The 116815-nt window shown below is 50.0% G+C and overlaps 1 protein-coding gene across 1 annotated transcript; it reads left to right on the top strand.

Annotated features, from left to right (window-relative positions):
• The first annotated feature begins 22352 nt into the window (after positions 1–22352).
• Positions 22353–81115, top strand: Slc6a3 (solute carrier family 6 member 3). The gene is made up of 15 exons (XM_004666120.2): positions 22353–22390; positions 24298–24626; positions 27465–27596; positions 37317–37548; positions 52714–52852; positions 54879–55013; positions 56491–56594; positions 58116–58240; positions 61218–61330; positions 62905–63033; positions 63675–63774; positions 66333–66433; positions 69751–69918; positions 71302–71373; positions 80362–81115. Exons 2-15 carry the CDS (start codon positions 24341–24343, stop codon positions 80383–80385), a joined length of 1860 nt encoding a protein of 619 aa, XP_004666177.1. The 5' UTR covers positions 22353–22390; positions 24298–24340; the 3' UTR covers positions 80386–81115.
• The last annotated feature ends 35700 nt before the right edge of the window (positions 81116–116815 follow it).

The following is a 116815-nucleotide window of genomic DNA, read 5'->3' as shown; positions in this document are numbered from 1 at the left end:
ATTATTCCATACTTTCTCGGTGTGATGCCGTTCCTTAAACACATCTTACCAAGCAGAGAGAAAGCCAAAGCTTGCTTTCTTTGCCATGAAACCAGTGAACAATGTAGAAATCGAGGTAGAGGAAAGAGCTAAGGAATTACAGCGTCAAAAGAAGGGTTGTGGGGGGTGGTGGCTGGAGAGATGGCTTAGCGGTTAAGCACTTGCCTTTGAGGCCCAAGGACCCTGGTTCGAGGCTCCATTCCCCAGGACCCATGTTAGCCAGATGCACAAGGGGACGCACGCGTCTGGAGTTTGTTTGCAGTGTCTGGAGGCCCTGGCAGGAGGACAGGTATTTTAGCACATTCTGTTAATTCCAGCCCTACCGAGATAAATAAGCTGATCCCCAGAATTTACTAGCCAGTCTAGCCTACTTGGAAAGCTCAGGCCAATGAGACCGATAGTCTCAACAAAGGTAGACATGGGGGCCTGGAGAGATGGCTTAGAGGTTAAACGCTTGCCTGTGAAGCCTAAAGACGCTGGTTCAAGGCTCGATTCCCCAGGACCCACGTTAGCCAGATGCATAAGGGGGCACACGTGTCTGGAGTTCATTTGCAGTGGCTGGAGGCCCTGGCGCACCCATTGTCTCTCTCTGCCTCTTTCTCTGTTCTCAAAATAAAAATAAAAGATTGAAGTTAGATATGACTGAAGCAATGGCTTAGAGTTTAAGGCATTTGCCTGCAAAGCCTAAGGACCCAGGTTTGACTCTCCAGTACTCATGTAAGCCAGACGCACAAGGGACGCGCTCATCTAGAGTTCGTTTGTAGTGGCTAGAGGCCCTGGCACGTCTGTCCTGTCTGTCTTTCTCTCTCAGAGATAAATAAAACTTTTTTTTTCAAGGTGGACAGGCTAGGTGTGGTGGCACATGCCTTTAATCCCTGCACGTGGGAGGCTGAGATAAGATCTCTGTGAGTTCAAGGCCAGCCTGAGACTATATAGTGAATTACAGGTCACCCTGAGCTAGAATGAGACCCTACCTCAAAAAAGCAAATCAATAAAAAGTAAATAAAATGATGAGCAGAATCTGGTGGACACCTGAGGTTGGTCTCCACATGTGCGCGCGCACACACACACGGGCGCACATGTGCGCACACACACACAGTATATGAGCGTCAAGGTTACTTACCTACCGGTGTCAAGGACCAAAGGATGCTTATTGATACTACGCAGGAAACTAAATCTGCACAGTGGGAGGCCAGTTTGTGTGGTCGGAGCTCTGTTCCATTGTCTAACCTGATGTTATTCCAGCAATTTTTATTTACTTTTGAGCTTTTAATGCATTTGTTGTTTTTTAAAAAATATTTTTGGGGCTGGAGAGATGGCTTAGCGGTTAAGCGCTTGCCTGTGAAGCTTAAGGACCCCGGTTCGAGGCTCGGTTCCCCAGGTCCCACGTTAGCCAGATGCACAAGGGGGCGCACGCGTCTGGAGTTCGTTTGCAGAGGCTGGAAGCCCTGGCGCGCCCATCCTCTCTCTCTCTATCTGTCTTTCTCTCTGTCTGTTGCTCTCAAATAAATAAATAAAAATTGAACAAAAAATATTTTGAGAGTACAGGACACACATAACAGGTGTCTGGCTTTAAGTGGGTACTGGGGAATCTTATCCTGGGCCCACAGGCCTTGCAAGCAAGCACCTTGAATCATGAGCCATCTCCCCGATCCCACTTGTCATTTACAATACGGACATCACCTATAGAACTAATTAAATATGTCTAAGCTTTTTGTTTGTTTGTTTGTTTTTACATTAACCAAGGCTTGGGCTGAGTGCTTCATACCTTGGCCTGAAGGCTGTCACCTGCAGTCAGCTGGTTCAAGACCACAGGACATGTAGCAGATCCAGGCGCAGCCAGACAGAATGGCGCACACACCGTGTGTGTGTGTGTGTGTGTGTGTGTGTGTGTGTGTGTGTGTGCGCACGCGCATGCACACATCACAGTGACGAGAAAAGCAGCAGACTCCATGCTGCTGGGCCCCTGTGCTCACCATCAGACTTGCCTTTGCGCCTCTGAGTTTCTAGCTGAGCCAGGCTTGGCAGAGGAAACAAGCTGTAATGATTGCCATGCAAGAGATAAAGCACTGGGCCAGAGGGATGGCTTAGCAGTTAAGGCATTTGCCTGCAAAGCCAAAGGACCCAGGTTCAATTCCCCAGGACCCATGTTAGCCAGGTGCACAAGAGGGCTCACGCGTCTGGAGTTTGTTTGCAGTGGCTAGAGGTCCTGATGTGCCCATTCTCTCCCTCTTTGTCAAATAAATAAATATTTTTTTGTTTATTTTTATTTATTTGAGAGCGACAGAGAGAGAGAGAATGGGCTCGCCAGGGCTTCCAGCCACTGCAAACACTCCAGACGCGTGCGCCCCCTTCTGCATCTGGCTAACGTGGGACCTGGGGAACCGAGCCTTGAACTGGAGTCCTTAGGCTTCACAGGCAAGCGCTTAACCGCTAAGCCATCTCTCCAGCCCAAATAAAAGTATTTTTAAAAAACCAAGAAAGCGCTGTTCCCCTCCAGACCCCCACCTTCCTAGACAGGAAACGCCCTTTGCAGCTTGGGCTGCCTGGGGAAAGGGGTGTTGAGACACTAAGGGGCGGCATAGTCCAGTTGCTGCCCAGAGCCCACCCCAGCTTCGCGGACGTGTGCTCCTTGAGGCATATTTCCTCCCGGATGATGCTGGCATCACACCTGAGAACCCTTGTACTTTCTCCCAAGAAGTGGAGTCCCTCCAGCCTCATCGCCACCTCTGGGTGGCAGAAACCCACCCGTCTGAACGCTAGTGGGAAAACGTGAGCTGGCTAGCTTCACTGCGTGCCACTCACCGATGGTTCGTGCATGGACGGGGGATGCTGAGAAGTGGAAAAAGTGAGTAACCAGTAAACCAGATGACGGGGCGTCTTCGTGGCCATACACTGGCACACATTCACGTGCCCAGCCAAGCAAATGCAGTCCTGTGGCTGCCACGTCCTTGTTTCTGTGTCTTGCATGCAGTGATGATATTAGCACCTAGGACTTGTGTCTTCCACCACCTGTTCTGCGTGTCCCTGGCTCCACGTAGCCTCCAGCGTGGCAAGAATTCTCAACCATGTGAGGAGGATTTAAATCCACAACATGGGGTTGGAAGCCGTTGTTGATCCTAGTATTAGTCACGAAAATGCCAAGAAGCACCCAGAGAACCATTAGCCCCAAAGACAGATTCCTTTTCAGTGTGCTGCATTCATCTTGAGCCAGTCATTCCTCTCCTGTCCCGTTAGCTCAGGAGAGAGGGGGTCCCAGGCTAACAGATACCTAACTCTATGAAGCAGAAGTCTGGGGGTGGGAGGAAGTCCAGTTTGTCCTGTGGCCTCAGGAACTGAGACAAAGCAAAGGAGGGCTGCAGAGATGGCATAGCAGTTAAGGCGCTTGCCTGCAAAGCCCAAGGACCCCGGTTCAGTTCTCCTGCACCCACGTAAGTCAGATGCACAAGGTGCTGCATGCATCTGGAGTTCATTTACAGTGGCTAGAGACCATGGCATGCCCATTCATCTCCTCTCTCTCTCTCCCTCTCTCTCAAATAAAATAAAAACACAAAGCAGGGGCTGAGAGATGACTTAGCGGTTGAGCGCTTGCCTGTAAAGCCTAAGGACCCCGGTTCGAGGCTCCATTCCCCAGGACCCACGTTAGCCAGATGCACAAGGGGGCGCACGCGTCTGGAGTTCGTTTGCAGTGGCTGGAGGCCCTGGCGCGCCCATTCTCATTCTCTCTCTCTGTGTCTGTCACTTTCAAATAAATAAAAAACATAAAGCAGGCCAGAGCTCAGAGAGAGCCAGACCCTCACGACGTTCTTATTGATCCACCTGAGCTGATTACACAGCAGTAACATGTGAACCACAGCGTCAGGGCTCAGCAGAATAGATTTGCTCTTCACTGAGGACAGGCCAGCAGCAGCAGCTCTTCCCCACGTCACTTGTCCTGGACTAGCAGGACAGACTCTCCAGACACTGCCAGTCAGGTGCCACGGGGAGGGAAGCAATGGCAGTGCACTGGGTATTGACTTTTGTCAGCCCCACTCCTGCCCTTGCTGAGCAGAGCTGTCCTTGGCCACATCCGGGGCCATGGGCAGGGGCACAGTCGCTTCAAGAGGAGGAAGCAGTATTTAGAATGGAATCATAACCACCACAGCAGTCTGTCACCAAATGTGACTGATCCCCTTAGTGTTACTGACGTTGTTCTGGCCGTGAGCTGGTACCACGCGCTGGCTCTCAGTTACGCCATCACCATGGAGACCAGCAGCCCTGTGTTACAGGGCACCTTCAGTGTCAGAGCCCTTGGCACCACCAGGCTGCCTGAGCAGTGAAGAAGTTCTCTAGCCATGGGCATGAGATGGGCAGTTGTGAACAGGTCTCTCATCACATCCCAGAGGCACTAGGAGGAAGATTCATATCTAGAATTAGTATAGACAGCAAAGGAACATTTCAGCTCCATGGTGGAAGGGCCCAGAGAATTTGGCCTGTCCCTGGGGGCTGGCAAGTCCCTCCGGAGAGTGGCCCAGAATAACGGCCCCTGCTTCTAATGATCTGAGGGTTCAAGGACAACCTCACCAGGCTGGGGAGTTACCGACCGGCTCTGCTGCAGACTCACGTTCGGTCCCACCACATTCCTTTCCTGCCACATGTGACAAGGTCCTGTTCGGTGAGCAGCGGTCTGCAGAAAGAGGCAAGCTGATGTCACCCGTGGCTTCCTAGTGACACAGTAGAGGAGGGTGTAGATAAGCAGTGTGCAGTCCCAGTGACCATGGGAAGGAAATAAGAGAGGAAGTCAGTGGCCCCGAAGATACCATCAAATGGTCTGTCAGTCAGCACCAGAGCCCAGGAAGGGGGAGGCACAGAGAGTATTTGGAAAAACAATGACCGCCATTTCTCTACGTCAAGCACAGTCATTCAAGGAGCTGTGTGATGGGCCATCTTGACAACTCGGTGGGATCCAGAATCACCATGAAAACAAATCTCTGGACATGTCCGTGAGAAAGTTGTTGTTTTCCTTTATTGTTAAATATTTTATTCTTTTTTGTTTATTTATTTGAGAGCACCAGACAGAGAGAGAGAATGGGTGTGCCAGGGCCCACAGCTGCTGCAAACAAACTTCAGATGCGTGCTCCCCCTTGTGCATCTGGCTAATGTGGGTCCTGGGGAACTGAGCCTTGAACCGGGCTCCTTAGGTTTCACAAGCAAGCACTTAACCGCTAAGCCATCTCCAGCCAATTTTTTTGTTTTGAGGTAAGGTCTCACTCTAGCCCAGGCTGACCTGGAATATACTATGTAGTCTCAGGGTGGCCCGGAACCCACGGCCATCTTCCTACCTCTGCCTCTGGGTACTAGGGTTAAAGGCGTGCACCACCACGCCCGGCTTAAGTTGCTTCTTGTTTGATATTTGGACACATATGAAGATGCTGGAGTAATAGCATGTATTCCCAATGAGCAACGACACTGACAGGTGACTTTTCCATGACTGACAGCTGACATTTCAGTAACAGACTGCTCAGTGACTTACAGCTGCCTTATCTGACAGCTAGCCCAGGCTGGCCTGGAGTTCACTATGGAGTCTCAGGGTGGCCTCGAACTCATGGCAATCCTCCTACCTCTGCCTCCCGAGTGCTAGCATTAAAGGCGTGTGCCACCACACCCAGCTGTTTATTTGTTGTTGTTGTTGTTTTCACCGAGAGTCTCACTCTAGCCCAGGCTGACCTGGAACTCACTCTGTAGACCCAGGCTGATCTCGAACTCATGGCCATCCTCCTACCTCTGCCACCCAAGTGCTGGGATTAAAGGTGTGCGCCACCACACCCCACCCTGACACCTGATTTCTAATTGCCAGCTGACTTCTCAGTGGCTGACATCAGACTTCTCAGTGAGACTGTTTTGACACAGAAATTGACCCCACTGGGGGGATAAGAATGAAAGGTAAGAAACGTGGGCTGGAGAGATGGCTTAGTGGTGAAGTCACTTGCAAAGCCAAAGGATCCCAATTTGATTCCCCAGGACCCACGTTAGCCAGATGCACAAGGGGGCGCACACGTCTGGAGTTCGTTTGCAGTGGCTGGAGGCCCTGGTGTGCCCATTCTCTCTCTCTCAAATAAATAAATAAAATATTTTTTAAAACATTAAATTAAGTTAAAAAGCAAGATAGAAAATGTGAGTGGTCCCACTCACCAAACAGACTCTCTTAACCTTCTAGAACACAAGAAGAAGTTGATACATCGCAGGCTCTGTGCCTGGCTCCACGGACAGTCTCAGAAAGTTCCAAAACGGGTTAGGTCAGACAGACTGCAGCTCCCCTCATTGACATGAAGCTAAGTGGCCCAAATCCCATCTAAACTCATGGACAGGACTGAGAACCATGTGACATGCAGTCGTAAGGGGCAGGGATGTCTGATAAGGAAGGACAGCAGCAGCCTTGGAATGGTGGGTAGTGCAAAAGACTGCTTCTGGTGAGTAGGAAGAGCGAGAGGCTGGGCCTGCCTCTCAGGGCCCAGGTGACCTTGTCTCCTCAGTGTGGAAAAAGCACTGCTCTGGTCCTGCTGGCCGAAGTTCAGAAGCGTGACCTGAGAGAGCTACCAGGTGCCAGACAGCAGAAGACAGAGCTCCAGACATGTGCGGGAATGCAACGTTGTCCACTGGGCAGCAGGGTCAACACAGTGTCTGGTATCCAGTCAGAAGTCACCAGGGGGCTGGAGGGACAGCTTAGCAGTGAAGGTGCTTACCTGTGAAGCCTAAGGACCCATGTTTGACTCTCCAGATCCCACGTAAGCCAGATGCACAAAGGTGAGGCAAGCGCAAGGCCACACATGCCCATCAGGTGGCGCAAGCATCTGGTATTCGATAGCAGTGGCTGAGGCCCTGGCGCGCCAATTCTCTCTCAAATTAAAAAAAAAAGAAGCCGGGCGTGGTAGTGCACGCCTTTAATCCCAGCACTCAGGAGGCAGAGGTAAGAGGATTGCTGTGAGTTCAAGGCCAGCCTGAGACTCCATAGTGAATTCCAGGTCAGCCTGAACTAGAGTGAGACCCTACCTTGAAAACAACAACTAGGACCCTAAAGACTCTACTAGCAAGCTGTTAGAGCTGATCAAAACCTACAGCCACGTAGCAGGATACAAAATAACTACACAGAAATCAGTAGCCTTCATATATGCTAACAACAAACACACAGAGGATGAAATCAGAGAATCACTCCCATTCACAGTTGCATCAAAGAAAATAAAGTACCTTGGAATAAACCTAACCAAGGAAGTAAAGAATCTCTACAATGAGAACTTTAAAACACTCAAGCGAGAAATTGCAGAAGACACTAGAAAGTGGAGAAAATATCCCTTGTTCCTGGATTGGAAGAATCAATATTGTGAAAATGGCAATCTTACCAAAAGCAATCTACACATTTAATGCAATCCTCATCAAAGTTCCAAAGACGTTCTTTGTGGAGATAGAAAAAAACAATCCAAAAATTCATTTGGAATCACAAAAAACCTCGAATATCTAAAATAATACTGAGCAACAAAAATAAGTCTGATGGTTTCACCATACCTGATTTTAACCTATACTACAGAGCCATAGTAACAAAAACAGTGTGGTACTGGCACAAAAGCAGACATGTAGATCAATGAAACAGAATAGAGGACCCAGATGTAAGTCCAGGTAGCTATAGCCACCTGATATTCAATAAAAATGCCCAAAATGCTCATTGGAGAAAAGACAGCCTCTTCAGCAAATGGTGTTGGGAAAACTGGATATATATCTGCATAAGGATGAAAATAGATTCTTCTCTCTCGCTATGCACAAGAATTAAGTCCAAATGGATTAAAGACCTTAACATCAGACCTGAAACTCTGAAACTGCTAGAGGAAAAAGTAGGGAAACCCTTCAACATATTGGTTTTGGCAAAGACTTTCTGAATACAATCCCAATTGCTCAGGCAACAAAACTACAGATTAATCAGTGGGACTTCATGAAATTATAAAGATTTTGCACTGCAAAGGACACAGTGAATAAAGCAAAGAGGCAACCTACAGAATGGGAAAAAAATCTTTGCCAGCTATGTATATGATAGAGGATTAATATCTAGGATATACAAAGAACTTTAAAAGTCAACTAATAAGGAATCAAACAAACCAATCAAAAAATGGGCTATGGAGCTAAATAGAGAATTCTCAAAGGAAGAAATACGAATGGCATATAAGCATCTAAAAAAATGTTCTACGTCACTAGTCATCAGGGAAATGCAGATTAAAACTACATTGAGATTCCATCTCACTCCTGTCAGATTGGCCACCATCATGAAAACAAATGATCATAAATGTTGGCGGGGATGTGGAAAAACAGGAACCCTTCTACACTGTTGGTGGGAATGCAATCTGGTCCAGCCATTGTGGAAATCAGTGTGGAGGTTCCTAAAACAGCTAAAGATTGATCTACCATATGACCCAGCTATAGCACTCCTAGGCATATATCCGAAGGACTCATCTCATTTCCTTAGAAGTACATGCTCAACCATGTTTATTGCTGCTCAATTTATAATAGCTGGGAAATGGAACCAGCCTAGATGTCCCTCAACTGATGAGTGGATAATGAAGATATGGCACATTTATACAATGGAGTTCTACTCAGTGGTAAAGAAAAATGAAGTTATGAAATTTGCAGAAAAATGGATGGATCTGGAAAGGATTACACTAAGTGAGGTAACCCAGGCCCAGAGAGCCAAGGGCCACATGTTCTCCCTCATATGTGGATCCTAGCTACAGATGACTGGGCTCTGCATGAGAAGTACAAAATTCAGTAGCAGAGGCCAGTAAGTTAATAAGGAGATATAAAGGAAAGAGAAAGGAAGGGAGGAGGGTACTTAATAGGTTGGTGTTGTATATATGTAAGTAGAATGACTGAGATGGGGAGGGGATATGATGGAGAATGGAATTTCAAAGGGGAAAATGTGTGTGGAGGGGTTGAGGGAGGGTATTACTATGGTATATTTTTTATAATCATGGAAACTATTAATAAAAATTGAGAAGAACAAGCAAACAACAACAACAAAAAAAGAAGTCACCAGGCTGGTAACTGGGGAGTGAGCTCCATTGATAAAGGGCATGTCTTGCAAGCATGAGGACCTGAGTTTGATCCCCAGAACCCATGTAAAAATGCCAAGTGTGGTGGGGTGCCCATAACTCCAGCAGCGGAGACGTGGAAACAGGACGCTACCCAGGACTTGCAGGTGAGCTCGAGGCCACTGAGAGACCCAGTCTCAAAAAACAGTGACAGCATTCCTTGAGGTGGTACCTGAGGTTGTCCTCTGTCCACACGCACGTGCACACACATGTAAGCACAGCCACATACATGAACACATGCATTAAAAAAAAAAATCTCACTAAGTGAGGTAACCCAGGCCCAGAAAGCCAAGCGCCACATGTTCTCCCTCATATGTGGATCCTAGCTACAGATGACTGGGCTTCTGCGTGAGAATGAAAATACTTGGTAGCAGAGGCCAGTAAGTTAAAAAGGAGACATAAAGGGAAGAGAAAGGAAGGGAGGAGGGTACTTAATAGGTTGATATTGTATATATGTAAGTAGAATGATTGAGATGGGAGGGTAATATGATGGAGAATGGAATTTCAAAGGGGAAAGTGTCGGGGGGGAGGGAGGGGGTTACCATGGGATTTTTTTATAATCTTGGAAAATTTTAATAAAAATTAAAAAATTTAAAAAAAAAAAGAAAATTCAAATGCACAAAACAACTTAGTGTCTATTAAAGTGCTATACAGGGCTGGGAAGATGGCTCGGTGGTCAAAGGTACTTGCTTGCAAAGCCTACTGGCCTGGGGTTCAATTCAACAGTACATGTAAAGCCAGATGCACAAAGTGGCATATGTATCTGGAGTACATTTGTAGTAGCAGGAAGCCCTGGCATCCTTATCTTCTCTCTCTCTCAATAAGTAAATTAAAAAATAAAATAAAATTGCTATGCAATGCTAAAAAAAAAAAAAAAAATCTCCAGGCGTGGTGGTGCACGCCTTTAATCCCAGCACTTGGGAGAGAGAGGTAGGAGGATCACTGTGAGTTCGAGGCCACCCTGAGACTACATATGTTAATTCCAGGTCAGCCTGAGTGACAGTGAGACCCTACCTCGATAAACCTAAATAAATAAATAAATAAATCACTGGGGATTTTCCCAAATAAACCCAGAAATAACTCTGATAGCAGTAGTAGCAGATGCCTTGGCAATCTTTTATTATTATTTTTATTAACAACTTCCATGATATTAACAACTTCCCATGGTAATGCCCCCCACACACACACTTTCCCTTTTGAAACTCCATTCTCCATCATATCTCCTCCTCTTCTCAATCAGTCTCTCTTTTATTTTGATGTCATCATCTTTTCCTCCTCTTATGAGGGTCTTGTGTAGGTAGCGTCAGGCACTGTGAGGTCATGGATATCCAGGCCATTTTGTGTCTCGGGGGGAGCACGTTGTAAGGAGTCCTACCCTTCCTTTGGCTCTTACATTCTTCCGCCACCTCTTCTGCATTAGACCCTGAGCCTTGGAAGGTGTGATCAAGATATTGCAGTGCTTAGCGCTCCTGTCACTTCTTCCCAGCACCATGGTGCCTTCTGAGTCATCCTGAGGTCACTGTGCCTTGGAAATCTTTAGAAATGCTTTAGATAGGAGAACAAGCTGGAGGTGAGACAGAATGTGGTGGTTTGAATGCGGATGCATGTCCCCCATAGCCTCAGGGATTTTTTTAAATTAAAATTGAGCTTTGGTCTGGAGAGAGAGCTGAATGGATAAGGCACTTGCCTGCAAAGCCTAACAACCGGGGTTCAATTCCCCAGTATCCATGGAAAGCCAGATGTACAATGTGGCACATTTGTCGGGAGTTCATTTGCAGCAGCTAGAGGCCCTGGCTTGCTCATTCTCTCCTCCTCTCCCTCCCTCTCTCTCCTCTCTCTCTGTCTCTGCCTGCAAATAAATAAATAAAATTAAAAAAAAAAAAAAAGATTGAGCTTGCAATTTGAATCTCCAACAGGCAGAGCCCACGTAGGGAGGTGTCATTGGAGGTGGCCCTTGTAGTCCAGCCTTGCTGGATGTGGAAAGCCAGAATGAAGCACTGGTTATTGTGCCCACATAAAGCCACATGCTCAAAGTGGCGTATGCATCTGGAGTTCATTTACAGTGGCTAGACGTTCAGGCATATCCATTCTTCTCTCTCTCTCTCCTCTCTCTGTCTGCTTGCATACATGCATATGTATATGTGTGTGTGTGTATGTATACATACACACACATATATAGAATGTTGATTTTATTTAGTCCAGTCCAACAGGGGACAGAGAGAGAGGGAAAGGAACAAACTGGAAGAAATGCTTGACACACAAGCATGGGGACCTTTCAGACCCCCACAATCCATGCAAAAGCTAGGTGTGGCAGCACACGTCTCTGATCCCAGCACTGGGGAAGCAGAGACAAGAGGACCCCGGGGCTTGCTGGCCAGCTGACCGAATTAGTGAGCTCCAGGTTCAGTGCAAGACCCTGTCTCAACAAAGCAAGGTTGGGGCTGGAGAGATGGCTTATCAGTTAAGGCGCTTCCCTGCAATGCCTAAGGACCCAGGTTCGATTCCCCAGGACCCACGTAAAGCCAGATGCACAAGGTGATACGTGCATCTGGAGTTTATTTGCAATGGCTAGAGGCTCTGACGTGCCCATTCTCTTTCTCTCTAATTGCCTCTTTCTGTCTCTCATTTTTTTTTCTCTAAAATAAATAATAATTTTAGGCTTCACAGGCAAGTACCCCAACTGCCAAGCCATCTCTCCAGCCCAGTATACATATATATAATTTTTATTTATTTATTTATTCTCAATTTTTATTAACATCCTCCATGATTATAAAAAATATCCCATGGTAATACCCTCCCCCCCCCCCACTTTCCCCTTCGAAATTCTATTCTCCATCATATCCCCTCCCCATCTCAATCAGTCTCTATTTGGTTGTGATGTCATGATCTCTTCCTCCTCTTATGATGGTCTTGTGTAGGTAGTGTCAAGCACTGTGAGGTCATGGATATCCAGGCCATTTTGTGTCTGGAGGAGCACGTTGTAAGGAGTCCTACCCTTCCTTTGGCTCTTACATTCTTTCCGCCACCTCTTCCGCGTTAGACTCTGAGCCTTGGAAGGTGTGATAGAGATGTTACTCAGTGCTCCAGTCACTTCTTTCCAATACTATTTTTAAAAGGTGGAGAGCAATTGAGAAAAGTACTGATATCAACCTCTGGCCTCCACACGCATGTGTACACACATACGCACATGCACACATGACACACATACACCACAGAAAAAGAGACATTCCCACATGCCATGGCAATGTCAGTGACATAGCAACCTTGCATGACAGCTCAACACCTTTTAAATTTATTTTTATTTTTATTTATTAGAGAGAGAGAGAATGGGCACGCCAGCCTCCAGTTTGACAGATTTTGAAAAACAGTTGACTAGTGCTGGAGAGATGGCTTAGTGGCTAAAAGACCTCTCCAGGCTGGAGAGATGGCTTGGTGGTTAAGGCACTTGCCTGCAAAGCCTAAGGACCCAGGTTCAGTTCCCTAGGACCCACGTAAGCCGGATGCACAAGGTGGCACATGCATCTGGAGTTCGTCTGCAGTGGCTGAAGGCCCTGGTGTGCCCATTCTCTTTCTCCCTATGTTTCTCAAATAAATAAATTTCTTTCCACCAGACATGGTGGCGTATGCCTTTAATCCCAGCACTTGGGATGCAGAGGAAGGAGGATTGCCATGAGTTCAAGGCCACCCTGAGACTACGTAGTAAATTCCAGGTCAGCCTGGGCTAGAGTGAGACTCTACCTCAAAAAAAGAAAGAAAAGAAAGAAAGGAAGGAAGGAAGGAAGGAAGGAAGGAAGGAAGGAAGGAAGGAAGAAAGAAAGAAAGAAAGAAAGAAAGAAAGAAAGAAAGAAAGAAAGAAAGAAAGGAGAAGGGGAGGGGAGGGGAGGAGAGGGGAAAAGAAAAGGAAAGGAAAGAAAAAGATCTTTCCACACAAACATGAGAGCCCAAAGACCTGGAAATTCACAAAGCTATTTCTGCAGCCCTGAGGTGGAGGAGGGCTCCTGACCACAGCTCTGCAGTAAGCCGCACCACGCCTGAACAATGGACTACTTCTCAGCAAGTCAAAGATGTTAAGCACTAAAACATAAAGCAGTGAGGACCCACCCCAAATAGGCTGACTGAGAGAGCAGACACAAAGTAGGATAGAACTCCACTTATATAAACGTCTGGGGAGGGGCTGGAGAGATGGTTTAGTGGTTAAGGTGCCTGCCTGCAAAGCCAAAGGACCCAGGTTCGATTCCTCAGCACTCACATAAGGCAGATGCACAAGGTAGCTCATGTGTCTGGAGTTCATTTGTAGGGGCTAGAGGCCCTGGCATGCCTCCCAATAAATAAAATATTTTATTATTAAAAACATCAGGGAGCCAGGCGCGTTGGTGCACGCCTTTAATTCCAGCACTCGGGAGGCAGAGGTAGGATCGCTGTGAATGTGAGGCCACCTTTAGACTACATAGTGAATTCCAGGTCAGAACTAGACTGAGACCCTACCTCAAAAAGCAAAACAAGGGCTGGAGAGATGCTTTAGTGGTTAAGGCATTTGCCTGGAAAGCCAAAGGACCTCGGTTCAATTCCCCAGGACCCACGTAAGCCAGATGCACAAGGTGGCACGTGCATCTGGAGTTCGTTTGCAGTGGCTGGAAGCCCTAGTGTGCCCATTCTCTCTCTCTCTCTCTGTGTCTTTTTCTCTCTCTGCCTCTTTCCCTCTCTCAAATAAAAATTAAAAATTAAAAACAAAACAAAAGTCTGGGGAAACAAGTCAATCCCCAGTATGGATACAAACCAGCAGTTGCCTGGGTGGTTTGGGGGGAAGAGACCACAGAGGGGTAGAGTAGATTGTGTTTCGTATGGACTACAGTGGTGTCCCCACAGCCCCTGAGAGTAACTTACTAAATTGTGCCCTGCAAACACTGCATGTCAGTTACATTTCAGGAAAGCTGTTTTTAAGGAGAGGATGCAATGGCAGGACATAATTACAGGAAAAATCCACGTAATGTGGTAGGATGCTGTGGAGTGGAATCTCCCGCATCCTCTGATTTTGTTCTTTTTAAAGATGGCTTTTGCTGCTCTAGGTCCTTGTGTTCCCAGAAATTTTTTCAGAGAAGCATGTTAGAGGACTAGACAGATGATTCAGTGGTTAAGGCGCCTGCTTGCGAAGCCTGACGACCCAGGTTCGATTCCCCAGTACCCACATAAAGCCAGATGCACAGTGGCGCAAGCATCTGGAGTTCATTTGCAGAAGCTGGAGGCCCTGGCATGCCCATGCTCTCTGCCTCTCTTCTATCTCTCTCTGATTGCAAATAAATCAATAGATAATTTAAAAAAAAAAAAAGCATGTTAGAATTCTGGCTTGGGAGAGGGGGCTGGCAGGAGTGGTGGTGCACGCCTTTGATCCCAGCAGTCAGGAGGCAGAGGGAGGTGGATCACCGTGAGTTAGAGGCCAGCCTGAGACGGCATAGTGAATTCCAGGTCAGCCTGAGCCACAGCCAAACCAACAACAACAAAAAGTCTGACTGGGACTGGGCTGAACCTCTTTCTGTTGGAGGAGAGTAGGCAAGATAGCAACATATCAGTTAATCATAAACATGCCACATGGCTTTCTGCTCATTCAGGCTTTGGGAAGATTCTCTCAGTAATAGTGCCAGGTTCTGAGTGTGCCCATCTCACACGTTGCATGTCTGAGCACTTGTGTGTGTGTGTGTGTGTGTGTGTGTGTGTGTGTGTGTGTGTGTGTGTGTAGGGGGGATCTATTGTAAATGGAATTATTATTATTTTTTAAATTTATTTATTTACTTGAGAGAGAAAGAGGCAGAGAGAGAGAGAGAGAGAGAAAGAGAATGGGCATGCCAGGGTCTCCAGCCACTGCAAACAAACTCCAAACACATGCACCCCATTGTGCATCTGTCTTATGTGAGTCATGGGGAATTGAACTGGGGTCCTTTGGCTTTGCAGGCAAAGGCTTTAACCACTAAGACATCTTTCCAGCCTGAATTATCTTTTTAATTTTATTTTTAGAGAAAGTGAGAGAGAATTGGCTTTCCAGAGCTTCAGCCACTGCTATAGAACTCCAGACACTTGAGCCACCTAGTGGGCATGTGCGATCTTGTGCTTGCCTCATCTTTGTGCATCTGGCTTAGGTGGGATCTGGAAAATCAAACATGGGTCCTTAGGCTCTGCAGGAAAGCACCTTAACTGCTAAGCCATCTCTGCAGTCCAGGAATGGAATTATTTTTTATTTCATTTTATAACTGCTACGAGTATATGGTATGAAGCTCCAACTGATTTTTCTTTGTTTTTGTTGTTTTGTTTTGTTTATTTGTTTTTTGGTTTTTCGAGGTAGGGTCTCACACTAGCCCAGCCTGACCTGGAATTCACTATGGAGTCTCAGGGTGGCCTCAAACTCACGGTGATCCACCTACCTCTTTCTCCCGAGTGTTGGGATTAAAGGTGTGCACCACCACGCCTGGCTATCCAACTAATTTTATTATACCTCATGGCCTTGCTAATTTCTCTATAGTTTTAGTAGTTATTTTGTAAATTTCACAGGATTTTCTACAAAAGCCATCATGAAATCTTCCCAGAAACCTCTTGATGCTGATTTCTGCTTTATCGGGGGGTCTGATAGCCAACAGGAACTAATGCTTTGTGAGCCTCCCAGACCCAGGGCCTGACCTCATGTCCTCAAGCCAATTACTTGCTTGGGGCCTGATTGAGAATATGCTTACCTCCGAGAGTGGTTTTCTTTCTTTATTTCTTCTTTAAAAAATTTTGTTTATTTATTTATTTGAGAGCGACAGACAGAGAGAGGAAGAGGGAGAGAGAGAGAGAGAATGGGCGCTCCAGGGCCTCCAACCACTGCAAATTCGAACTCCAGACACGTGTGCTCCCTTGTGCATCTGGCTAACGTGGGTCCTGGGGAATAGAGCCTTGAACCTGGGTCCTTAGGCTTCACAGGCAAGTGTTTAACTGCTAAGCCATCTCTCCAGCCCTAAATTTTTTTTAAAAAATTATTTATTTATTTATTTGAGAGTGACAGACACAGAGAGAAAGACAGATAGAGGGAGAGAGAGAATGGGCACACCAGGGCTTCCAGCCTCTGCAAACGAACTCCAGACGCGTGCGCCCCCTTGTGCACCTGGCTAACGTGGGACCTAGGGAACCAAGCCTCGAACCGGGGTCCTTAGGCTTCACAGGCAAGCGCTTAACCGCTAAGCCATCTCTCCAGCCCTAAATTTTTTTTTGAAGTGATCCATATGTTGAGTTTATGTTATATATATGTTACTCCAATATAGCTGAGGCTGAAAAGCTGAGAAGGCATGGATTGGACCCCATAAGGAGCTGGGAGGGGCATGGTGGTACATGCCGGTACTTGAAGCTCTTGAGAGGAAGAGGCAGGATGGCCACAAGTTCAAAGCCAGTTTGGCCAAGAGTTGTTTTTTACTGCCCACAAGCATATGACACAGCACAGCACTGTTGTCTTTTCTCTCCCGCAGTGGTCACGAAGCTCCCATGACACTGTGTATAGGCACTAGGGGAATGGTCTGGACACAGGGGTCCCGCAGTTTCCTGTCTTTGGGAACTCCTCAAGTCTGGCTAGTTCCATCAAGTGACAGTACATGGCCTCTGTATGAAACTGCATGAGTCTGTGGGTAGGAGGACCATGCAGAGTGGGCTGCTTGGATCCCATGGGTCTCCAGTGTGGTTCAGCCCCACGCTTGCATGGGAGCAAAGTGTCTTCAGAATATTTAGCTATCAGGACTTGGGAGATGGCTTAGCATTTAGAGGCACTTGCTTGCAAAACATGCCAGCCCGGGTTCAATTCTGCAGTGCCCATGTAAGTAAGGCCAGATGCACAAAGTGTCACATGCATCCACAGTTTGTTTGCAGCAGCAAGAGGCCCCTGGAGAGCTCATCCATTCCCTCTGTCCCTCTCTCCCTCTCTCCCTCTCTCTCTCTCTCTCTCTCTCTCTTTTGGTTTTTCGAGGTAGGGTCTCACTCTGGTCCAGGCTGACCTGGAATTCACCATGAAGTCTCAGGGTGGCCTCGAACTCATGGCGATCCTCCTACCTCTGCCTCCCAAGTGCTGGGATGAAAGGTGTGCGCCACCATGCCTGGATCTCTCTCTCTCTCTCTTAAATAAATACTTTGAAAAAGAATATTCAGCCGGGCATGGTGGTGCACATCCTTAATCCCACACTTGGGAGGCAAAAGTAGGAGGATCGCTGTGAATTAGAGACACCAGCCTGAGGCTACTTAGTGAATTTCAGGTCAGCCTAAGCTAGAGTGAGACCCTACCTCAAAAAATCAAAAACAAAACAAAAAACAAGAGGGAGAGAGAGAGAAAGAGAATAAGGGTGCACCAGGGCCTCCAGCCACTACAAACAAACTCCAGATGCGTGCACCACTTTGTATATCTGGCTTTATGTGGGCCCTGGGGAAAACAACTTGGGTCCTTAGGCTTTGCAGACAAGTACCTTAACTGCCAAGCCATCTCTCTAGTCCCATCCCAAACTTTAAAGCTCCTTATGTCACCTGTTACAGTGTGTCTACAGCAAACTCAGTGCCATTGGCTGTACTTGGTAAGTGTCTCTCAAAACAGGATTCTCAAATTGCCCAGGAAATGGGACAGAAATTCATGCCCCACCTGCTAAGTATGAGTCTCATAGGTGAGGCCCTGCCCTGTGCTTCTTGTACAAGGGAAAGTTTATCCAGGAAAATGTGTTGTATGTGGAAGTTTGAGGACCACACTAGGTCATGTGGCCTCCTGGGACAGCAACATGCTGTTCCTGAATCTGTCTTGGTTCTGGTCCATTCAAAACTGAACATCGAGTGAAGATCATGGTAAGTGAGCTGAGATATTCCCAGTTCTCTTCTGTATAGCCTCAAAAATCCACAGAGCCTGCCAGGCGTGGTGGTGCACACCTTTAATCCCAGCACTTGGGAGGCAAAGGTAGGAGGATTGCCCAGAGTTCAAGGCCACCCTGAGGGTGAATTCCAGGTCAGCCTGAGCTAGCATGCATGAGTCCCTACCTCAGAAAACCAAAAAAAAAAAAAAAAAAAAAAAAAAAAATCCACAGAGCCAACCAGGCATGGTGGCACACGCCTTTAATCCTAGCACTCAGGAGGCAGAGGTAGGAAGATCACCATGAGTTTAAGGCCACCCTGACACTCCATAGTGAATTCCAAGTCAGTCTGAGCTACAGTGAGACCCTACCTCGAAAAAACAAAAAAATCCACAGAGCCCCAGCCCCCAGGGATGTGATGCACCTTTTCCTGAGCCATAGGACTGCCAGATGCAATGGTTATCTTTCTTTTTTTCTTTTCTCTTCTTTTCTTTTCTTTTGAGGCAAGCCCAACAGACTTGCCGTGTGTGTCTGTGTGTGTGTGTGTGAGAGAGAGAGAGAGAGAGAGAGATAATTGGCATGCCAGGGCCTCCAGCCACTATAATCAGACTCCATACGTGTGCGCCACCTTGTGCTCATGTGCGACCTTACACACTTGGGTCACCTTGTGCGTCTGGCTCACATGGGACCTGGAGAGATGGACATGAGTTCTTAGGGTTCACAGGCAAAGTGTTTTAACCACTAAGCCATATCTCCAGCCCAGTTATCTTTCATTCTGGCAAATATCTTGGTCTATCCCAGACCCACCAGCCACAGAAACTCCATCAAGGGGAGTGCTTTTTCCAGCCAGTTCCTCCTGAACCCTCCCAGCTGTATGTAATTCTGCCCCAGATGTGCTTGGTCTCAAGAAGTGGTAGAGGATACAGGACATGGAAGGCTGAGTAGAGCATCCATCGATGAAGCTTTCAGAAGGTTGTTACCCATGATAATTAAATAATTAGAGCTAATTATCATATGATTATAGAAAATGAAGGCTAAATTAAATTAAACTGTAAATAAAATGTTAATTAAACTAAGCTGGACTTGGGTGGAATTGTTTCTTTGTTCTACTGTTGGTACCTTGTCAGGGTGACTGAAGTGCTTGTCCACGTCTCCCCAGGAACCTAGCATAAGGCAAGGCATCGTGGGATGTCTTTTGTGCATGAGTCTTAGTAGGTCTGATGATTGATCTCCATGGTGAACTTGATGGGATCTATAATCATCTCAGAGGGCTGGAGAGACGGCTTAGCAGTGAAGGAGCTTGCCTGCAAAGCCAAAGGACCCAGTTTCAATTCTCCAGTTCCCACATAAGCCAGATGCACAAGGTGGCGCATGTGTCTGGAATTCACTTGCAGCAGCTGAAGGTTCTAGTGTTCTCTCTCTCTCTGAAATAAATAAAGTTAAGTTAAATAGACTCACCTCAGAGACCAAGCTCTTAGCATGTCTCTAAGGGAGTCTCTAGATCATGTTAATTGGAGTGGGAAGACCCACTTTAGATGTGGGTGGCACTATTCCACACTCTGGGGTCTTGGGCTGAATGAGGAGGAGAAAGCAGGCTGTGCACCAGCGTTCATTGCTCTCTTGCTTTCTGATGTGGACCCAGCCTTTCCCACCATGACAGACTGTAAGCCAAAATAAACCCTCCTTCCCTACAAAGGGTTTCTTGTCAGGTAGTAGGTCATAATAACAAGTAACCACTGCAGAAAATTGGTACCAAGAAGTGGGATCATTGTTGTGATAAACCTAAGCATGTGGTTCGCAGGCCTTTGGAACTGGTTTGCAAGAGGCACGTGGAAGAGTTTGGAACTCTGGGCTAGAAAAGTCCTAGTTTGCCAGTGGCAGATTCCGATGGGCCCTTTAGTGGGAGCTTAGAAGGCTAGAAGGTCAAAAGAACCGTGGGCGACGGAAGCTTGACTCATGAGGTCTCAAAGGGGAACAAGGACTCTATCAGGAACTGCAGACATTTGCACGATATGCCGGCACAGAATCTAGGTGTAGTCTGTCCACGCCCGAGAACTTGAGTGAGGCCGAATACAGTCGTGATAGAACAATTTGCTTGGCAAAGAAAATGTCGAGACAGGATCGCATTCAAGGTGTGGTCGCTGTGACAAAATGGCTGATGAACACAACTTACAGGGGAAAGCGTTTGTTTTGGGAAAGGGTTTGCTCTGGTTCGTTTGTTTCAGAGGTTTCAGCCCACAGCCTGTTGCTTGTAGGCCTGGGACAAGGTGGAAATGTGGCAGGAGGGCGTGACCAGGGAAATCTCTTCATCTCCTGGCAGCCATCTGTTTTGTCCTTTCATTCCATCCGACCCCCAGCCTTTCAGATGCCAGCACCCGCATTCAGGACAGGTCTTTCTCTTAGTTCATCCCACCGGGAAACTCCCTCATGAGCACCCTGATGTCTTCGGCCCTTCTCAGTCCACGCAGGCCACCAATCAAGATTAACCATCCCGCCAGGCGTGGTGGCGCACGCCTTTAATCCCAGCACTTGGGAGGCAGAGGTAGGAGGATTGCCATGAGTTCAAGGCCACCCTGAGATGACAGAGTTAATTCCAGGTCAGCCTGGACCAGAGTGAGACCCTACCTTGAAAAACCAAAAAAAAAAAAAAAAAAAGATTAACCATCCCACTGGGATGGAATCCATGTTGCTACACCACACCTTGGACTTCTCAGAGATCCTTCAGCCACAACCCTGCGGTAGTACCTTTGTCCTCTCTAACACAGAGGACACCCACACTGACCAAGTGGGGCTAAGTTACCTCCTGGAAAGGAAGCACAGTGGTGTCCGCAAGAAAAAAAAAAAAAAGGGCAGTGTGGGTACCTGAGGTTGAAACAGGGGCTCAGTAATCATGGGCTCAACCGTAGCCTGGGGCTGGGGCTGGCCCCCAGCCAGGGGGAGAGGCACTCAGAGGGCAGCAGGAAGGGCAAATGAGGCTCCACAGTCCCACCTGTTTCCATCAGCGCCCTGAGCCCACAGCAACGCGGTGAGAAAGACAGCTCGCTGCATTCCATTAATCAACCCACAGACCATCACCCGGTCTATCTGCCCAAGCCCAGGAAACTTCCTGCAGCCGGGACACAGAGGCAGTTGGTCTAATGCCATCTGGGGTGAGGAAGGGACTAGAAAAAGACCCAGGGTGCTGGGGAGGAAGCCTGAATTCTGGACCAGGGCACAAAGATGCCAGTCACCCCTGCGACTCCTCACAGCTGGAAGTCCTGACTCACTAGGTGGCAGAACATTCACACACACACGCACACACACACACACACACACACACACAGAGAGAGAGAGAGAGAGAGAGAGAGAGAGAGGACACGAGGGCTCCCAGGGAGCCCTTGATCCTTGGTTCCTCCGAGGAAATCGTTTTCCAAAGCTAGGTGGTTGGAGCCCTGGTGGGATGACGCTGTTGAGTGCAGAGCATCAGTCAGGTGAGGCTCCGAGTCCCAGAGCAGAGCAGGGTCACACGTGGGGACCACAGTCACGCAACCAGGAGGGTCTGCCCCTGAGACCAGAGGACCGAAGGGAAAAGCCCCCTGCGTAAGGTGGCCAGGGCAGGCTTAGAGAGGGGACAGAGGCTGCGCTCGATCGTCTAGGCGGAGCCGGGGTCACTGGTGGACTTCACCAACCCACCATGAAGCGCTGCCCCTCTGGCCATGCCCCTGGGAGCGGAAGACGAGAGCAATTTCGTCTCCCAGCAAAGTGGGGGGGGGGGCCAGGATGCAGCTAGGACAGGGTCAGAGGACCGTGCAGCATTGGGGGGGGGGGTGAGTCTCAGAGAAGCTTCGAGATCGGGGACAGGTTGAAGTGACCATCCGTTGTAGCGTGGCCCCGCGCAGTTTCCCTCGGGGGGGTGGTGGGATCTGCGGCTCCCCCCCCCCCTCCTCCGGGCCTCGCTGGAACCTGTTCGCCCCGGGAGCCCTTCCTGCAAAAAAGAACCAGCGAGGCAGCTCCGAGGGGGAGGGCACGAGAGCAGAGGGGAGGTCCCCCTTTCCCCCCCGCCAGACTGCTTCCGCCTGGAACCCTGCCCGTCTGGTCCAAGACTCCTCCGCTGCGCCCCAGCTCCTGCGCTATGGAAGCGCTGGGTGGGGTGCGCAAGCCGGGTAGCCTTGGGCTCCTGGCTGCCCCCCGCGCGCCCCCCCCCCTCCGCTGGTCCTCTAGGCGACACGCTGGGGCGCCGCCCGGGTTCTTTCCCCGCCCACCCGGGGCGGAGTCAAGGCCACCGAGCGCCCCCGACGGCGGGCGGGGCGAGGCGGACCCCGCGGCAGCATAAGAGCCCCGGGCTGCGACCGCCCCGAGCCCCGCGCCGACCGGGACTGCAGCTTCCGCGGAGCCAGCGCAGAGCCCAGGCGCGCCGAGGAGCTGGTAAGGACCAGGGATGCGTCCTCGGCGGGAGCCCATCTCAGCTGTCCCCTCCCTGCTCTTACCTGACAGGGCCATGGGGGGGGGGGGTCACTCAAAGTGGCCACCAGCCCGGGTTCTTGAGCGCAGCCGCACGGGGAAAATTTGGGACCGCCGTAAAGTCGTCCCAGACGACAAGGGAGATCACGGCGCGCGCCCTTGGAGAGAGGGATGTTCGGGCGCGCCCAGGCTCGGGACCCAGTGGCCAAGGGGTCTTGTGGTCGCCGCTGCCCAGGACGCTTGTCCAGGCTGTCGGTTGGCTGCAGCTGGAACGTCGCGGTTCCTACTTGTTGGACTTGGCACTACTTGGGGTGGCCGGGACCTGGACGCCACACACCCCAGCGAGGAGGAGTTTTTATGAACCCGCTAAGCCTCGCGCAGGTTTCAGAGGGGGTCCTGCTGGGTCGTGCGGCAGGACTGGGTTAAGCACCTTGTCTCCTGATCCCCCCTTGCCCTTGGTGAGGAACGATGCTTTCTAAGAGGACGTCTTGCAGTCTGTGGCACACCTCACCTCTGAGCCCCGAGTCTGGGAGTGGGGTAGTAGGCTCGACCGCGCTGACACCCAGCCTCCTGAGATCCGCACTCTGGTCTCTATCCTCTCTGAGCCCAGCCTGTGGCTGCGGTCCCACCTGCTCCCCAGGCCTCTGCAACCCCTTTGGCCTGCTTTTTTGACATGCCAGTTGGGCTTGTCACCGGGGTGAAGAGGCCACGGAGAAGTGGTGCATAAAATAACTTCTGTCAGGAGGTTTTGTTTGGGGATGCAGAGGAAAGTCCCCCCATTTCAGCGGCTACCCGGCTTCTGCCAGTGTGTGCCCAATGGAAACAGCGCTGATGGCCCATAGGCTGTCACTGCCCTCCATTTATGCCCTCCCTCTTTTTTTTTTTTTTTCTCCTTCAAGGTAAAATGTCACTAGATAATTCAGGCTGACCTGGAATTCACTCTGTAGTCTCAGGGTGGCCTCAAACTCACGGAGATCCTCCTACCTCTGCCTCCCGAGCACTGGGATTAAAGGTGTGTGCCACCATGTCCAGCCCCCCCCCATACTTAAAACTGCCCAAACTCTGCTGAAGATGCCTTTCCTGGGAGCCTTGCTAGGGGGGCAGTGGTCTGGTCCCTGGGTGGCATCCAGGTTATCCAGTCAGCTTAGAGAGCCACGGGAAGCCGTGGGCGTGGGCAGGGGCACTGGACAGGCACTACGTGGACAATGTGTTCATCTGAATGCTCAGTTACAGTGGCCGATTTTTGGCCATGTGCATTTTTTTTTAAATTTTTATTTATTTATTTGAGAGCGACAGACACAGAGAGAAGGACAGAGAGAGGGAGAGAGAGAGAATGGGCGCGCCAGGGCTTCCAGCCTCTGCAAAGGAACTCCAGACGCGTGCGCCCCCTTGTGCATCTGGCTAACGTGGGACCTGGGGAACCGAGCCTCGAACCGGGGTCCTTAGGCTTCACAGGCAAGCGCTTAACCGCTAAGCCATCTCTCCAGCCCGGCCATGTGCATTTTGCTTGTGGCGGTGTCACCAAGTACAAAGGGAGCCATGCACTTGCCCAGAGACTGAGGTAAAATGAGAGGAGTTGCTCCCTGGAAATAACGGGAGAGCAGGTAACATCTGGCCGTTATTAAAGAAAGCAAATTAAAGATCGCGCAATCCTCGCGCCTGACAGGAGGGAGAGCTTCGGGGAAGAAGGAAGCGTGGCAATGTGTCTGCCCGGGGTCTCCATAGCGGCTCCCCCCCAACCCGGTTGTTCACCCCTCTGTTCTGGGGCTGCATCTCAGGGGCGGGGGTCTCTTGTGCTCACCCCTGGCTTCATCCTGTGATGTCTGGCCGACTGAGTCGGGGCATTGTTGTGTTTTCCATGTTGGCGGAAGACCACAAGGGGAAGAGAGCAAACTGCTGGGCTCCAGTGTGCCCATGAGTAAGACCAGATGCTCCGTGGGACCGATGTCCTCTGTGGTGACCCTGGCTAAGGAGCCCAACGCCGTGGGCCCCAGGGAGGTGGAGCTCATCCTGGTGAAGGAGCAGAACGGGGTGCAGCTCACGAACTCCACCCTCATCAACCCGCCGCAGACGCCCGTGGAGACCCAGGAGCGGGAGACATGGAGCAAGAAGATAGACTTTCTGCTCTCGGTCATCGGCTTTGCTGTGGACCTAGCCAACGTCTGGCGCTTTCCCTACCTGTGCTACAAAAACGGTGGAGGTAAGTGCTGTGTGCCCCCTCGCCCCCGGTCTCTTACAGGCAGCACTGCCAACCGGGAAGGCCATGGCAGGAGAGGTCTAGGAACAGTGGAGGCCGTGGGGGACCTCTGTGCACCCCAAAAGTGCTCACAATGAGATAGTCCGGTCTTTTTCCAGAAAGGCGGGCAGCTTTAGCAGCTCGAGTCCATTGCAGGCTTTGTAGCCCAAGAGAGCTTGGAGCGTGTGGTCTCCTGCCCAGGGAATGCAGGGCCCAGGGAACAGGAAAGAGAAGGAAGTCGGCGGAGGCATCTGGGCTCTGCCTCCGATTTCCAACAGTCCTTTTCACTTGGAAAAGAAAATCCTCGAAAGTCCAAAGAAGACTGTCCGTAGTCTCCTTAAGTAGTGTTTAAAAGGTGCTGTGGAAATAAAATTAAATTTTAAAAAAATTTAAAAGGGCTGAAGAGCTGGCTTAGCAGTTAAGGCGTTTGCCTGCAAAGCCAAAGGACCCAGGTTCGATCCCCCAGGATCCACGTTAGCCAGATGCACAAGGGGGCGTATGTGTCTGGAGTTGGCTTGTTTGCAGTGGCTGGAGGCCCTGGCGTGCCCATTCTCTCTCTCTCTCTTGTTCTCCCTCCCTTTTTCTCTGTCAAATTAGTTAATTAATTTAATTTAATGTTAGGAAAAGTTCCGTGAAGGCCTTTGAACTTGGAGAGACAGAAAATGACTGTCTATGCACTAACTCTATCTCACTGTTTTCAAGATACTGAAAATTAAACCCACAGCCTTGCACATGCTAGCAAGCACACTACCACTGAGCCACATTCCCAGCCCTCTTTTTTTCAATATTGGAACATCTCGTTCTGTTTCCTAAGCCAGCCTTGAACTCACTCTGTAGCCCATGCAAGCTCTGAACTTGTGATCCTCCTGTCTCAGCTTCCCCGGGTCGCAAGGGTTACAGGCCTATGTCACCAGGCCCATCTCCCCCACTTCCTGACCTCAACCATAGGATTGTGCATTAGAGTTGAGGGCTGGCTTAGCGGTTAAGGCGTTTGCCTGCAAAGCCAAAGGACACAGGTTCAATTCCCCAGGGCTCAGGTTAGCCAGATGCACAAGAGGGGCACATGCGTCCGGAGCTCATTTGCAATAGCTGGAGGCCCTGGCATTCCCATTCTCTTTCTCTGTCAAATAAATGAATAAATAAAAATAAGATGTTTTTAAAAGGAAAGAAAAGTGGAGTAAGGCGGAAGGTCAACTGAAAATTTCCACTTCAGCCCCCGGGGCCTTCTGTTTATGTGGCCTGGTCTCCTTGACTGGCCACATGCAAGAGAAGACTTGCCTGGGGAAGGAAGGCCTCAGGCAGCTGCATGGGCCAGAGGCCGCTACACCATGCCGAAGGTGAGAGACCTGTGACCCCAACAGGCCCAGTAAGAGACCCAAAGACAGAGCTGAAGCGTGTCTCTGCCTCCCCGTCCCTTCCCCAGGAGACAGTCGTGGCCAAGCTCTTTGTCACTCCAGGTCAGAGTAGAGGGGGACAGGAGGGACTCGAGAGACCCCTGACCTTTTCAAGGAGAAGGGGGGTGCAGGTACAAGAGGAGCCAGCCTGCCCCAGAGGCCCCAGGTTCTGGATGCTTCTGGCAGCAAACGTTCAGCCATGACCCCTGGAGAGGCAGGCTGTGTCTGTAGGACCTGAGGGCAGGGGGAAGGGCTGGCCCATAGATCCTGAGGACACAACTCTCAAGGAACAAATATGACCAGGACAAGGCTGGACCCGTACCAGGAGCAAGACAGAAATGGCCAGGCTGGAGAGATGGCTTAGCGGTTAAAAGGCACTTGTCTGCAAAGCCAAAGGATCCAGGTTTGATTCCCCAGGACCCACGTTAGCCAGATGCACAAGGGGGTGCATGCATCTGCAGTTTGTTTGCAGTGGCTAGAGGCCATTCTCTCTGTCTCTGTCTCTCTCTCTCCCTGCCTGTTTCTCTCTCTCTCTCTCTCTCTCTCTCTCTCTCTCTCTCTCAAATAAATAAAGAAAGAGAATTTTTTTACATTTTTTGATTTGTTTTTATTTTTACTTATTTGAGAGTGACAGACAGAGAAAGAGGCAGAGAGAGAGAGAGAATGGGCGCGCCAGGGCCTCCAGCCACTGCCAACGAACTCCAGACGCGTGTGCCCCCTTGCGCATCTGGCTAACGTGGGTCCTGGGGAATCGAGCCTTGAACCCGGGTCCTTAGGCTTCACAGGCAAGCACTTAACCGCTAAGCCATCCCTCCAGCCCCAAAATAATTTTTTTTAATTTTATTAAATTTTTATTTATTCATTTGAGAGAGACAGAGAGAAAGAGGCAGAGAGAGAGAGAGAGAGAGAGAGAGAGAGAGAATGGGTACACCAGGGCCTCCAGCCACTACAAACAAACTCCAGATGCGTGCCCCCCCTTGTGCATCTGGCTAACGTGAGTCCTGGGGAATTGAGCCTCGAACTATGGTCCGTAGGCTTCACAGGCAAGCACTTAACCACTAAGCCAGAAAAATAGAGTTGTTTATTTTTTTAAAGACAGAAATGACCACAAGGCCTTGTCTGCCTTGTTCTCAGACAGAGCTGATTCCGTGAGGTAGGGGACAACCATGGGGCTTCAGGAGGCACATGTGAAGTGCGGACAGTGATGGGGACAGCCATGGAGGTGGGCCTCGCCACTGCAGCCAGAAAGGCCCCCTTGGTTGATGGCTGCGTGGGAAGCTTCTTATTTGAAACGGATGGGCCATGGGGTGGAAAGATGGTGCCCAAGGCCGGGACAGCAGGATGCACGCACAGGTAAGGAAGGGAATCTCTTCTGTGACCCTAAGTGCAGCTGTTGTCCTGTGCACAGGTGCCTTCCTGGTGCCCTACCTGCTCTTCATGGTCATCGCTGGCATGCCGCTCTTCTACATGGAGCTGGCCCTCGGGCAGTTCAACAGGGAAGGGGCCGCTGGTGTCTGGAAGATCTGTCCTGTCCTGAAAGGTAACGTACGGGGGGGCGTGGCCTCAGCCACATGGGGCGGGGCCTCACTGATGCTCTGGCGCTCTCAGAACAAGCCGGCCATATGGTGTATGTAGGTGGCTTTGCTAAAACACATAGGCATGGGCAACACACCAGAGCATTCCCTTGCTCCCAGGCCAGGCCGTCCTGCAGATAAAGTGATGGGGTTTTGTCAGGGAGTTAAACTGGTAAGATAAAACATCCGTCAATAAACCATCTGCTGATCTATCTAGTGCTCACCCATCAATCATCTCTCTGTCACCTATCAGCTATCTGTCTCTATATCTGTCAATCAGCCATCTATGTAACCATCACTTCTCTGCCATTGCTCACCTGTCTGTCCACACACTCTTTTACTGGTGGGTTTTGTTGTTGTTTTTCTGAGATAGGGTCTCACTCTAGCCCAGACTGACCTGGAATTCAGTATATAGTCTCAGGGTGGCCTCGAACGCACCGCGATCCTCCTACCTCTGCCTCCCGAGTGCTGGGATTAAAGGCGTACGCCACCACGCGCGGCTTTATCATCCGTGTGCCTATCCACGAACCCATGTATCTATGTAGCAGTCATCTGCTCTCAACCAATCATGTACCAATCATCTATCTACCAATCGTATAGTAATCAATAATCTATCTTCGAATCATCTCTCTGGTTCTTTAGTGAGTCTGCAAGGTCGCAGCACCGTGAGTCAGGCTGCACTGAGTCCGGGCGGCCAGCTCACAGGCTGACCCTTCCTCGGTCCCCTCACTTGTCTCCAGGACAGTGTGCCCTCGGTGAGAGAGCTGTTGACACTGTGTAATTCCCCTGTGTCACCTTCTTACAATCAGAGTCTGGGTCCAACCCAGCTATGTCCTGTTTCCCAGGTGGGCTCCCAACCTTGTGCCATCTCCCAGGAGCTAGGGTTCCCGGAGGCTTCCAAGCCTTTCTTGGAAGCGACCTGCGGGAGGTGCCCCCTGCACAGTTGGCTCGGTAAGAAAACGATTCTCGAAAGACCAGCCTTTGGCTTTTCCTAGAAGTGCTTCAGTGATGGCTGCGTGGAAGAGAGCGCCCCCACCGCCAGCGTCCGTGGGCCAGTGCTTCACACCCAAGAGCAGAAACTGCTGCTCTTACTAAGAGAGACAAAGGACAGGTTCTGCGTGGACACGCTGTGCGTGGTGCCGTCCAAATGTGCAGGACAGAGAAGAGCAGGCGCGGGTGGCAAGCGGCTGGCTCCTGGCTTCAGTGTCTCCTTATACAATAGTGTTAAGGTGACAGCAGGGTTTTCCTTAGGCTGAACAACTCACTGGACCACACTGAAATGGAACCGCGTAAAGAGAGACCTCCCTCTCGTTGCCGTCCCTCTCTCGCATCCTCAGAATGAGGCAGACCCTCTGGGGACGTGTGTTGTTGCTTGTGAGTCCCATTGCGAGCTCTGGACGCAGAAGTCAACACTTGAAAGAACTGCTAGAATCAGTCTGCCACCATCTTGCTTGCTTCGACAGAAGGCGGCTAGGGACTCTGTGACTCCGCAGATGAGTCTCCTGTCAAAGGGGACATGTTGTCAGGTGCGTAGCGCACGTCTTTAATCCCAACGCTGGAGAGACAGAGGTAAGAGGATCTCCATGAGTTCAAGGCCACCTTGAGACTGCATAGTGAATTCCAGGTCAACCTGGGCTACAGTGAGACACTACCTAGAAAAACAAACAAACAAAAAAAAAAAAAAAAGTGTCATTGTCTATTTCACGTACATTTACTCAATCATGGCTGGTGGAACCAAGCTAACAGCTCCAGATGCAAAGGAGTGAATCATGTCCTCAGCTTTGCCCAGCACGGGACATGGCTTCTGAGACTGCGTTCTCCGTGAGCTTCAGCTCAGGCTGGCGTCTCAGGTGGCACCTGAGAGCCGAGATGGAGACCAGATCTCCTCATTCCTGTGCAGAGGACACGTCTGGGGCTGGCATCCCGTGTGTCTGAATGGGCTTCAGCCGTGCCAGTCTTGCGATGCTGTGTTTCTGAGCCTTGCGCCTTCGAATGTAAATCCTGCCGCAAGTTTCTATAGAATGTAAACCTAGATTTCCACCGGCAGCCAAAGGATTGAAGGGCCAAGAGGCCAGGGAGGAAGGCAGGTTCAGCCCAGGGCCATGGCCAGCATAGGAAAGCTAGCAATTCTGAACCCCACAGCCAGAGTTCTTCAGCAGTAGTTAGACGCAGTGATGCGTACCTGAAGTTTTAGCACTCAGGAGGCCTGTGAGATTCAGGCCAGCGTGGACAACATGGCAATACTGTGTGCATGCTTTTTTTAAGTTTTATTTACTTATTTGAGAGAATCAGAGAGAGAGACAGAAAGAGAGAGAAAGAGAGAATGGGTGCACCAGGGCTTCCAGTCACTGGAAATGAATTCCAGATATGTGAGCCCCCTTGTGCATCTGGCTTACATGGGTCCTGGAGAATCCAACTGGTATCCTTTGGCTTCGCAGGCAAGCTCCTTAACTGCTAAGCCGTCTCTCCAGCTCTGTTTTTTTTTTTTTTTTAAGTATTTTTATTTATTTATTAGAGACAGAGAGAGGGAGGGAGGGAGAGAGATTGAGAGAGAGAGAAAGAATGGGCACACCAGGGCCTCTAGCCACTGCAAACAAACTCCAGAAGCATGCGCTACCTTATGCATCTGGCTTATGTAGGACCTGGAGAATCGAATCTGGGTCCTTAGGCTTTGCAGGCAAGCACCTTAACCACTAAGCCATCTCTACAGCCAGGCAATACTGTTTTTGTTTTTGTTGTTGTTGTTAAATATATGTTCCCAGCTGGGTGTGATGGTACACGCCTTTAGTCCTAGCATTCGGGAGGCAGAAGTAGGAGAATCACTGTGAGTTCAAGGCCACCCTGAGAGTACTATGTAGTGAATTTCAGGTCAGCCTGGGCTAGAGTGAGACTCTACCTCAAAAAGAAAGAGAGAGAGAGAGAGAGGAAAGAAGGAAGGAAGGAAGGAAGGAAGGAAGGAAGGAAGGAAGGAAGGAAGGAAGGAAGGAAGGAAGTTAGTTAGTTCTCCAGCAAGACCACCAAAGCAAATTTTCTATTTTGAAGCTTGGAAAATGTCAACACATGATTCTCAAGAGCTGCAAAGCACTTGGCAGGCCTAACCGACTTGGTTTGGAAGATAGTGGAGTTCAGCAGCTATTGCTGCTGACGCCATCGTAGGGTAAAGAAGACATGCGTGTGGAGGCTGGGCCCATGGGAGAAGTTGAGAAGATGGGCAGTGACCAAGGCCCTGCGCCCTCAGGCTGGCTTTAATGCTGTTCCAAAGACAAGTCACTCAGCGGAGTCACTCTGGGGGAAAAAAAGAAAAAAGAGCAAGGCCAGGGGAAGAGCCTGTGAAAGCCAAGCTGACCCTGCACTCTCCGTCAGAGCTACTTTTGTTTGCCAGGCGTGGTGGCGCACGCCTTTCATCCCAGCGCTAAGGAGGCAGAGGTAGGAGGATCGCCGTGAGTTCGAGGCCAGCCTGGGCTAGAGTGAGACCCTACCTCGAAAACCCAAAACAAAAAAAGGAAAGGAAAAAAGAGCTGTTTTTGTCCAATTCCTGACTCAAGTCTGGAAGAAGCAAGATACCAAGTCTGATGTCTGAGTGTGATTGTGGAGGCCCATGGCTCTATGGTCATGGATTAAGGAAACTTGGTTTTATGTTAGAAGATAGCCCTTGGGTTATTTAATACCATGCCACCAACAGTTCCTGGTGTGTTATTTCCCTTTGAAAAACTATTTTTATTTATTTATTTGCAAGCACAGGGATAGAAGAGAGATTGAGAGAATGGGCACACCAGGGCCTCCAGCCACGACAAATGACAAATGGACTCCAGATGCATGTTCCACTTTGTACATCTGCTTTTATGTGGATACTAGGGAATTGAGCTCCAGTCATTAGGCTCTGTAGGCAAGTGTCTTAACTGCTGACCATCTCTCTGTATTTCGTGTTTGTTTGGGATGAAGGTGGTCAGGTAGATGAGGCAAAGTCATGTTTTCCTGGCTTACCTGGAACATGTACTTCTTTGTCTTTTAAAAAAAATATTTTTATTTACTTATTTGAGAGAGAGAGAGAGGAAGAGGCACAGATAGAGAGAGAAAGAGAGAGAGAGAGAGAGAGAGAGAGAGAGAGAGAGATTGAGTGCACCAGGGCCACCAGCCGCTGCAAACGAACTCCAGATGCACACACCCCCTTGTGGCATCTGGCTCACGTGGGTCCTAGGGAATCGAACCCAGGTCCTTAGGCTTAGCAAGCAAACGTTGTAACCACTAAGTCATCTTCCCAGCCCCTCTTTGCCTTTTTAAAGTCTTACTAAGAAAACGGCATGCATTTCCGTGGCTCAGAAGCCAAGGTTCCATGCGGCAAATGGAGATGATGGAGAAAAGATGGTGCAATACCTTAGGGAAACATGGGTTTTCCTGCCTCCCCTCTACCTGTTTCCAACCAGGAATGCAGCTCCAATTTCAAAAGCCAGTCAGTCCGTCAGGGAAGTCCAGGGTGAGAGACAAGAACACCAAGATAAGGGACAGGAAAGTCCAGGCAAGAGCCAGATGCCATCTAAGGCTGAGTCATCACAGCTTTCTCTTTTGGACGCCTGAGCTTTGAGGAGCTGAAAAGGCTGCGGGTGACCTTCAGCACCTGAAGTTACCATCACAAGGCCCCTAAGGGGGGACCCTTAAAAATCTCTCAGTGTGGGCTGGAGAGATGGCTCAGTGGTTAGGCGCTTGCCTGTGAAGCCTAAGGACCCCGGTTCGAGGCTCGGTTCCCCAGGTCCCACGTTAGCCAGATGCACAAGGGGGCGCACGCGTCTGGAGTTCGTTTGCAGTGGCTGGAAGCCCTGGTGCGCCCATTCTCTCTCTCTCCCTCTATCTGTCTTTCTCTCTGTGTCTGTCGCTCTCAAATAAATAAATTAAAAAAAAAAAATCTCTCAGTGCTAGGAAGATGGCTTAGTGGATAAAGTGTTTGCTGCCCTGTAAGGAAAGTGTAAGAGAAACGCGAAAGAGAACACGGGGCTTGGTCTCTACAGAGAGACTGTTTGTGGAGAGAAACAGCGAGGAGCTGAGCAGCCTCCCAGCAGGATGGAGGCTGAAGCCAGGCTTGGGGTTCAAACTTATAAGGAGGATCCTAAGAAACAGACTGGGCCAGGTACGGTTGATGAGGAAAGTGTGGCTGTTTGTGTCCTTGTTCAGAACAGGCTTCTTCAGCCAGGCATATCTAAGGGAGGACACTCAGATGGTCCCTGGTCCTTCAAGGCCATCGAGACTAAGGGGAGTTCATCAATCAGGGAAGGTAGCAAACTTAATGTGGGCAAATGCCTCTGTTGCTTCCTTATTGCCCTTGAGCTTTTGGGGATGGTTATTAACTCTTTAGTTCCCTTTAGTTTTCAGGGAAGGGTATTAACCCTTCATGCACAAGCATGGAGAAACAGAGTCCAGAGCCCATCTAAGATCCAGGTGTGGTGGAGTTGTGCCTGTCACCCCGGTGCTAGGGATGTGGAGATGGGAATCCCTGAGGCTTACTGGCTAGCTGGTCTAGCTGTATTAGTGAACTTCATGTTGAATGAGAGGCCTTATCTTAAAAAATAAGTTGGCAGCCGGGTGTGGTGGTGCATGCGCGCCTTTAATCCCAGCACTCAGGAGGCAGAGGTAGGAGGATCGCCATAAATTTGAGGCCACCCTGAGATTATGTAGTGAATTCCAGATCAGCCTGGGCTAGAGTGAGACCTTATCACGAAAAACAAAACAAAAAAATAATAATAAGGTGGCGAGCAGACATCCAATATCAATCTCTTGCTTCCACTCACACACACCTGTGCCCACACACATGAGCATGCATATACACATGCAAACAGACACACACACACACACACACACACACCAAAGTTCTCCCTCTGCCCTTGCCTCTCTCCGTACCTCTCTAGTGTCATTGTGGGGGCACTCATGAACACACACACACACTCTTGCTTACATATCCTGAGCTTGTAATTTCTTCTTTTGTAAATTATTTTTATTTATTAGAGGGAGAGAGAATGGGCATGCTAGAGCCTCCAGCCACTGCAAACATGCTCAAGACACATGCGCCACCATGTGCATCTGGCTTATGTGGGTACTGAGGACTTGAACCTGGGTCCTTGGGCTTCTCTGGCCAGTTTCTTAACTGCTGAGCCAGCTCTCCAGCCCCTGAGCTTGTAATTTCTAATGACACCCAAATTGCTGGGAAGGAACTTTCTCTTGTCCATCTTCCAGAAATGAGTCTGACCATCACGCTGTCTCCTACAGCCAGCATTCTGGGTGTTTGTGGAGGGCTGGCCCTTGTAGATGGTGGAGGCCATAGCCACGTGTCCCTTGAGGGCCAAGTGCCCACTTGAGAAGGAAGCGGGCATTTACGTATTTTATTAACCAGAGACAAGATATATTGTTCATATGTTGTGGGAATACCGTGCTCCTATTACATGGAACACAAAATAATTAATGATATTTTGTTGTGTATCACAGCTTCATGTGATGGCTTATCAAACTCCCTTATCAGGTGGCTCGAAGGAGCAAAGCAAAATCCAAAGTTAACATGAAGCAAAATAGAAATTAAGAACTTTACCAGTGAGAGTTCCGACAGAAATTCACATTCCGCGCTGAGTTTCCTGGGAGGGGAAATGCATGATGTGCTCACTGATATTTCCACTGGAAAGTGCAGACCAGAGTGAGCAGGCTTTCCCCCATGGGACTACGGGGAAGGTGTCACGTGGAGCTTTAGTTAGAAGGCAGAATCACGTGATAGCCAGGGACAGAACATTCTGTTTGGTTTTGTTTGTTTTGTTTTGTTTGGAGACAGAATCTCACTCTGTAGCCCTGGATGGCCTCAAACTCGCTCTGTAGCCCATACTGACCTAGAACTCCGAGATACTGCTGCCTCAGCCTCCCAGGTGCTGGGATTAGATTAGGCATGCACCACCATGCCTGGCTACAACAACAGTCTCACAGCAAACAAGAAAGAGGATTTCAAACCGGGCGTGGTGGCTCACGCCTTTAATCCCAGCACTCGGGAGGCAGTGGTAGGAGGATCGCTGTGAGTTCAAGGCTACCCTGAGACTCCACAGTGAATTCCAGGTCAGCCTGGGCTAGAGTGAGACCGTATCTCGAAAAACCAAAAAAAAAAAGGGTGGGGGGAGGATTTCTCAAGGCTGCGTCTTACGGGACATTTAGCGGGGAGGTGGTGATGTTAGCTGGCTCGATGAGGAATTGACCAAAGCCGTTAGCTTTCTGCGCCTCTGTCTTCTTGAAGAGCAGAGCCCAGAGCGGCCAGTTGAATGGCCAACATCCTAGGAAACCACTTGCCCTCACCCAGCCGGGGAGGCCGCTGAACAGCCTCTGGCCCGTCCAGGCAAGGAACGTCTCTAGTTCACCGCATGCTTTCCTTGACCTTGAAAGCCTGCTTATCCTGGGGGCCACATCTGCCTGTCACATTGGTAGCTGGGTTGTGCGAGTTGATGCTCTTGCTGCTTGCTGTAAAGACTCCAGCCAGGGCTGGAGAGATGGCTTAGCGGTTAAGCGCTTGCCTGTGAAGCCTAAGGACCCCGGTTTGAGGCTCGGTTCCCCAGGTCCCACGTTAGCCAGATGCACAAGGGGGCGCATGCGTCTGGAGTTCGTTTGCAGAGGCTGGAAGCCCTGGTGCGCCCATTCTCTCTCTCCCTCTGTCTTTCTCTCTGAGTCTGTCGCTCTCAAATAAGTAAATAAAAAATTAAAAAAAAAAAAGAAAAGACTCCAGCCAGCGGCGCGGAGGGCAAGAGGCACTTCTCCTCCACACGCTGTGCTTGGATCCACCCACGTGCGTGGTCCAAGGCTTTCCGGAGTTCCTCAAGCTCCAGGCTGAGGATCTGATGTGCAGAGTACCCGCCGTCAGCTGGCTTCCAGGGAGGACCTCTCAGGATGCACTGCGGCAGAGCATCGATTCTGACAGCATGGCCACTTGACAACAAGGCCAAGCAGCGACAGGCATGGCATCCCGTCGACATGTGGCCGCCACACCGCAAGACAACATGGCTTCCCCAAATGGCTAACTGGATGAATTCACTGAGAATCACAACGGAGCCTTTTTTTTCCCCGCTAAGGAGCATTCTGCTGCAATGTTGAATCATTTAATCTCGACCAAGTTCCACACAGGAAAAGACTTCTTCAAAGAAGACACTTTGCATTTTGTCATCGCTGCTGCCTTCTGAGCACATCCAAGGTGGGCCGGCCGGTGCAGGGACGGGGTTCAGAGGGGGAGGGTTGCGCATGGAACCCCTTAACCTGACCATGGGTCAAATACATTTCAGTACCTTTGTTTTGCTTTCTGCAAAGGACGTATGAAAACAGCTCTCCTAAGGGCTAACAGCGTCAAAGGCCACCAAGCCACTCCTTGCAAAAGTCACCTTGAGGCTGTGCTCTTCCCCAAGCCACAGACAGAGCCTAACCAGGTTTGGACAAAGTAAATGAACGCGATCGCTCAGACCCACTGTGTCTGCAAGGCAGAGAAGGAATGTCGAAATGAGAATGATATTCACAGTGTGCTTGCCTGGCGCAGTGTAAGGGAGAGACCCTTGGCCAACGGAAGGAGCCTGTAAACTCTGGCCCTTCTTCCCCGTTCTCTGGTGGCCCTACTGTGCCCACTGCCTGCCTGAGTCCTTACTCCACTTTGTAGCCCTGCTCCCAGCCACATAGCTGATCCCAGTTTCCAGGTCTTGTGATTCTGGAAAGAAGGCTCTCTCTGGCTCAGGGTAACCCTGATTGGCCAAGAAGGTCCTAGTAACTTCTAGATGGTCTCAACATGCCCTGGGTGGCCCCCTGATGGTCCTGTTTTGCCCTGAATGACCCTAGAAATCCTGGGTAGTGGAACGTGACCTGTACGTTCGCGGTCTACATAGCTCTAGGTGGCTATGACATCTTAGATGGGCTTGGGGGAGGGGCCTGGGTACCCATCATTACCATGGGTGGCTGTGTGACTCTGGGAGGCCCCGAGCTGCCCAGGGTAATCGTGGACAGTCTTGTCTTCCCCCTGATGGTCTCTCATAAACCTAGGTTGCTGTGGGTGGTTATAAAGCGCTGCAATTGTTATTTAGTGGCGTCGGTCACTCTAGGTGGCTCTGGGAGACACCGCGCATTCCTGGGTAACCCTAGATGGCCTTTGGTGGCCCCGTTGGAATAGATGACCCTGGTCCCCCTGGGTGGCTAGGTATGATTCCAGCGATTTCACATGGGCCTATGAGCCATAAATAACTATGCCCTGGGCTGTCCTGTGTGATCCAGGGTCGCCCTAGATGACTCTAGCTGTGCCTAAATGACCCTGGCTGCTCTGGAGTGGCCATGGTGGCAGTGAGCACCCCTTACTTGTCCTGTATAGCCGTGAGAAACCCTAGATGGTCTTGTGTGTCTATGGCTGATCCAAGGGGTCCCCGAATGTTACAAGTGTGGTCTCGTATCCCCTCTTGATGGCTTGCAATGGCCTTGGCTAGCCCTCGGTGTCCCTCAGAGACACCTCGATGTCTCTGGGTAGATACGGATGGCTTCGGAAGGTGGCGGGCCCCTTCCCTGCCATCATAGAGTGAAGTCAATGCCAGCCTTCCCCGTGCATCGTGGTGGCACCAGGGATGTCCGTGGACCGGGTCGTGGTGACACAGGAGAAGGAGACGAGAGAGGGGCCCTTCTGCTCACGGTGGCTGTTCTGTCATCACCAGGTGTGGGCTTCACGGTCATCCTAATATCCTTCTACGTGGGCTTTTTCTACAACGTCATCATCGCCTGGGCCCTGCACTATTTCTTCTCCTCCTTCACCATGGACCTCCCGTGGGTCCATTGCAACAACACCTGGAACAGCCCTAACTGTTCCGACGCGCACACCAGCAACGCCAGCGCCAGCTCGGGCCTCAACGACACCTTTGGGACCACGCCTGCCGCCGAGTACTTTGAGTAAGTGAGGGGTCAGCCCCTTCTGCTTTTTTTTAAAAATTTTATTTTGTTATTTTTATTTATTTGAGAGTGACAGAGAGAGAAAGAGACAGATAGAGAGAGGGAGAGAGAGAGGATGGGCGCGCCAGGGCCTCCAGCCTCTGCAAACGAACTCCAGACGCGTGCGCCCCCTTGTGCATCTGGCTAACGTGGGTCCTGGGGAATCGAGCCTCGAACCGGGGTCCTTAGGCTTCACAGGCAAGCGCTTAACGGCTAAGCCACCTCTCCAGCCCCGTCACCTTCTGTCAACCTAGGTAATAGGAGGAGTGTGAGCCCCGAGCTGCCTGTGTCCTGTCCCGTCACATGCTTGCATGTGTGAAAATCCCACGGGCACAGTCTAGGAGGTCCTTGGCCAAGCTCTGGTGACCAGGGGCATCAGCAGAAGTGGACGTGAACCGATGTCTGGCTGCTCTGACCTGCAATGGGAAGGGGAGGTCTCCTGAGACGCCTATAGGGTTTTCTGGAAAGAGGCATGCTCTGGGCTCTGGCTGCCAGGGAGCAGGGCACCAGGAGAGGCAACTTGACTCACGTTCTACCCATTCCTTCCTTCCCTTCCCATAAGCCTAGGCTGGGACCACTCCAGCAAGATGCCTCTCTGAGCAGCACTGCCTGTGTGTCTTGGCTTCATGGACAGGACCCCCACGGGGCACAGTGGCTGTCTCTTTGTCATGTGGATTTCTCTTCACTTGTACAAACATGGCTTTATTTCCTTCACTCTGTCCCTCAATGCCCAGCGGGCTTGTCTTGTTTAGGTGTCCTTCTCCTGTCCCCTTGCCAGGCCTGGTTCTCCACAATCCCCCTCACAAACCAGTTTCTCTCCAGTAATCTTTTTTCCTAACTTCTTCTGTCCCTTGTCAGTTCTTGCGTCCCCTTCCACATAACTAGGTAGCTTAGCCTGGAAGAGCTAAGGGCCCCCACATAGGTCAACTATTTATTCTATTTATTTGTTTATTATTATTATTATTATTGGGTTTTCGAGGTAGGGTCTCACTCTGGCCCAGGCTGACCTGGAAATTCACTACGGAGTCTAAGGGTGGCCTCGAACTCACGGAAATCCTCTTACCCCTGCCTCCCGAGTGCTGGGATTAAAGGCGTGCGCCACCATGCTCGGCTATTTATTTGTTTATTTAAGAGAGAGAGAGAGAATGGGCAGACTAGGGCAATCAGCCACTGCAAACAAACTCCAGACACATGCACCAGATTGTGCTTCCAGCTTACATGCATTCTGGGGAGTCGAACCTAGGTCCTTAGGCTCCTCAGGCAAGTGCCTTAACTGCTAAGCCATCTCTCTAGCCCAACCATTTACTCTTAACCCTTATTAGAGATCAGGGGTGCGTGGGCATGCGTGTGCGCATGTGTCCCAGTGCGTGTGTATCTCTGCATGTGTGAGCGCTTAACATGAGGAGCCACTGGTGACTACCTCAACTGTTTTTCCAAGAGTTTTACCCCAAGCTGAGCAACAGATTGTAACCATGGAGGTGTGGGCTTACAGACTATATGAGGGGGCCTCCAGGCCATTGGTGAGGCACAGTGGCCGGGTTGGTGTGCGGGGTCCCCGAGCTGCCCTGCCTCTTGGGCCTGTGGCCGGTGCTGGCTGTCCACTGTGAGTGAGGCTAAGTCCCCTGAAGTGTGACGTCTGCACAGATGTAGGAAAGAGACTGTGTGCAGCGACTGCCGTCAAGTCCAGGACTTGCTGTGGACGGTGATGTTCAATGTAGAGGAGCTGAACCCTCACTCGCCTAGTTAGATATGTTCACCTGGGTCTACTTAGTAAAAGAGGTTGGACATGGTGGCCCATGGTTTGTAATCCCAGGACTTGGGAGGCTGAGGTAGAAGAACTGTTAAGTTCAAGGCCAACCTAGATACAGAATGAGAATGAATCTCAAAATTAAAAATGAAATTAAATTAAAAGCTTAGCAAAAAGCCGGGCATGGTGGCGCACACCTTTAATCCCAGCACTCGGGAGGCAGAGGTAGGAGGATCTCCGTGAGTTCGAGGCCGCCCTGAGACTACATGTGTTAACTCCTGGTCAGCCTGGGCCAGAGTGAGACCCTACCTCGAGAAACAAACAAACAAAGCTTAGCAAAAGGGACTTTGAATAAGAGAGATGGAATGATTCAGGCTTTCACAGCAAGTGGGTCGCAAAACAGTCTACAGCCACTGAAGTTGAAGTCATGCTGGTTAGGAGGAGCTGGGATTCTTGGAAGGTAGCCAGAGATGCCCCCACCCCATTTGAAAGGATATGTCCACATTACAAGCAAACAAATGATGAAATCATCCAGATAAAAAGGAGTTACTCTCTTCTGCCGGGCGTGGTGGCGCACACCTTTAATCCCAGCACTTGGGAGGCACGGGTAGGAGGATAGCCATGAGTTCGAGGTCACCCTGAGAATACATAGTGAATCCCATCCAGGTCAGTCTGGGCTAGAGAAAGACTCTACCTTGAAAAACAAAACAAAACAAAAAAGTAGTTATTCTCAAAAGAGATTCTAGGGCATTCTTGAAGCCTGTTAGCTTGATCAGTTCCCTTGCTACTCCGGTTAAGGAGAGTGAGGGGCCAGGCCACATGGGTACTTGCCGGGTGTCCCTGCTCTTGGAAGCAGTGTGTAAGCAAAGTGGAGGGACTAGCCAGTGCATGAAGGCTGTGACGTGAGAGGTTACAGTTAGGTGAATGGACAAAGGCGTCCATGGGTAACAAAGCTTGCTCAAACGTCTAGGGCTTGAGCCTGGGTTCACGTGTCATTATGCAGAGAAAATAGTAATGAGAGAGAGAGAGAGAGAGAGGAAGAGAAATAGAAATGGGAGTGCCAGGGCATCCAGCCACTGCAAACAAACTCCAGATGCGTGAGCCACCCTGTGCATCTGGCATATGTGGGCACTGGGGAATGGAACCTGAGTCCTTAGGCTTCGTAGGCAAGCGCCTTAACCTTAACAACGTCCAGGAGCTGGGTTTTTGAGCCGGTGCATCTATCACAGCTGTGAGGTGGACTGCGACATAGCTGAGGTATTTGTAAAGAACGGAGACGTTGGAAGAGTCGAGCAGAAGCGCCTGGCTTCTGCTTGCGAGGTGTGGGGGATATTGATCCTTCTAAGCGGTTTTCCGATAGAAAATTAGAGAGAGAGTGTGATTAGTGACGTGTGTTGAGGGATGTTAGAGAAAATAATACTTGTTGTTCTTAAAACTTCAGACTGGAGCCGGGCGTGGTGGCTCATGGCTTTAATCCCAGCACTCAGGAGGCAGAGGCAGGAGGCTCGCTGAGAGTTCAAGGCCACTCTGAGATGACATAGTGAATTCCAGGTCAGCCTGAGCCAGAGTGAGACCCTACCTCCAAAAAAAAAAAAAAAGAAAAAAATTCAGACTGGAAAAGTCAGGCGTGATGGCACACACATTTAATCCCAGCACTCGGGAGGCAGACCTAGGAGGATCGCCGTGAGGTTGAGGCCACCTGAGACTACAGAGTGACCTCCAGGTCAGCCTGGGCTACAGTGAGACCCTGCCTTGAAAAACAAAACAGAGCAACAACAACAAATTCAGACTGGGGCTGGAAAGGTGGCTCAGCAGTTAAGGCGCATGCTTGCAAAACCTAACGACCTGAGTTGAGTTCAGTTCCGCAGTGCCCACATAAAGCCAGATGCACAAGGTGGTGCCTGCTTTGCAGTAGCTGGAGGCCCTGCTGGGCCCGTTCTCTCTGTGTCTCTCCCCCTCTCTGTGTGTATGTGTGAGTGTGTGTGTGTGTGTGTGTGTGTGTGTGTGTGTGTGTGGCGGGGTCTTCTTGCAAATAAGTGAATAAATAAATAATAATCATAATAACTTAATAACCCATAATAACTGGTTTTTTGAGGTAGGATCTTGCTTTAGCTCAGGCTGACCTGGAATTCACTATGTAGTTTCAGGGTGGCCTTGAACTCACGGTGATCCTCCTACCTCTGCCTCCCAAGTGCTGGGATTAAAGGCGTGCGCCACCACACCCGGCTCATAATAACATTTTTTAAAAATTATTTATTTATTTTTTTGAGAGTGACAGACACAGAGAGAAAGACAGATAGAGGGAGAGAGAGAGAATGGGTGTGCCAGGGCTTCCAGCCTCTGCAAACGAACTCCAGACGCGTGCGCCCCCTTGTGCATCTGGCTAACGTGGGACCTGGGGAACCGAGCCTCGAACCGGGGTCCTTAGGCTTCACAGGCAAGCGCTTAACCGCTAAGCCATCTCTCCAGCCCTCATAATAACATTTTTAAAAAGCCACACACTGAGGAAGTCTGGAAGTCTGAGTATGAGCAGAAACCTACAGAGCCGAAGTGCTGAGCGCTGCACCCTGCGGAGACCCGTGGTCCCGACGGGTGCACCGTTGTCACTGAAAGCAGAGGTAGGACAGGAAGACAGTGTGAATTGCTCCACGCGCTGAGCAAAGACCAAGAAAGTGATCAACAGAAAGACTGCGCGGCCCGCACAGTGGATGTCCGCAGACACCACTCCAACCTCGGTGCGCGTCCATCATGGGTCAGCAGTTTGGCAGCTAAGACAGCAGCAGGAGCAGATGGGGAAGGGCAGGGCTGCACCCCTCAGGGGACAGCGGCCAAGACCTCGGCGGAACCCCGGGTGCTGCCCACACCCCCGCAGGCTTTGATTCGGCAGACAGGGCCCAGGATCTGACAGTCAGCCCATGACCACCAGAGGCAGCAATAGGCGGGGAGGATGGTGAGGTTGCCAGCACCAGATCCCAGAATCCCAGCAGCCCTGTGCCCAACGGCTTCCTTGTCGGGTAGTGGGCACCAGACAGAAGTGACAGGAATTGAGAGTAGAGGAAGTATTCGCTGTGGAAGCCTGGAGCCTATCCCAGGAAGAGTTACCTATGTTCACTGACTTCTTTTTTTTCTTTTCTTTAAATTTTTTAAAATTTATTTGAGAGAGAGAGAGAGAGAGAGGAAGATATATAGAGAGAATGGGCGCACCAGGGCCTCTAGCCACTGCAAACAAACTCCAGACACATTGCGCCACCTTGTGCATCCACCTTCCATAGGTCCTGGGGAATTGGATCTGAGTCCTTTGGCTTTGCAGGCAAATGCCTTAACCACTAAGCCATCTTTCCAGCCCTTCTGCGACTTCTTATCTGAGGAAAGTTAAACTGTGTAGTCTCTTTTTAAAAATATTTTTCCTTTATCAGTCGGGCGTGGTGGCGCATGCCTTTAATCCCAGCACTCAGGAGGCAGCGGTAGGAGGATCGCCGTGAGTTCGAGGCCACCCTGAGACTACATAGTGAATTCCAGGTCAGCCTGAGCGAGAGCGAGACCCTTCCTTGAAAAACCAAAAAAAAAAAAAAAAAAAAAAATTCCTTTATCTGTTCGTGAATGTGTGTGAATGTATGTGGTGTGTGTGTGTGCACGCATAGGTGTGTCAGGGTCTCTCGCTGCTGCAGACACCCATCTGGCTTTATGTGGGTGGCTATGGAATTAAACCCCAGCCAGCAGGTTTTGCAAGCAGGCACTTTTATCCATTGAAGCAACTCCCTAGTCCCTACTTTCTTTTCTTTATTTTTTAAACTATCTTTATTTATTTATTAGACAGAGAGAGAGAGCGATCATTGGTGTACCAGGGCCTTTAGCCACTCCAGAGGCATCTGGCTTACATAGGTCCTGGGGAACTGAACCTGGGTCCTTAGGCTTCACAGGCAAGCGCTTAACCACTAAACCATCTCTCCAGTCCCTTAGCCCTACTTTTACCTGTTGTCTTGTTTTGCTTTGAGATCCTAAGGCTTCAACCCAAGTCCTTACGCATGCTAGGCAAGCAGTCTGCCACCAAGTTGCATCCCCAGCGTGCCCCTTTAGCCGTATTTATTTAATTATTTTGAGACAGGGTCTTGGCATATACGCCAGGCCAACCTCAGACTTACCGTCCTCCTGCCTCCACCTCTAGGGGTGCTGGGATCACAGGCACATGCCTTTTTTATAGAGTTGTGCGTTTCTCCTCCACTGCGTTCCCTTCCTCATCCCTGTCCTTGCCAGCTTCCATTTGCGGTGAACGCGCGAGAGAAAATATTGTAGGCACAGGCTCGTTGCTGCCAGTCTCAGAGCTGTGACAGGACACTACAAATACGCTTGATGGACATAAGAGGCTTTACACCAGGAAAGCACACTATGGGCTTTAGGCTAACAGTTCTGTTTCTCCCAACCAGTGTGTGTGTGTGTGTGTGTGTGTGTGTGTGTGTGTGTGTGTGTGTGTATTTGGTTTTTCGAGACAGGGTGTCGTTCTAGCCCAGCCTGACCTAGAATTCACTCTGTAGTCTCAGGGTGGCCTCGAACTCATGGTGATCCTCCTACCTCTTCTTCCCGAGTGCTGGGATTAAAGGCATGTGCCACGAAGCCTGGCTTTGGGTTTTTTGTCTTTTTTTTTTCCTTTTTTGGCTAAATAATTTTTTTAAATAATTATTTATTTATTTGAGAGCGACAGACATAGAGAGAAAGACAGATAGAAGGAGAGAGAGAGAATGGGCGCGCCAGGGCTTCCAGCCTCTGCAAACGAACTCCAGACGCGTGCGCCCCCTTGTGCATCTGGCTAACGTGGGACCTGGGGAACCGAGCCTCGAACCGGGGTCCTTAGGCTTCACAGGCAAGCGCTTAACCGCTAAGCCATCTCTCCAGCCCCTAAATAATTTTTTTATTAACAACTTCCATGATTATTAAAAAATATCAAATGGTAATACCCTCCCTCCCCCCACTTTCCCCTTTGAAACTCCATTCTCCCCGTCTCAATCAGTCTCTCTTTTATTTTGATGTCATCATCTTTTGCTCTATTACGAGGGTCTTGTGTAGGTAGTGTCAGGCACTGTGAAGTCATGGAGATCCAGGCCATTTTATGTCTGGAGTTTTAAGGAGTCCTACCCTTCCTTTGGCTCTTACATTCTTTCCAGCACCTCTTCTGCAGTGGACCCTGAGCCTTGGAAGGTGTGATAGAGACATTTCAGTGCTGAGAGCTCCTGTCATTTCTTGTCAGCACCATGGTGCCTTCTGAGTCATCCCAAGGTCACTGCCATCTGAAAAGAGAAGCTTCACTACCAAAAGTGAAAGTAGCATTAATATAAGGGTATGAACATTAAGAGAAGTGTTTACTGGGCAGTTTGCTAAGTACAGTATATACATTTTTTGGCTAAATAACTTTTTTAAAAAGAATGTGCATTCGAGGCTGGCTCCGCGGTACATCCTGGCACTTGGGAGGCGAACATGGGAGAGGTCACGTGAGCTCAAGGGTCTCATGAATGCCAACTGCTCCAGCTTGTGCTGACCAGGTCTGAACATGCCTCGCGACCTTCTGTCCCCTTGCTGGGTCAGTTACTGGGAACGGGGCATGGGGGTCACCCTTGACTAGAACTGTGTGTGCTTCCTGTCACAGCTGTGCTAGATTTTGCTCTGTCCATGCGCTTTGAAGCTTGAGTATTTTGAGGTAAACATGTAGGAATCTTAATTCTTTCCTTTGTCCCTTTACCACTAGGGAATGTTCCTCTTGGTCATAGTCCTCCTTCTGGAGTATCTCTCCAACCCTGGTTTTCTCTGTTTATTCCTGCTTTTTATTTATTTATTTAAACAAGAAATGGAGGGGATCAGAGAGAAAGAGAGAGAGAGAATAGGCGCACCAGGGCCTCTGGCCACTGCAAACGAACTCCAGATGCATGTGCCCCCTTGAGCAGCTGGTTTGTGTAGGTCCCGGGGAATTGAACCTGGGTCCTTTGGCTTTGTAGACAAGTGCCCTAACCGCTAAGCCATCTCTCCAGCCCTACCCCCTGCTTTTGAGTTTGATTGTCAGGCTCTACTTTATTTGTAGTGCTGTGTAATAAATAACCTGTCACCCTTCCATGTTTTAGTGAGTTGTGGAGTTAACGTGCCTTTGTCACTCTCTCTACCTCCCGGTGACTTTGTACCTCTTCACACACACTTCAGAGCCCACACACTGTGATAGTAATTCCTTTCTGTCTTTTTATTATTATTATTTTTTTTATGAGAGAGAATTGGCATGCCAGGGCCCCTAGCCATTGCATTTGAATGCCAGACGTGAGTGCTGCCTTGTGAGCATGCATGACCCTGTGCTCATACATCACCATGTGCATCTGGCTTGCATGGGTTCAAGAGAGTCGAACCTGGGTCCTTTGGCTTTGCAGGCAGGCGCCTTAACTGCCTAGCCATCTCTCCAGCCCACTTCCCGTCTGTTCTGTGAGTATTATCACATTTGGGCAATGTTACAGAGAGCACAGTACATTGCTTTTGCTTTCAATCACTGCATATGTAAATATTGCCAGGTGTGGACGGCATATACCTTTAATCCCAGCACTCACAAGGCAGGGGTAAGGGGATCTCTGTGAGTCTGAGGGCAGCCTGGTACGACAAAGTGAATTCCAAGTCAGCCTGGGATAGAGTGAGACTCTCCCTCAAATAAATAAATAAAAATAAGCCGGGCGTGGTGGCACACGCCTCTAATCCCAGAACTTGGGAGGCAGAGATAGAAGGAGTGCTGTGAGTTCGAGACCCACCTTGACTCCATAGTGAATTCCAGGTCAGCCTGAGCTAGAGTGAAACCCTACCTTAAAAAACAAAATAAATAAATAAATAAAATATGAGCTCATGGATATCGAGGCCATTTTGTGTCTGGAGGGAGCACACTGTAAGGAGTCCTACCCTTCTTTCGGCTCTTACATTCTTTCTGCCACCTCTTCCACATTAAACCCTGAGCCTTGGAAGGTGTGATTGAGATGTTACTCCTACACAAGACCATCATAAGAGGAGAGAAAGATCATGACATCAAAATAAAAGAGAGACTTATTGAGATAGGGAGGGGATATGATGGAGAGTGGAGTTTCAAAGGGGAAAAGGAGGGAGGGTATTACCATGGGATATTTTTTGTAATCATGGAAAATGTTTAAAACATTGATAAAAAAAAATAAAATTAAAAATAAACAAAATAAAATAAATAAATAAATTCATCTGGAAAAAAATATTCAGCCAGAAAAGAAATACTTGTTAGCATTTCCAGCATCTCCAAGTCTTCATGTAGAGCTCTCATCTGACCTCATTGTCCTTTTGTTTACAGACCTTCTTCTTAGTTCTGCCAAGGAATTCTCACACCTCAGGTTCTTCTGAAATGTATTGTTTTTGTTTTTTGGTTGTTTGTTTCTTTTTTTTTTTTTTTAAGAAGGGGATGGTATCATGGCAAATTATACATCACGTTTGGTTTTTTGTTTTTGTTTTTGTTTTTGTTTTTTGGGTTTTCGAGGTAGGGTCTCGCTCTAGCCCAGGCTGACCTGGAACTTACTATGTAGTCTCAGAGTGGCCTCGAACTCACAGCTATCCTCCTACCTCTGCCTCCCGAGTACTGGGATTAAAGGCATGTGCCACCACACCTGGCTACATCATGGTTTTGTAAATCATTTAAAAAAGTATTTTATTGGGCTGGAGAGATGGCTTAGCGGTTAAGCGCTTGCCTGTGAAGCCTAAGGACCCCGGTTCGAGGCTCGGTTCCCCAGGTCCCACGTTAGCCAGATGCACAAGGGGGTGCACGCGTCTGGAGTTCGTTTGCAGAGGCTGGAAGCCCTGGCGCGCCCATCCTCTCTCTCTCCCTCTATCTGTCTTTCTCTCTGTGTCTGTCGTTCTCAAATAAATAAATAAATAAATAAATAAATAAATAAATAAAAAGTATTTTATTTTATATTTATTTATTTATTTATTGGTTTTTTGAGGTAGGGCTCTCACCCTGGTCCAGGCTGACTTGGAATTAACTATGTAGCCTCAGGGTGGCCTCAAACTCATGGCGATCCTCCTACCTCTACCTCCCGAGTGCTGGGATTAAAGGCGTGCGCCACCACGCCGGCTTTTATTTTTACTTATTTGTTACAGTCAGAGGAAGGGAGAGAGAGAGTGAGAATGGGCACGCCAGGGCCTCTAGCCACTGCATACAAACTCCAGATGCATGCGCCACCTTGTGCATCTGGCTTACGTGGGACCTGGGGAATCGAACCTGGTTCCTTGGGCTTCTCAGGCATGTGCCTTAACTGCTAAGCCATCCCTCCAGCCATTTAAAACCATTTCTAAGTGCACAGTTCCATGGCAAAAGGCACACTCATGGTGCGTGCCACCATCACCACCACCCATTTCTAGAATTTTCTGCACTCCCCTAGCTGGACCTCTGTCGCTCCCCCAGCTCAGCACCCACCATTCTACTTTCTTTCTCTGAATCCACCCCCTCCAGGGACTTCGTGCAAGTGGGTCGCAGAGTGTCTGTTCTGTGTATCTGGTGCATCTCACGTGGCACGTACCTTCAGAGCCCACCCACCGCCAGAACCTCTCCCCGCTGTGATAGGAGCCACATTTTGTCCTTCCATTCCCCTGTGGATGCCCACGCAGTGGCTTGCACACTCGGGCTGTCGCAAATAATGCTGCAATGCATGCACAAGTACAGCTCTGTGTCGCTAATTTCCGTTCTTTTTAAGTTTTTGGTCCTTTTTATTAGCTATGTTAATTGCACTAAGTAATGTATTTCATTGTGCTTTTCCATCCGTGCCTAGAATGTAACATTTTTTTTGTAATTTTTTTAATGCAAGAGAGAGAGAGAATTGGCACAGCAGGGTCTCCAGCCCCTGCAATCAAGGTCTAGATGTGTGCACTCTCTCGTGCATGTGTGTGTGCAACCTTGCACGCTTGTGTCACAGAGCATCTGGCTTAGGTGGGATCTGGAGAGTTACACATGGGTCCTTGGGCTTTGCAGGCAAGCGCCTTAACCGCTAAGCCATCTCTCCGGCCCTTTTGTGTTTTTTTTTTTTTTAAACATGTGTGTGAGAGCCAGAGAGAGAATGAATTGGTGCACCAGGGCCTCCAGCCACCGCAGTTGAACTCCAGACGTTTGTGCCACCTTGTGCATGTGTATGACCTTCACGCTTGCCTCAGGGTTTTTTGTTGTTGTTGTTGTTGTTTTTGGTTTTTGGAGTTAGGGTCTCACTCTAGTCCAGGCTGACCTGGAACTCACTATGCAGTCTCGGGATGGCCTTGAACTCACGGCGATCCTCCTATCTCTGCCTCCCCAGTGCGGGGATTAAAGGCGTGTGCCACCACGCCCGGCTCTTTGCCTCGCCTTTGTGCGTTTGGCTTACGTGAGACCTGGAGAATAGAACATGGGTCCTTAGGCTTCACAGGCAAGTGCCTTTTCCACATAGCCATCTCTCCAGCCCCTAGAATGTACTTTGATCACATTCACCTCTCTATTAATCTTTCTTCCCTCCCTTCCCCTCTGCATTTTCCTCTTCCAAACCTCAGATAGTCCTTCATTTACTTTTGTGTCCCTTCCCCTGTTAATTTTCATTCGCAAGGAAGACCATGAAGTGCTTGCCCTGGTGAGAATGATTCATTTCACTTAACAGTTTTCCACACATTTTTCCTGTCAGAGACATAATTTCATTCTTCCTCAGTGTCTGTATACACCGTTATTTCTTTTATAGCTTCATCTGTTGATGGGCACCTAGGCTAACTCCAAAAAGAATGGTGCCACATACACGATTTAATCCCAGCACTCGGGAGGCAGAGGTAGAAGGCCAGCCTGGAACTGTAGAGTGAGTTCCAGGTCAGCCTGGGCTGGAGTGAGACCCTACCTCAAAAACAACCAAACAGGGCTGGAGAGATGGCTTAGCAGTTAGGCGCTTACCTGTGAAGCTTAAGGACCACGGTTCGAGGCTCGATTCCCCAGGACCCACGTTAGCCAGATGCACAAGGGGGGCGCATGCGTCTGGAGTTCCTTTGCAGTGGCCAGAGGCCCTGACGCACCCATTCTCTCTCTCTCTCTGATTCTTTCTCCCTCTGTCTGTCTATCTCAAATAAATAAATAAACAAAAATTTAAACAAACAAATGAAAAACAAGAGTGCTAGAGAGATGACTCGGTGGTTGAAGATGCTTGCTCGCAAAGCCTAATGGCCCAGGCTTTACTCTTGTAAAGCCAGATGCACAAAGTGGTGCATGCATCTGGAGTTTGTCTGCAGTGGCTAGAGGCCCTTTGTGCCCATTCTGTGTGTGTGTGTGTATGTGTGTGTCTGCTTGCAAATAAATAAATAAAAATATATTTAAAGAAAAAAGAATAGTGCCTCAATAAGCATGGCTTCACAGGCAGGCATGTCTGTTGTAAGTTAGGGCTACAGTTAGGCATATACCCAGGAATGTCTAGCTGGATCCTAGAGTGGGAACATCCTGCCGACAGGTGTCTGTGGAGTGGAACAAACACCTGCTGTGATAGTTCACAGTGTTTCCACAGTGGCTGTGCCGTTGGCATTCCCACAGGCTGTGCACACGTCCCCGTTTCCCCACATCCTTGACAATGCTCATTTTCAGGTTGTTTGTTATGATAACAGCCATCCTAGTGGATCGTAGTGGAGTTTCATCATAGTTTTGATTTACATTTCCTTCCCAGTTGGCTGTGTGCAGCATGGGCATGTCGGCCATCTGTGCCCCTTTGGAGAAATGACCACTTCAAGTCCTTTATTCATTTTCGAAGTGAAATATTTTGTAGCTGTTGTTGAGGTTTTCTGGATGTTAATCTCTTAGCGGATACATGATTTAAAACTATTACCTCCCATTTTGTGTTTTTCCTTCCTACTTTGTTATAGAATTATTTGATGAATAATGAAAGATTTTTTTTTTTTGCTGGAGAGATGTCTCAGTAGTGAAGGCACTTGCCTGCAAAGCCTAACAACTCAGGTTTGATTCCCCAGGACCCATGAAAGCCATGTGCATAAAGTGGTGCATGCATCTGGAGCTTGTTTGCAGCAGTTGGAGGTCCTGATGCACCCATTTTCTCCTCTCTTTCTCTCTGCTTGCAAATAAATAAATAAAGCCAGGCGTGGTGGCGCATGCCTTTAATCCCAGCACTTGGGAAGCAGAAGTAGGAGGACCACCATGAGTTTGAGGCCACCCTGAGACTATATAGTAAATTCCAGGTCAGCCTGGGCTAGAGTGAGACCCTACCTTGAAAAACACAAAAGTAAATACATAAATAATATATATTTTTTTTTAGGGCTGGAGAGATGGCTTAAGGCATTTGCCTAAGCCAAAGGACCCAGGTTTGATTCCCCAGGACGCATGTAAGTCAGATGCACAAGGTGGCGCATGTGTCTGGAGTTCGTTTGTAGTGGCTGGAAGCCCTGGTGTGCCCATTCTCTCTCTCTGTCTTAAATTAAAAAATGAAATAATAAATATTTTTTAAAAAGTAATGTTTAGCAGGGCGCGGTGGTGCACACCTTTCATCCCAGCACTCAGGAGGCAGAGGTAGGAGGAACTGTGAGAAGTTCCAGCTCAGCCCAGGCTAGAGTGAGACCCTACCTCAATGAAACAAAAAAAAAAAAAAATTATTTTTGTAAGTTTTTAAACTTGATGAAGTCAAGTTTATCTCTTCTTCCTCCTATATGTCATATCAAAGAACCCATCGAAAAACCCAAGGACATGTATATTCAGCGCCTGAGTTTTCTTCCCAGGGCCTTTGAGTTTCAGCCCTTTTGCCCATTTTTTTTTATTAGTTATGTACATGCTCAGTATGAATATGTGAACAGCACATGTTGGTACCATCCTTACCCTCATCCTTGTCCCCTTCTGTCGGACATTGGCAGGGCCCTGGGTTAAAACAAGCCTAAGCTGTCTGACACCCAGGCCCCAGGCTACGGAGGCTATGGAGGGGTCACAGAAGCCTTGGGGATTGGACCAGCAGGGGAGCTCCTCCCCCCATCCTCAGGGGTTGCAGTGAGCCAGGATCCTCCCCCCCTCCATCCTTAGGGGTAGCAGTGAGCTCTTTTGCCCATTTTGAGTTAGTTTTTACATCTCATGTGCAGTGGATGTTGCTGGGTTGTCTCCTGGTTTGGCGGCGTGATTTCCTGCCTTGTGGCTATTCTTCCTTAGACGCTAGCCCGCGCTCAGCATGCGTCCTCCTTCAGGAACGCAAGCTCCGTGCCGGGAGGCTGTGGGGCTGGGTGGTTGGATACAGTCTGGTCCTTCTTTTTTTTTTTTTTTTTAATTGTTTTTGTTTTTATTTATTTATTTATTTGAGAGCAACAGATAGAGAGAGAGAGAATGGGTGCGCCAGGGTCTCCAGCCACTGCAAACGAGCTCCAGACACATGTGCCCCCTTATGCATCTGGCTAATGTGGGTCCTGGGGAATCGAGCCTCGAACTGGGGTCCTTAGACTTTACAGGCAAGAGCTTAACCGCCAAGCCATCTCTCCAGCTCCAGTCTGGTCCTTCTAAAGCTTATCTTTAAGAGTTGTGGCGTGGGCCCAGGAGCTCACTTGAGGAATAGCGTATCCCTGTGTGGCAGGTATCTCTGCTCATCCTGTGACCAGTAAGTCCATGACCCTCAGCCTGTTTTATTTTTATTTGTTTACATGAGAGAGAGAAAGGCAGAGCGAATGGGCGCACCAGGGCCTCCAGCCACTGCAAACGAACTCCAGATGCATGAGCCCCCTTGTGCATCTGGCTAACGTGGGTCCTGGGGAATCGAACCTGGGTCCTTTGGTCTTGCAGGCAAATGCCTTAACCGCTAAGCCATCTCTCCAGCCTCCTTCAAAAACAAGTTCAGCCACTCGTGGCTTCTGACAGGCCATCCCTTGTGACCTTTCGAACGACAGGACCCGTAGGCACAGGGCTGGGAGCCATCGCGCTCAGAAGCACTTGTGTGTCTCAGCTGGCAGCTCAGAGCCCTCCAGGCCCCACCCTGGCACTGCCCCCACGGGCAACAGTGGGTGCTGGCTTCACTCGGCGTCTTTCTCTGGTTTCCGAGGCTCCATTCCTCTGTAGACCCAAACTGTCTGCTCTCTCCTACCCCAGACGGGGCTGCCAGTGGGTAAGGAATAAGAGTAGCTTCCTTGGAACCTTCTGGCAAGCTGGGCTGCCTTCTGTGTCCATCTCAAAGGTGGCCTGGTGTCTCCGTCAGGGCCTGGTCTTGAACCCTGCAGAGGACTAAGGGCTGTCTCTGGTCAGCTCAGATGAGGTGCTTTTGGCCCTGTGGAGCTGAGGAGGGCAGGGTTTAGGGCCAGCTCAGCTGTCCAGCTCCAGGTCTGGGGTGTGCGTGTTTGGTTGGGGGGTGCTCCCTCCAGGATCACCTGCCGCCTCTCCCTAGGCGTGGCGTGCTGCACCTCCACCAGAGCCGCGGCATCGATGACCTGGGCCCTCCCCGGTGGCAGCTCACGGCCTGCCTGGTGCTGGTCATTGTCCTCCTGTACTTCAGCTTGTGGAAAGGAGTGAAGACCTCAGGGAAGGTGAGGACGCATGGCTGGGGGGGGGGGGTCACAGGTGGGGGGCGGACAGATGACTGTAGGTGGAGGGGGAAGGAGACCGATTGTCCTGGGTGGGGAAGGAAGACTAGGTGGCCGTGGCTGGCTTGAGACTAGATGGATTGGTAGAGGAGAGGTAGACAGGTGGCCAAGGCTGGTGGGCGGACATATATGCGTGGTTGGATGGAGGTTGACATACGGCCATGGTGGCTGGAAGCGGGCACTCACTTTGTTTGGGGAAGGGCACCGAGAGGGCAGCACTTACAACAAAGTGCCCAGCAAGAAGACAAGAATGGCACTTGTAGCAGACAGCTTCAGGTTCACTGAGATGAATGTCCAGACCAGGCACAGATATGGAAGAAGGAATATTTATTGAAGCTTACTTCCCCTGGAAGTTCCATAATGGCAGAAGAAGATGTTCCCCCTTAAAGGACCAGGGAGAGAGGAAGAGAGAGGAGCCACAAGCCAAATCCTAAAACCACAGCACAAAACAAGCACATTTCAGGAACTGCAAGCACTTTGCAGATCTTTAGATTGGAATGTCAAACCCACCACCACACCTTGGGGTTGGGTCCTAAGATCCCCCCAATGACACCTCCTCCAGCCAGGTGGCTGCAGATCAAAATTATAGACTGTAATAAAACACTGAATATATTAGGGGCCATCTATTCAAACTACCACAGCACTGCTTGAATTTTTCCTGCCAATGAAGATATTTGGGGGCTGGAGAGATGGCTTACTGGTTAAGGCATTTGCCTACAAAGCCAAAGGACCCAGGTTCAAGTCCCCAGGATCCACGTAAGCCAGATGCACAAGGTGGCACATGCACCTGGAGTTTGTTTGCAATGGCTGCCCATTCTCTCTCTTTCGCTCTCTCTCCTCTCTCTCTATCTGCTTCTTAAATAAATAATAAATAAATAAAAATTTTTAAAAAGTTATTTTGGCCGGGCGTGGTGGCGCACGCCTTTAATCCCAGCACTCGGGAGGCAGAAGTAGGAGGATCGCCCTGAGTTTGAGGCCACCCTGAGATTACATAGTGAAATCCAGGTCTGGGCTGGAGTGAAATCCTACCTCAGAAAAGAAAAAAAAAAGAGAGAGAGAGAGAGAGATTTTGGATCGTATGGTTACCCATGGCGATTTTGACCAAATGGCCCTGTCACCTGTTTTACCGACACAGGAAGCCTCCCCGCTGCCGTAGCGATGGGTCCTCCTTCCCATTCCCTGCTGTCTCAAGTCATCCCTTTTTGCAAACCCAAAGTACATCTTTGCCCAATCAGGGGGAGTCGCTTGCGTTGCCATAGACGAGAGCCACCCCTGCACGCTGAGACAGAGCAAGTGCAGGGCGTGTTGTTCTCTTGCTACCCTGCTGTTCCTGCTTTAATTCCTGGAGGGAAAAATGCACAAGGCAGGGCTGGAAAGACGGCTTAGCGGTTAAGGCGTTTGCCTGCAAAGCCGAAAGATCTTGGTTCAACTCTCCAGGACCCACATAAGCCAGCTGCACAAGGGGGCGCACGCATCTGGAGTTTGTTTGCAGTGGCTGGAGGCCCTGGCGCACCCATTCTCTCTCCCTTTCTCTCTGCCTCCTTCTCTCTTTCAAACAAGTAAATAAATAAAACATATTTTTTTTAATGCACAAGACAAAGCCGGGCATGATGGTGCACGCCTTTAATCCCAGCACTCGGGAGGCAGAGGTAGGAGGATCACCGTGAGTTCGAGGCCACCCTGAGCCTACCAAGTGAATTCCAGGTCAGCCTGAGCTAGAGTGAGACCTTACCTTGAAAGACCAAAAATAAATAAATAAATAAGTAAAAGCACAAGACAAAAGGTATCCTCTGGTAGTCTTGGTCTCACTCCAGGCTCATTCCCATGGCTGAGCTAGTGCCCTAAGGAACACGGGACACTGGCTTCCCAGTTGTGATACGCACCAACCCCACGTTCCCTTCCTTGCCCATCCTGCTCCTGCTGGAGGCTCTGTGTGGCCCATGCATCTTGCCAGCCCTCTCTTCCCCAGGTCGTGTGGATCACAGCCACCATGCCCTATGTGGTCCTCACTGCCCTGCTCCTGCGTGGCGTCACGCTCCCGGGAGCCATGGAGGGCATCAGAGCGTACCTGAGCGTGGACTTCTACCGACTCTGCGAGGCATCCGTGAGTCCCCGGGACTGCAGATCTGTGTGACAGCTCTCCTGCATGTGGGTGGGAGGCCCGAGCTACGGCAAGGTAGCAATGCCACCCTGTCCCGTGAACTCAGCAGGTGCCTGGCAGGCACGTGAGCTAATTAATGATGCGGGAGCCACACAGGGAAAACATAACAGGACCCTCTTTTCCTTTTTCTTTCTTTCTTTTATTTATTTATTATTACTATTGTTGTTATTTTGGTTTTTTGAGGCAGGGTCTCACTCTAGCCCAGGCTGACCTGGAATTCACTATGGAGTCTCTGGGTGGCCTCGAACTCATGGCGATCCTCCTACCTCTGCCTCCCGAGTGCTGGGATTAAAGGCGTGCGCCACCACATTTGGCTTATTTATTTATTTACTTTGAAAGAAAGAGGCAGAGAGAGAGAAAAGGGCGCGCCAGGACCTTCAGCCTGTTGCCAACAAACTCCAGAGGCTTGCGCCCCCTTGTGCACGTGTGCAACATTGCAACTTGAGTCACTGTGCGTCTGGCTATGTGGGACCTAGGGATTAGAACATGAGTTCTTGGGCTTTGCAGGCAAGTGCCTTAAACACTAAGCCATCTCTCCAGCCCAAGCCCCCCTTTTCTCTGCCCTCCTGACCGCTCCAGGCTTGACCCCCCCCCCCATCTCGCTTAAGCCTTGTTCCTCTCCGCAGCCCTGACTGCCTGGCCAGCCAGCTTCCCTCAAATCTACGGTTCCCAAACTGGGGTGGCCCAGAGACTCTGAACCAAAGGACAGAGGCGCCAGCTCCCTTGCAGCCTGGGGCCCCTGTGTCCTTAGCAGCATGTTCTCTGTTGTTTCAAGCTCAGAGCAGCCACTTGGACCCCCTCCAGCCTGCCCAGTACTTCCGTTACCAGTGGCTTATTAGTGTTCTAGATGCTTCAGACCAGCCTGGACGGCGTAGACACTCAGGGATGGCTCCTGGCACTACCCAGCTCCCAGAAGGTGGAAGGTCTGGCTCAGACCCATTGGTAGCAGCAGCTCCTCTTTAGCCTTCCCACCTGGGTGGCTTACACAGGGAGGGACAAGACAGGTCTGGCTCGCTGACTGGTCTCGGCACAGCCCTGACTCAGCGTGCCGTGCCTGAGTTTCTCATTCTGGCCCAAGTAACGGCACTAACCTTGCCGTTCCTTTTCGTGATCAAAGCGTGCGTCTGCCATCTGCTGGACACCAGTGTCTGGCCTCGGGTGACTCAGGCCAGGGATACAGGAGGGCTTATTTCCTAAGACTAGCAACACCAGGCATACACGTGATATTGAGCGCAAACCAGAGAGTCCGAGGAGGAGGCCCGGCCGGCTGCCTCACAGGGCCACGGCATCTTAGTTGGAGGTAGTCGTGGTAGGCACTCGTGAAGCCTGCTCTGTCATGCGGACGGGTGCGGGGTGACAGCCCCACCCCGCCCTGTGTCTAACCATCCGGCTCACGTTCTCCCCTCTCTGGCCGCGGCAGGTGTGGATAGATGCTGCCACCCAGGTGTGCTTCTCCCTGGGCATTGGGTTCGGGGTGCTGATCGCCTTCTCCAGCTACAATAAGTTCACCAACAATTGCTATAGGTAAGTGACAAAGACGCATCCACATCGTGGCTCCTGCGGGTGCTGGCTTTTGGAAATGACACGTCCCCTAGAAGAAAATCTCTACTTACAAAACTTCTGAGCCACATGGCTTTCTCTCTCTCTCTCTCTCTCTCTCTCTCTTTCTTTCTTTCTTCTTTTGAGGTAGGGTCTCACTCTAGCCCATGCTGACCTGGAATTCACTATGTAGCTTCAGGCTAGCCTTGAGCTCACAGCGATCCTCCTACCTCTGCCTCCTGAGTGCTGGGATTAAAGGCATGCACCACCATGCCTGGATATCTTTCTTATACCTTTTTGTTTGTTTTTGTTTTGTTTTTAAAGACAGGGTCTCAGTCTGTAGCCTAGGATGTCGTAGAATTCACTATGTAACCCTTATGGACCTTGAACTCACAGCCATCCTCCTGCCTCAGCCTCCAAGCTGGCTCCACAGTTTTTTTTTAAGGCAAGCCCAACAGACTGGCCTTTTTTATGAGAGTGAGAGACACAGGGAGAGAGAGAGAATTGGTGCACCAGAGCTTCCAGTCACTGTAATTGAACTCCAGATGCGTGTGCCACCTTCTGTGCATGTGTGAGCTTGCATGCTTGCATCACCTTGTGTGTCTGGCTTATGTGGGATCTGAAGAGTTGAATATGGGTCCTTAGTCTTCACAGGCAAGTGCCTTAACTGCTAAGCCATCTCTCCAGCTCTCTGCACAGCTTTTTTAAAAACATTAAAATCAGGCAGAGGGATGGGATGGAGAGATGGCTCAGTGGTTAAAGATGCTTGCTTGCAAATCCTGAGCTCAGTTCCCCAGCAGCCATGGAAAGCCAGATGCACTAAGTGTCACATGCATCTAGAGTTCGCTTGAAGTGACAGGAGTCCTGACATGCACCTCTCTCTCTTTTCTCTCTCAAATAAATAAATCATTTTTTAAAGGCAGTTTCCAGTAACATCTTGTGCTCAATTTTATTTATTTATTTATTTGACAGAGAAAGAGGGAGAGAGAGAGAGGCAATGGGTGTGCCAGGGCCTCCAGACACTGCCAATGAACTCCAGACGTGTGCGCCCCCTTGTGCATCTGGCTAACGTGGATCCTGGGGAATCAAACCTGGGTCCTTTGGCTTTGTAGGCAAACGGCTTAACCACTAAGCCACCTCTCCAGCCCTCAATTTTAAGGAAGGTATTGAGACACATGGAGATGTATGTCACCTCCTGGGAGCAGCTTCGCTGAGCTTTATGTGCAGCCATATCTTCCTCCCTCCACAACCAGCCCCCCTGGGTCTCCTCTCTTCTGTGAGGTCAGGGGGTGTCATGGTATCCCAGTGGGACACATGGTGGTCATCTCTCCCACCTCCATGAACCCTGATAGCACCAAGGAGCCCAGAGGCAGCCTGGCAGTGCTTCTCTGAGAAGCTGTCCCTCCTAGCCTGCCCTTCCCTACATGCTGCAAATGGGAAATCGTGGGTGGCAGTCTCAGGGTCGCAGCTCAGCTAGCTCCAGGGTGTCCTGTCTTGTTCCCACAGGGACGCGATTATCACCACCTCCATCAACTCCCTGACGAGCTTTTCCTCTGGCTTCGTCGTCTTCTCCTTCCTGGGGTACATGGCACAGAAGCACAATGTGCCCATCGGGGACGTGGCCACAGACGGTGAGCTCACCCCCATACTGCCATACCTCACCCCACTCCCCCTAGTGCAAAGCGCCCTGCCTAGACCCAGAGGCATGTCAGCCCAGAGAGCTGCCAATTTAAGTGATGCCAACTATAAGCAGCCCATGTTCCAGCGCAGCTGACCACCCATGATATACAGATACCCGCCCTGCGCCCTGTGTCCTCCTTCCCTGCCCCTTCACCATCTTCTGTTCTGGTCCCACACAGCCGCCGCAACCACAGATCCTAACGCACAAGTACAATGTGAGCTGTGATGACTGTCGGACATTGTCAACTGGGTCCCCTGGGCATGTGTGCCACAGTTGGGTCTCTCCAAGCTCAGTGTAAAGGAGGATTAAGGCGTCCCCATCTCCCATCGTGGCAGCAATGGAGGGTGCTAGGTTACAGCACGGTTCACCGAAATGAAGCCGGTTGCTTGTGACATTAGCAAGCAGTGTGTTCCTAGTAAACATCTGGAGACCGTGGCCTGCTTGGTCCCCGGGTCTCTGGCACATGGTCTCTTCTGACCCACTTGCCACCTTCTGAGACCTGAGTGTCTCTCCACACCTGTAAGTCGGGAGGGAGGTGGGCAGGGGACATGGTGTCTCACTCGGTTTTCTGTTTGCTGTAACAAGATGTCTAGGCTGGGAAACTTGATAAAGAAGAGGTTAATTGAACTCACAGAGGTCCAAGAGCAACCATCTGCGGGGCACTGGTGAGCCTCAAGGTGGACAGTAAAGAAAGGAAAACATGGGCTGGAGAGATGGCTTAACAGTTAAGGCACTTGCCTGCAAAGCCTAAGGACCCATGTTCAACTCTCCAGATCCCACGTAGGCCAGAAGCACAAAGGTGAGGCAAGCGCAAGGTCTCACATGCCCAGTAGGTGGCGCAAGCGTCTGGAGTTCAATTGCAGTGGCTGAGGCCCTGGCATGCTAATTCTCTCTCCCCACCCTCTCTAAACTAAATATATATATATATATATATATATATACATACATACATATATTTATATATATATATATATATATATATATATATATATATATATATATATATATACACATATATATGAAAAATAAAGGAAAACATTCCTGTTCAGATGGCCAGCCCATGGGCCAGCCTGGCTTTGTAGCAACGCCGCTTTCCCATAACTAATGACACTGACAAAATTCCTGAGATGCACCGGGCGTGGTGGTACGCTCCTTTAATCCCAGCACTGGGGAGGCAGAGATAGGAGGATCACTGTGAGTTTGAGGCCAGCCTGAGACTACAGAGTGAATCCTAGGTCAGCCTGGCCTAGAGTGAGACACTACCTTGAAAATGAAGATATATATATACTCAGATGGTAGAGCGAGCTGCCCTTTTAGAGTGCCTGCGAAGCCAGGTTGCGGGGCAAGTCTGGGGACAAGATGTCCCATTCAAAAGCACGCTCCTGGTGTTATTCTATAACTGGGCCTCATCTCCCACAGCCCATTCAGCAGGAGCTCATGTCTCACTGGTGAGGTGATTACTTAGATGATCCAATTAACTCTTAGTAATGCCACCCGCTGGTAACCAGGCCTTCAGCACATGAACCGCTGTGGAACATTCCAGATCCAAACTATAATGCCAGTCCAGAGAGAAAGAAGGAGAGACAGAGAGAAAGAGAGAGAATGGGTGCGCCAGGACCTCCAGCTGCTGCAAATGAACTCTAGATGCATGCGCCACCTTGTGCATCTGGCTTACGTGGGTCCCGGGAAATCAAACCTGGGTCCTTTGGCTTTGCAGGCAAGTGCCTTAACTGCTAAGCCATCTCTCCAGCCCCATTTCTTGCTTGTCAAACCTTCTGTGCCAGTGGGGTGCCCTCCTAAGCACCTTGAGTCCCAGTGCGGAGATGCTGCTCATGCCTCAACCATGCTGCAGGAAGGATGGGTGACATGAGCCACGCTCATCTGTGAATGTTCGCTGGGAGATGACTTTGTGGGGTGCCTTGTGTGGACCGAGGGCTCACAGGCTGCAGCAAGCACAGAGGAGTCTAGTTTCCTCACGTGTCATGAGGGTGGAAGTCAAGAACAAGACCGTCATGCATTGCCGTGTGTGTAAAACTCAGTTTCCAAAGCCGGGCGTGGTGGTGCATGCCATTAATCCCAGCTCTTGGGAGGCAGAGGCAGGAGAATCACCATGAGTTCAAGGCCAGCGTGAGACTACATAGTAAATTCCAGGTTAGCCTGGGCTAGAGCGAGACCCTACCTCAAAAAATAAAAAAATGAAAAGAAAATTAGGAGGCCAGGTACGGTGGCGCATGCCTTGAATCCCAGACCTCAGGTGGCTTGACGTAAGAGGATGGCCATGAGTTCAAGGACAGTCTGAAACTACATAGTGAATGCCAGGGCAGCCTGGACTAGAGTGAGACACTACCTTGAAAAACCAAATAGTGCGAATGGGTGTGTACTTACGCGTGTATGTTCATATATACTTACGCCTGTGTGTTCATATATGACTGTGACTGTGCAAGTGTGTTTGGTATGCATACGGGCACATGGGCACGGGAGCGTGTGGCACTGCATGCATATGCATTTTGGAGTGTGTTCACACATGATCCCGTGGTGTGCGTATGACCTGATCCACACAGTAAAACCAGTTGGAAACACGTCAGCTGGAGTTAGCCTGCCCAGAGACACCTGCCATCCCTCTTTCCTGTCTGTGCTGTGTGTTCTGACACCACTGTCCCCAGCCTCTGGCCTGGTGTGGACGTGAGTGACGCGTGGGGCCGGGGGGTGGGGGGGCAAGCCGGGAGAGCAAAGCTCTCCGTCGGGCTCGTGATTTGTATCTTCGACAATCCTGGCCAAGCGCTCGCTGAACCCGCAGTAGGTAGGACCTCTGTGGTGGGGGAGAGCTCCCAGCGAGCGGCTCACGGGCATCTTGGCCAGGCTGCTCAGCCTTGAAGGTCAGAGGGGAAGCAAGTGGTCACGACTGGTGGGTTTCTGCTTGCTTGCAGGGCCAGGCCTAATCTTCATCATCTACCCGGAGGCGATCGCCACACTCCCGCTCTCCTCAGCCTGGGCTGCCATCTTCTTCCTCATGCTGCTGACTCTGGGGATAGACAGTGCTGTGAGTACCCCAGGCCCCCCGGGGCCCTGCGGTGCCACAGCTCCCAGAGGACGCTGGCCTCGTGTGGACAGGCGTGCCTTCTAACAGTCCCCCATTCCTCGTGTGTCCGGCACAGGGCCTGCTCGTGAGACTCCAACCTGCCTGTATCACTGAAGATCCTTTCTGGGCTTGGCCAGTGATGCCGGGGTGTTAACTTGTGTTTCTTCCCACCCTGGCCATCAACATGCCTGAGCCCGGGCATCCCAGGAGCAGAATGCATGTAGAACCGAGCCCCAGCAGCCAAAGGCTCCACTCGGAATGGCAGAGTGCCTGGTCATAGGGGTGCGTGTAGCAGAGCCCCCGCTGACCCCTGGGCTCCCCGAGAAGAGATGGAGCCTGGCTGAGCAACTTCCGGGTGTCCAGGTTCTTGAAGGGGTTCAGACCGCTCTACTTTCTTGGGCTTCTTTGGACCTACCCGTTTCTCGGGACCATATCCACTGAGCCCTGGCACCTGGATTGGCTAAGGGGCACCTTGTAGCTTTCTTCCTGAGCTGAGAACCACCCCCCTCTCTCCAAGAGCGAGCAGCCCCACCTTCATTTTCTACCTAGCTCTGTGGCCCAGAGGCCTCCATGGTCCTGTACCTGGAAGGGGCGTTTACGGGGCACAGGCTGACCTGGCTGGTCCCCTCATCACGTGATGTGCCAGGCCAGCTGCACTGCAAGGTTGTGATTGTGGGCGGGGTATGTTGCCCTGGTGACATAGTTGTACCATCAGTCTGTCAAGGCAATGCCATCTCATCCACCTAACACTTCACTGGCCCAGTGGCTTCAAAGTGACTGTGGTCACCCTCTACCCTCAGGGTCTCTCTCTCTCTCTGCCATGTCAACACGGAAGCCCCAGCCAGAGCTCTTTCTTTTTTTATTTTATTTATTTGTTATATATATATATATATATATATCAAGGACAATATATATATATATCAAGGACAGTTTGAGACTCTCTCTCTCTCTCTCAATCTCTCTCTCTCTCTCTCTATTATATATATATAGAGAGAGAGAGATTGAGAGAGAGAGAATGGGTGCACCAGGACCTCCAGCAGCTGTAAACAAACTCCAGATGTGTGCGTCACCTTGTGCATCTGGCTAATGTACAAAGGTCCTGGGGAATCGAACCTGGTCCTTTGGCTTTGCAGGCAAACGCCGTAACTGCTAAGCCATCTCTCCAGCCCCAGAGCTCTTTCTTTTTTAAAAAAAAAAATATTTTATTTATTTTGAGAGAGAGAAGGGAGGGGCAGAGAGAGACTGAGAGAGAACGGGCACGCTAGTGCCTCCAGCCACTGCAGACAAACTCCAGACGCATGCACCACCTCGTGCATCTGGCTTTATGTGGATACTGGCCAATTGAGCCTGGGTTGCTAGGCTTTGCAGGCAAATGCCTTAACCACTGAGACATCTCTGCAGCCCCAGAGATCTTTCTTCATCCTGCCAGTGGGCTGCTACGCAGACCCTCTCATGCGCCAACCTGGGTGTCCACCCGTCAAGTGAAAAGTCCGGCCCGCCCCGGCATGGGTGAGTGTGACCTCTGTGTCCCGCAGATGGGCGGCATGGAGTCTGTGATCACCGGCCTCATCGATGAGTTCCAGCTGCTGCACCGCCACCGGGAATTCTTCACACTGGGCATAGTCCTGGCCACCTTCCTGCTGTCTCTCTTCTGCGTCACCAACGTATGTAGTTGCCTGCCTGTGTCCTGATAGCCCCAGCGTCTGAGGGTGCTATGGGTGCCTTTGGGATGGAGAGACCGCGTCATTTCTAAGAAAGCCCCGCTGCGCCTCAAGCAACTCGACTTCCCTGTAGTCGCGCCCAGGGCGGGGCAGGCGTGGGTCTGGAATCTGGTTGCGGAGAGATTTCAGCACCTGGACAGCGCTGGGGAGGCGCCCCTTTCCTGGGGATGGGAGGGGGCCTGGAAGGTGGCAGAGGCCTGTCTGCGGGGGTCCAAGGCCACTTTCCCACTTGGGTGTTTCCCTCTCTCATCGTCTGAAGCCCTAAAAAGGAGAGAAGTGGATTTGGGGTAGAGTGACTTAAGTTACACTTATGGGGAGTACATACGTCTGCAGAGTGAATTCCCAGGACAGGTAATCTATCTTATTCTATTTTCAAGGTAAGGTCCAGACCGACCTGGAATTCACTATGTAGTCTCAGGGTGGCCTTGAACTCATGGCGATCCTCCTACCTTGGCCTCCCGAGTGCTGGGATTAAAGACATGCGCCACCACGCCCAGCTAGATTATCTATTTTCTTAAAGCATTTTGGTTGGGGAGTGGCTGCAGCCAGACCCCAAATTCAGCATGGGCACCCCTCTCTTCTAGGGAGGCATCTATGTCTTCACACTGCTGGACCACTTTGCTGCCGGCACATCCATCCTCTTTGGCGTGCTCATCGAAGCCATTGGGGTGGCCTGGTTCTACGGTAAGTCCAGGCAGGAAGACCAGGGCTGTAGCATCAGCGTTAGCTAGCCTTCTTGGAAAAATGCTTGGGTTGTAGTTCACGCGGTATCACAGAGGGTGTGGCCTGCTCTGTTGGCTGAAGCGGGCACTCAGCCAGTTGGCATCCAGGAGACATACCAAGAGACTGCATCATGTGGACACCCTGGTTTGGTAGGACAGTGAGACTTGATGGGGTGCTGTGCCCTTTTCAGTTGGTGACATAAAGAAGGAACCCTGGCCAGGCATGGTGGCACACGCCTTTCATCCCAGCACTCAAGGGGCAGAGATAGGAGGATCACCATGAGTTCAAGGCCACCCTGAGACTCCATAGTGAATCTCAGGTCAGCCTGGGCTACAGGGAGACCCTACCTCAAAACAAACAAATAAACAAAAACATAAGAAGGAACCCTGGGCTGGAGAAATGGCTTAGCAGTTAAGGTGCTTACCTACGAAGCCTAAGGACCCAGGTTCAATTTCCCAATACCAATGTAAGCCAGATGCGCAATGTGGCACATGTGTCTGGAGTTGGTTCGCAGTGGCCCATTGTCTCTCTCTTTCTATCTGCCACTCTCTCAAATAAATAAATACAAATAAAATATTTTTTAAGGCAGGCGTGGTGGTGCATGCCTTTAATCCCAGCACTGGGGAGGTAGAGGTAGGAGGATCACTGTGAGTTTGAGGCCACCCTGAGACTACATGGTGAATTCCAGGTCAGCCTCAGCTAGAGTGAAAACCTACTTCAAAAAATATATATATATATATCATATATAATATAAATATTATATATATATATATATCTTTTTTTTTTTAAAGAACTAGGGGCCTTGATCAGATCATGCTGTCAGCTTGCAGGAGGCAGGTCAGACAATGGCCACCTCTCCTCACGAGTGTGTCACACAAGTGCCCGGTGTGTGGATTTCAACCAGCTGCGTGCTGTCTCTAGCCCTTGAGCTTGGACTGTTGGCCCACAAGCAAGGATGTGTCCACTGTTCATGCACTGAGTATTTCTGGGGGTCTGGAGTTGATGACAAGCCATGCAGAGCCATCTATTTATTCTTTTTTAGAGACAGAGAGAGAGAGAGAGACAATTGTCACACCAGGGCCTCAGCCCCTGCAATGGAACTCCAGACACTTGCGCCACCTAGTGGACGTGTGCGACCTTGCGCTTGTCTCATCTTTATACATCTGGCTTATGTAGGTTCTGGAGAGTTGAACATAAATCCTTAGGCTTTGCAGGCTTAACCGTTAAGCCATTTCTCCAGCCCCAGAGTCATCTTCCTAATGAGGCCATGAAGCTGCTGGGCCATCCAAAGCTCATCACAGCACCGCAGTCTCTTGAATGAGAGGCCAGGCCAGATTCTGAGCAGAGGGAGTATCTGTGAAGATCTTAATTCCAGAAAGAGTCAGATATTACTGAAAGAAACATGTTTCTAAAGTACAGTGCTCCTGGGGATAAAACACAACTCGTTAAATATCTAAAAATATCTTCTTTTTGGGGGGAGAGCAGGTTTCTGACGTAGGGTCTCGCTGTAGCCCAGGCTGACCTGGAATTCACTATGGAGTCTCAGGCTGGCCTTGAACTCATGGCGATCCTCCTACCTCTGCCTCCCGAGTGCTGGGATTAAAAGTGTATGCCACCACATCCAGCTAAAAATATATTCATAAAAGCATTATACACGTACATTGGAGATCATGGGCTACATACATTCAACCTTGAAAAAGAAATTCTGACACAAGCCCCAACATAGAGGACATGTGTTTCAACCTCAGGGGCATCATGCCACCTGAAACAGCCAGTCGTCAAAGGACACAGGCTGTGCAATTCTACCCTCACGGTCCCTAAAGAAGCCAAGGCCCTAGACAGAAGTGGACTGGAGTGCCAGGGGCGGAAGTGGGAAGAGACAGGGACAGAGTGTTCAAGGTGGACAGAGTCTTGGCTGGGGAAGACAAGAAAGTTCTGACCATGAGTTGTGGTGTACGCATTTAATCCCAGCACTCAGGAGGCAGAGATGGGAATACCGCTGTGAGTTCGAGGCCTGCCTGAGAGCACATAGTGAATTCCAGGTCAGCCTGGACTAGAGGGAGACCCTACTTGAAAAACCAAAAAGATGGTCGGGGGGCAGGGGAGAAGAGAGAAAGTTCTGGAGATAGGAGGTCGGGGTGGCACCGTCATGCAATTGTACTTAGTGCCTATAAACTGTGCACTTAAATAGTCAAAACAGTGTATTTCATGTTACATGCATCTTACCACAACTTTCTAAAAGTGGAAGATATACTTGTAGAGGGAGGCAAGGGAAGTGTGGGCCAGGCAGGAGGGCCTGAGTGAGGCAGGGTGGGCCAGATGTGTCCCTGGGCCCAGGGCTCAGCTACCTGACCACCCGCCTCCCCAGGGCATCTTAGGGGTCACCCAGTACGTGGAGTCCTGCAAGAGGCCTGGTACAGTCAGGGTTATACGGTGTGAAGGGGGCGGTCCTTGGAGTCAAGAGGGACCTATGTGTGTCCAGTGCTTGACCGGGGCCATGGTGACTGCTTCCCTCTCAGGTGTGCGGCAGTTCAGTGATGACATCAAGCAGATGATGGGGCAGCGGCCCAGTCTCTACTGGCGGCTGTGCTGGAAGCTGGTCAGCCCTTGCTTTCTCCTGGTAAGGACCGGGGGCCCTGGATGCACCTGCCCCTGCCCTTGAGCCTGTCCCCATGCGTTGAGATCTGGGTCACTGCGACCAGCATCAGTGAGTCTCAGGACTCGTCGGAGGGGGGCAAACTGGTCCCTCACATCTCTGCTCTCCTGAAGGCATCTTCCCCCTTGGAAGAAAGCCGCATGTGACCCCAGGTGACCTTGGACTAAGGTTAAAGTGGGTCCTGCCCTCTGTGTTGGAGGAGAGGCCGTGGTGCCCGTGAAGGAGTGAATAGAATGGAGAACACCCAGGGCCGAGGGCTTGAGGACTGGGGTAACGACCCTGTCCCCGGGCTCCTAGGGCTCCCCGCAACCCCACTGCAACTGCCTGGCCTTCATAGTCTACGGCAAGGCTCAGCAAAGTGCACCCAACAGTCTGCCAGGCTCCTGCTTTGGCAAGTAGATTTTTACTAAACGTGGTCATGTGTGTTGGCCATAGCCCCCTCCCACACTCAGGCAGCAGCCACCCAACTGGCAGGCGCAGAAAATGCCCTCCAGCCTCTATGAGCGGGTGACCTCAGATGGCTGCATGAGGGTGGCCCAGGCCCAAGCGGAGTCCCTGGACTCACAGGAACAAGTACTTACCCTGAGGCCAGAGGTCACAGAATTCTGCCTAGAGTGCGGCTAGTGACTGCCGTGGGCCAACCCAAGGGGCCATCGGGGGCCTTGGGTACCATCATCCACTAAGGGTATAGAGGCAGGGGTATAAGCAGCAGGGGACTGAGGCACAGATAAAACCAACAAGCAGGGCTGGAGAGATGGCTTAGCGGTTAAGCGCTTGCCTGTGAAGCCTAAGGACCCCGGTTCAAGGCTCAGTTCCCCAGGTCCCACGTTAGCCAGATGCACAAGGGGGCGCACGCGTCTGGAGTTCCGTTGCAGTGGCTGGAGGCCCTGGTGCGCCCATTCTGTTCTCTCTCTCTCTCTCTCTCTCTCTCTCTCTCTCTCTCTCGCTCTTAAATAAATAAATAAAAATAAACAAAAAAGTAATTTTAAAGAAAAGGGACGCCCCGTCTGAGCTGCAAAGGATGCCGGGGAGGCGACCTGGCCTTACGCAGCAGTGAGCAGTGACATTGATCCAGCATCCCTGTCCTGTTACGCTCAGCATATGGCCATAATCAGGACACCGCCTCTGCTGACCTGCAGAGGTGTGCCCTCCTAGGAACCCCGCAGCACTGTCCCTTCCCTGACTGGCTCCTTGCTTGGCAATCCTGTCTTGGCCTGCCACCAACTGGTAAGCTGCATCCCTCCCCCAACCCCAGCGAGCCCACCTTTGTCTTGGAGCTGCAACCTTCAGCCGACAGACAAAACCTTCATCCCCCACGTGCCACTTAGACGACCAGACCAAGCCCGCAAGTCAGGCCCGACAGCTCTTCATTTGGACAGCTGGGTGCAGATGCCAGTTCCATGGCTTTAGGACGTGCCGTGCTTAATTCGAGAGCCCATTTTCAATGAAGTTGTGATCTTGGCAGAAAAGACAAGTCGCACACTATCCGCTGTTTCCTCAAGTCGCCGTGGGCAGCAGCCCTGTGGCACGTGACCATGAGAAGGGGCACACAGGCTGTGGGCGCGTTATCGTGGGGTTTCTGCAGCGCTTCACATGCTCACACTCCAGGGGCAAACTTACCAGAGCGAAGTCAGCTGGCATGTAGGAACGAGGCTTGGGCAGACTCAGCACTTAGTCTTTTTATTTTTATTTTTTTCTGGAACTACAGAGTGAATTCGAGGTCAGCTTGAGCTAGAGTGAGACCCTATCTCGGAAAAAAAGAAAAAAGAGAGAGAGAGAGAGAATGAGATGGGCACGTCCAAATGTGCTTTACAAATTGGCACTTTTACACATTAACTCTGCTGACTTTAAGAAAAATATCTAACAGGTGAGAATTTGCACTTCAAGGAACATGTCATTTATTCATGAAAGAGAGAGAGAATGGGCACACCAGGGTCTCTAGCCACTGCAAACGAACTCAAGATGTATGTGCCACCGTGTGCATCTGGCTTTATGTGGGTTCTAAGGAACTGAACCTGGGTCCTTAGGCTTCACAGGCAGACACCTTAACTACTGAGCCATCTCTCCAGCCCACACTGAGCCATTTCTCCAGCCCCAACGCATGTTTTTTTTAAAAAATATTTTTATTTATTTATTTGAGAGAGAGAGACATATACAGAAATAGGCAGGTGGAGAGAGAGAATGAATGTGCAAGGGCCTCCAGACACTACAAACAAACTCCAGATGCATGCGCCCCTTTGTGCATCTGGCTCTATGTGGGTCCTAGGGAGTTGAACCCGGGTCCTTTGGCTTTGCAGGCAAATGCCTTAACCGCTAAACCATCTCTCCAGCCCTCCAAAGCATGTTTTTAATACATGGTATATGTGTGTTGAGTGGGTGGATGGATGGATGGATGGAAGGATGGATGGATGGATGGAAGGATGGATAGATGGATGTATGATTTGTGTGGTGAGAACTCACATAGTGGAAACCTGCCCTTTACAAGGTTGCCACCCACCACCCACCTCCTCTTTTGCAGCTTCTGGCTGTCATGGCAATGGTTATAAATAAGGTCTGTGGGCTGGAGAGATGGCTCAGCAGTTGAGCTGGATGCCCCAGTGCCCACATAAAGCCAGCTGCACAAAGTGGGACATGCATCCGGAGGTCCTGATGTACCCATGCTCTCCGTCTCTCTTCTCTTTATCTCTATCTCTCTGCTTGCAAGTAAATACAAATACTTTTTAAAAAAAAATAAGGTTTGGACTTACTAGACATCTTCCTGAGTGACAGAGTCAGAGGTCACATATGGAACACTGCTGCATATATAAAATCATGGCTCTTGGCGTGACTGTGCTGAACAGGGGTCACGTTGTTAGGTTTCACTCTCCATCAGATGCCAGGGCAGGGGCAGGGAGGATGCAGGGGGACAGAGCTGGATCAGTAGCACCCCAGGAGGATGTGGCTTGGCTCAGACTAAACCCAGGTCTCCTGCCTGTGAGGCTTGGCCAGCGTCTGCCACTTATGGCTCTGTGTGGTCGGGAGACCCTCTGCCGAAGCACTGTTTGTGTGTTTGTTTTTGGTTTTGCGAGGTGAGATCTCACTCTAGCCCAGGCTGACCTGGGATTCACTCTGTAGTCTCAGGGTGGCCTCGAACTCACGGCGATCCTCCTACCTCTACCTCCCCAGCACTGGGATTAAAGGCGTGCGCCACCACGCCCGGCTTCTGAAGCACTCGCTAACTTCCTGCTCCATCTGATGCTTACGGGCCAGCGCCGGCTGACCTTGGTGTCCATTTCTTTCAGTTTGTGGTGGTTGTCAGCATCGTCACCTTCAGGCCCCCTCACTACGGAGCCTATGTCTTCCCAGACTGGGCCAACGTGGTGGGCTGGCTCATCGCCACATCCTCCATGGCCATGGTGCCCATTTATGCCATCTACAAGCTCTGCAGTCTGCCAGGGACCCTCCGCGAGGTGAGTAGTCACACAGGGCTCCTCCCCAGATGCTCAGGGCCGTGTCTCCATTCCCGCACCTCGGCCAGGAGCAGGCTGCACAGGAGGGGAACGCGGTGAGGCTTGGGGGGGGGGTGTTGACTGTGGGCTGGTGTCGCAGAAAGGAGGGTGGCTGCTCACATGCGTCCATGCATGTACGTGTGCATGTCACATGGTGCGTGCAATCACATATGTCATATGTATGTGCTGTTAGGTCTGTAGTGGGCATGTGGCTCTCTGTGTCCGTGTGTGTCCACATGAGTGTGTGTGTGCACGTGCACATGGGTTTCTGTGCATCCATGTGTCATGTGTGCCTCTGTGCACTGGCATGTCGGAGTCGGTGTGCACATCTGTGCATGGTACGTGTGGATGGGCACAGGGCAGCCTGCAGCCTCTGCGTCTGTGTGTGTGTGAGCGCATGCATTCTGTTTGTCCTCCTAGAAGAGATCAGTGCATGGTCCCCCATGGATGGAAGGCCCCTCACCTGGACGCACACCAGGAGTCCCCAGAGGCCGTCCCACACTGGGCATCAAGGGCCCTAGAGGCAGCTGTCATGGGCTGAGCAGTGGAGCTATTGCTGTCCCTGTGGGACGCGAGGGCTCCTCCCTGAAGCCACAAAGTCTTCCTTGGTCTTGGGCGCTATGGCGAGGCCTTCACCCCATAAGCTGGCACTCAGCGGTCCCTCTTGCAATCAGGCCAGGCTAGAAAGAACCTGCCAATAGCTCAGGATGCGGCTCCTCGGCTGCCCAGACGGTGGAGGCTGCCATGGGCTGAGTTGCCAGCATTCTTCACAGGCACTTGCTGGCCTCTCGAGCTTTTTCTGGGGCAGAGCAGGTGACCAGGAAGCTCCTGTGGGGAGATACAGCCCCTCTAGGCATCTAAAGGCCCCGGGAAGAGGAGCAGGTTCGCACTGAGATCCCCGCAGCACCAGCCTGTACCAAGCCACCTACGCAACCAGCTCCTAACCTTTCTTACGCCCGATTCATTCACTGTAAAACCTCGGTAATTGAGACAGTTGGCAGCAGGACTGTCTGTCCAGCACAGACACTGGGTCCCACAAGGGATGTGACCTGAGAGTCATGCACAGTCCCGAGCCCTGAAGCCGGCTTCTGTCACACAGTTGCTCCGGAGGCAGAAGGAAGAGATCGCTTCCCGCAGAGGCGAGTGACGGGCACTGAGGGACAAAGACCTCAGCCAGCACTGGGTCCCCTGAGTGTCAGCGGCGTGGGTTGGTTTGTGATCCCGCTCACAGTTAAGGACCTCGGGCTATGGTTCCCAAGTCTAACTCCATGTGAGGGGAGTCCTGTGTCTCAGCGTGTGCCAGCCAGGGCCAGGCACCACAGCAATGGTCTCGTTCTCTCCTAGAAACTGGCCTATGCCATCACGCCCGAGAGGGATCGTCAGCTGGTGGACAGAGGGGAGGTACGCCAGTTCACGGTGAGTCTGCCACCCTACCCTGCCCTGCCCTTGGAGAGGAGATTCACATAGCGTCCTCACTCCAGAAAGTCAGGAGGCCATGTGCAGAAAAACATTTGTCATGCCAGCAGGTCCTTAGTGCTGGCTAAAGCCACCCTGACGTTCCAGATTGAGGACAGAGTAGCCAGAAAGACCTCAACAGGGGCGGTTGTATAGGCGGAGGGCCCCATGGGGAAGGAAGGGGCTCAGCCTTCCCTCCTGGGCTATAATGGGGAACATGCCTAAAGACAGAGGGCCTGGAGCAGCTCTGGGGGGTAAGAGAAGGATGGGCTGGGATGGAGAGATGGCTTAGCCATTAAGGTGCTTGCCTGCAAAGCCTAATGACCCAGGTTCCACTCCCCAGTGCCCAAGTAAAGCCAGAATCACAAAGTGGCGCATTTATCTGGAGTTGGGCTGCAGTGGTCGGAGGCCCTGGTGCACCCATTCTCTGTGTCTGTCTCCCTCCTCTCTCTCTCTCTCCTTGCAAATTAATAAGTAAAACTATTAAAAGAAAAAGAGAAGGGCTGGAGGGATGGCTTAGTGGTTAAGGCGCTTGCCTGCAAAACCAAAGGACCCAGGTTCGATTCCCCAGGACCCACATTAGCCAGATGCACAAGGGGGCGCACGCATCTGAAGTTCGTTTGCAGTGGCTGGAGGCCCTGGCATGCCCATTCTCTCTCTCTCCCTCTTTGCTTGTCATATAAATAAAAAATAAAAAGAAAAGATGGGCTGGGATAGGTGGGTAGGTTTATAAATGCCTGGAGCTGGCCACATGTCCATCACGGCAGCGGAGAGGCAGAGAGACAATGCTGGATGAGAAGAGGGTCACACGGGAAGGACAGGGAGATCAGGAGAGAGCAGGGTGCCCCCCTCCCTGGCCAAATTACCTTTCTTCTCACCTTTGGAAGCCACATGAATGCGCGTGCGTACATGTGCATCGTGTGCGCCGAGCATATGTGTTGTTGAGAGCTCACAGTCAATGCGTTTGACCTGCCACCACCCTGACACATAACCGTGTCCCTCTAAAAGCCCCAAGAGCACGCTGTGGTGACAAGGGAACAGAGGGAGGTGAGCCGGGATGGTACTCCGGCATGTGTCAGCCCTGAGGACCGGGGCCACGAGTGTGGCTCAGGGCAGCTATGGTGGGGAGGCTGGGTGCTAACGACAAATCAGAACGTTTTGTTGTTGTTTGTTTGCTGCCTGGTTGGTTTTTTGAGGTAGGGTCTCGCTGTAGCCCAGGCTGACCTGCAATTCACTATGTAGTCCTCAGGGTGGCCTCGAACTCACCGCGATCCTCCTACCTCTGCCTCCCGAGTGCTGGGATTAAAGACGTGTGCCACCATGCCCGGGTCCACATCAGAACTTTATTATTATTTTTTTTTTCTGATTTGTTTTTATTTATTTATTGGAGACAGAGAGAGGGAGAGACAGAGAGCATGTGTGTGAGAACGGGTGTGCCAGGGTCTCTAGCCGCTGCAAACGAACTCCAGATACATGTGCCACCATAGTTATCTGGCTTATGTGGGTCCTAGAGAGTCAAACCTGGGTCCTTCGGCTTCACATGCAAGCGCCTTAACCGCTAAGCCATCTCTTCAGCCCCTCATCAGAACTTTTATGATAAGACTGACGCTCTGCCTGCTGTGCTAAGGGGCAGATAGACCAGAACTTTTTTTTTTTTTTTAAGTATTTTATGTGTTTATTTGTGAGAAAGAAGCAAGGAGAGTGAGAGAGAGAGAATGTGTGCACCAGGGCCCATAGCCTTGCAAACAAATTCCAGATGCGTGTGTCACCTTGTGCATCTGGCTTACATAGGTCCTGGGGAATCGAACCTGGGTCCTTTGGCTTTGCAGGCAAGCACCTGAACCTCTAAGCCATACCTCCAGCCCGACCAGAACTTTTTAAATGGGCTGACCCTGCAAGGTCAAGTGGCCTGAGAACTGGGCTGTATGGAGAAGCTGTGGTTTCATGGACTTAGTGTGAACCTCACCCTGAGAACCCTTCCTCTCCTTCCTGCAAAGCCGAGGTCCTGGGCCTGGCACAGCTTGGCTCCCCTTCTCCTTCCTTTGGCATCGTCCTCCCGCCCTCAAAAATCACTCTCCCATTCCAAACACAAGAGGAGTGGCCCGGAGCTTTGTGGGACCACCCTTTCTGCACAGGCATCCTCCCACTGGTTCCTGCCGTCTGTGGTCAGAGCCTCCCTCACCGGAAGCTGTTCTCTGGAAGGTCTCCTCCAGATTGGCATTGGCTGGCCTTCTCAGGCTCCATCTTAGACTTCCTTCAGAGCATATTCGGTTCTCGTCTGCTTCCTTCTTTCATCTAGCTCCTGCCTTTATCATGCTTTTATAAATATGTATCTGTGTATTTGCATGTGTGTGTGTGTGTGTGTGTGTGTGTGTGTCCTGGTGTGCCAGGGCCTCTTGCCCCTTCCACGTTTGCATGGCAAACACTCTACTTTTTGTGTCCAGGTTTATGTGGGTGGCTGGGGAATTGAACCCAGGCTTGCAAACGTGGCAGAAAAGTCCCTTTAACTGACTGAGTCATTGCCACAGCTCTCTTCATTATTCTTTTCCTTCTATCTCCTTAGTGCTTACTCTGCTACACTTTTACTAACATCTTAACTTGGACCTTAACTTAGATCATTTCATCCTTTCTTTTCTCTAATAGTGGTCTAGTCATCCAAAGCTATGAATTTCCCTCAAAATACCTCATTTGCTGCATTCCAAATTTATGATGTAGTATTCTTTTTTCAGGGTTGTGGGGGGGGGGTTCCAAGGTAGGGTCTCACTCTATCCCAGATGTAGTGTTTCTTACTATTTAGTTTAAAATATTTTTGGAGAGGACTGGAATGATGGTGGCTTAGGCATTTTCCTACAAAGCCTAAGGACCCAGGTTCAATTCCCCAGCACCCACGTAAAGCCAGATGCACAAGGTGGCACATGTGTCTGGAGTTTGTTTGCAGCAGCTGGAGGCCCTGGCGCACTCATTCTTTTTCCTTCTTCTTCTTTATTAGTTATGCACATACTCAGTGTGTAAATAACACATGTTGGTACCATCCTTACCCTCATCCTTGTTCCCCCTTTCTGCCTCCAAAGGGACCCTCCTCACATTCGTTCTCTCTCTCTCTGCTTGCAAATCAATAAATATTTAGTTAGTTAGTTAGTTAGTTAGTTAGTTAGTTAGGGTCTCACTCTAACTCAGGCTAACCTGGAAATCACTCTGTAGTCCACGCTGGTCTCCAACTCATGGTGATTCTCCTACCTCAGCCTCCCGAGTGCTGGGATAAAAGACACGTACCATGACACCCAGCCTGAAACTGTATTTTAATTTCCATTGTAGAATCTTCAATCTATAATTTGCTTATAAGTCTTCTTTCAAGTCCCTAAGTATACAGGGATATATTCTTGCATCTCTTGGCCCCTTTTATTCTTATTGCTGTTATTACTAGTTTTTCAAGGTAGGGTTTCACTCTAGTCCAGGCTGATCTGGAATTCACTGTGTAGTCTCAGGGTGGCCTCGAACTTACGGCGATCATCCAACCTCTGCCTCCCGAGTGCTGGGATTAAAGGCATGTGCCACCATGCCCGGCTATTCCACTTTTTCATTCTGCTTTTATTATTTTTCTATTCCTCTACTTTTTCTTTTACTGGCTTTTTTTCCCCCAAAACTATTTTATTTATTTATTTACTTGCAAACAGAGAAAGATAGAGAGGAGGGAGAGAGTGGGTGTGCCAAAGCCTCCAGCCGCTGCAAATGAACTCCAGATACATGCATCACTTTGTGCATCTGGTTTTACTTGGGTGCTGGGGAATCGAACCCAGGTTGTTGGGCTTTGCAAGCCAGCGCCTTAACCACTGAACCATGTCTCTGGCCCCTTTAGTGACTTTTGTTGATCACCCTTTTTGCTTATTTTTCTTATTCCACTGGTTTCTGTCAACTTGCTTGGAACTTAAATACTTTGATTCTTTTAATAGTTATCCTGGAGGTTGGCGACTTTTTTCCTCAAAGGTTAATAAATATCTCAGCCCACTTTCTGAGTAGTGCTTGCAAGGACATAAGTGTCTCTCCTCCTGGACACTTTGTGCCATTATTGCCCAGGGTTCCATTTCCGTTTCGCTAACTCACAAGTGAGACATTGCTACGGCTGGGCTTATTGCATTGCTGTTTTTACATGCACTGTGTTCCTGAGACTCCTGAAGGCTTGCAATTTATTACATCATTCGCCATGCTTTTGGCACATGCCTCCTTCCAGGATAATTTCTGTGTTTTCAAAAAAAAAAAAAATCCTTGGGCTGGAGAGATGACTCAGCAGTTAAGGCACTTGCCTGCAAAACCTAAGAACCAAGTTCAACTCCCCAGGACCCACATAAGCCAGATGCACAAAGTGGCATCTGTATCTGGAGTTCGTTTGCAGTGGATGGATCCCTGGAGCACCCATTCTCTCTCTCCCTCTCCCTCTCTCTCTTTCTCTTCCTTTCTTTTTTTTTAAAAAATATTTTTTTAGGGCTGGAGAGATGGCTTAGCGGTTAAGCGCTTGCCTGTGAAGCCTAAGGACCCCGGTTCGAGGCTCGGTTCCCCAGGTCCCACGTTAGCCAGATGCACAAGGGGGCGCACGCATCTGGAGTTCGTTTGCAGAGGCTGGAAGCCCTGGCGCGCCCATTCTCTCTCTCTCCCTCTATCTGTCTTTCTCTCTGTGTCTGTCGCTCTCAAATAAATAAATAAATAATTTTTAAAAAATATTTTTTTATTTTTATTTATTTATTTGAGAGCTACAGACAGAGAGAGAAAGAGGCATAGAAAGAGAGAGAAAATGGGCTCGCCAGGGCCTCCAGCCACTGCAAATGAACTCCAGCCACGTGCCACCTCTTGTGTATCTGGCTAACGTGGGTCCTGGGAAACTGAGCCTCGAACTGGGGTTCTTAGGCTTCACAGGCAAGCGCTTTACCGCTAAGCCATCTCTCCAGCCCTTTCTCTTCCTTTCTGTCTGTATCTCTCTGCTTGCAAATGAATAATAAAATGTATTTTTAAATCCTTGACACAGTCCATTAGGAAGCTCTCCTGATAAATTCTCCATCTTTTGGGGTCAGTAAACTGTCACATTGCCTGTGTTCCTACAAGCAAGAATCTTAGCTCTAAGCCAGGAGGATGACATCAGCCCTCTGTCCACTGAGGCCCATGGTGTGCGCTGGCACATGTGGTCACTGCTCGGCAGTGCGGTCTAGCCTCGCTCCCTGCTGCTCTGTGGCGTGGTCTAGCCTCACTCCTTGGGCCCTTCGAGTTCTCTGTGCACTTGGTGCCTCAGTATTGCTGTGCTGGATCCAGTGCGGGTTTCTTTTCAAATGTCCTCCTGGGATATGGCTGATGTCCGAGCTACAAGTCACGCCCTGTCAATTCTGTCTTTTTAAATTTCTTTTTGTATCCAGCCACACACTTTAAAAACCTGTCTCTGCCATTCTGCATTCCCACTGGGCTCCAGTGTGTGCACCTGGGTTCTCCAGGTCTCTTGCCCTCACTTGAAGGGACTTCAAGGACACAGTTATATGCAGCAACTCTGACCACTGGTCCATACACGGCCACTCGGTGGTTTATCTGCCTAATGCAATAAAGTTCCATGAGTCTACCATATGTAAACTCGATATAGGTGGTGACTACACCCAAACCTGTCGTCTGTCCTTAAGGTAACTGGGTCTCAACCAAGAGTATGTCTTCCTTTGGTTCTTCTCAAAGTATGTATTTGTTCATAGATTAGAGATAGCTAGGGCTGGAGAAATTGCTCATTGGTCAAAAACACTTGCTTGCAAAGCCTGATGTCCCTGGTTCAGTTTTCCAGTATCCACATAAAGCCAGATGCGCAAAGTGGCACATGTGTCTGCAGTTAATTTTCAGTGGCAAGAAGCCCTGTTTCAGATGGAAGGGTAAATCCAGCCCTATATCCCCCTTTGGCCAGAAATATCTGGTTATGGGCTGGAGAGATGGATTAATAAATAGTTAAGGCATTTGCCTGCAAAGCCTAAGGACCCGGGTTGAATTCCCCAGCACCCAAGTAAGCCAGAGGCACAAGGGGGTGCATGCATCTGGAGTTTGTTTGCAGTGATTAGAGGTCCTGGCATGCCCATTCTCTATCTGCCTCTTTCTCTCTCCAAATAAATAAATAAATATTTAAAAAATAAATATCTGGGGGGCTGGAGAGATGGCTTAGTGGGTAAGGTCCTTGCCTACAAAGCCAAAGGACCCAAGTTTGATTCCCCAGTACCTACATAAGCCAGATGCACAAGGTGGCACATGCATCTGGAGTTTGTTTGCAGTGGCTGGAGGCCCTGGTGTGCCCATTCTCTCTCATTTCCTCTCTCCTCCTCTCTCTCTGTCTCTAATAAATAAATAAATAATAAAAATAAATAAATATCTCGGAGTGAAGCTCTGGTTCCCCATCTTGACTGCCCAGTGCTGAGCTGTTCTGTAAACAGCTCACAGTATGGCATGGACCCCGCCCCGGCTCCCATGTCTACATGCATAACAGCTGTATTTTGGGCGGGGGCATCTGGGCCCATTCTTTTTTCTTTTTTTGGTTTGTAGTAGGGTCTTGCTCTAGCCCAGGCTGACCTAGAAGTCACTATGTAGTTTCAGGGTGGCCTTGAACTCATGGCGATACTCTTACCTCTGCCTCCCCGCGTGCGCCACCACACCTGGATGGAGCCCATTCTAGTCTTAGTAATAAGCAACTGTATTTTGAGCCTTGAATTTTCTGGTGAATTACCCATCGCATCACCTTTTATTTTCTTTTTGGATTTTTGGCCCAGGCTGACCTGGAATTAACTGTGTAGTCTCAGGATGGCCTCGAACTCATGGCGATCCCCCTCCCTCTGCCTCCCAAGTGCTGGGATTAAAGGTGCGCACCACCACGCCTGGCCCATATCACCTTTTCAACATCCCTCCCATGCCTGTGTGGGGCTGTGACTGCTCACACATCTCCTCTCCCGACTCTGGGTTGGCATTCTGGTTCGTGCCTATGCTCAGAGCAGGCGGCAGCCCTGGTTCCTAGGTTTGTTTATTTGTCAGTGGGTGGCTTGATCTCAGTCTGTAGGCATCTGGGAGTCACCCTGAGGCCCCACGTCCTCCACAGGGGGCCACTTGCTGTTTCTGTTCATGGCCAACGCTGAGTGAGCAGGGCTGTCATCCACAGCTGCTGTGCTAGGACTGGACTCTGGCCATTGGCCTCGTGGATGTATCTCCAGCCACACTGCTGCCAGCTGCCCTTCGCCTGGGCCACACCTGGACGGTGCCCATGCTGGCCTCATCTACACCCTGCTCCAGGCCTGTGCATAGCCCCGGGCCTCCAAATACCCCAGGTGCCCGCACACCACAGGCCCTGCTGTGGCATAAACTAACTAGGATCCAAGAAGCCCCAAAGATCTCCGCAGCAAGGGGATCCAAGAGCCTACCTTGTAGCCAGAAGTGGCTGTGGCCTCCTTCTGTCTCTGGTTTAACGGGCACACACTAGCTCTGCAAGCATTTTTTTTTTTTATTTTATTTGAGAGCGATAGACACAGAGAGAAAGACAGATAGAGGGAAAGAGAGAGAATGGGCGCCCCAGGGCTTCCAGCCTCTGCAAACGAACTCCAGACGCGTGCACCCCCTTGTGCATCTGGCTAACGTGGGACCTGGGGAACCGAGCCTCGAACCGGGGTCCTTAGGCTTCACAGGCAAGCGCTTAACCGCTAAGCCATCTCTCCAGCCCAAGCATTTGTTGTGGGAGAACTTACAGTAGGTCTCCCCCTCAGTGCCAGGGCCATGTGAGGGCAGTCACACAGCTAGGCCTGCTGATCTCGACACCTCAGCCCCTAGCATAGCTGCTTCCCACCCTCACGGGCCCCCACCCAGCGAGACAAGGTGCCGAGTACAGTATTCCCCAAGGATGGAACTTGGGGGGGCTCAGAAAAAATGTCAGTGCGTTCAAGGCCACCCTGAGAATACAGAGTGAATTCCAGGTCAGCCTGAGCTAGAGTGAGACCCTACCTCGAGAAAGCAAAAAAAAAAAAAAAAATGTCACTGCAGGGCTGGAGAGATGGCTCAGTGGCTAGGGCGCTGCTTGCCTGCAAAGCCTAAGGACCCAGGTTCGATTCCCCAGACCCCATGTAAGTCTGATGCACAAAGTGGTGCACGCATCTGGAGTTTGTTTGCAGTGGCTGGAGGCCCTGATGCATCCATTCATTCTCTCTCTGTGTCTCTTTATTTTTTTTTTTTTCAAGGTAGGGTTTCACTGTAGCCCAGGCTGACCTGGAATTCACTGTGGAGTCTCAGAGTGGCCTCGAACTCATGACGATCCTCCTACCTCTGCCTCCCGAGTGCTGGGATTAAAGGCGTGTGCCCACCACGCCCAGCTGTCTCTGTCTCTTAAATAAACAAATAAGATATTTTAAAATGTCAGTGCAGTGCAGAGGGGACATCACTAGGCCACTCACGAGTTGGCAGGAGGACAGTCTTGAGCCAGCCCTGGATCGGCAGGTGCCCGGCACGCTCAGACCTCACGCTGGCCGCCTGCACAATTGCACACCTGCAACCAACTAGCTGAGCTAGTAATTGGCTGCTGTTTTTGTTATTGTTTCATTTTAAGACAGAGTCTCGCTCCACCTAGCCCAGAGTAGCCTGGTACTCACTATGTAGCCCAGGCTAACCTCAAACTCACAGCAATCCTCCTGCCTCAGCCATGGTGGTGCTGGGACAAAGGGCTGTGCCACCTTGCCCAACTTCAAGGACTCTTGTGTTACTTAGAAGTTTATATTTGGCCACTAGCCCTTGGTGGCTCTCGGGAGTGGCACCCACCAGTTCTTGGGCAGGTCTCCCCAAGGGCTAGTGGCCACCACCTGTCTGTCACCTGTCACAGTAGACCTCAGCACAACAGAGGTCACTGACCCCGTGAGCCACCATCCATAAGTTTGCTCCTTTGCTTCTGAATAAACGCTGCTCTCTTTCCAGCTACGCCACTGGCTGCTGGTGTAGCGCAGAGGGAGGCAGCTGGCCGGGCCATCTCACCGTCGCCAGGGCCGCACAGAAGGGAGACCCCCGTGCTCAGGAAGGAGGCCCGCCTCCACCTTCCCCTCTGCTGTATGGAGAAAAAAAAAATAATCAAAGATTACATTCATCCTGTGACTGTTTGCACCTGATCCGTACCACTGAGAGGACATGCCGTGTGCGTGGCTGTAAGAACACCGTTGTACACAATGAGGCTGGCCCCATTCCCTTCCCCACTGGGTGGGAAACTTCCGGTTGTCATCTGTCCCTGAAAGGCCAGCTTTGCACTCCATGGCCATCCAGCACAGGTCTTGCTGTCCCCTGTACAGGACTCAGTTGTACATATACAAGAATCCACGTGCTCACATAGCTGCCTGGACCGGTTCTTTTGCTCACATTTACAATGCCAAGTACCCTGTGTTTGTCCGACCGTGTAAGAGATAAAAGACGTCGCTACGTGCCAAGTCCTTCTCCTGGTGCTTGGCTCTGAGCAAATGCTGTGGCCTGAGCATCCTGTCCACATGTCACACATGAGGTCTGTTCTGTTCTGGGCCACAGACCATGCAGGGTCTGGGGGATGTGCCAGCAATTCTGTCTGTTTCCTTGTAACTGAGAGAACTAGAACCCGTGACATAAACTTGAGAGACCTCCCACTCCTGGCCTCTGGGGATCCTGGTCGGTTTGCAGTCACCTCACAATGGACCCCCGGATCACTGAAGAAAACATGCCCTTGGCTGAGTATGGTGGTGCACGCCTTTAACGTGCCTTTAGCCCCAGCACTTGGGAGGCAGAGGTTGGAGGATCACTGTGAGCTCAAGGCCAGCCTGAGACTACAGAGTGAGTTCTACGTCAGCGTGGGCTAAAGTAGATCCTACCTTGAAAAAAGCAAAAAGAAAAAGAAAAAGAAAACATCTTCTCTGTTGCCAGAGAGTGTCCTCACCCCTCACCCCCAGGGCTCTGCACCATACAGGGTTCCAAGACAGCCTGAAAATCCTCCTAGTCTGCTTGACCTTTTGAGAAAAGACACCCCTCCTTCCCCCACACCCACCCATGGTTTATTTCTCTCCAGTACCCAACACATCAATAGGGACATATTCCATGTTAGGGAATGACATTTTACCTGCGATTCAAAACTCTTTCTCCAGATGCAAGGCTAGTTGGCACAGACCTGTTTGCTGGCCTTCCAGGTTTTGTTTATAAGAGTAATTAGCAATATCAAGGGAAAAGGGGCAGCGGGAAGCCAATGCCTCCGTGTGGTAGTGGCACTCTGCCATTGGCCTGCAATGGAATGCGGATGTCTTCAATGCCCTCGAGCTTATGATGGGTGCACTCTGACCTAGCTTGCACCCTACAAAAGATGGCACATGTGTTGGTTCTGGAGAGCCAGTCTCAGGTGTCCCCGGCAAGTGGACGTTGACACCCGAGGACTGGAATCGGAGGTTCCGTCGAAACGCTGGCCTCTTGGCTTCGAGGTTGTTTGCGGCGTGCCTAAGGAGGGACAGCTTCCAGGGGCAACTTGCTGTAGCCATCCAGGTGTTAGCAGTATCCGTTTCTGTCTCACTGTCAGTATCGTGTGTGGGTCTTTACGAACAATAAAAGAAATCTGTGTTGGAAAACGACCTCGGCCGCGTTGCCACGTTTCTGCTTGGTTCGGCCATTGTGTTCAGTACCCGAGGGGCAGGGGGTGGGGGTCAGATCCAACTCCTTCTCCAAGTACCTGTCAGCCCGCCTCCCTCCGCACTCCCCCACCCCCCATGTGCACACCTCCACATCTGCCTCCCCACCCAGCTGTGCCAGAGGTGGCCCTGTCGCCCCTCCACGTCTACATCCCTGTGGAGGCACAAGGCGCCCACTTCGCACTGATCAGGTGGGCCCTGTGGCCTGTGTGCCCACTTTCCCACAGCCCTTCTCCTACCTCAGCATCCGTGTGGGCCCCACACACATCCAGCCTCAGCCCCACAGCCTGAGGGCTGTCTTCTCACTGTGTGACTCACGTGGCTCTTTGAACATGGGCAGATCCAGCCACACCAAGAAGAAACACCCATGGCTGTCTTTATGCTGGGTTATAGTGCACCGTCTTTAGCGTGAGCTGTGACAGGTCAGGTGGACGCCACAAACACTGTGATGACTCCCTTGTGACAAGGCTGTCTCTCCAGGCATGACCCATGCCAGAACAGGCAGCCTCACTCACGTGACAGCCGCTGCCGTATTTGCAAAAGAACATCCCAGAGTGCGGGAGAGATAGCTCAACAGTTGAGGCACTTGCCTGCAATGCAATAGTGACCTGGGTTTGATTCCCCAGTACCCATGAAAGCCAGGTGCAGAAAATGGTGCATGCATCTGGAATTGGTTTGCAGTGGCTAGAGGCCCTGGTGCACCCCCGTTCTAATCCTTATGCCCTCTGTCTTTACCCACCCCATTGCAAATACATAAATAATAAAATATATGAAAAGCTGGGCGTGGTGGCACACGCCTTTAACCCCAGCACTCGGGAGGCAGAGGTAGGATCGCCGTGAGTTTGAGGCCACCCTGAGACTACGTAGTGAATTCCAGGTCAGCCTGGGCTAGCAGTGAGACCCTACCTTGAAACATCAACAACAACAAAAATATATGTGTGTGTATATATATATATATATATATATATATATATATATATATATATATGAACAACCCAACCACTTCAGGTTTGGGCCCACAGAGTGACAATCAGGGACTATACTTTGACCCCAGACCCACACGGAAAACAATGGCCTCCGTGCCCAGGACCCACCACAGCACTGGCCACAGTAGTTCCAAAGGCTGAGGTCAGCTGGCTATAGTACAAGCCACTCTGTAGCCATGCACACAGCTGGGCTTGTTCACGGAGTGGGGCGGTGCTTCAGTCTTTGCCCACGACAACCATGGCCCAAAGATGGACCACACACAGGACTGGAGCCACTTGACCCTCCTTGGTCCTCAGAACAAGTACAAGAATACTAGATCCTGACCAGTACCAAGGGGAAAGAGGGCACAAAGGCTGGGTGACAGTCAGACCTCTCAGACATGAGTGCTGAGCATTAAACAAGGACACCCCAGCCTGGCAATGACTCCCAGGACTGAGGCAGCCACTACACCAGGCCCCCGGAGCCGCTAGGAATTGTCCTGTCCCAAGCTTTCCAGGTAACAAGAAATAGAAGAAGGGCTGGCGAGATGCTCAGTGGTCAAGGCACGTGCTTACAAAGCCTGATGGCCTGGGTTTGATTCCCCAGTACCCACACAAGGCCAGACGCACACCTGGAATTCATTTGCACTGGCTAGAGGGCCTGGAACACCCATCCTGCACCCCCTCCTTACAAATAAATAAATTAAAAGTAAAAGTAAGGGCTGGAGAGATGGCTTAGCAGTTAAGCGCTTGCCTGTGAAGACTAAGGACCCCAGTTCGAGGCTCGGTTCCCCAGGTCCCACGTTAGCCAGATGCACAAGGGGGCACACGCGTCTGGAGTTCGTTTGCAGAGGCTGGAAGCCCTGGCGCACCCATTCTCTCTTTCTCCCTCTATCTGTCTTTCTCTCTGTGTCTGTCTCTCTCAAATAGATAAATAAATAAATAAAAATTTTTTAAAAATCTATTTATAAAAAAAAAGTAAAAGTAAAATAGGAGAGCCAGGTGTGGTGGCGCACGCCTTTAATCCCTGCACTCAGGAGGCAGAGGTAGGAGGATCACCATGAGTTCGAGGCCACCCTGAGACTCCATAGTGAATTCCAGGTCAGCCTGGACCTCGAAAAGCCAAGAAAAATAAAAATAGATGTGAAGAACATCAGGGCTGGACATATGCCTGGCATTCAAGGGCATGAAGCAGAAAATGTCCCAGGTAGCAAGCAAGGAGAGATGTGAAACCCTGAATGTGTATGTGTATATAGATAGATAGATAGATGATAGATAGATAGATAGATAGATAGATAGATAGATAGATGGAGGGAGGGAGGGAGGGAGGGAGGGAGGGAGGGAGGGAGGGAGGGAGGGAGAGAGAGAGAGAGAGAGAGAGAGATAGATAGATAGATAGATAGATAGATAGATAGATAGATAGATTCATATACATATATATATGTATATAGTTTGTCAAGGTAGGGTCTCATTCTAGCTCAGGCTGACCTGGCACTCACTATGTAGTCTCAGGGTGGCATCGAACTCACGGTGATCCTCCTACCTCTGCCTCCCAAGTGCTGAGATTAAAGGCGTGCGCCCCCATACCCAGCAACCCTGAATATATTGGGCGCTCTGTATCAGTTATGTTTCTCATTGCTGTGACAAATGAGGGTTCATTTTGGTGACAGCTCAGGGTGGCAGTCCATCATGGTGGGGAAGGCGTGGTGGCGGCAGCATAAAGCAGCTGGCCACTTCGCATCTGTGGTCAGGAAGCAGACAGCGGTGGACACTGGTGCTCAGCTCCCTCTCTCCTTTGAGAGACAAAGGTCCAGGCTGACCTGGAATTCACTATGTACTCTCAGGTTGGCCTCAAACTCATGGTGATCCTCCTACCTCTGCCTCTTTGTCCACGGCCACAGCTCACTGAATGGCACTGCCCACGTTCAGATGGGTGGTCCCACATCAAAGAAACGAATCTGGAAACTTCCTCACAGACATGTCCAGGGATTTGTTTCCATCGTGATTCTAAATCCTGTCAGCTGGACAGCTGAGATTGATCGTGGCAAGCTCCTACGGATCGGTGGAATTACAAATAAAATGAACAGAAATCTTGAGTGTGTGCTGACCTAGTCAGTTTCTATTACTATAGCAAACACCTAAGAAAACCAGTTTCTTAAAAACAAAAACGTTTGGAGCTAAGGCAATGAACCAGCAGTTAAAGACACTTGCTTGCAAAGCCTGCTGGCCCAGGTTCAATTCCCCAGACCCCCACATGAAGCCAGATGCACAAAGTGGCATCTGGTGTTCATTTATGGCAGCAAGAGACCCTGGCGTGCCCACACAAACACATAAGCATGTAAATAAATAAATAAATATTTAAAAAGAAAAAGGGTTGTTTTTGGTCACAGCTTTGGAAGTTACTGTCTACAATTGGCCCTGTTACTTTTGGCTTCATCATGACTCCACATCATGGCCAGGGTGGGTGACAGAGTTGATTGCGTCATGGCTGAGACTTGAAAGAAAGGAGGAGCAGGTGCTGAGGCCCTGCAGTTCCCTTCACGAGCATGGCCTGCATGAGCTAGAACCCCACCCTTCCCGAAGATTCCACCACCTCCTGACAGCACAAAGCTTAAGACCAAGCCTATGAAATGTGGATTTTTTTAATTTATTTGAGAGTGACAGAGAGAGAAAGAGGCAAAGAGAGAGAGGGAAAATGGGTGTGCCAGGGCCTCCAGCCACTGCAAATGAACTCCGGACACGTGTGCCCTCTTGTGCATCTGGCTTACGTGGGTCCTGGGGAATCGAGCCTTGAACCGGGGTCCTTAGGCTTCACAGGCAGGTGCTTAACCACTAAGCCATCTCTCCAGCCCTGAAATGTGGATCTTTGAGAACACACCCCATCCAAGCTGTGACAAGTACATGGCAAAAAGGGGACACCCTGGTGGTCGGTAGCCCTCGGAAAAGAGACCTAACATCACTCATGAGCAAAGAAACACCAACTCACCCTAACTCTCACGGCCCTACATCAGCTGAACTCTGAAATGTCTGTCAGAACAGGTGAGTCGAGTACATTGGTGCGTTAAGAGGAACAGTGTGGGGCTGGAGAGATGGCTTAGCGGTTAAACGCTTGCCTGTGAAGCCTAAGGACCCCGGTTCAAGGCTTGATTCCCCAGGACCCACATTAGCCAGATGCACAAGGGGGCGCACGCGTCTGAAGTTCATTTGCAGTGGCTGGAAGCCCTAGTATGCCCATTCTCTCTTTCTTGCTCTCTCACTCTCAAATAAATGAATTTAAAAAAATTTTTAAGGAAAAAAATAAAATAAAATAAAAAAGAGTATAGGGTGTATGTAGCCTGATGTAGTGGCACATGCCTTTAGTCCCAGCACTTTGGAGGCAGAGGTAGTAGGATCACTGTAAGTCTGAGGGCTTCTAGGGACTGCAAAGTGAGTTCCAGGCCAGCCTGGGCTAGAGTGAGACCCCCACCTCAAAAATCCAAAATAAGAGCCGGGCGCGGTGGCGCACGCCTTTAATCCCAGCACTTGGGAGGCAGAGGTAGGAGGATCGCCATGAGTTCGAGGCCACCCTGAGACTACAGAGTTAATTCCAGGTCAGCCTGGACCAGAGTGAGACTCTACCTCGAAAAACCAAAAAAAAAAAAAAAAAATCCAAAATAAGGGTGTGGTGATGCACACCTTTAACCTCAGCACTTGGGAGGCAGAGGGAGGAGGATCGCCATGAGTTCAAGGCCACCCTGAGACCACATAGTAAATTCCAGGTCAGCCTGGGCTAGAGTGAGACCCTACCTCGGGGGGGAAAAATAAATCCAAAATAAGGGCTGGAGAGGTGGGTTAGTGGTTAAGGTGCTTGCCTGCAAAGCCAAAGGACCCAGGTTTGATTCCCCCAGACCCATGTAAGCCAGATGTACAAAGTGGTGCATGCATCTGGAGTTTGTTTACAGTGGCTGAAGGCCCTGGTGTGCCCATTCTCTCTCTGTCTGTCTTCTTCCTCTCAAACTCTCTATGTCTCTCTCTCTCTCCAATAAATAAACTTTTAGAAAAAAAATTTAAATCCAAAACAAATGAAGAGTAACAGTGCAAAGGAAGGAAGGTGTGACATCAACCTGGAAAGTTCACTTAACTGTAGCGGATGCTGCTCGGGTCCCTTCCTGAACACGTGATTTCCTTCCCCGTCACCCATGGCATCCCACCTGCTGTGGGTAATGCTCCGCCAGCTCACACTGTCACCTGTCGCTGGGCCTGCCCCAGACCTGGCATATAGCCAGCTATGATCAAACTGAGTTAGGCTCCACCTGAAACTTTACCTGATTTTAGCCCCTTTCTCTTCTTCATCCCGTTGGCTCCATCCCTGGCCCCTAATCTTCTGAGAGCTGTACCTCCAAGCAAGGGCACAAGAATCCCACTGAGGGGCTGGAGAGATGGCTTAGCGGTTAAGCGCTTGCCTGTGAAGCCTAAGGACCCTGGTTCGAGGCTCGGTTCCTCAGGTCCCACGTTAGCCAGATGCACAAGGGGGCGCATGCATCTAGAGTTCGTTTGCAGAGGCTGGAAGCCCTGGCGCGCCCATTCTCTCTCTCTCCCTCTATCTGTCTTTCTCTCTGTGTCTGTCACTCTCAAATAAATATAAATTTAAAAAAAAATCCCACTGAGAAACTCTCATGATGGCTGGAGAAATGACTCAACCGTTAAGGTGCTTGCCTATAAAGCCCGAAGACCGAAGTTCTATTCCCCAGTACCCACGTAAAGCTAGGTGCACAAAGTGGCGCGTGCATCTGTAGTTCGTTTGCAGTGGCTAATGGCCCTGGCATGCCCATTCTCTCTTTGCTGGGCATGTTGGCGCATGCCTTTAAGCCCAGAACTCAGGAGGCAGAGGTAAGTGGATCACTGTGGGTTCAAGGCCACCCTGAGACCACATAGTAATTTCCAGGTCAGCCTGGGCTAGAGTGAGAACCTGCCTTGGGGAAAAAAAAGAAGAAGAAGCCGGGCGTGGTGGCGCATGCCTTTAATCCCAGCACTCGGGAGGCAGAGGTAGGAGGATTGCCATAAGTTCAAGGTCACCCTAAGATGACAGAGTTAATTCCAGGTCAGCCTGGACCAGAGTGAGACCCTACCTCGGGAAAAAAAAAAAAAAAAAAGCCCAAACTTGGCTTATCAGATATGCCAGTTGACCTTGGAGCAAACACATTCTAGCTCAGTGGGTGGAGAAACCTTGGGTTAATGGTGCTGACCTATGGGAGGGGTTGCAGATTGGAGTGTGAGGGGCTCCCTCAGGTCTGCGGAAGTCTGTGGGTCCCTGGATCCTCGGGGCTGTGGTTCCCCGAAGGCATCCAGGCAACCGTGGAAAGCAGGGTCCTGAGCAGTACGCACTGGGAGATAGCTTCAGAGAGGAGCTCTGTTTACCCAACAGGGAAATGGGTTAATAAGCAGTTGAGAGAGAGCGGGAGGAGTGTCCTGAGGGGATTGGTGGGTTACAGGATGCTTGCCGATGCCTAGGAGCATTCATTCGCGCATGTAGGGAGAGAGTCAGGTGATCTACATGGTGGCGGGAAGCGCGTTGCAGGGGGATGGGCTGTGTGAAGGCCAATGACTGACACCATATAAGGAGTTTCCTAGGCAACTGGACAAAGGTCGCAGGGCTAAAAGAGAAGCCTAAGTCTTTTTTTTTTTTAATTTTTATTAACAACTTCCATGATTATAAACAATATTCTATGGTAATACCCTCCATCCCCCCACTTTCCCCTTTGAAACTCCACTCTCCATCATATCCCCTCCCCATCTCAATCAGTCTCTCTTTCATTTTGATGTCATGATCTTTTCCTTCTCTTTTGATGGTCTTGTGTAGGTAGTGTCAGGCACTGTGAGGTCATGGATATCCAGGCCATTTTGTGCCTGGGGGAGCAGGTTGTAAGGAGTCCTACCCTTCCTTTGGTTCTTACATTCTTTCTGCCACCTCTTCTGCAATAGACCTGAGCCTTGGAAGGTGTGATCAAGATGTTTCAGTACTGAGCACTCCTCTGTCACTTCTTCTCATCACCATGATGCCTTCTGAGTCATCCCAAGGTCACTGCCATCTGAAAAGAGAAGATTCTCTAACCAAAAGTGAGAGTAGCATTAATATAAGGGTATGAACATTAAGAGAAGTGCTTACTGGGCAGTTTGATAAGCATAGTATATACATTTAGCCAGACAGCAGCAGATGTTACACCCCTAGGGCTCATGACTACCCCTGTTGTAGGTTTTCAGTATCAGGGATGTAACCCCACCCATGGAGCAGGTCTCCAGTCCAATTAGAGGGCAACTGGTTTCCACCATGACAGATGTGCCCCTTTTGTACCCATTGGCTTATTTGGCCTGGCTGGCCAAATATAAGGCTTGCAATGTCCACTGTTGAGTATCTTCACTGGTGATTTCTCTTTCTCCCATTGAACTACATGTAGAATTTCTTTTAGCTTTCTGTCAGCTGGTCTACATGGAGGAGGTTATCAGTTCAGTTCCAGCAGGATTTCTCAGTGGCCTTGCAGCCCAAGTATGTGGAGTCTTCAGCAATAGGGTCTTACCATCTATTCCTGATGGGAAACTAAGGGCCTTGGCAATGACCTATAATGTTTTGGGGGCATCAGGGACCTCCCTGGCCAACAACTCACTGGAAGGTATCCCATCCCTGGCACTGAAAATTTTCTAGCAACATTCTACAGCCCCTGAGTGTTCCATTGTCCAAAAAAACTAGGTTTCCATATGATTTATTTATATCAAGCCTAAGTCTTATCTGAATGTCCAGGTATCCCAGGCTTGGAGAGGGCGTGGCCCTACTTCCTGCCTATGTCAGGGCCCAAGATTTTGTCCTGGAGTCCAGGCTCACTGTGGGCCCCCAAGAATAAGGGGAGGAGCCTGACTCACAGCAACCTCCAAAAATGGGCGGGGAAGAGCTCCTCTGCCAGTCTGTTCCCCAAGATGTGTCCGGAGGTTCAGGCTGCTGGGACCTTTCCATAGCCTGGGGCTTTTGTGTCAGACAGTTTAGGCTTGCTTTAATCCAGGGCCCTGCCTGTGTCCGACAAAAGTCCTAATTCACCATCCTTTGAAGTCCCCTTAGAAGGAGATAGAGTTGCCACCAGCACAACTATGAATGGCCCTAATTTCAACATGACTAGAGTCCTTATGAGGAAAGACAGAGGAGGACTGGAGAGTTGGTTCAATGGTTAAGGTTGTTACCTGCAAAGCCAAAGGACCCAGGTTCAACTCCCCAGAACCCACATAAGCCAGATGCACAATGTGGGGAATGCATCTGGAGTTTGTTAAAAAAAAAAAAAAAAAAAGCTGGGCATGGTGGCACACGCCTTTAATCTCAGGATTTGGGAGGCAGAGGTAGGAGGATCGTTGTGAGTTTGAAGCCACCCTGAAACTACATAGTGAATATCTCAAAAAATAAAAATAAAATAAAACATAAAAACCAAAACCAAAAATGTACATGAGGAGAGAACACCATGGGACCCTGAGGGTAGCTGTCCCCATTGAGGGCTTGGGAAAATGTTCCACAGAGCCTCGAAACCCTGAGATATCACACTTCCAGACGCCAGAGCCAGGAGACGCAAGTGCCCATTGCCAAGCTTGTTTTATGTACTTTTTAAAATGATTTTTTATTTTATTTATTTAGTTAGTGAGAAAGAATGAGAATGCCAGGGGCCTCTAGCCACTGCAAATGAACTCTAGATGCATGCGCCACCATGTGCATCTGGTTTGCGCGGGTCCTGGGGAATCGAACCTGGGTCCTTTGGCTTTACAGGCAAGTGCCTTTAGCTACTAAACTTCTTTCCCACCCCTATATTTTGTTTTACTGTATTTATTTATTTATTTTAGAGAGAGGGGAAGAGGAAGAAGGGGAGAGAATGGGCGTGCCAGGGCTTCTAGCCACTGCAAACAAACTCCAGACGCGTGTGCCACCTTGTGCATCTGGTTTACATGGGTCCTGAGAAATTAAACCTGGGTCCTTTGGCTTTGCAGGCAAGTACCTTAACTGCTAAGCCATCTTTCCAGCCCTTGCCTAGCTTTTGTATCACAGTTTAACCCAGAACACATCAGGGGTTTGGGCACCAAGCCCTGCAAATTTGAACATCCATACATAAATGTTTGTCTAGTGTTGGGGATATAAGCCAGGGCTTTGAACATGATAGGCAAACAGTCTACCAATAAGCCTTTTCTTTTTCTTTTTTTTAGGGAGAGTAGCGAGAAAAACAGAGAGAGAGGGAGAGAGAGAGAGTGGGCACACCAGGCCTCAGCCACTGCAACTGAACTCCAGACGCTTGTGCCACCTAGTGGGATGTGCGACCTTGTACTTGCCTCACCTTTGTGCATCTGACTTACATGGGATCTGGAGAGTTGAACATGGGTCCTTAGGCTTTGTAGGCAAGCGCCTTAACCTCTAAGCCATTTCTTTAGCCCAAGCCCAAGCCCAAGTTTTAAAAGAAATTATTTAAGACTTATTAACAGGTACTTACAATTTGTTGGCCTTTTTGTATATGTGTTACCAAATTGAGAACATATTGGCCTTTTTGAAAAATTCAATTTGTAGACTTTTAAAATACAAATTAGTTAAATTGAAGTCCTTAAAATCTTAATTTGACAAGATATAAATCAATTATTAAAAACTGTAAAGTATATAGGAAAAACCAAGGCTTTAAAAAGCACACAGCTATCCCTACCAAAAGAGAGAGAGAGAGAGAGAGGGCTGGAGAGATGGCTTAGCGGTTAAGCGCTTGCCTGTGAAGCCTAAGGACCCCGGTTCGAGGCTCGGTTCCCCAGGTCCCACGTTATCCAGATGCACAAGGGGGTGCACGCATCTGGAGTTCGTTTGCAGAGGCTGGAAGCCCTGGCGCGCCCATTCTCTCTCTCCCCCTCTATCTGTCTTTCTCTCTGTGTCTGTCGCTCTCAAATAAATAAATAAAGAGAGAGAGAGAGAGAGATGGAGAGATGGCTCAGTGGGTAAGGTGCTTGCTTCCAAAGCCTAACAGGCCAAGTTCAATCCTCCTGTGTCCACATAAAGTCAGATGTACAAAGTGGCGCATGCATCTGGCCCTTGTTTGCAGCAGCAAGACGCCCTGGGGTACCCATTCTCTCCTCTCTTTCTTTCTCTCTCTCTTCTTACAAATAAATAGGTAATATTTTATTTTAAATTTATTTATTAGAGTGGCCTCTAGCTACCGCAAACTCCAGAAGCATGCACTGCCATGTGCATGTGGCTTACATGGGTTCTGGGGAATCGAACCTGGGTCCTTAGGCTTCTCAGGCAAGCCCCTTATCTGGCTAAGCCATCTCTCCAGCCTCATAAATAGCATTTTTTTTTTAAAGAGACAGCTTTGATTAAAAATAATGAGAACCTCATGCTACAGAGAGAATGCAGCCAGTTCTAGTTATCTGGCCCACAGGTAAAAAGCAAGCATGTCTGGTCACCAGCTCTAACCTTCTGTCCAGTGTTCCTGTGGACCACAGGACAATGATCTCAACCCAGCTTTTGGTCCTCCCTCTCTTCCCACTGCTCATCAGCTTCTTCACATCACCTTGGATGACCCAAAATATAACTGCTAGTAGCCTGCTATGGCCAGAAGCCTCGATGATAATAACATCAATAGTCCATTGGCATAATATATATATATATATATAATACATTTTGTTTGTTTGTTTGTTTTGTTTTTTTTTTGAGGTAGGATCTCACTCTAGCTCAGGCTGACCTGGAATTCACTATGGAGTCTCAGGGTGGCCTCGAACTCATGGCAATCCTCCTACCTCTGCCTCCCAAGTGCCGTCATTAAAGGCATGCGCCACCATGCCCAACTACATCATACGTTTTGTATCTATTATCATAGATGTTGAAAAACAAGCAGAGGCCAGGCGTGGTGGCGCACGCCTTTAATCCCAGCACTTGGGAGGCAGAGGTAGGAGGATCACTGTGAGTTCGAGGCCATCCTGAGACTACGTAGTTAGTTACAGGTCAGCCTGGACCAGAGTGAGACCCTACCTCGAAAAAGCAAAAAAAAAAAATAAATTAAAAACAAGCAGGCACCTGGGTATGTGACTCTTTACTATGAGGTGCAGTTTGCTAGAGACATGGCTGGTGTAGGATTCTGTGCGCCACGCAGCATTTTAAGCGGACACCGGAGCTCACCACAGTCGCAAAAGGATGCGACCGTGCGCTGTGCCAGGAGTGAACACAGCAGTCTGTCCCTGCCGTTGGCTCCGCACCCCTGGTCTGTGCTCCTTGAACCAGCCAATTCTCTTCCAGGCCTTCCTAGCCCATGCCGTTTGCTTTTGCCTCACTCTTCCAAGTCTGACTAGGAGCAGGTACCAAAGTTGATTTTATTCATTTCCACAAGTGTCTTGAATATACCTGGCCAACAGATAGCCAGGCTCAATATGTTTACATACTTATGGGGGGTGTGAATAAGCAGGTGGGTGGATGAGTTAAGTGGATACGCAGGGGGGTGACAGCATCTGAGGATGAATGGATGCCTGGGAGGGTTGATGAGTCAGTGGACTGATGGGTGGGTGGGTGGGTGGTCACGTGAGCAGGAGGGCGGAGGACTGGGTGGGCTCGTGGGCAGATGGATAAGGGGATGAGTGTGGTAGGTGGATAGGTGGATGAGTTACGAATGGGCGGGTTGACAGGTAAGTAAATGGTCATGTCAGTAAATGGTTGTGCTGATGGATTGATGAGTGGATAGGTAGATGGGCGGATGGATGGATGGACAGGCAGATGAGTGGGTGAGCGGATGAATGGGAAGGAAGATGGATGGATAGGTAGATGGGAAGAGCGATGTCTGGGCGGATGAGTGGGGAGAGGGGTGGGCGGATGCTCTCGTATTACATTCACAATTCTGTCACCTTGGCCCAATCGCGACTTTCCCTGCAGGGCCAGACGCGTGAATGCCGAATTTGGCACTTGTTCTCCAAGTAGAGGCTGGGCTCTCAGGTTAATTTTGAAAACTCCACAGCAGACTTGTCACGCTACCTGGGGGCCTGGCGCTCAGTTCTCCAAAGGGAGGGCACTGCACCGCCTCCAGCTCGGTGGGGCGTCGGTTGCCCACTCTGCTCTTTACCGTCGGATTTAAGCTCTTTGCTGAGTGACCTTTAGACACAAAGTCTGCATGTTCGAGCCCAGAAAAGCCACGTGATTCCTCTGAGAGGAGCGTTTTAATAAAGGCTCCGCAACAGCAAGATACCTGGCTTAAAGGGTAAATGGATTCCTCTATTTGAGTTGCCTCCCACTGCACGATCCCCCCTTAATCTCTGTAGACTCATGTGACTGGTCCAGCCCAAAGGTCACGGCGTCTACCTGCTTCCTGATTACTGACTGCAGGAGGAAGGGGCGCCTCTGGGGAAACACGGGTAATTAGCAAGTCCCGAGTTCCCGATCCCCCGTGGAAAGTGTGGCACGCTTAATATTGGCTGGGCCGACCTGCTCCCCTCTTCCCGGGGTGCCAGGTCACAAACACAGCTCACCTGACGCTGCTGCACCTACGACCCCCTCCCCTCCAGTTCTCAGTGGGTAAGAGGCCAAGAAACCATGTGAGTCGGGGACCAGAAAAGCAAAAACAGATCCAGTGGTCGTACCCTGGTCCTTTGCAAGCCTGGCAGGAGCTGGCCTGAAGCTTTCAGCTGAAGTATGCAGCCACCGGTGTTACTGTTGAGGTCCTGCGGTGGAGCCCAGCAGCATGGGTGGCGGTGAGGAGGGGTGCAGAGAGAAGCAGAGACAGGGAACCTCAAGGACAACAAACGAGGTCAGGGGCTTGATGACCTCCCCCCGGGGTGGAGCATCCAGCCACACGGGTCTGCTCAGCACTGAGAGGTTGCCACAGACGACTGGGTCATTCTCATCCCTGGCCCCACTCTGGCCTGAGTTCAGAAATGGGGAAGAGCCAGCAAAGCATTGAACCCCAAGAAAACTTTCCAGGAAGCATTGAACCCCAAGAAAACTCTCCAGGAAGGGCGGGGGAGGATAAAAGGGAAGGACAGTTTAGACCAAAACACAGCAAAATAGAGCTGGAGAGATGGCTTAGCGGTTAAGTGCTTGCCTGTGAAGCCTAAAGACCCCGGATCGAGGCTCGATTCCCCAGGACCTACGTTAGCCAGATGCAAGGGGGCGCACGCATCTGGAGTTCGTTTGCAGTGGCTGGAGGCCCTAGCACGCCCATTCTCTCCCCCCTCTCCCTTTCGCTCTGTGTCTGTCACTCTCAAATAAATAAATAAACAAGCAGAGCAAAATAGAGTTCATGGTTAAGGTGAACCGACTATAGGAATGATGGTGGATGTGCACGTTTTTGAAAATTGGTTTGGAAAAGCCGGGCGTGGTGGTGCACGCCTTTAATCCCAGCACTTGGGAGGCAGAGGTAGGAGGATTGCCATGAGTTCAAGGCCATCCTGAGATGACAGAGTGAATTCCAGGTTAGCTTGGACCAGAGTGAGACCCTACCTCGAAAAACCAAAAAAAAAAGAAAGAAAGAAAATTGGTTTGGAACCGTGTAAACCGCATAGGCCACACACACTGACTGCCACGTTTGGCTTCTGTAGAAACCCCGGCTGTTCTGCTTACGCCGCCCCACAGCTATGAGAAGTATAAAATGAACGTGAAAGCTTAGCTCGGGGCTGACGTTTCTTTGGGAGCAATCCTAGCTTCAGTCTCCCAGGTACACAAACTCCTCTCTTCCGCTCTGCTTGGTGCGGGAGGGATCATTTTCGGAGAAGCTCGCAGAGCAGTCAGAGCGGTCAGGCTGCGCCCCAGGGGTCCCGGCTACAGAAGGCTGTAGTGGCAGGTGAGAACCCGGCGGGGCCAGGTGTGAGGTTCTATTCCCAGCCTCCCCACGCAGGGCCCCTCAAACCTTCGCGTGCCAGGCATGGTGCCACACACCTGTAATCCCAGAATGTGAAGAACGGAGGCATAGGGACCGAGACTTCAAGGTAATCCTTGGCTGCTTGAGGCCAGCCTGAGCTATATGAGACCCTGACTCAGAAACAGTAACAGGGCTGGAGAGATGGCTTGGTGGTCAAGGCACTTGGCTGCGAAGCCGAAGGACCCATGTTGGATTCTCCAGATCCCACGTCAGCCAGATGCCCAAGGTGACGAAAGCATGCAAGGTTGTACATGTGCACAAGACGGTGCACGTGTCTGGACTTTCATTGCAGTGGCTGGAGGACCTGGTGCACCAATTCTACCTCTCTCTCTCACAAAAAGTTTTTTAGCCGGGCATGGTGGCGTACACCCTTAATCCCAGCACTCGGGAGACAGAAGTAGGAGGATCGCCATGAGTTCGAGGCCAGCCTGAGACTACATAGTGAATTCCAGACCAGCCTGGGCTAGAGTGAGACCCTACCTCAAAAAAATTTGTTGTTGTTGTTGTTGTTTTGAGGTAGGGTCTCACTCTAGCTCAAGCTGACCTGGAATTCACTATGCAGTCTCAGGCTGGCCTCAAACTCACGATGATCCTCCTACCTCTTCCTCCTGAGTGCTGAGATTAAAGGTGTGCACCAGCATGCCCAGCTTGGAACGAGAAAGTTAAACTTGTGTTTGGACAAACTATGAAATCCTAAACCATCAACTACTGTATTAACCAGGGTGCTGGGTGCCATCAGCAGTGGCTGAGTCTTCCTGGCTAAGGTAGAGACAGTCACCAAGACCTGGCAGCCAGCTCAGAAGCCCAGAAAGACAGTTCTGTATCCTGTCCCTTTGACCACAGCCAAGGAGACTGGAGCCCCTGGCCCCACCAAGCATCCCCTGCTGGAGACTTACTCACAGCAGGGTGGCACAGGAGGTCTCAGGTCACGGGGCCCATCAGACTGCCTCTAGCAGCCCTTCCGGAAGGAAAATGTCACTGCTGTGACCTCTCATACTGGTCACATATGACACAAACCAAGGCCCACGCTGTGAGCCAATCACACTGTTGTCCTAGGGTGTCTGCTGCCCATGGCGCAGAGGCTCATGGCCACCTTCCAAGGAGTAACCCAGCAAGCACCAGGCTGCCGTCAGAACCAGGGGCCGGGCTGTCCCGCAGCGCCCCCTTACCTCTTAGGAAAGTCCTGTGCAAACAAGACAACTGCTCGCTCTGAGACCTAGGGAGCTGCAGAAAGACATAAGCCAGCCAAACGTGGCCCTTGGATTCTCAGACCAAGTGTAAGCCACAAATGCCCAGCTGAAACAACAGACACGTGTCTATTCTTTCCTGCCTGGCTTCAAAGGACTTAAATTATTAGAGGAGAGCTGGAGAGATGGCATAGTAGTTAAGGCACTTGCCAACAAAGCAAAAGGATCCTGGTTCGACTCCCCAGGACCCACATAAAGCCAGATACACAAGGTGGCACATGGGTCTGAAGTTGATTTGCAATGGCTGGAGGGAGGCCCTGACGTGCCCATTCTTATTCTCTCTCTCTCTCTCTCCCCCTCCCTCTTTCTCTCTCAAATAGATAAATGAAATTTTTAAAAATATATTTTAGTTATGTATTTACTTGAGAGAGAAAGAGGGAGAGAGAGGGAGAATGGGCAGGCTACGGCCTCCAGCCACTGCAACTGAGATGCATGCAGCCCCCCCCCATGCATCTAGCTTCCGTGGGTCCTGGAGAATCAAACCGGGATCCTTTGACTTTGCAGGCAAATGCTTTAACCACTAAGCCATCTCTCCAGCCCTGATGTTTTTTGGTTTTGTTTTGTTTTTTGTTTTTGAGGTAGGGTTTCACTTTAGTCCAGGCTGACCTGGAATTCACTCTGTGGTCTCAGGGTGGCCTGGAATTTACAGCGATCCTCCTACCTCTACCTCCTGAGTGCTGGGATTAAAGTCGTTTGCCACCACACCCGCCTTTTCTTTTTAAGTTTATTAGAGGAAATTCTTCCTATATGGACACGGAAGAGTCACTCCAAACAACACCCCCTCCCTTGGGTGGGTGCTGCATGCCCTTCAGGGACCCTGGCCTAGGAGGTCCCAGATGTATGTGTCAAACACCAGCCAACAGACGGCATGAGGGAAAAAAAATCCACAAGCCATATTTACTTAAAAGCAGTGCTGTCTAAATGATCTCAGGATTCCATTTATAGACCTGAACTTCGCGAAGAGCTCATGTTGAATGTGTCCAACACAGACTGTGTTTATCTAGAATTTAAATAATTTTACTTACTCTGGGAGCTAAGCTCCTCTTTCCTTGGAGTTATTTGCTATACAGATGAAGGATTCCGTCAGATAGAACTTTTTGTTTGATTACTTTTGGATGGCGTATATATTTACACAGTATCAGTGGGGCAGAAATGCCCTTTTTAAGTCATGCCCTTGGCCTCGGTGGAAAGGAGGGGGCACACCGCAGCAAGCCACATCCTGCAGGTCCGTGGCTAAGCCCATTGCTGGCTCTAAACCCAAGGTTGACATTTGGACTGTGGCCATTACTCCCTAGGCATGCTGATATCCTGGAAGCTCAGTGAATACTGAGAAGTGATATCTAAAATTCTAAAACATTCTATCATTCCAAAAGTGCTGTTTTTGTTGTTGTTTTGAGGTAGGGTCTTGCTCTAGCCTGGAATTCACTATGTAATCTCAGAGTAGCTTCAAGCTCACCAATCCTCCTACCTTTGCCTGTGGAGCATTTGCATTAAAGATGTGTGCCACCATGCCTGGCAAAAGTGCCCGTTGTTTAATTTTTTTTTTTTGACAACTTCCATAACTGTAAACAATATTCCATGGTAATTCCCTCCCCACCTCCACTCTCCCCTTTGAAACTCCACTCTCCATCTTATTTCCTCCCCCTTTCAATCAGTCTCTCTTTTAATTTAATGCCATCATCTTTTGCTCCTATTATGAAGGTCTTGTGCAGGTAGTATCAGGCACTGTGAGGTCATGGAGATCCAGGCCATTTTGTGTCTGGCGGAGCATATTGCAATGAGTCTTATCCTTCCTTTGGCTCTTACATTCTTTCCACTACCTCTTCCACAGTGGATCTTGAGCCATGAAGGAGTGATTAAGATATTTCAGTGCTGAATACTCCTCTGTCACTTCTTCCCAGCACTATGGTAACTTCTGAGTCATCCCAAGGTCACTGCCATCTGAAAAAGAGAAGCTTCTCTAATCAAAAGTGAGATTACCATTAACATATGGGTATGGGGCTGGAGAGATGGCATAGTGGTTAAGCGCTTGCCTGTGAAGCCTAAGGACCCCGGTTCGAGGCTCAACTCCCCAAGACCCACGTTAGCCAGATGCACAAGGGGGCGCACACGTCTGGACTTCGTTTGCAGTGGCTGGAAGCCCTGACGCGCCCATTCTCTCTCTCACTCTCTATCTGCCTCTTTCTCTCTCTGTCACTCTCAAATAAATAAATAAAAATCTTTTAAAAAAAAAACATATGGGTATGAACATTAAGAGAAGTGCTTACTGGGCAGTTTGGTGAGCATAGTATATAGTTTTAGCCAGACACCAGAAGATATTCACACCTAGGGCTCGTGACTACCCCTGTTGTAGGTTTTCAGTATCAGGGATGTATTCCCTCCCATGGAGCAGGCCTCCAGTCCAATTAGAAAGTGGTTGGTTTCCACCATGACAGACATGCCACTGTTGTACCTGTTGGCTCATTTGGCCTGGCTGGCAAAATTAAAGACTTGCAGTGTCCACTGTTGAGTATCTTCACTGGTGATTTCTCTCTCTCCCATTGAATTGCATGCAAAATAGCTTCTTCCACCTTTCTGTCAGCTGGTCTACATGGAGGAGGTTATCAACTCAGTTCCAACAGGATTTCTCAGTGGCTTTGCAGCCCAAGTATGTGAAGTCTTCATCAATAGGGTCTTACCATCTATTCCTGGTGGGAAACCAAGGGCCTTGGCAATGGCCTATAATGTTTTGGGGGCAACAGGGACCTCCCTGGTCAACAACTCACTGGAAGATATCCCATCCCTGGCACTGAAACTTTTAACAATCTATGGCTTCTGAGTGTGCCATTGTCCAAAAAAGTAGGATTCCATATGATTTATTTACATCCTCTTAGATTTTGATTAGCCCTCCCTCCACCTTTCCTTTACTCAATCTCTTCCCCTGACCTCACTTAGGCCTTTTCACCCCCATTAATCTGTTCTTCTACTTACATATATACAATACCATCCTATTTAAAAAAAAAAGTAGCCAGGCGTGGTGGCGCATGCCTTTAATCCCAGCACTTGGGAGGCAGAGGTAGGAGGATTGCCATGAGTTTGAGGCCGCCCTGAGACACCATAGTGAATTCCAGGTCAGCCTGGGCTAGAGTGAGACCCTACCTCGAAAAGCCAAAAAAAAAAAAAAAAAAAAAAAGTGCTTGGGGCTTAGTGGTTAAGCACTTGCTGGTGAATCCTAAGGACCTCAGTTGAATTCCCCAGGACCCACATAAGCCAGATGCACAAGGTGGCACATGTGTCTGGAGTTCATTTTTAGTGGCTGGAGGTCCTGGTGTGCCTGTTTTCTCCCTCCCTCTCTCTCTCTCTCCCTCTTTCTCTCTGTGTCTGTCGTTCTCAAATAAATAAATAAGTGATTTTTTTCAAGTGCTCATTTTTAAAGGCTTACAGGAAAATGAATAGATCCAGCACCCAGAGGTGGCAAACAGTGCCATATTATAGGCCAACTCCCATGTAGAGAAATCCAAGGACCTGATTTCACTACCTGAGTTATTCTTTCTACTCTTTCTTTATCCACTCCTAGGGGATGTGCAGGGAAGAGGCAGGCATGGCTTGGGTCAGAGGGACTACATGACCTCCCTTCTTCTCCCTGAGCAAGGTTCCTAGCTGCTCAGCCTCAGTTTACTCATCTGTCAACAGGGACCTGGTGCCCAGATCAGCTAGTTGCTAGCAGGATTGGATGAGTTATTTATTGAGTTATTTGCTTAAGAGAGGCAAATAGAGTGAGTGAGAGAGAATGGGCATGCCAGTGCCTCCAGCCTCTGCAAACTCCAGATGCATGCACCACCATCTGGCTTATGTGGGTCCTGGGGGAGGAACTGAACTTGGGTCATTAGGCTTCGCAGGCAAGCACCTTAACTGCTAAACCATCTCTCCAGCCTAGGATTGGACAAGTTAAATGTGCACAGTACTTAGAAAGGAACCTGGTCTCATAGAATCGTGGATCAGTGTGACCCGTGGTCTGCTGCTGGCTTGTCAGCTCTCACGCGTATGTTGACTAGTGACCCAGCAGATTTCCTCAGAGTGTGACAAGTTGGTGACAGGCTTTTGTAGAAGCAATAGCAGCGAGAGGACCTTGAGGACCTACCTGTGTGCAAACATCTACTCAGGCTCTGCAGAGCAGTCTGGAATGCCAACTCACCCTGCCCAGACCGGGGGGGAGTTATCTCTGCTCCCAGAGGGTGTAACATGGCACTCCATGTGGATGGAGAGCACTACCCAGCCAGAGAGGAGATCAGGAGGGGAATGGAGATGGTGTCCACATGGTCACCCAGCCAGAGAACTTAGCAACAAGGGCACGAGCCCATGGAATGGCTAGATGTAGTCACAGGAAGTGTGAGTGAAACATAAAAGGGAGTGAGCCTTGGGGGGCTCTAAAAATGCCCAGCCTATACCTCCAGTGAGTTGTTGGCCAGGGAGGTCCCTGATGCCCCCAAAACATTATAGGCCATTGACAAGGCCCTTGGTTTCCCACCAGGAATAGATGGTAAGACCCTATTGCTGAAAACTCCACATACTTGGGCTGCAAGGCCACTGAGAAATCCTGCTGGAGCAGAGCTGATAACCTCCTCCATGTAGACCAGCTGACAGAAAGCTGGAAGAAGCCATTCTACACGCAGTTCAATGGGAGAAAGAGATACCACCAGTGAAGATACTCAACAGTGGACACTGCAAGCCCTATAATTGGCCAGCCAGGCCAAATGAGCCAATGGGTGCAATAGTGGCATGTCTGTCATGGTGGAAACCAACTGCCCTCCAATTGGACTGGAGGCCCTCTCCATGGGAGGGAATACAGCCCTGATACTGAAAACTTAAAACAGGGGTAGCCATGAACCCTAGGGGTATAACATCTGCTGATGTCTGGATAAGTGTATATACCATGCTTATCAAACTGCTCAGTAAGCACTTCTCTTAATATTTATACCCTTATATTAATGCTACTCTCACTTTGGGTAGAGAATCTTCTCTTTTCAGATGGCAGTGACCTTGGGATGACTCAGAAGGTATCATAGTACTGGAAAGAAGTGACTGGAGTACTGAGTAACATCTCAATCACACCTTCCAAGGCCTAGGGTCTAATGCAGAAGAGATGGCAGAAAGAATGTAAGAGCCAAAGGAAGGGTAGGACTCCTTACAATGAGCTTCCCCCAGACACAAAATGACCTGGATATCCATGACCTCACAGTGCCTGACACTACCTACACAAGACCATCATAAGAGGAGGAAAAGATCATGACATCAGAATAAAAGAGAGACTGATGGAGAGGGGGAGGGGATATGATGGAGAATGGAGTTTCAAAGGGGTAAGTGGGGGGAGGGAGGGTATCACCATGGGATATTTTTTATAATCATGGAAGTTGTTAATAAAAAAAATTTTTTAATGCCCAGCCTTTCCTACAACAACTAACACGGGACCAGGGCATTGTGGACCACTGAGGCAGCGCCCCCCCCTAGCACTGACAGCTCCTCCCCAGCGTTCTGGAGACCAGGATGGTGAGCTAAGACGCCCCCAGCAGCAAACACGGCGCTTTACATCACTGTGCCAGCTAGCCAACGGGGAAGAGGCTCTCAGCTCAGCTCCAGCTCGATTTCCGTGTCCTCCAATAGAAGAGTGTGATGCCTTCGGCGCTAGGACCTTGCCATCTAGTTCTTGTGAGCAGCCAAGAGCAGTGGTAATAGCTTGTATTGTTTCAGAGGTCTCCCTTCTCAAGCCCTGTGTCAAGTCTTGGTCTGTGAACTTGGCAGCAGATGCCACCGGGCAGACAGAGGGAGGACAGTGCCTTGCTAGGTTGTCCCCATACCAGTTCCCAGGGCACCCTACCCCACCTGTGAGTGGCCAGCCAGCAGACGTTGGCATCAGGACCTGCAGGGGCTCCCATCCCTCCACAGCCCGGCCTCTATCTTCTTCCTTCCTAGTCTTTATTCTTCCACAAGGAAGGGGATACAGGGGAACAAGGAATGAGTCAGGGGCGGGGCGGGAACAGAGCAGGCACCCTACCGTGGGGGACTTTGTGCTTGTGCTGAAGGACTACCGAAACAGAGTTCACCTTTGAAGATAAATATGACTGGGCTAGAGAGATGGCTCAGCGGTTGGGCCACTTTCCTGCAAAGCCTAACAACCCAGGTTCAAGTCCCTGTGTCCCCATACAGCCAGATGCACAAAGTGGGGCATGCAAGCGTTTGGAGCTCACTTCCAGCAGCTAGAGAGACTGATTGAGAGGGGAGGGGATATGATGGAGAGTGGAGTTGTGAAGGAGAAAGTGGGAAGGGGAGAGGGAATTACCATGGTATACTGCCTAATTATGAAAGCTGTCAAAAAAAAATTAATGTGGGGGCTGGAGAAATGGCTTAGCAGTTAAGCACTTGCCTGTGAAGCCTAAAGACCCTGGCTTGAGGCTCGATTCCCCAGGACCCACATCAGCCAGATGCACAAGGAGGTGTACGCGTCTGGAGTTTGCACTGGCTGGTGGCCCTGGCACACCCATTCCCCCCCCCCCCCGCCTGTTTCTCTCTCTATCACTCTCAAATAAATAAATAAACATAAACAAAAAAGATTTTAAAAAATCTTAGTGTGCTTTCAGCTGCAAGGAACGCACTGTCCTGATTCTGGTCAGAACCATCAGGAAGTGCATTATCTTGCTCCTGGAGAAAAAAAAAAAGAGGCGGGAGCAGTGACACACGCCTATGACCCCAGCACTCGGGAGGCAGAGGTAGGAGGATTGCTGTAAGTTCAAGGTCACCCTGAGAATACAGAGTGAATTCCAAGTCAGCCTGAGCTAGAGTGAGACCCTACCTCAGAACAAAAAGGGGGGGGGGGACTGGAGAGGTGGCTTAGCGGTTAATGCCCTTGCTTGCAAAGTCTAAGGACCCAGGTTTGATTTCCCAGTACCCATATAAGCCAGATGCACAGGTGGTGCTTATGTCTAGAGTTCATTTACAGTGGCCACAGGCGCTGGCACACCCATTCTTCCCCCACCCTCCTGTATGTCTAATATATAAATGAAATGTTTTTTTTGTTTGTTTGTTTTCTTTTTAACTGGGCTGTGAGATGGGCGTGGTGGCACACGCCTTTAATCCCAGCACTCGGGAGGCAGAGGTAGGAGGATCGCCGTGAGTTTGAGGCCACCCTGAGACCACATAGTGAATTCCAGGTCAGCCTGGGATACAGTGAGACCCTACCTCAAAAACAAACAAAAGAATGTGAACCCCCTTGCCATACCAAGAACTGTGTAAATGTAGTCTGGCAGAACCTAATCTCCAGTCCACCCCTGTCCAAGCACCAGGGAAGCGAAAGCTGACCCCTTCAGAACATTCTGGGCTCATGCCCAAGCACCATAAAGCAGAGAAACCCTTCCCACTGTGCCTTGTTCAAGGTCCGCGGAGTCCCTAAGCCTCACCACACAGCTGTTGTTTTCGCTGTGTTGAGTCTGGGATGGGGGATCATGCAACATCAGTACCTGGAATAAAGGGAAATTCTCTTATAGGACATTTTGGCTCCTTAATAAATGTAAATTTAAAAAAAATAACTACTCTTAGGGCTGGAGAGATGGCATAGTGGTTAAGCGCTTGCCTATAAAGCCTAAGGACCCCGGTTCGAGGCCCGATTCCCCAGGACCCACGTTACCCAGATGCACAAGGGGGCGCACGCGTCTGGAGTTCATTTGCAGTGGCTGGAGGCCCTGGCATGCTCATTCTCTCTCTCTCTCTCAAATAAATAAAAATAAAAATGAATATTTTTTTAATAGCTACTTTTGTTGAGGAGGGGATTGGCACACACCTTCGATCTCAGCACTTGGGAGGTGAGGTAGGAGGATCACTGTAATTTCCATGCCACTCTGAGACTGCATTGAGAATTCCAGGTCAGTCTGGGCTAAAGCGAGACCCTACCTCAAAAAACAAAACAGAGAAAAGTAAAAAGAGCACCTAGACCCCAAGTCCAGTGACAAGTGACCCTGAAAAGACAGACGCAGAGATCTGAGACAGAAGAGGAGGCAGTCATGTGGAGACAGAGGTCAAAACCGGGACGGGGCGGGGGGGGGTAGTGTTTGCCAAGCGTGGTGGCACACGCCTTTGATCCCAGCACTCAGGAGGCAGAAGTAGAAGGACTGTAGTGAGTTTGAGGCCACCGTGAGACTAAATGGTAAATTCCAGGTCAGCCTGGGCTAGAGCGAGACCCCTACCTCAAAAAAACAAAATATAGAAAGAAAGAAAGCTAGTCTACATGGAGATGTGACTAGCAATTCCAAAATCACTGTGTATGTTTCAAAACTAGGCAAGCAAGCAAACAGATTATGGGCAATCAGAACCAGTGACATAATTTGTGGCTGGGTGAAAACTGCACATTCAGGATCCTGTTCAAAACTCATCAAGATGATCAGGAGCTGGGGGGGGCGGGGGTCATATACCTGTTAACTCAGCACATGCGAGGTTGGCCGGGGCCACACAAGAACAGCCTCTTTCAAAACAACCTGGGGAGCCGGGCATGACGGCGCACGCCTTTAATCCTAGCACTTGGGTGGCAGAGGTAGGAGGATCACCATGAGTTCGAGGTCACCATGAGACTACATAGTGAATTCCAGGTCAGCCTGAGCTAGAGTGAGGAAAAAAAAAACGAACAAAAAATGTCTTATGTTTGTATTATGTACTGCAACTCGGGTTAAAAGTCTCAATTTTAGGCCATTACCTTCAGTGTGGACCATGTTTTTCAAGGTAGGATCTCACTCTAGCCCATGCTAACCTGGAATTCACTATGGCATCTCAGGCTGGCCTCAGACTCACAGTGAGCCTCCTACCTCTGCTTCCCGGGTGTTGGGATTAAAGGCAGCGAGTGCCACCCCAAGACTCCATAGTGAATTCCAGGTCAGCCCAGGCTAGAGTGAGACCCTACCTCGAAACCCCCCCCAAAAAAAAAATTTTGTTTATTTATTTGAGGGAGGAGTAGATAGAGAATTGGCGTGCCAGGGCCTCCAACCACTGCAAATGAACTCCAGATGCATGTACCACCTTGTGCATCTCCCTTATGTGGGTCCTGGGGAATCGAACCTGAGTCCTTAGTCTTCACAGGCAAGCGCCTTATCCACTAAGCAACTTCTCCAGCCCAAGCAAGTTCTTTTAAAAATTATTTATTTTTAAATATATTTTATTTCTTTATTTGAGAGAAAGAGGGAAGGAGGGAGAGAGAGAATGGCCACACCAGAGTCCCTAGTCACTGCAAATGAACTCCAGATGCATGCACCCCCTTGTGCATCTGGCTTACGTGGGTCCTAGACAGTCAAATGGGGATCCTTTGGCTTTGTAGGCAAATGCCTCAACCGCTAAGCCATCTCTCTAGCCCACAAGTTCCTTTAAAAAAAAAAAAAGAAGAAGAAGCTGGGAGAAGCCATGTGCTGTCCTCAGGATGACCTGAGCGTTAGCTGGTACTGTTGGGGACCTGGGCACCAGAACTCAGATAATTAGCATCATGAAAAGCTTATGGGTTTTCTTTCTTTCTTTCCTTTATTTTTTCTTCCTTTTTTTTAAAAAGAGCTTCTTTATTTTTAAAGGTTTTCTTAGTTTTTTAACCAATTTTTTTTATTTTTAGTTTTATTTATTTATTTGAGAACAACAGATAGAGAAAGAGGCAGATAGAGAAAGAGAGAATGGGCGCGCCAGGGCCTCTAGCCACTGAAAATGAACTCCAGACGCGTGCGCCCCCTTGTGTATCTGGCTAATGTGGGTCCTGGGAATCAAGCCTCAAACCGGGGTCCTTAGGCTTCACAGGCAAGTGCTTAACCACTAAGCCATCTCTCCAGCCCGGTTTTCTTATTTTTATTTATTATCAGAGAGAGAGAGAGAGAGAGAGAGAGAGAGAATTGGTGCACCAGGGCCTTTAGCCACGGCAATCACACTCCAGGCGCATGAGTAACCTTGTCCATCTGGCTCACGATGAAGAGCCGAGTGGACCATTGCTTTCCTGGCAGCCTGCCTTGCAGAACTATCGTGGGCTTCTTAACTCAGCCAGAGATGCAGAGAAGTCCAAAGGGTAGACCTTAGTGAGCCACATCAGTTTCCTCACCATGACAACAAGGACTAGGATGGGGTTAAACAAGAAAACTGAGGGGATCCACTGAGAGACCTTGGAGGATCCCCAAGGATTCTATGGACACTGGCAGACGACTCTGTAATTCCTCTGACACCACCTACCACGGAACAATTCAGAAAGCCTTTGAGCATTGGAGACTCACACTCTAGTTGACATTTCTTTAAAAAAATTATTGGGGCTAGAGGGATGGTTTAGTGGTTAAGGTGCTCACCTACAAAGCCAAAGGACCCAGGTTCAATTCCCCAGGACCCACATAAGCCAGATGCACAAGGTGGCACATGCTTCTGGAGTTCATCTGCAGCAGCTAAAGGTCCTGGTGTGCCCATTCCCTTTCTCTCGCTCTCTCTTCCAAATAAATAAAATAAAAATAAGTTTATTGATTCTTAATCTTTTTTAATTTATTTATTTGGGAAAGAGATTGAAAGAGACCGGGGTGGAAGGAGAGAATGGGTGTACCAGGGCCATTAGCCACTGTAAATGAACTCCATATGCACAGGCCACCTTATGCATCTGGCTTACATGGGTCCTGGGGAAATCAAACCTGGGTCCTTTGGTTTTGCAGGCAAATGCCTTAAACCACCAAGCCACCTCTCCAGTCCTGAAATTCCTTGTAGGGGAGGCTGGGTATCTCAAAGGGAACTGAGATACTTCTCACAGCACAGCACAGCTCTTACTAGCAGAGTTCAAGAAGGTAAACATGGATTTCAAAGCAATGTGTTGGGCTGGAGAGATGGCTCAGAGGTTAAGGCACTTGCCTGCAAAGCCTAACAGCCTGGGTCGGATTCCCCAGTACCCACACAAAGCCAGATGTGCAAAGTGGTGCATTCATCTGAAGTTTGTTTGTAGCATCTGGCGGCCTTGGTGCACCCATTCTCTCTCTCTCTTATCTATCTTCCTCTTTCTATCAAATAAATAAATAAAAATACTTTTATAAACCAATGTGTTATTTTTTTTTCAAAGAATGCAAGAGAAACAAAAGCACACATCTTGTTTTCAGTGAATATTCTTTGTGCTCATGACTTACGGGAACAGTAAGTGAAGATGGTGGGGGCAGGTTACGGCGGCATGTCTTTGGGAACTTCGGTAATTCCTTGTTTTGAACATGGAAGAACGCCATGTTCAACGCCAGAGCTTGCTGAGCCAAGGATCAGGGGGTTCAGTTAAGGAGAAACTGCCGGTCCCCAGACCACAGTGTTGACAACCACTGCCAACCCAGACTCTCACAGCAGATCTCACAAAACAGGTTCCACAAGGCTCTCCACTGCAGAGTCCAAAACAGCCTCTTGGTTTGGCTATAAACTGTTAGCCAATGAACTTCCCTCCTATCTCTTTCCATCCAGTAGGTGGGCATGCGCACTCTTTGGCCTGGTACGAACTCATGTGCAAAACACAAGCTCTAAGAAAAAGAGGAGACCAGGCATGGAGGCATACGCCTGTAATCCCAGCACTCGGGGGGGGGGGGGGCAGAGGTAGGAGGATTGCTGTGAGTTCAAGGCCAGCCTGAGACTACATAGTGCATTCTGGGTCAGCCTGGGCTAGAGCAAGACTCTACTTCAAAGAAGGAGGAGGAGAAGGAAGAGGAGGAGAAAGAAAATTAGGAGGCCAGGAGTGGTGGCACATGCCTTTAATCACAGCACTCAGGAGGCAGAGGTAGGAGGATCACCATGGATTCAAGGTCAGTCTGAGCTACATAGTGAATTCGACGTCAGTCTGGGCTAGAGTGAGACCCTACCTCACAAAAAAAGAAAAAAGGAAGGAAAAGAAGATTACCACGAAGTTCAAGGCATAGCGTCACTACTTAAACTGGAAGTGGCCCACCCTCTCCAGACGCAGCGAGACCAGCTGGGAGAGTGGTCCGCCCCAGGACCCTCGTCGTGGAAGTCTAGGACTTCCTGGTTTAACACCCAGGTGAATGGGAGATGGCTCAGGCCGGGGCCCTCCACGCCGCTCTGTCAGCTTGAGAGGACCCAGGGACAGCAACTTGCACTTCCTGTCTTCTCGTATTCTGGAAACCAAGGGCACGCCTTCCTGGGGGTTTTCTTCCCCAGGACTTACTTCCTGGCCCAGCACATCCTCTGCTGGCCCCAAACTACATCCCTGCACCTCGCTGATGTGACCTGGGAGCCATGACCGGTTTGGGATGAGCTCCTTGCAGGTCCCAGGCCACAGTGACCCAGTTCTCCTGGAAACTTTCTGTTTTTCCTCTGGTACCAATACCTGATGTGTCCATACAAAGTTTCTACTTAATAAAAATGAATAAATTAATCTTAAAAAAAAAAAAAGAAAAGCTGGGGTGGAGAGATGGCTTGCCTGAAAAGCCTAAGAACTCATGTTCGAATCTCCAGGTCCCACACACGGTGACGCAGGCATGCAATGTCACACATGCGCCACAAGGGTGCGCACATGTCTGGAGTTGGTTCGTGGCCTCTGAAGGCCCTGGTGTGCCCATTCTCTCCCTGCTTCTCTCCCTCTCTCAAATAAATAAATAAATTTTTAACAGAAAAAGGAAAGCCAATGGTAGCTCAAAGTGTGCATGGTCAGAACTTATCCCTCCCATGACCCACCGGGCCTGGCATGAGAGACACTGCTGTCAATGATGGGGTCAATCTGGAAGAAGCCCCACCTGGGCCAGCACCTGGGGGAACCCCATTCCCTCAACTCTTACCCATGCTCTGCCATTTGCCCACGGCCTTCTCAGCTCTCCTACTGCCCTCCCAATGTTGCCTCCTCAGAGCTGTTGACTGAGCTGGGTCCAGGGATGTCACTTCATGAGCTGGTCCTTCTTTCTGCTTGTCACACAGAGCAGCCTCATAACTATGGCTCAACTGTGCAGCATGTAGCCAGTTCCACGTGGTTGCGTGGGCCTTTTATCTTTTTTTAAAAAATTGTTTATTTATTTATTTCAGAGAGAGGGAGACAATGGGCACGCCAGGGCCTCCAGTCAGTACAAAGGAACTCCAGACTCATGCACCACCTTGTGAAGATGGCTTACGTGGGCACTGGGGAATCGAACCTAGGTCCTTTGGCTTTGCATGCAAACGCCTTAACCACTAAGTCATCTCTCCAGCCCTAGACCTTTCGTCTTGATGGCATCTGGGGTTTTCTTGGCAGGCGAGAGCGGTAGTGATTCTCTCTGCTTTTCCCTATGCAGCCCAGCCCCTGTGGAAGGAGCCTGAGGTACTGTTAGGCAGGATCCGAGACATACCTGTCACCCTTACTTGCTCCAGAGCTCCAGGGTGAGGGGACTCACTGCTTCTCCCTGGGAACTGACTCTTGGTGGTTCAAGCACCAGTAAGCTTCAGGCCCTGTGTCCTCCAGACGGCAAGGGGCACAGCCATAAACCCTCCTCATGGCCACAGTTCAGCCCGTATATACGTTTGCAAAGGAACAAATGGGTAGTTCAATAGAGGTTGTAGGCCCCACCTAGCTCCAGGTAACAGGTGAAAAAAAATCCTTTCTTGGGCTGGAGAGGTGGCTTAGTGGTTAAGGTATTTGCCTGCAAAGCCAAAGGATCCTGGTTTGACTCTCCAGGGCCCACGTTAGCCAGATGCACAAGGTGGTGCATGCATCTGGTATTCATTTGCGGTGGCTGGAGGCCCTGGCGTGCCCATTCTCTTTTTCCCTCTCTCTCAAATAAATAAATATTTTTTAAAAAAATCCTTTCTTGGGCTGGAGAGATGGCTTAGTGGTTAAGTGCTTGCCTGTGAAGCCTAAGGACCCCGGTTCAAGGCTCGGTTCCCCAGGTCCCACGTTAGCCAGATGCACAAGGGGGCACACGCATCTGGAGTTCGTTTGCAGAGGCTGGAAGCCCTGGCATGCCCATTCTCTCTCTCTCCCTCTATCTGTCTTTCTGTGTCTGTCGCTCTCAAATAAATAAATAAAAAATTAAAAAAAAAATCCTTTCTTAGCCAGGCTTGGTGGCAGACGCCTTTCATTCCAGCACTCGGGAGGCAGAGGTAGGAGGATCACCGTAAGTTTGAAGCCACCCTGAGACTACAGAGTGAATGCCAGGTTAGCCTGGGCTAGACTGAGACCCTAACTCAAAAAACCAAAAAAAAAAAAAAAAATCCTTTCGTGCCTCAATTTCCTCATTTGTATCAAGACCATTGACCCTATGCTGGGGTCACTGTGGGTACTACTGTCAAAACCAGCCTCAGGAGGAGGCCCTTTCTCTCCTCAAGGCTGACACACCCGATGCCATGTCTGGCTAGGTTTGTGGGGTGTGCCTTGCGCTTGGAACCTCTCTGTCACATGCCTGGATGTCTGTGCCTGCAGCCACGTCTGAGGAGTCCATGGTTCTCTTAGCGTGTGGTGGCTCCTCCTAGCTCAGGAAGGGGTCTCTGTGCCCTGGTCCTGGGTCTCGAGGTGGCAGATCCAGAGCTGTCATTATCGCACTTGTCAAGGGGGTGATTACAGTGACAGCCGGAGTAGAACCAGTACTTAGGGAAGGGTTCGGCTCAGAGCCCGAAGGGCTGATGAGACATGAAACCATATCTGCCTCTAAAAGTCATTTCCATGAGCTTGTTGGCTGTCAGAAGCTGTTTAGCTCCCCGTGGGTTCCAGAGAATATAATCTGTTATTTGCTCACAAACAGATTTCTTGAGGTAACGACAAACCCAGCCCCGATTCATACTGAGAGCTCTGTGGGCCTGCCTTTGTTCAAGATAATGACAGGGCTTTGCTCTGCAGCCCATCGATTTTCCTCCTTCAGAGTTGGACCGTCAATGCCAGTAATGACCCTGGTGCACCAGCGACAACGTCCGCACTACATTCAGGGTGTACCAGTGCATTCGAGAAGTTCAAAGCTGGATGTGTGAAGAGCTTTCCTCCCACTTTGGAGCCTACCGCCTCTCCGCCTCCTCTAACACGAGACCCCTGGTTAAGAGGACAGTCGCCTCTGGCCTGCAGCACTGGCCCAGTTTGAACCATACACAGCAAGTCAGAACAGCAGAGAAGCCCTCAGCCCAAACAGGCAAAGATTGTGCTTAAGAACGACCACCTGGGGCTGGAGAGGTGGCTTAGCAGTTAGGGCGCTTGCCTGTGAAGCCTAAGGACTTGGGTTCAATTCCCCAGTACCCACTTAAGCCAGATGCACAAGGTACTGCACGTGTCTGGGGTTTGTGTGCAGTGGCTGGAGGCTGCCCTGGTGTGCCTATTTTCATTCACTGTCCCTCTCTATCAAATTGATAAATAAAACAGAGCTTTTTAAAAACTGACCAAATGGGGCTGGAGAGATGGCTCAGTGGTTAAGGTGCTTGCCTGTGAAGCCTAAAGACTCGGGTTCGATTCCCCAGGAGCCACAGAAGCCAGCTGCATCGGTGGAGCATGTGCCTAGAGTTCGTGTGCAGTGGCTGGAGGCCCTGGCGCATCTATTCTCATTCACTGTTCCCCTCTCGCAAATAAACAAATAAGTAAATAAATAAATAAACAAAGCTTTTTTTGAAAATGGCCACATGGCTGTGTGGTGGCCCTACACTCGGGAGGCAGAGGCAGGAGGGTGGCAATGAGGCCTAGGCCCGCCCGAGACTCCACAGCAAGTTCCAGGTCATCCTGGGCTAGAGCGAGACCCCCACCTCCGCTGCCACCCTCGGCCCAGGGCAGACTGTGGGCATCACGCAGAGGCCATGTTCTCCTGCGTCTTTCCTGCTGCCCCCAGGGTGGCAGGGACACTGAGTGTGGGAGGCTCTGACAATGGCCCCAGGACTAGTTTTCAAAGTGTCTGAGTGTCTTGGACCTGCACTTCCCAGTTGTTGCCCAAGTCATTATGAGAGTTTACACTGAACGAGGATAGCAAGCTGCTTTCTGGAATGTTCTGGACATTCCACATGCAAATGGCCTCTTCAGGTAAAGAACCCCACATAAAAGTATTGAGATATATACATATATATATATATATATATATATATATATATATATATATAATTTATTTATTTATTTATTTTTGGTTTTACGAGATAGGGTCTCACTCTAGCCCAGACTGACCTGGAATTCACTATGGAGTCTCAGGGTGGCTTCGAACTCATGGTGATCCTCCTATCTCTGCCTCCCAAGTTCTGGGATTAAAGGTGCATGCTACCATGCCCGGCTTAATAGATATTTCAACAGTTGGTATGGGGTCGGAGAGATGGCTCAGCGGTTAATGTGCCTGCCTGCAGAGCCTAATGACCCAAGTTTGATTCCCCAGTACCCATGTAAGGCCAGATACACAAAGTGGCACAGGCATTTAGAGTCCATTTCCAGTGGTTAGAGGCCCTAGTGCACCCATTCTCCCTGTTTGTCTATTCTAGCTCTTTCTTGGCAAATAAATAAAAACATTGGGTTGGCTGGGTGTGGTGGCACACTCCTTTAATCCCAGCACTAGGGAGGCAGAGGTAGGAGGCTCACCATGAGGCCACCCTGAAACTACATAGTGAATTCCAGGTCAGCTTGAGCAAGTGTGAGACCTTACCTCAAAAATCAATCTACACACACACACACACACACACACGCACACACACACACACACACGGCTGGAGAGATGGCTTAGCAGTTAATGCTCTTGCATGCGAAGCCTAAGGACCCATGTTCATCTCCCCAGATCCCACATAAGCCAGATGCACAAGGTGACTCCTGCAAGGTTGCACATGCACACAAGGTGGCGCATGCATCTGGAGTTCAAGTACAGTGGCTAGAGGCCCTGGAACACTATCTTTCTCCTTCTCTCTTGTGTCTCTCACAAAAAAATAAAAAATGAAAAACGAAAGAAGAAAAAGGCCATTGTGCTTGCCTCAAATAAATAAATAATAAAAATATTTACAGAAATGTTAGTATGCTATCTGCTAGCGTGAATCTGCATGAGCACATGTTCAAGAATCTACCCAGAGGCTGCAGAGATGGCTTAGCAGTTAAGGCGTTTGCTGGCAAAGCCAGAGGACCCTGGTTCAATTCCCCAGAACACACATAAGCCAGATGCACAAGATGGTACATGCATGTGGAGTTTGTTTGCAGTGGTTGACGGCCCTGACATGCCCATTCTCTCTGTCTCTAATAAATTAAATTAATTAAAAATAATAATCTACCTGGCCTAGTGAGATGCTGTGACCCGGCACTCCTTGCACTTGGTGGGCAGCTGGAGTGAAGCCAGTATCCATTCACAAGGCTGGAATCAGTGCTGGGGAAAGGGACCAACAATCCTTCCTGTCTGAGAAGTCACAGCTGCTTAGTCTGTAATCACCCCAGAGAGCCCAGTGCACATAGTCTGGTTGAGCTGTGGGCTCAGAAGAGACCAGGAAAGAGTGGAGACAGGGCTAGAGAGATTGCTCAGGGTCAAGTGTGCTTCCTGCAAAGCATGAGGGTCTGAGGGGGCCAACACTGCCGGAGTTTGAATTTCCAGATCCCAAGTAAACAGCTAGGTGTGGCCACATAGGCCTGTAACCCCACTGCCACAGGGGAGCAGAGACGAGGTTCACTGGCGCCCCACAAGCTCTGGGATCAGTAAAGAGACTGGCTCAAAATATGACTTGCAGAAGGGTAATGGAGCTGGACACCCAGCATTCTGCTCCAGCCATCTCGACAGCACCCCCATCCTGCTGCAGGGAAAGTATATGGGTGCCACGCCATGCCCCCCCCCACAAAACATTAAGAAGGGTGGAGAGGATGTGGGGGACTAAGCAGAAAGCTGACACCCCCAGAGGAATACCAAGGTGTGAAGGGAAATTCAAAGGGCTCTGCTGGGGCCAGACTGCACCTACCCTGATGCCTGTCAAAGGGTTCTTGTAGAGACCCATGCTCTTCCCAACGTTTCTCCTGAGTGCTGCCGCGCTAGCTCGTCCAGGTTCTAGAGGAGATGCAGACCAACTGTCCTCATGCAAGACCTGAATAGGACAGGAGGTGGTGAAAACCCCACCCTGGCCCGAGTCCATAGAGTGCAACTGACCACAGTAGATCTCTCAGGCCATTTCTACAGCTGAGCAGGCTCCTTCTCTGAAGGGACTCAGATGGCAAATGTCCCAGTCTGCATGCCACTGTAGATGACATCAGGGATGGGCACTGACCAAGGTGGGACTAATCCCATTTCAGCTCTGAGAATGGGCTTGGAGCCGAGAGGAAAATGAGACGTTTGGAGGAGGGAGGTAAGGAGAAAATAAGGAAGGAAGGCAGGAAGGAAGGGAGGGAGGGAAAGAGACAGACAGAGAGAGAGAGAGAGAATGTGTGTGTTAGGGTTAAGGTAAGGGAAGGGAGGAAGGGAAAATAGAGATCCCAGATCTCCTGTTTGGAGCCCCCTTCTGAGGAAGTCAAGACCCCTACCTCAAAGCCTGCTGTTCTCTGGTCCCTAACAGCTGGAATTTGTCTTTTAAAGGAATTTTTAAAAATTTTTATTTATTTATTTATTTGCAAAGAGAAAGAGATAGCGAGACAGACAGACAGAATGGGCACGCCAGGGCCTCCAACCACTACAAACAAAATCCAGATGCATATGCCACTTTGTGTATCTAGCTTTATGTGGGCACTGGGGAACTGGCCCCAGGTTGTTAGCATTGCAGGCAAGCACCTTAACCACTAAGCCATCTCCCCAGCCCCAGAGTTTGTTTATCTCTTGCAGACCACAGATTTATCCTCAGGCTGACGGCTGACAGTCTGATTTAGTGTTAAGTTCTCTGTAGCCTCTGGATTTGTTTTGATAGGCTTTGATTAATCACTGTGTTTGTCACCATCCACCTGGGGCTGGTTGTCAGGCTAGTAGTGAGACAGTATTCATGCCACCACGTCCCCTGTAATTACTCCTGGGCTCTGGCACACCGAGCAGTGGTGGTATGACTCATGGTGGGCCGTTGGCAGACTTATCATTTTCTTTACTGTCTGTAAAATAAAGCAGATTCTGCGAACAAGAGTGACAGCGACTTGAGTTAAAGGGGGAGTATGCAAATTTGAGATTTTAAAACTAAATATATTTTTACATCATGGAGTGGTCATGAGTCTATGGGGACCAGGGGTGGAACGTGGTGGTTTGAATCAGATGTCTCTTATAGACTCCTGTGTTCTGAATGCTTGGTTTCCAGCTGATGGCAACTGGTGAGGTGGAGCTTGGCTGGAGGAGGTGTGTCAATGGGAGTGGACCTTGAGGTTGATCAGTGCCTAGCTTGCCAGTGTTGAGTTCAGTTCACTGTCTTGCTGTTGTCCACCTGCTGTGGCAGAGGTGATGCCCAGCCTCTGCTCATGCCATGCTGTCCCCTGCCATCATGAAGCTTCCCCTCAAGACTGTAAGCTGGAATAAACTCTTTCCTCCCAGCAGCTGCTTTTGGTCAGCTGTTTTGTCCCAGCAATGTGAAGGTAACTACAACAGCCAGCTTGCAAAGAGCTCGGAGGCTGCACGTATATCGAGGTAACAGTGCTGCACAGGACATTCTGACAGGAAGCGCGCTAAGCATTAAGATTGACTGGGAAACTAGGCACGGTGGCGCACACCTTTAATCCCAGCACTCAGGAGGCAGAGGTAGGAGGATCGCCTTGAGACTGAGGCCACCCTGAGACTTCATAGTGAATTCTGGGTCAGCCTGAGCTA

Source organism: Jaculus jaculus, chromosome 20 (genome assembly GCF_020740685.1).
Source record: "Jaculus jaculus isolate mJacJac1 chromosome 20, mJacJac1.mat.Y.cur, whole genome shotgun sequence".
Taxonomy (NCBI): domain Eukaryota; kingdom Metazoa; phylum Chordata; class Mammalia; order Rodentia; family Dipodidae; genus Jaculus; species Jaculus jaculus.
The sequence above is the reverse complement of the archived record's forward strand: the minus strand, read 5'-3'. Positions and strand labels throughout refer to the sequence as shown.

Excerpts from the sequence above, each read along its gene's own strand:
- Slc6a3 (XM_004666120.2), top strand. The coding sequence starts at position 24,341 with ATGAGTAAGACCAGATGCTCCGTGGGACCGATGTCCTCTGTGGTGACC. Across the intron at positions 52,853-54,878 it reads GAGTGAAGACCTCAGGGAAG|GTCGTGTGGATCACAGCCAC; the intron begins GTGAGGACGCAT and ends TCTCTTCCCCAG. Across the intron at positions 69,919-71,301 it reads TGCCAGGGACCCTCCGCGAG|AAACTGGCCTATGCCATCAC; the intron begins GTGAGTAGTCAC and ends GTTCTCTCCTAG.